The 142131-nt window shown below is 53.7% G+C and overlaps 1 protein-coding gene across 2 annotated transcripts; it reads right to left on the bottom strand.

Annotated features, from left to right (window-relative positions):
- Positions 1–47957: 47957 nt before the first annotated feature.
- On the bottom strand, positions 47958–136078 carry BMP7 (bone morphogenetic protein 7). 2 transcript variants are annotated; one of them, XM_059133183.1, is made up of 7 exons: positions 135081–136070; positions 103280–103472; positions 77808–77956; positions 63581–63778; positions 54830–54906; positions 53310–53420; positions 47958–50021 (listed from the first exon to the last, which is right to left on the bottom strand). In XM_059133183.1, exons 1-7 carry the CDS (start codon positions 135496–135498, stop codon positions 49872–49874), a joined length of 1296 nt encoding a protein of 431 aa, XP_058989166.1. In that variant the 5' UTR covers positions 135499–136070; the 3' UTR covers positions 47958–49871. The 2 variants fall into 2 exon arrangements, with proteins under 2 accessions (XP_058989166.1, XP_058989167.1); XM_059133184.1 differs by lacking the exons at positions 53310–53420; positions 54830–54906 and having other exon boundaries at positions 135081–136078.
- Positions 136079–142131: the final 6053 nt, after the last annotated feature.

The following is a 142131-nucleotide window of genomic DNA, read 5'->3' as shown; positions in this document are numbered from 1 at the left end:
AGTCAAATGACTGAGGGAAAGACACCAGCATTACAGGTACACCAGGTTTACGGACAAGGAGAAGAGTTCAGGAGAGCAGGTGTGCCATGGCTGAGCAATAGCAAGCAGCCGGAGGCTACTATTTGCATCTCCAGCCTCCTGCTCCAGTCTCGGGCTCCCTGATCCACAGTTCCCTTCTGTGGGATGGCCCATCGGGGGCCGGGGTCACTGCACAGCCTCATGCAAATCCAGCCTAACTACTAACTCTGGCTTTTCGGATTCGTGGACATTCACGTAAAGAAAGCTTGGTGGGCAAGAGTGAGGCCAGCTGACTCTCCTCACCACAGAGCAGAGAAAGGAGTCCTAAGCTGGGACCAGTCTTGAATCTGGCACAACCTGCTGTGTGACCTCATGCAAGTATCGTGGCCTCTCTGGGCTTTTGTTTCTCCAGCTGCAAAATGAAGGCAAGGCTTAAACCTAATGGAGTCAAAGAATCCTTGAAGCTCTGCCATTATGGCTCTGTACTAGTGAGGACTTTCTTGGCTGCAAGGGACAGAAAACCCCACTCACACTGGGTTAGGGAAGAACAAGGGAGAGTCTTCCTGGCTCATCTAGGAGTTGTGGTATATAAGGAGTCAGGTATGGCTCCATCCAGGGGCTCTAACAATGTCATCCATTCTCTCTCTCTCTCAATCCATCCCTTCCCTCTCACCCCATGTTTTCCCTCCACCCCTCAGCTCTGCACTCCTGTGTGTAAGCTCCATTCTCATGCAGAATCTCCTTTAGAATGGCAAGATGCGGCCAGCAGCGCCAGGCTTCCATCCTGTCCTCCCCGAGCCCCCACCAAGAAGAGCAATTCCCTTCACCCCAGAGCTAGAGCAGAGGGGTCCACGTTGGCTGTGATTGGACAAACCTGGGTCACGTGGTCATCACTGAACCAATTCCTGCGGCCGAGGATGTGGGACTCACTGATTGGCTGAGCCTGTGTCACGGGTTCACCTGCGGCGCAGGGGTGGGTGATGTGACAGGTGTGTTCGGTGGAGTGGAGCTGGGGGAATCGCCACTCCCCAGACAAAAACCTACAGGTGTTTTCAGCCTGAGCGGAGCACGTGCCGGACCGCGAAACATGTTTACAAAGTCCATTACAGAGTCTATGGGGCGCCTGGCTGGCTCGGCCTGTAGACCACGTGACTTAATCTCAGCGTTGTAAGTTTGAGTCCCACGGTGTAGAGATTACTTAAAAAAAAAAAAAAAAATGCATTGCAGAGTCTGAATTACGGACAATCAGCCACCAAGGAGGTTCGCCTTCTGTAAAAGTGTCCGGAGAAACCCCACAGGTCCCCAGAGCCAGCCAGGGCTTGCCTGCCCTGCCCCTGCCCAGGTGGCATGGCTCCGTTTCCTCTCTCAGCTGCAGTGTCTGGAAAGTCGCCTCCCAAGCCTCAGGCAGCCCGCAGGGAAGAGCTCTGCGTCGACTTCCTCAGAAGTGGGGTGTGCACGAGGCCCTTATCCACGGTCCCTAAGGTGGCACCAGCTGCTGGCGAGGCCTGGGAGACACCCAAGGTACTGTTCACTAAAGCAAGTGGTTAGAGGTGAGGGAGATACCTCCGGCAGCTGTAGCGAATCACCACAAACCTAGTCGCTTGAAACCACACACATCTCTTACTATATTAGAGATTGGAAGTTTGAAATGGAAAGGGGAATCCGGGCTGGGTGTCTTTCCAGAGGCTCTCCCGGAGAGTGTATTTCCTCGCCTTCTCCAACTTCTAGATGCTGCCAGCATCCTTTGGCTCCTGGCCCCTCCCCCGTCCTGAGAACGAGCGGCACAGCATCTTCCAGTCTCTCTCCTGACTCCAGACCCTCCTGCCTGGCCCCCATAAGGGTCCTTGTGGTTCCACGGAGCTCTGGAATAATGGTAATCCTGGGTAATCCGGGATCATCTTGCCATCTCAAAATCCTTATTCACATCTGCGAGTTCCCTTTCTTCAGACAAGGTTGTATATTCCCAGGTTTCAGGGACTGAGATGTGGGCGTTTTGGGAGGCCAGTGTTCCACGTCCCACAAAAGCTATTCTACTCAGTCCCCTACTGAATGGTCCTCCATCCAGGCTCTACTGAGTGGGACAGACCCAGTTCCTATCCCTGTGGAGCATCCACTCTGACATGGAAGACAGTCACTGAAGCGGGTGGTGGCCAGGAAGGTTGGGTAGGAAGAAGGATCAGCCCGGATGGAGGTGCTAACAAAGGGGAAGGGGAGGAGGGTGTGTATCAGTGGCCCACGGCTGCGTAACAACCCGCCCAACACTGAGTGACTCACACCAACAACCACTTATTGTTTCTCACAAGTATATTGGTCATCTGGAAAGTTCTGCTAATCTAGGATGGTCTCCACTGATCGAGGCTGGGATTGAACTTGGGTCTCTGGTCAGCTGTAGACAGAGGTTGAGGGCTAGCTCAAATGACCCCACTGACATTAGCAGTGGGGGCTGGGACCCTACGTCTCTCCTCCCTGCACCGGCCAGCCCGGCCAGTTTCCCAGCAGTGGGGGGTGGAGTGGGGGCCGAGGGGGAGCAGAAGTGTGCACGGCCTCCCGTGGCCCAGGGCTGGAACGGATCAGCATCACTTCTGCCAGAGACTATGGTCAGAAGCAAGCCACACACCAGCTGGCTTCCAGGAGGACCGGACAGATCCCTCCCTTCGGTGGGAGGCACGATGCCGTCCCAGCGCGAAGGGGGACACGTGTCAAAATTGAGCGCAAGGAGGATGAAGGCACAGCCCGCTGGGTACCGGGTCTCTCTCTGCACCTCCAGTCTGCAGGAGAGGTTCCCCTCGCTCTGGCTCGGGCCGGTTCTGCCTCCATCAAGCCTTCCTGTCGCCGCCTTTGTCGCCATCCTTTCTCATTCCAGCCTGGGTCCTCTGCAAGGCGAACCTGCCTCGTGGAGCCTTGCCAGGCTCGTGCGTCCCCAATGCCAGAGTCTCCCGGCCATCGAGGCCAGCATGCTGCCGACTCAAAGAGAGCCAGAGCAGTGCTTGGCTCGGCTCCCCATGTTCTGCCCACCGAGTCATAAAAGCTTCCGTGAAAATGGCCAGGAAAGCCCCCCATAGTCCTTTCACAGAGTTGGTTTCTGGGTTGGCCTGACCAGCAGGATCTTTCTAGATCTGCAGTAAAACCTGACCTCTGGTTCAACCCCATTTCATGAGTGCGTGTGGCTGACAAAGGCCCGGCACGGTCCCCAGAGCGGCTCTGGGGTGAGGCCTCCAGCCCCAGACCGGCCCTTCCCTGTGATCTCAGTGCCCCCCTCCCAATCCCCACAGAGCCAGCAGGGGCAGCTGTGAGGCCACAGTTTGGGAAACAGACTGCAGCTCCTCTGGAAGGCCGTGGAAATTCTGGGGTGGGGTTGGGGGGCAGAGCCTGCTGGGCCGGATGTCCATTAGGGCCCCCGGGCTTCTGGAAGGCCTGCGGTGGGCTTGGGCAGGGTCCGAGGGTCTGTGAAGCCTCCTGGTGGGTACAGGGCACTGTGGCTGTTGGAGGTGGCTCCCGTGTCAGACCCCACCCTCGTGTGTGGATGGGTCACCTGCAAGAGGGGGTGAAGACCACCCAGTGTCCAGGTTGCCATGAGGAGGAAGAGACGCGTGGGAGTGCTTGGCACATACTGGCTCTAGTTGTTCTCGTAGGCTCGGGCGCACCTCGGTGACTCGGAAGGCGAGCGCAGGCCACACCCAGCCCCTCCATGAGAGAGCTTGTGTTCTAGCTCTGGTTCGGGTTCCGAGAGACTCAGGAGACACGCCCTGGAAAAGAGGGCTCATGCCCTCTATGGGGAAGGAGACCCCGCCAAGAGAGGCCATGGGCTATGCCCAAGGCCACCCAATGAGAGGGTGGGGCCTGGGCTCTTGACCTGGACAGCGCCCTCTGGCCGCCTCCCCGCAAGGGCTGGGCACGGGGCCGGACGCTTGGCCTGATGCTGCACCTGCATTAGCTCATCCGGTCGTCTCTGAGGCCTCCTCCCTGTAGATGGGGAGAGCGGGCCCAGCAAGGAAGGGCCACCCCGGCGCCTGGGCCCCCCAAGGTCTCCGTGCTGAGCAGTGGGCCGGGCTGCCCACGGGGAATGGACACTGAGGGTCAGGACTGCTCTGCTCCTGCAAACGGAACCCACCCTCCATCCAGAAGAAAAATCCCCGAGAACGGCTGCTCCCGTTTAGGAGGCCCGTGGCTCGGAGCCGACCCCCAGAACAAGCAAGGGGCCCACTGAAGACAGCTCGCATCTGACCGGCACTTGCTTGAGAGTCTTGGTAGCATCAAGAACGGGCGTCCCGGCCGCCACCTGCCGGGAGCACCTTCTAGCCGGTGCCCGGCCGGAGTAGGCCTGCTGCGCGCTCCCACAGCCCCCGCACGAGGCCACGTTTTTAACGTCCCTTTTACAGAGGCGGACACTGAGGCCATCGACGTAGCCAGCGAGGAGGTAGCAGAGCTGGACTCAGACCCAGGCCCGCCCAGGCCCAAGGCCCTCACGCCCCTCCCCCTGCTGACCAGGAGGCTTTCCGGGCGCCGTTCTGCAATTCACGGGTGCTGGCCTCGGAGCTGGGGTGCAGATTAGCGAATCAGGGCTGGGCTCTCGGACAGGATGGGAGCACAGGTTGGGGAACCAGGCTGCCTGGGGTCCCGTGAGTGCCATGCTTCGGGGTCTCCAATCTTCCATTTCCTGAAGGACGTCACAGAGGTGGCTGAGCCGTCGTGAGGTTTTACCGAGAGGATCCACGCCGAGTGCTTAAAGAACTGTGCTCGGCCCGTGGTGAACGCTCCGCAGATGATGATCATCTCCTCTGGTCTATGCTCCTCGAAGAGGGACATGCGTGGAAATCCTGGAGGCCAGACAGAACCCAGGAGGCACCCGCAGCAGGGAGCAGGTGAGGCGGGTGGGGGGGGGGCAGGGCACCTGCCGGAGTTGGGGTGGGGCCGGGGGCAGGCAGGCCAGCTCTCCTGCATCCTCAGCCCGGCAGTCATTACCTCAGGGGCCAAGATGAGTCCTAAGAAGATTTGCACAGGGTTGTGATGGGGCCCACCTGGCAAGGCGGGGGCCAGGGGGTCTAGAGGGAAGCTGCTGGGCACATCTGGGAGAAAGCATGGTAGCCAGAACCAGGCTGGGGCAACAGACTTTGGAGATGGGGGGGTGCGGAGGAAATCCACGCCACGTCTTCAAAGGGGAGCCAAGAGCCCTCGCTGATGCGTGATCAATGACGGAACAGGGCTCGTGGAGGGTTCAAAGTCTCTGGCCCCAGGAACCAGGAGGAGTCCCCTCCTCTTCCCTCCTCGCTCCCCAAGCCACACCCCTGTGAATGTGACCAGGAGCACAGGAGACGCGGACCTCCTGAGCCAGCTGGGCTCCTACACGGTGGCATGTGAGGGGTCCCCCCAAAGGGGATCTTACCAGTTAAGCTTTCTCTCATGGACGTAAGGACTCTCCCTCGGAGAGATAGCTGGGGCTTGGGTCCCGGTGAGTAAGTGACTTAACTGCTGCGCCTTCAAAACCGGGAGGATGGATGAGTTTGGACGTGGGACGCTCCCAGTCCCCAGGACATGGTAAGGGCTCCATTCACGATAGCTGTGTTGGTGCTGCTCTACTCTTGCTAGGAGCGGCGGGGTGATGGGGGGAGGCTCTTTGCCGCGGGGAGTGGGGGCGGCATTTGTGTCAGATCCCCACAACCCCCAAGCTGTGGCTCAAAGTTGGACCTCTTCCCTGTCCCCAAGTTTACCTTCTCGGGGAGGTGATTGCGATTGGCCCAGCGCGGGCCTGGGGCCACCAGAGCTGGGAGGGGCTCACGTGGTGTGAGCACAGCTCCTGGGGGCCACCAGTGCGGAAATTCCCGCCACACTGGGGCACCCGAACCGCTTCTGCTACAACATCCCTGCTAAAAATAAAGTGTTATTCTCCACTTGTAAGGATCGTCAATTTACACTGGAAAAGCAGTTTAATCAAACACTGAAAGCTAAAAAAGCAATTTTATATGTTTAGATTTCCCACCCATTTGGCGTCTCGTTCTCTCTCTACCTACTTATATATTTTTGTAATACCTGTGGAAATACATACATAGAAGTACATTTGTTGTACAAAACAGAGCTCCTGCTTTCTTTATTGTTTAATAATTTGCACTTTTACTCATATTACCTATAGAAATGAAGGTCTAAGTTCAAACGGCATGACGTCACAGTATCCATCTCTTCTGATCTAGAAAGCGGCAATGCCGTAATGTTTGACCAAACACATCTCTGGTTTTCAGTGACTGGCTAGCATTCCAATTTGTGACTTTGATCCCTTTCTTTTCTTTTCTTTCTTTTTTCTGCGGTGTTTTCAGTCTGGATCTATTCTGAGCCCCACTACGCTGAATGCTGTTATTGTTTTAATAGCATCTTTGTGTGACAGTCCCATTATTTCCAGCACTTTCTTTAACCACGTGGCTCTGCTGGGGCCCCCAGAAAGCGAGGATCAGCCAGGGATACAGACTGATTCCAGAATTTGAGTGAGTTCCTGCTCCTGTCAAGGAGAGGTTGGGGATTCTGATCGATTCTCTCCCAGCGAGGGATCAGTCGCACCCAGCCGGCGAGCCAGCTGGGGCACCCCTGCCTGGCCCAGGTCTGCAGGAAGCTGAGTGTTTAATCTCTGCCCAGGAAGGGGCAGGCCCCCATGTGACAGGGGCAAGCAGGGGCTGGCAGCCCTAAAGTTCCAGTTTCAAGTCCCCCCGAAGGACAGCTCCCTCTCAGGAACCCTCCGTGGCTGCACTAGACAGGGGCTCTCCGTAAGGGTAACCGCGAGGGGCCTCTGTCCACCCCCCACCTCCCTCCCTGCCCTGCTTCCCCAACCCCAGCACCTGTGGTCATTGCACATGTGATCTGCGCCCGGAAGGAGGGGCCTGAAGGCCACACCCCCAAAGGCCAGCTGCCAGGCCGGGGAAGGATACGCTGCCTGCTGCCCAGCTGGGCTCCCTCACAGCCTGGGAAAGGTGCCCACACACCCCCAGGCACACCTTTCACCCTGAGCTGTGGGGGTGCCGAGAAGCCAGTTGCAGCTGAGCACCTGCTCTGAACAAGGCGGGGCTTTGCTGCCTCAGACGCAGCCCATCGTTCTAGTAGCTTCTGAGCAGGGACCCCCGCGAACTGGAGGACTTTGGGTTCTGAGTGCCTTTGGGGCTTTGGGTGAGAGAAGGCAGGACCTGAGCTGGGGGGAGCTCTGGAGAAGCTGGGGAGAAGGTTTTGGAGCTGGGGGTCGGGGACGGTCAAGGTAGGAGGGGTGGAGGCCAGGATAGGCAGGGATGGGCAGGAAATGCAGGCGCTGACCGTTCCCCTGCAGGACCGGACCCCCACTGATCAGAAGCCCAGAGGCAGACCCAGGCTGGGCGGTGCCTGGGGGGAGCGTCCTGGTCCCCCCACATGGGCTCTTAGTAGAGACATGCATCCAAAATGAGCAAAATTTACATTCTCGCAGAAAGCTCCTGTACACCTCCTAATGGCCCTGGACCAGCCCCACCGTGAGTCAGGCACAAATGTCATGCCCCAGAAGGAAATGTGATGCTCTTTTTCCATCACTCCACCCACGACTTCCCGGGGCCTCTCGCTCAGTTGGTGGAGGAACTCTGTATCTGCCCTGGACGCGTGTGTCCCAGGCCATGTGTGCCTTCCCGAGGCCCTCGTGGGCACACCATCAGAGCTGGGGGCACACCGGCCATCTTCACTGCAGACTGGTACCCACTGGGATGGACGACATCTCGCCTGTCCTGGGTCACGGGCTCTCGAAGGCAGCTTCTGCAGCATCCTTCATCCCGTGCATCCAGGCTTCGTGTCTGCAAGACTGCTCTGCCCTCCGCTACTTCTGTGCCTCAGCTGGAGACGCAGGGGAGAAGGCGGCTCTCTGCCCCCAGAGCTGGGCCAATGCTTTGGGCAGAGACGAGTCCGGCGGCCACTTCTCACCTGCTCCGCGCAGCGGGAAATCGCCAGGGGCTGCCTCTGTGCTGGTCCCACCCAGAGAGCAAGGCTTAAGCCTCCTCTGGCCTCCAGTCCCACCCTGAGCCCCTTCCAGGCCTCTGATGCTCTGTTTTTAAATCAGGGAACTTGGAGCTCCTCCAGGAGGCCGAGGCTGGCTCAGGGCCTTCTCAGGGGCTTCCCACCCTCAGATCCTGCCCTTCCGTGTCCTCACGTCCTGTCCCTCCTGAGGGGCACGGAGAACACTGGCTTATGCACCCGTATTCTTCATTCTTTGAATTCTGTTAGGTTGAAAGCTTTAAAGGAATCTTGTTCCAGATAAGTTTTTGCAAATGGTTCCGTTTACTGCTGACATTTTAGGAGGACAGGAAGCCAAAGTGGCTGACCCGCAGGCAGGTGGTAGCACTCTACAAAAAAGAGAAGTCTGGAACCCTGCTTTGCACACAGAGCCCAGGCACAGTCGTGTTTTCCCATCACACTACAAAGTAAAAGGATTTTGATGAAGTTGGCAGAAACTCCCCACAAGTTTTTGAATCCATACTTGAAAAACAGAGTCAACCGGCTGACATTCTGTTAAAGTAGGTGTTCCCGAGTCGCCCGGTGGAACTCTCGATCCCCCGCAAATATCTCAGTCAATGGCTGCTCCGTCTCGCGGTTGCCCAGGCGAAAAACTTAAAGCGATTCCCGACGTTCTCCTTCTCTACACCCATATCCAATTAGCAAATCCCGCCAAGTCTTCCTTCAAACTGTATCCCGCAGAATCAGTTTGCAATTTGGAAATACCATTTGATGGTAGCCGAGATGCATCTGACGGCTCCTCCCAAAGGGCTTCTCACCCACCAAGCACGTTTTTGTTCGTCTCCCTCATGTAGAAGTTGGAATGCCTTTGGCTGTAAGTGACAAAGTCCTTGATCTGGCTTAAGAAAAGAGTACTGCCTCATGTGATTGAAAAATGGAGGGTAAGTCTGGAGGAGAAGGCTAGATCAGGAGCTCACGTAACACCGACAAGATACAGTCTCTCTCCCTCCCTCTCTCTCTGTCTTGTTGCTCGACTTCTGCCATGTTTGTTCTCTTCTCAGGCTCTACCCTCATAGCAACAAAATGGCTGCCAGCCGCTCTAGATCCTGCCGCCTCCTCACGCTCTCACTTCCAGCAGAACAGCCCCTGGATCATGGGCTCTGCTTGGGCAGCAGTCACGTCCCACAGCCAATCCCTGTGGGCAAGGAGCACGCGATGTCTCGGTCATATGCTCAGCCTTGAGAAGAAGGAGGGGCAGACAATGAGCTTTGCCTAGATCCTGTGAACTGAGGTTGGGGGAAACAGGGTCTGCAGACAGAAAGTGAGACACAGCAGCCCACAGAGGGAGCAACCTGGAGCGGGGGGTGACCAAACATCCAAGGGCTGTCCCACTGAGGACACGGCCCACCTGCCTGGGAATAAGAGACAAGAGATGCCGTGGTCCCTAGAGGCCCTCTCAATGCAGGACTGGAAACATTCCTGAGAACAGCTTTTTTTCAGAGATTTGCAGATTATCCCTGCGCCTGTCCCCTGCCCAGGAATCCTGCTTCCCAGCGAAAGTGACTGTAATTTTAGCCTTTAAAGAACGACTCATGATAAGCAGGAGAGAAAAACAGTGACTGTGACAAAGAGCTAAAATGTTTCTCCTCAAGGCATCACGTGTGGACCCAACAGGGTAACGATTCTTTGGCATGCTGCTGCTGCTGCTTCTTCTTCTTCTTCTTCTTCTTTTTTTTTTTTTTTTAAGATTTTATTTATTTATTTGACAAGGAGAGATCACAAGTAGGCAGAGAAGGAAGCAGAGAGAGAGGGGGAAGCAGGCTCCCGGCTGAGCAGAGAGCCCAATGCAGGGCTCGATCCCAGGACCCTGAGATCATGACCTGAGTTGAGCCACCTAGGGGCCCCTGGCATGCTGCTTCTGAAGTGAGAGTCCTTTACTAGAGCTCTCAGCAAATCTACCTGAGAACAGGGACATCGTCTCCTTTCCAAGGAATGCTAGAATATGCGGCTCTTTCAGGAGAGGTGTGTGTGTGTGTGTGTGTGTGTGTGTGTGTGTGAGATGTGTCTGTCTGTTTGGGGTCCCAGGGGACTCTGTGGCTAAACAGAGAGGAGAAAGGTGGGACTCCATAAAGGCAAGAGGGAGTACACATGAATATCCTGAGAATTCAGTGTCACAGGGGTTTGTGTGTCTCTTTGAGGGGCACAGAGTGGGGGATCCTGTGAGTCACCACACCTCTGGGTGTGGTGTGGCTCCGGGTGTTGCTGTGGTCCTCTTATTCTCTGCAAATCAGGGGTTTGATGTGAAGATCAGTGTAGACGACGGACAATCCTTAGGTTAGTGCCTGAAACATAGTATGTGCTTAAGAAACAGTGTATTTTCTAAAAAAAAAAAAAATCATCCTTGTGGTGAGAATTAGATTTATGAATATGAAAATGTTTCTGCCCCGGCTGCACCTTGACTTCCCCCAATTATTTCAAAATGATATGTTTGTCAGATATTTGGGAATGAGAAACAGAACAGTGGGACAGGAAACCAGATCAGAAAGGTGGGACAAAAGTGGCCACAACCTGCTGAGAAAAGCCATCAGTGCACATGAGGAAGAGCCACAGGACGGGGCCGCAGGGAGAGGGATGGGCTTGGCACGTCCGCAGGTGGGTAGGGGGAGGCTCAGCTCGGCTAAGTGGTGCCGGGGAACAGGGCGGGGGGGGGGCAGGCAGGGGAAGAGCGTTGAGAAGCGAGGTCATGAGTGAATTGGATACTTATCCGTGTTGCTTTAGAGATACCCGTAGACATCAGATTGCCTTGTTAGTAACTTCTGGTCCCTGGACTAGGCTTCTCTGTATGAGGGTCCGTGCTGAGACTGGCCTCGTGGCGCCCAGCTGGTGCTAGGGCTACGCTGCTGATTCCCTTTTAGGGTACAAGGAACAGAGGTGGTGGGGTCATCTCTGAGAATGGGGATCTGTTTTCAGGACACTCAGGGAAGTGAGAAATTCAGAAAGGAATCTGGAAAGCCAGGCGTCACAGAGCAAGAAGCTTCCCGGGATTCCAGATAACTCTACGGTCCCAGTTCTATATTTTCCGCCCAGAAATGGGCTTGTCATGACCCTGCTTTAAGGGGTCGCCATTTCAAGCCAGCCACTGACTTTCTCTTTTGAACATTCCGCTTTTGAGCTCCCTGAGACAAGCTGATTGTTGGGCCAACTCCAGCAGCACTGCCTGCCCCCGGTGGACACCGCTGTCCCGGCCAGGCCACCGACAGCTTCTTTAGAAATAATCGCTCCAGCCTGTAGTACATGTCATGTGTCGGGGATCCTCCCTCTCGGGCTGTTGGGGGTATCAGTAGCTGACCTTCTTAGCTGGGTCCCTCTCCAGGAATTGCCTTCAGCCTCTGACAATTACAACCCCATAGTCGGGTCCCCTCTTGGGCGTCCAGTGTCCAGTGACCAGGTGAGAGAAGGTAGAAAGGCCCAGGCCCATGGCCCCGTTCCTGAGCCCGATGCAGGGGTTCCCCACCCAGAGCTCCCCCGGGCATCAAGGCGGCCTTCCTCGGCACCACTCACAACCCAGTCCACCTTCTCCTCCCGCGTGCACACGTGTCCCCAAACACGCCCCGTGAACCTCCTGAGAGGTTCTGAGACACTAATTTTTCTCAGGGTCTGCTTCCTTAGGACGCCAACCTGTAAGGACCCCTACTCCAGTTTAGAGAGAGAAGAGTGGGGTTGCCAGAGTTAAAAAAGAAAGATTCAGGATTCAGTTACACCTGGATTTCAGATCAATAGTGAGTAACATGTTAGTATGAATATGGCCCCTGAAATATCTGGGACACATCCATACTTTGACATTATTTATTGGTGATCTGAAGGTCAAATATTCTGTATTTTATCTGGCAAGCTTAGTGGGGCTGTGGAGTTTAGAATACGGAGTCTAAGTCCATCTGAGAGGGTCAAGGGCATGGCATGCACTCAGAGCCTCACAGACTCATAGTCTGCCTGCAAGTCAGCTTGGGTTTCTTTTGTGAGAAATATATTAACTCAAATATAAAATATATTTTATATTTGAAATATAAAAACTCAATTTTGTTTAATGAGTAATACAAGTAGTAACCACCACATATCGAGGGCTGACTGTCCAAGACCATGTATTAAACATTTTAAAGCTGTTAATCTCTCTCTGAACATGGCTAAACTTCAAGACAGACTTTTGAAGTGGATGTATCACTTGGATCAAGTCCAAAATGAGTGACAGGAAAAACTCAAACTATGAGTCGTTTAGTAAAATTTTAAAATTCTAAAGTAAGCAGTGTAAGAACTGGGATTGGAGAACGGCCACCCCTTCCCTCTTGGTTTGCCTTGTATGTGGCCTCCATTCCCATGGTCACCCTCATAGGCCAATATGGCTGCTGGAGATCCAGGCATTACATAAAATTCCAGCCAGCAAGAAGGAAGACGTAACAAAGAAGAGTACACACCCTCCCTACCGACATTCTCTATACATAAGCATATTGGTTTTTGCCCCTTTTAACAGAACTCAGTCATGGAAATTTGGTGTTAAAAAACCACAAAACTACAAAATACAGCTTCTATTTGAGCTGTCTACAGGTCCAGGTAAGAATCATGGTTTTTCTTGAAAAGAGAGAAGGGAGGAAGCAAAGTGAGGGATAATTAGCAGATTTTCCCACAAATAAATGCTACTATTGTCCTCATATTTGGATGGAAGTGAGGCTCAGGAAGGTATAATAACTTACCCAAGGTCACGCAACTGACAGCCTGCCCCCAGAGTCTGCATCTGTAATATCCACTATCATATAATTCAATTTAATTAGACTTCATACATACCAATGATGCAAGCAGGATCTGATCACTGGCAAACCCTGTCTTTAAAAATATAGCATTCAAGGGGCACCTGGGTGGCTCAGTGGATTAAGGTTATGATCTCAGGGTCCTGGGATTGAGCCCTGGAAGGGAGCCTGCTTCCCTTCCTCTCTCTCTTTGTCTTCCTCTCTGCCTACTTGTGATCTCTGTCAAATAAATAAAATCTTAAAAAAATATATAGCATTCAAACAAATCATGGACATTCAAAGATTGGTACTTTGCGAAACACTCTAGTGATTGTGGCCAATGCACAAAAATGGCACAGATGACACACACACTGAGATATGAATGAGGGAAGACCGTCTTCGCACAGCTCAGCCAACCTGCCATGTCCCAGAGGTCAGTGTGAGAGGGTGACCAAAAGAGAATATTAAAAGCACTGAGGTGCCTGTGGTCTGGGCAGGGGGTGCTTGAAATCAGCACCAACACAAGTTGGAGCCCTTGGGCTGGATTGAACATTGAGTGGGCTCTGTGGGTTTAAGAAATACAACTCAACATCACCCAGCAATGTCTTTGAACTCTTGGGTCTCAGGGAAATGGCCTTAGGAATGAAAAACGTCTCCAAGAGAAATATTGTTTGTATTGTACGGTTGTAAAGTGACTAGCCCTCCCCCGTCCTGAAGCAGAGGAAGGGAAATTTGAACCGTGTAATTTAGAAGCTGGGCTACGCATGGGAGGGCCTGACTCCCAGGGGAGAGCTGCCTGGGGCCTCCTTAGGCAGGTCTCGAGGCAGAGCAGCTCTCCCTGTTAGGAGAAATGTTCTCCGACTCCACAACCGGCTGGAATTTGGTTGCTCACAAAACCACAGTTTCACAGAATGCAAAAAATGAACTAGAGCCTTGAGACCCTCCTGGCCTCCAAATTCAGTGGGGTCTCATCGTGGTCATTTCTGAGCAAGTGCTGACATTCAAGCCGAATTGACTTAGATAGTGGCTCTGCTGTGATCGATTGGTGATGTCTGCTACAGGCACAGAATGGTACGGGGGAGCCCACGTGCCCTAGGTTTTCTGACCCTGAACTTGGCAAAGTCTTTCATTTTACAGAGGAGGTCAGTAAGGCTCTCTGGGGGAAAGCAAACTGCCCTGAGTATTTTGGTAGCTGAGTGGGAATGAGAGTACTTTCTCCTGAATTCTAGTCTTGTCTTCCTTTTACCGTTAGCATCCGAGGCTGGAGACCAGATCGCTCTCTAGAACAATGCCACGTGAGCATCCACACTCCACTCAAAGAGGAATCTGTCCTTCTGAGACAGTCGATTTCACTTTTCCTTGATTTACATTCCAGTCTGAGCCCAGCTCCCTGACAAGATAGCAGTTTCTGATTTTGGTAGTCCCCTGGACATAGGTAAGCGTAATCCTGTTTCCTCCTGGAAGAACAGTCCCCAGATCACAGTGGCTAAAAACAGTATGACAGACTGAAGTAAGGTCCCCTTAAAGATGACCATGTCCCAGTTCCCAGACCCTGTGAATATGACATCTTCCACAGCAAAAGGATTCCGTAGATGTGATTAAATTAGAAGTCTGGAGATGGGGAGATGACTCTAGATGATCTGGGTGGGACCAAGGGTGCTCATCAGAGGGAGGTGTCAGGGTCAGAGTCAAAGGAGCTGTGACAGTGAAAGAAGGGGGCGTGTTGAAGATGCTGTGTTTCTGGTTTTGTGGAAGGAGGGCGGAGCCGAGGCGTGTGGACGCCTCGAGAAGCTGGAAAACACAAGGAAGTAGATTCTCCCCGAGACCCTGTGGAAGGATCACACACCAACCAACACCTTGATTTTAGGATTTTTGACCTCCAGAACTATAAAATAATAAACTTGTGTTATTTGAAGCCATCGGATTTGGGGTTGTTTGTTCCAGCAGCCACTGGGAACGAATGCACACAGTGAAAGTGCACTTCCTGCTCCTATCCGAATGCGTGAAGGGAGGCAGCCTTTCCGGATGGCTCTCCTCCAAGGCATGATCAGGCCTCCAGGACCCTCCCATCATGAGGCCCTGTGGCCCCGAGGGCCGACGTACCGAGAGAGTGAGGACAGATGTCTTGCAGACGTCCCAGGCACCAGGCATGGACTTGCCTCCCACTTGCATTGGACAAACCAGTCACTTCCACACAACGAGCTGCCCGTGTCTCCTGGGATCTGAGAGGATCATCAAGGGTTTGATGAGTATGTGGCCCCATCTCTGTGCTCCCCCTATCACCTTCCTCCTCCTCGCAGTCACCCTTCTCCTCAATTTTAGGTCTCCGAGAGTCATGCAAATCTGGCTCTGTCCCAGCTTGCCACTCAATGACTGTGAGCAACTCGGCGGACCACTCTGACCCTCTGTGTCCTCTTCCATAAAGTGGCGGTGGTCGGGGAGGGGAAGCACAATTATTGCAACAGTGAATATATTATACAGTTATTATAGGCATATTATTATACAGGTCTAAATGTTAAATTCGATGATAGGGTACAAAATAAAGATGTTTTCCAGAGGTTCTCAGTCTGGGGGGCCTCCCCAGAATTACACGTAGAGTTTTAAACCCACAGACATGGATTGGGGCGGTGTGGGGAGTCTGCAGCTGGATCACGACTGCTCAGTTCACAAGAAGTGTCAGGAACCTAATAGCCACTCTCAAGCAAGGACTCGATATCCGTCATGGAAGATGCCGCCTCACCAATCCCAGGAGCCCTGCCTTGTAAATCCGAGCTCGATCCTCAAAAACATCACGCTCCGTGAAAGAAGCCAGCACACGAGGCCATGAGGGGAGGATTCCATTTCTATGAAATGTCCAGAATAGGTAAGAAGACAGAAAGTCTTCACGAGGGTTCAGTCCGCTCTCTCTCTGGAACGGAGGGGAGCCAGCGCTTCTGAGCTGGGCAGAGGGGCGGAAGGAGGGAAGGTGGCCGGAGGGAGGATTTGTGCGGCGGGTTCGAGGCCGAGCACACGGGGTGTGCGTCCAGCGAGCTGTCAGTGCTACTCTCCCCCGGTGAAGGGCTTGTTGTTGCGCTGCCAAAAGCTAGGCTCTGTGTTAACCTGTGACCCCCAAGGCATTTCTATTCCCTCAAACACTCTCTTTTGATCATCCCACCAGAGCTGCCTCTATTCCGAGGCCTGAAAATAAGCTGTTATTTTTATGGGATTCGTTTTACTCCCACCAGAAAAGAAAACAAATGCATGACATTGTGTTTTAGGAAACCCGTGCATTTCTCAGAGCTCCTCCTCTGTAAGGATCTGCGGCCACTTTCCACTCGAGCCAAGGCTTCCTCTCTCCACCCCTTCGAGCGGCCCTGCTCCCCCATGCGCCGTTACTCGTCCGGGTGTCACTCACAGGAACGGAAAGCAGTAAGCCAGAATCTGGGAGCATGCCCCCGGACCCACATGCAGGGAAAGGATACAACATCGCTTTCTGAACCAAAGAGAAACTTCCAGAAATCTAGAAGATACAGCTCTTGAAAGAGAGGTGATTGCACATCTCTTTATACCAGAGAGAAAACGGAGATGGTCAAATGTCGAATGCCACCGTGTCGCAGCTGTTATGAGCCCACAGTGGACGGCCTGACAATGAATGCTGAGGAAGTGTATTCATTAACCCGGAGAGACATTTGTTTTGTGTCCAAAGGGAGGCGGCTGCGGGATTAATGAAGAAGATTCCAGCAAACGCTGCCAGGGCCCCACGCATTTCCTCTGGGCCTTTACACTCGCAGGCATGTCACATCTTCCCTACTCCCCCAACCCCCCCACCCCACCTCCACTCCAGCCCCAGCTTCAAGGCTAGTACTTGCACACATTCCTGGAATGACCTTCAGGCAGTGACCATGGGGGGAGGGGGGACAGGTGGGTAAGTGATCTGGCTTCCTCACAGGTAACGCTATGGCTTGTCAGACACGGTCTCCCAGAGACCCCAGCAAGACCGGCCTCTAGGAGCCCCCGGCAGGAGACTGCTCACTTCCACCAGGACATGGGAAGGAGAAATGCCATTCCTATTAGTTTCCTATTGGTCCCCAAACAAAGTACCCCCAAATTAGTGGCGAAAACAGCAGTCATTTATCCTCGACAAGCTGCTGCCCCTTCCGCAACTCAGAAGCCCTCCCCTCGGGGCTCACAAGGTCAAAATCACAAGGTGTTGGTGGAACCGGGCTCTGGGCTCAGGGCTCCAGGAAAGAATCTGCTTCCAGGCCCCTCTGGGTTGCTGGCTAATTTTGTTCATCGCGACCGTAAGGCTGAGTTCTCCCTCCATTCCCTGTTGACTGAGACCCGGGGACAGGTCTGTGCTCCTCGGCGCTGCTCATGTTCCTTCTTGTGCTTTCCACATGGCCCCTTCTAGCAACAGAGGATTGAGTCCCTCCTGCTTCCGACCTCTGTCTCCTTGTCTGCCACATCTCTGACTCCAGTCTGAGAAAGTTCTCTGCTTTTAGGGGCTCTTGGGATTAAAGTGAGTTTACCTGGAAAATCCAGGCTAATCCCCCTCTCTTAAACCTGTAACCTTGACGGGGTCTGCAAAGTCCAGTTGGCCAGGTAACATATGAGACTCACAGGGTCGAGCGATTAGAACAGGGCCTCATCTCTAGGGGGCCCTCTGCCCTTGACAGGGTTGGGTCCCAATACAATTCCCCCTCTCCTGTCTTGACTCAAATGATTCTCCACTCAGAGCCTCTGTGCTGAGAGCAGGAGGCAGAGGAATCGGGCCTACAAAGACTTGAGAGCCAAGATATTTCCTCTCTGACAAGAGCAAGGGAGGGGAGAAGAGGCTGCCTTATTCTCCTGCTCGGGATGCCACTGGGAGACAACACCGAGTGTGGGGATGGCCGGCCGCGAGGAGCCCACGAGGCCACTGCCGACTTGAAGGCCTCAGAACAGCCCTGGAACCATCTGTCTCCAGACGACTGGTGGGATTACTAAATCTACCATTTAAACCACGTTGAGATGAGCCTACTGTTCTTTGCAGATGAAAGCCCTCCCAACAGATGGCACGGTGGTTGAGATGACCGTTGATGGCTTCTTGTTCGGCCTCACACCCCTCTCCTTCAACCAAGGGCAGACTCTCCCTCCCCACCCTCTTCCCTGTGGACTTGGCTGTGGCTGTTGCTTACTCTGACCCATGGGCCTTAGTGGATGTGATACAAGCAGGGGCACCTTTGGCCTGGCTCCCGTGTCCCGTGATCTGTCCTCAGAATATGCCCGGGACCAAGTGCTGCCCCTTTGTCCTGGGCCTCAGACTGGACACGCCTGGGTCTGGCAGCCCAACCCCGTCCTGTAACCTAGCCCGGCAGCCCCTCAGCCTTGAAGCACAGACCCCAGCAGAGCCCAGCCTACATCAGCCAGACCACTATCCACCCCTCCTGGGGTGCAAGCCACGGGCTTCGGGACAGGGTGTTACATGGCATTACTGTGTCGATCCGTGACTAACACGATAACGAACTTACACAAGGTCCGCACCCTTCCCTTTCCCCAGGACTCCCCAAACAAGGCAGAGGTGGGTGATAGAAATTCCTGTCACTCTGGGGATCCAAGAGTACAGAAAACCCGTGACGACCATTCGTAGAAGGGGGTCCAGGGAACTAGTCAACTCCTAGCATTTTCCCAAGACACACAGAGATCCAGCCATAGAAGAAATGTGTTGGGTGTGCTCAGGGCTCCACGGTTTCCAAAGAGAGCTCCCGGCGGGCCCTCAGGCTGCTCTGCCAGGTGTGGCCCCGGGACCCAGCCCCCTTGGAGAGGCTTTGCTCCTGAGACACACAGGGCGAGGGTGTGGCTGGTGAGCATGGAGAGGAAGGAGGCGGACGCAACAGGTGCCAGGGGCACTTGCGGAGAGCCTGGCCCGCCTACCCCAAGCACTTCTGAGGCTATGTGGTCTCCCTAAACAACACTCCGGAGAGAGGAGGAGCCTAAATCCCTAAAGTTAGGCTTCTGCCGCCTGGCACTGGAGGTTTGAGAGAGACATTAACTTCAGTTGGAGTGACAGCCGCTGTTCGCCAGAGACAGTAGGACCAAAGTCCACAGCCACCAGAGAGAGAGAACTGATTTAGTCCCTGGGTAAAGTGGCCAGCTTGCTCCAGTTCTGCGTCTCCGTTCCCACTGGGCTAAATCAGGGTTGGCAAGCTAGGGCCTGCGGGCCAAATCCAACCTACTGCCCGTTTTTGTAAATAAAGTTTTATTGGAACAGACTTGCCCATTTCTTTACACACTGTCCAGGGCTACAAAGGCAGGATGGATTAGATGCAAAGTTGGAAATATTTGTTTTCTGCCGTTTGGACAAAAAGGTTGTTAACCCCTCCATCAAGACGTCCCTGCCTCCAAATTCGAAATCCCCACCTACGGAACTCCGCTGCCATTCCAGTAACCCAGCAGAGGCTTGGGAACGATGCACAGCATTAACAGGGCTAAAACTGGCTTAATAAAAGGAAACCAGCCCTTCAGTGGGCCAGGGAGCTGTTTCCCACATACCACAAAATTCTTCAGACTTCCCCCTCCAATTAGCCAACGGGATGTGTCGGGGCCTGCCTGGATCACGCGGCGCTTGGACCCACTCCTGTCCAAGAAAAATGACTTTTCCTCTTACTGTTCGCACCCCAGCCCCTCCCCAGCGCTCCTCACAGTCCTTCCTCACCCCAGTGTTCCAAGGGAGAGGCCAAAATGAGAAGTCCCGGGGTTTGAGCTGCTCTGGCCAGACTCCACCCAGCCCCGCAGATGCCAGCAGAAATGCGATGTTTGTCTCTATTCATCACAGACAGAACCTGCAACTTGAGCCCGTGCACCAGAAATGAATGGAAAAAGTGCAACCTGACCACAAAAGTATTATTTTATAAATAAGGCCCTTCAGTAGTGGCTAATTGGATACACATTTTGCAAGATTTGGGGAACATTAAAACTATCATACTCGCATTGGCTGGCTGGGCTCGTGTTACAGCAATGACCATTGTCCATGCAATGTCAGGCCTCAGGTTGCAAATTCTAGCTCAGAGACTTTATTTTTCCCTTAAGGATGTCACTTTTCCACCCCCACCCTTCAAAAAAAGCAGATTGATTTAGTGTATATTTAACAGTTCCATAAATCATTCAACATGTTTGAATCGCATCAAAATTCTGCCAGAAATGATTTTCCCTGAAGCAGATGGCCTGTTTGGGAAACTAATTTGGCATACTTTTATTTCCCCCAAATTTCGATGAGCTCCTACTGTGTGTCAGCCTACACCTAACCTGGAAGGACCCACGGCGGGGGGCGGTATCCAATTCATGGCTCTGTAACCCAGAGGGAGTGAACCTGGCATGTGCTCAAGGTAGAAGCTGTTCAGGGTGACAGGCATTAAGCTACGAAGATCGTGAGATGCAGGTGATACTCCCATTTATTCTGAGGCATCTGAAAACTCACACACTTCTCATGGGGATGGAAGATCGAATCCAAGCCAGGCACTGAGTGCCGTGTGCCCCGTGCTAGTTAGTGCTCTGCGGTAGCGTGGGGACAGTGAAGGGAATCGGGTTCACCTACAGGGCATGGGCAGGAAGGAGGGGTGGCACTCTGGGGAGGCCAGAAACGGCACCCGGGTTGTCTTGTTGATTCCTCAGAATGACTCCACAAGGTAGGCACCGTTATGATACCCAGTTCACAGATAAGAAGACCAAGTCTCTCAGGTTTCTCAATGTTTCCATCAAAATGCTCCTGATAGTGTAGGAAGAAGAACACAGAAGCTGGGGACCTGAGAGGTTTCCCAAAGCTGCCTACTGAAAGACGGCATTTCTTTGAAGTTCCTTTTTTTTTTTTTTAATTTGATTTTATTTTCACACTCTGCTCTGTAATATAGTTTCCTTCCTTCATTTTTTTAAAAGATTTTATTCATCAGAGAGAGAGAGAGCACAAAGCAAGGGGAGCAGCAGGCAGAGGGAGAGGCAGGCAAAGGGAGAGAGAGAAACAGGCTCCCCGCTGAGCAAGGAGCCTAATTCGGGGCTCGATCTCAGGAACCTGGGATTATGACCTGAACTGCAGGCAGACGCTTAACTGACTGAGCCACCCAGGTGCCCCTATACTTTATTTTAATATAAAAATGGTTTTAGTTGTCTGTCAGTGAAATCCCATACACTTTCAAAAGAACTTCTAAAGCAATTAACTTTTCCCAGAGGATGTTCCTCCTTTCTTCTGAGCTTTTCTGACTCCTTTACCCACTGACTGTAACTGGAGGCTAAACATGCTCCAGTTTAAGAAGCTCAGCTGGAGAACCGGACTTATAAACCAGCAGCCTCTGGGCCCTTAGGTTTTGTTTGGTTTATGTGATATTTTTAGGTTTTTGCCAAAATAAAGAAATAATCCAGATTTCCAAGTTCTCTTGAAAAATGGTCCTCAAACAGCCATCCTGTGGCTCTGAGTAGTGGGAGCCCCTTCTGGCTGGGCATGGGTTCTGCATGTGCTGCAGTCCCCACCATTCCCTAATGTCTTATACCCAGACTATGTCCCTGGTTTATATGCTCACTTGGACCTGGAGGCACTGAGGATGTGTTCTTGTCTTAGAGTAACTGGTATTTGGGGGTACAAAGGGCTGATCCTCCCTGAGAAGGCAGAGAGGGCCACAACAGGAAGAAAGTAAAGTCCATTCACGAAGAGCATTGTGGAGGCATGTCAACAAAGGAAAAAGGCCAAATGATGTTCAATGAAGCCTTTTTATTTTCCACTCTACTGCCGATGCTGCTTGAAGTAATGGATTAGAGGAGCTCATTTCCTCTGGTTGGTTGGGGTGGGGGGAAGGAAGGAAGGAAGAAAGAAAACCAGAATGCAAAAGAAAAAGGCAGTGTTTAATAAAACACGGAGGAATGACGCAATGGTGCTCAGAACCCTCGGGGTGGAGCTGTTAATTGCTTCCTTCCCTGGGATGCTGGTTAGCCCTTCTCTGGTGGACTTGGATGTGTTTGTCAAAGAAAGTATCAACCTCCCATAACTCTCCAAAATGATACAATACATCACTTGAAAGTAAGCTAGGATCAACACGTTGTTAACTGTTTGATCTCCCAAGTCAGAATTAATGATAGGTATTTTGCACAAAGAGAAACAAATGAATGTTAAAAGCCTATTTATGTTAACTGAAGACATCCCTGCAGCATCAGGGTTGAGTTGGAGGCGATTTCCTGAGGCACAGCTGTTCCCCGTTTGTTAGTCTGCGGGTGGGTGGCAGCGGCCCTAATGAGAGCCAGATTGAGGGTACAGGAGCTGAAATCAAGGGGGGACTGGAATCTTCAAATAGAAAATCCCAGCGACCGACTGCTAAGAGGGGGTCCTGCATTAGAATTCAGAGCCAACCCCCTTCGGAACTTTGGGGAGAGCAGGAGATCAGTTTCTTTACCTGAAAAATGGACTTGATTCATTCATTCTGAAAATACGTCAAGATCCTGGGCTGTGCATGGGGATCCAGTGCAGGGGCAGACCAGGTGCCTCTTCTCATGGACCTTTCATTAACCAATAAGGAAACAGATTACCAAATAAGAAAACCCCAAATCACAATGAACAGAGGAAAATATGCCCAAAAGGGTGAGTGGATGAGTGGTCAGGTAAGGCTCCTCGGAAGAGGTGACCCTGGGGTTGAGCCCTGAATGAAATGAAGATGGGGCGACCCAGGCAAACACCCTAGGACAGAATGTGCCAGCGGAGGCCGAAGCCTGTGCAAAGGCCAGGAGGCAGGAATAGGCATGGGGGAGAGGGGTCAAGCTACGTGTTGGCTCCCATGTTGGAACTAAGGGAGGGAGGGGGGGACGGAGGAACAGGGACAACAGGGTGAGGCTCCAGAAGCAGAGTCTGGCTGCTGTTCTGAGCGTGAAGGCCCCATTCAAAGACTTAGGATAGAAGAGTAATGAAATCTTGATTTTCATTTAACAAATCTCTGTGGCTCTGGGTAAAGAATGGGTTGCCGGGGCTGGGGGCGGGGAGGACACTGCAACCAAGGGGACTCGGGACAGGTAAGGCATTATCCAGGCAGGGAGGGAGGACTGCGTGAGCTGGGGCAGGCAGCCCAGGGCCAGCACAGGCCAAACCAGGCTGGAACTAGGGGGACACACGCGAAGCACTTGCCTCTAGTGCGATGTTTAAGATGATGGAGAGCGACTGCCAAAAATCTGAGGAGTCAAGCTGAATGCAGACACCATCGGTGTGACTGATTTTTCCTCCACCTTAGGATCTGGGATGGGTTGGCACAGCCCTGCGACTGATCTTGCCTTTATTTAAACGTTTAATGTGTTGTACATTGTGGATTTTTTTTTACATTGCTTTTTTTTTTTTTTTTTTTTTTAAACAGCGCATCAAAACATTGTTTATCTGGATGACCGCAGTTTGGGTGCCCCCCCCCCCAGCTCAGCCCTCCCTGCACCCCTGCACTAAGCCGGTCAACAGAGGTGAGCTATCCCTGTCCTTGCTGTGGTTACTTGGCTTACAAGCGAGTATGCAAAATCTCATCCGGCTACCAGGAGAGGCAGGTACATGGTGGCTTCTGGAAGCTTCCCTCTCTCCCCAGGCCCTCCAAGTTTATGACTGAGGTGGAAACGAGCAAAGCCTTCAGAACCATGCGGGTCGGGAATCCCTGGGCTACAAGCAGCGGAGTGCACTCTCCCCGAGCTCAGGCGGAGGGGCGATTCGTGGGAGCGAAGCTGCCAGGCAGCTGCACCCGTGCCAGCCACACGTGAGTCTTCACCTGGGGAGCTTCTGTTATTCAGGTGCTCGGGCCAAACCCCGGACCGAGCAGTGAGAACCCCAGGATCTGGCCCCAGGCTCCCTGGCAAGTCCAACTTCCAACCGGGTTGAGAAGGTGAGTCTGAGCGGTCAGGTCTGCGGGAGGGGATCTGTGGGCCCCCCTGGCCTACTTGCATTCAGTAAAGATCCAAGGGGTGTCTTGGGGGTACGAGGGCCTTCCCAGGCTTGGTTGGGAAGATACCGCTGGGAGGAGAGGCGGACGCATCACGGTACCACTGGGCAGGCTCTCCGCCCTGGCTTCCCCGCTCTGGGTCTCTCGGTCCAAACTGCAGAGAACGAGCCTCTGATTGGACCCGTGGGGCATCACGTGTTGCCCCTGAGCCAATCAGCTGTGGCTACCCAGGCGGGCTCTGCGGCACAAACATGGCTGCTCCCTGTGGAATGAGAGTTCTCTGAAAAGAGGGATGTGGTTTGAGGAAGGGGTGTGCTCCGAACGGCTGTTTTTACAGCAGCATTGCCTGCTTTCCGGGGAGCCGGAGATTAGGATTCGGGAAAGGCTGGGGGAAGTTCAGAAAAACCGTATCTGAGAGGTGAAGGGGGAAGCTGAAGCAGCCCTGAGCCGCGGCCCCCCGAAAGTCGCCTTCTCGGACGAGCGAGCCCGCTTCTCCCGTGCTCCTTCCTCCCTGCGACGGCGGGGGCTTTGCTTGTAGCCCCCCGGCATTTCCCGGAGTCAGCAGATCTGCAGGGCCCGCCCCGACAGAGAAGGGCCTTTCTGGAGAGCCCCAGGGACGCAGAGGGCTTCCCAGCCGGCCTGCGCACCTGCCAGCCCCCAGGTGCTGAGCTGCTGCGGGCCACCAGGGTCACCCTGCGCGTCCTGGGGGCAGAGGAGCGCGAGGGAGGGCCTGCGCCAAAGCGCGGGGCCGATCAGCCCGTCTCGTCTGTCCCTGGTGTTCCAAACCAAGTCCGGTGTTGAGCATGGGCTCGAATGGGTCTGCCCTGTCTTGTGTTCTTCGTACTGTTTTTATATTGCAAAGGATTGTCACCTGCGGGAGTTTATTTCGGTGTGTCGCAGAGGCATTAAGGAACACACAGATCACTCTTTTGCTTTTGCATTTCCCCTACTCTGAACTATATTAGAAAGAACCCAGCGAGCCCAGAGAACACAGGACTTAGACGGGATTGCTGACCTTGAGACTGAAATGGGTGTTTCAGTGAGTGAAAAGAGGAGGGGGTAGAGTTGTCAAATAGAGCGTTGAATAATAATATGTTTATTTCATGGGGACAGATAAAAATCATGAAGCCGAATATGGGAAGTTGGGGCACACTTATTCACTTGATGGCCGCAAGTTCTGGAGAATCCCTCTGATGTGTGCTATGGTCTTCAGGTGACGAGGGACGAGACAGAGGGAGGGCCATGAGAAAAATGCATCTCAAGTCACACCTATGGTGATGAAGAGCCAGGGCCAAAATGCCGGAATTTTTAATGGTTCCAAAGTCTTGTCACCTCCACCAAACTGAGAAGTCATCTGTCACCCTAAAATGTGATTTTTTACAAACTCACCCCAACACGGTGTTTCTCAACACTCTTCTAGAAGCAGAGGAAAAAATAAAAACCAATAAAGTGGGATGACTGTCGCTTTGTTCCCATTTTTCCTTTTGTAGCAGTATTTCTTAACCAGGGGTGATGCGGCTCCCAGGGAACATTTGGCAACGTCCAAAGACATCTGTGGTTGTCACGAACGAGGGCAGGGTGAGGTGAGCCAGCTGCGGGTAGAGACCAGGGAGGCTGCATGACATCCTAACCATGCAGAAGACAGTCCTCACATCAAAGGACTCAGCCCCAAAGGTCAATCGTGCCAAGGTTAAGAAACCCTGGTCCCGGGCGCCTGGGTGGCTCAGTGGGTTAAGCCGCTGCCTTCGGCTCAGGTCATGATCTCAGAGTCCTGGGATCGAGTCCCGCATCGGGCTCTCTGCTCGGCAAAGAGCCTGCTTCCCTCTCTCTCTCTCTGGCTGCCTCTCCATCTACTTGTGATTTCTCTCTGTCAAATTAATAAATAAAATCTTTAAAAAAAAAAAAAAAAGAAACCCTGGTCCCTAGAAATGATGCCCCATCTTTCTGCACAAAATCAATTCTCAGACAAAAGGATTAGCAATCTGCTTCTCGGTCCCATTCCTGAAGTTTGCCCAGAAATTAACTTTTTTTTTCCCCCTTGGCTAAAAACGAGAGAAAAAGATTATATGAATGGCAATCATATGAAAATGTCCTTAATAAGAGCTAACATTTATAGAGCCTTCATGTTGTGCCAGACGCTGGCCCGACGGCTTTGCCGGTCAGCGTCCCGCCCACGTCCTCAGGTAGGTGCAGAGCCTGAAGGAGGAGGCCCACAGACTCGGTCTCCGAGGCCAGATCTGAACCCGGGCAGTCGGCGCTCTCCACTGCACTGTTACCCAAAACAGCATGTAGCCTAAATGGTAAGGTTATATATTTTCTATGGGACACACTTTAATGATTTTCATTATTAAACGGGGAGAAAATGCTGCACAAAGTGTTTTACGTTTCCCGAGTGGGTCTTCGTGAAGAAAGGGGACACAGTGCTGTTCCAGGTAATTCCCTTTATTGTGGTGACTTCCCCCGCAATTCCCCTGTTTGGCCTCCATTTCCTTTTAGTCCTCAAGTGCCACGTGAACTAGGTCGGAGGGGTTCACGGACAGGGCTTCTGGTCAGCCCAGGACACACGGTCGGCTTCTCTGAGAGAGATTCTCAGTGGGAGGGTGTGAGGAACAGCTCGAAAACCATGCAAGTCATACCGTTCAGGGACTTAAATCCAGCAAGTCCGTAGGACAGGCCCTGCGTGGTACAGACACCTCATGTCAGACCTAGCTCTTTGGGGTGCATATTGTTTGTTTTGGGGTTTATTGAGGTGAAATTCATATAATGAAATTCAACACTTTAACCATTATGAAGTGTATGACTTGGTGACTTTTCACGCATTTATGGTTTTATGAGTCAGCACCATCTTATTCCAGAACATTCTCATCACTCCCCCAAAAGAAGCCTCATGCCCATTAAGCTGTCATTCCCCAGTTCCCCTTCCCCAACCCCTGGCAGCAGTGAATCTACTTATGGTCTCTAGGGATTTGCCAGTTCTAGATATCTCCTCTCGCTGGAATCATACAATCTGTGGCCTTTTGTATCTTGATTCTATCACTTAGTGTCATGTTTTCAAGGTTTATCCATGTGGTAGAAGGTGTCAATCCTTCCCGCATTTTTACGGCTGAGTAACATTCCACTGCCCGGAGAGACCACAGTTTGCTTATCCATTTGTCTATGGATGGGTGTTTCGGTTGTTTTCACTGTTCGGTTATTGTGAATAATGCTTCTATGAACCTTCATGTTCAAGTTTGTGTTTGAAGACTTGCTTTCAGTTCTCTTGGGTGTGTTGTCTAGGAGCATAATTTCTGGGTCATCAGTGACTCTGTTAGGTGTCATGGCCAGCCCGCCCCAGAGAGGACAAATCTGTTGTGGACTACGCTTGCCAGAGGTCTCGGTAGTAAGTGTTAGGGCTGGAATCTGAACACAGGCCACGGGGCCCTAACCTTTGGCCTGCTCTGCCTGTCATAAATAAGGTTTGGGAGAAACTACGGACAGATCACGGGACACAAATCCTTATTTATTTATTTTACCTTTTATATTTTTCAGTGTCATTTTATTTCATCATGAAAGTCATGTGTGCGCACTTGCAGCATCCCAAGTGATTTTTAAAAGCAAGTACATGAAAAAACACACGTTGGATGGTCCGCAGGCTTTAAGCAGCTCTCACGTTTGGGTTTCTATCATTAGTAAACGCTGTATGACACGCAGTGTGCCAACAGAGTGACCCTCAGGAAAATTACTCTTTTCCCCTCCTATTTTTTAGATGAGGAGACAACTTCAGACAGGTGAGCCGCCTTGCTGAGTGGCCAGGTGGGGGCTGATCTGGGAGTCCGGTCCAGCCCTTTCTGACCTGGAAGACTGAGAGGCATATTTCGTACATACTCTCTGCCTTTATCGACATTTGCATATTTGAGTCACAACAATCCCAAGGGTAGATACTTTCATTACCCCCATTTTGTAGATGGGGAAACCGAGGCTCAGAGACAAGGATTGACTTAACTGAGCTCATTTGGCTAAAGATAGAGCCGGGCTTGAACTCTGATGATAGATCTGAGTCTCTTTTTATTATGGGAAAGCGTTTCCTCGCAATTCATTTCTTCACAATTATGAAATGCCTCTTTGGCGTTCCCTCTCAGTGTAAAAGTTTCTAGGTTTCCACCTTGATCAGCTAGATGGGGTTTGGAGTCAGACAGGGCTTGGTTTCAAATGCTGGCTCTGGGCAAGTCGCTTAATGAGAAGTCAAACAAAAGGAATTAAGGCATGTCTATTCCATGGAGAAATGATAAAGAAATAACCAACGTGTCCAAAGGGATTATCATGTGCCCCAAAATGGGCAAAGCCCTTTCTATGGGTTAATTCATTTTATTCTCACAATAACCCTTTGATCTACGTTCATTTTTATTCCTATTTCATGGCTATAGAAGCTGAGCACAGAGAGGTTAAGTGACTGACCTGAGGTCACCCAGCTCCCAACTGCCAAGGTTGGGATTTGCGATCCAAGCAGCTGGTCTCCAGAGCCTGTGCTCTCAGCCTCCATGGCTTAAAATCTTGCTGGGAAACTACGTGCACCAGTATGGAAAACTCCATGAGTTCAGCTTAAAAAGTAGGCCACAAATCAGCACGGATGGGCTTGTTTATTTTAAATTTATATGTAACACTCCTTTTTCTGAGTGCTGCCTCTATGTTGGGTGCTGAGGCCAGGACTAGGAGGGTATTGTTTAGCTTAATCTCCAAGCAGCCCTTCAAGGAGGGCACTCTTCTGGATATATTCTGATGTAAACTTGAAGACTCAGAGGGGTTCAGTCACTCAGCAGTGGTCACGCAGCCCTGGGAGTAGAAGGCAGGATTCAATCACAGATGTGTGGGGCTCCAGAATGCACCCACAGGGATGCACCCCCTGCCGGCTAGTCATACAGCCACTGCCAGGGGCTCTGAGCTCCTTCCCCACCAGTCTGTGGCTGGTGGCTATGACCTGGGGGAGCACCTTGTGGCCCTGCACTGTCCCTTATTCTGCAAGGTGTTTTTCAAAACATTTAACAGCACACAGTTGGAGGACGGTACTCTCCGTCCTCGTGTGCAGATGCTGGTTCTTTAGACAACGAACTGGAGGGGAGGGGGGGCTTGGGGTCATGGGCGGGGCACTCGGGGGTCTCAAAGCAATGCTTTTTGCCAACTTGCAGCTTTTTGCTGTAGCCCTGTTGAACACTGGCTCGTTATTCTCCCCTGAGAGCTGGCTGGGTGCCAGGGCTTCCTGCCTCTTCCCAGGAGCTGCCTCCAAGCCCTGACTCCCCAGCCCCTCCGCAGGCAGAGACCCAAGCCGGAATCCAGAAACTGGAAGGCGTTGGGCCCGTGAAGGGCTCTGGAGAAATGGCAGAGGGGACACAAAGCAGGGATAGGCCCAGATGCCTGCCCCTCCATGTGCAGGCCAGATGCAGGTCGGGAAGCAGAAACCACATCAAAGTGGCAGGCGCCCAGGCTGGAGTAGGAGGGAACCAAGGAAGTGTACAGCATGGTGATAAAAACCCGAGCCCTCACAGCCACCACCATCTGCAGGCACGGAGCCGGGACTGGTGGGGGAGGCCCCGGCCAGCCCTGATGCACGATGTCACTGAGAATCAGGGCTCCTTATGTCTCGGAGCTGAGAACGTGGGGTGGGGCCAGTGAACGGGTGGGGTCCTGCCCTGCAGCATTTCAGACCCCGGGCTGTGGACCCAAAAGGTATGGGTGGGAATCCCAGTTTCACTGATCCCCGGGATTATAGCCTTACAACAGTAAGGCTATATAAGCTAAGGCTAAATAAGGCTAAATAAGCCTCCCTGGGCCTCAGTTTTCCCATCTATAAAATGGGCAGAATATCTTAACTACCTTATGGGGTTGTGGAGAGGACCTGATGCATTTTGCAAAACGCATGGCACGTAGGCAGGGCTCTGGGAGTCAGCGCCCACCCCGGCCGAGCAGCCCTCAGCTATGAAGGATTGAGCTGGTGGATAAATACCTCAGTTTCCTCGTGGCTTTGAAGTGCAACATCCACCCTGTCCCCTGGAGTCCCCAGCAAGATAGAGGCTCAGCGGCCTCCAGCCATAAGCTGCCCCTGTGTTGGCTGCCTCCCCTCCCCTCCTTCCGTGGCTCCACCCGCCTCTGCTCTCCTCACGGGATCACTGCCATCACCGTCTCAGGGTGGATGCTGGGAAGAACTAAGTCTACAACAAGGACCACAGCCAACGTCACTAACTCCCCATGCTGTGACTCAGACCTCAGTTCAAATCCTGGGCTGCCGCCTGCACCCCAAGACCTGGGACAAGCAGTGCAGGGTCTCTGAGCCGCCGCTGCCAATCTTTAAAATGCACAACATGACGGCAGCTGCCCTGTGGGTTAGCTCCAAGACTTGGTATGTTCTACAGGCCGTGTGTCTGGCCTGGACCCTGGCGTATCATCCCTGCTCAGTGAATGTTAGCTGTAAATATTATAGTCAGGTGATGTGGGGCAGCTTTCTGGGTGAGAGAGCTACGAAAGTCACAAGGTCCTCGTCGGGTTTAAGGCTCTGCTCTCGCCATCTTGAAATCCACAATGATTTTTGAACAAAGCATTCTGTTTTGTGCATTGGATCCTACAAATGAGGTAGCCATCCCAGGAAGACCTTGTATGGCCTCGGTTTCCTCATCTGTAAGGTGGCGATGACAGTGTGAGTCCGACTATGCAAGCAGTGATGTGAGGCCCAAGTGTGGGTCTGCAGAAGTGCTTTGCTGATAGCAGACAAATACCCCAATTAGAACAGAGGCAAAGGATCTGAAAAGACATTTCTCCAAAGAAGACGTATAACCAGCCGAAAACCCCTGAAAAGATGCTCCACATCCCTAGTTGTCAGCAAAATGCAAACCAAAACCACAGGCAGACGGCTCTTCACCCCACGGCAAAGGCTAGAATCAGAGACAGACGAAAGCAGGTGTGGACGAGGGTGTGGGGGAACGGGGACCCTTATGTGTGGCCAGTGGGGATGTCTAACGGCGTGGCGGCTCTGGAAACCAGTCCAGCAGCTGCTCAAGCGTTAAAGCAGAGTTATCATGACCCAGGGATCCCATGCAGGGTACACCCAAGAGAAACGAAAACATGCCCACGTAAAAACTTAGACGTGGATATTTATGGCGGCGTTATTCACGGCAGCCCAGAATGGAAACAACCCAGTGACCCATCGACTGATGGGGGGGTGGAGCTGCGGTCCATCCCACGCTGGAACGTTATTCCCCCGTAAGTGAGGCAAGTGGTGGTACCTTTCCGCAGCGTGAATGAGCCCTGAAAACGTGATGTGTTGGGCGAGAAGCCAGACACAGACTGCATCCTGTGATGTGATTGCACTTGTGAGAAACGTCCAGAAGAGGGGACTCCATAGACCCTGAAACAGATCAGTCGTTGCCAGGGGCCGGGCCTGGGGGGCAAGGGGACAGAACTGGGGGATGGCTGCCGATGAATCTGAGGTCTCTCTCTCTCGGGGGGTGAGGGCAGCACTCTAAGAGCCGCTGTGATGGGCGCGCAGCTGCAGATACACTAGAAACACTGCTCTGTGTGTGTCGAGGGGCTGAGCTGCCTGGAACATTGGGATATTTCTGCCAGTTCCAGAGTGCTGGACAAGGGCTGTTACGACGAGCACAGCCTGCACACACGGGCACACCCGCACCCACGCACGCGCACACACGCCCGCCCTCCTGGCTGTGTGTGTGCCAGACCTGCCCACTCCCCTGCTGTGTTCTCCGTGTTTGTTCTGCCTCTTTAGAAAAACACATCCACTGCCAGGTCCTCCGGGGAGAGGCCTCGAATAAATATACCAACCAGGAGAAATCCCTCCTTCCTGCTGCTTACCCCACTCCGCATTTTGAAGCAGAAACAGAGGTCGCAAAGAGTCACTGGTGGGACAACACGTGATGGGAGCCCTCCAGACCCTCCTAAGCCCTTTCTGACTTGGCCAGCAAGGTGAAGAGCCCCCTCCTTGTTTCAGGCTGCAGATGACAGAAGGTTCGGGACAGCGGGGCCCAAATGGAGGGCTCCCCAGAACAGTCAGCATTCAAGTGAAGTTGTGGTGACCCAAGTGGGATGGTCTCCTCTCTTCCTCTCCCTCTCTCTCTCTTTCCCTTCTTTTGCCTTCCCTCTCATTACAGTGCTTGTGTGTGTGTCCCTCTCTGACCCTCTGATGCTCCTCTGTCTTCTCTATTTCTCCCTTCATCTTCGTGTTTATCACCTCATAGCTGCAAGATGGCAGCTGAGCCTCCAGACATCACACCCATGTTCCAGGCAGGAAGAAAAGCAGAAGGAACATTCTTCGATGCCTCAAAATATTTTACCAAATATTTGTGACAGATATTCAGATTGGTGAATGTTGGAATGCTCCTTCTTTTATCTAAGCACCCCAGAATCACTACCACTAAAAAGAATTTTGTGTTGTGCTTGCTCAATGTTCTCATCTGTTCCATGATCTGAACACAGCCCAGGTTGTTCCTGGACTTCTGTGAAATGGAAGTGGAGGACTCACAGAATCAGGGGGACTAGGAGGCAGGGGGCACGGGAGGGAGAAGGAGGGACTTGCTTCGTTTGGGAAGTCTTAGCTGTTATGTGGCTTCTGGTGGCTCAGTCCTGTGGACTCCCAGCACACCCGCTCATACCCCAACCGTACCAAATCTTTTAGTTCATCATTCATTCTTTCTCTCACCCCTTCATTTCCTTGAGAACTGTGGGCCTGACAGACTATATCAGTCTGCCCCTGAGGCTGTAAGTTTGAGTTCCTCTAGGACGGCGGCCAGGGCGGGGTGGGGAAAGGGGCTCTGTGCTGCATGTTTATCAGACAAAATTAAGGGACTTAGGATGGTGCCATGGTGCATCCAGAGAAGGCCCCAGGCTGGGAAGAGCTCAAGTGATCAGAAATCTCTGAGCCAGAGGAGATGGAGAGAATGAACATATGTGATCATGTTTCTCCATGATACCTCAATGCTGGGGTCTTGCTGTGATGCTATGATGGTCGGTCTGGCTTTCCTCCGCGGCGACCCACACAGCTTGAGGAGGCCTCCCTTTATTACCTGTGCCCTGTAGAGCATCACTTTCACGGACAGAGGCAGGTGGAGATGCTTCCAGGAGATTGGCCAGGTTCCACACTCTCCCAGAACCTGCCGGGCAGGTCTTTGCTTGTTCTGCACTGGTCATGGGGTATAGACACGTCAGTGTCGGGGAGAAGCAGGATCTGGTTAAATGGGCAGGCTGCTTCGTTGAATTCCAAATAATCGTGGTCTCACTTAGCTGAGGCTGGCCTCAGTTCTGCTCTTTCCTGTGCCCTCTAACTCAGGCGACGGCAACCCACAGCAGGGTGGGAATCATTTCCACTGGCAGAATCAGGGGGTGTCCCTCGGAGAATGGCAAAGGAAGCCTGATCGTGATAATAACACCCATAGTAACACCAGTCCTTGTGCGCCTATGATGTCCCATAGTACCAGAACATGCCAAGCACATGGTGGTGTTTTTCTTTTTAATCTTCACAACAGCCCTATGAAGTCCATGCTATAATTATACCCATTTTGCAGATAAGGAAACTGAGCCTCACGGAGGCCAAACAACACAGCCAGCAAGGGTGTGGAGCTGGGGCTAAACTGCAGGGGTCCCACCATCAAGGCACACACCTTCCCCAGCAACTCCTCTGCTGCCACCTCCCACTTGCCCTCCAGCAACTGCCTTGTCCTGCGCTTCACTTCCCTCTCTGGCAAATTAATTTCCTCTAAGGTGTGAGTGACTGCTAAGCTCGACTCAGCATAGCCGTATTTGCCTTTTTATTTTAAGTGCTTGTTCTTCCAAATGCATGCTTCGTCGGAATGTAGAGAAACCTCAGCCAAATAAAAGGGCCCCTCCCATATGCCTGTTCCCGTGGAGGGGGGACTGGGGTGCTGAGGGGCACCTGCTTCTCCCCTTCCACCTACAAACCCTATTGCAGCAGCAGCAGTGAAAACATCGCCTCCAGCCCTGCCCTTGGCGGTGAGCAAGTCTTTCCAGGCTCTTCCACGGCAGCCGTTAACCTCCAGCTCTCATGACCAGACTGTTCTCTGTACTTCCAGGTCTTGTTTGGACTGGAACAATTTAAAATGCTTTCTTCTAATTACAGAGGTAGAGCAGGCCGGGGGCTGCACTCCCGGGAGGCCCGTGGACCGGCACGTCTCAGCTGTAGCCGGCAATTTCAGTAGTGATGGTCATGCGTGCTGGTTATCTTTGGGGTTTCCAGAAATACAGGGACTTTTCCAGACGCTCGTGAGTGTCTGCGATATGAGTGATTCGGTCTGCATCATTCTCTGAGGTTGGGAGGCCTCCCTCCCTGGATGAGCAGGAACGCCGTTCACGGCCGTCAGGGGAACGCTGAACTCAGATGGGTGCAGACCGTCGATGGCGTGGAAAACACTCAGAAGCTACAGCTGGAGAGGGATAGTGTCGCGGGATGGAGGCATCTCCTGGGATGTAGGCTTTTGAGTTTCAAAACCAAGAAAGTCCTGGGCAAATCAGGTCAAGCAGGCCACCTCATTCCCAGGGAACTCAGGGAAGTGAACACGTGTGCTTCCCTTTGTTCCACCCAGAGCCCAGACTGAGAAGGTAGCACGTTTTCAAATAAAGGTGAAACCTGAAGAATAACAGAGACAGGAGGGGGAACAACAGCAGATGAAGGATACCCACAAAGGTCTTGGAAATGCAGACCAAATGAGTGAAGATGACCCACTGAGCCCAGCAGCAGAGCTGTCCCTTGAGATGTGTGGGGTGGGTGGCAGGCAATGACAAGAGACCCAGAAAAGGAGCCTCCTGGATCTAGCCCCTCTCTGAAAGGAGATGCGAGGACTACCCTGCAGACATGAAATGTGGCACTCTCCACAACCAGGGGTGCGGGAAGGGAGAAGATGGGGTGACCCTGTGGTGAAAAGAGGGCACGTAAGGGCACAGTGTGGGGAACAGGGAGGCGTCCCCCTTCACCTGCCTCCACATCAGACTGAGAAACCAAAACACATGCAGAAAACAACCACACATGGAGGAAACAGAGACAATGCAGAGAGAAGAAACACTCTTGAGAAGAAAACCAAAAAACACGACTGACCTCCTCACAGAGATAAAAGGTTGAATTTGTATAAGACATGTGATTTTTTTTTATTTTAAAAAAAGAACTTTTGGAGAAGCAAGAATGTCCTCTTGTAAAACTGCAACAAGAGAGTCAATACAATAATTGGAGATAAAAGTAAAATATTTACATGTATATTCCAAAACTTGGCATAAAAACCTAGAGATGGAAAAGTAGAAATCGGAGCCTCCATGGTGGGACCGGGCTCACCACGCGCAAGAGCTCTAGAAAGAGGAGATGGGATGGAGGGAGAAATTATCATCACATTAACAATTCTTGGAAAATTGGAGATAAAAAGGACACTCCAAGTTTTCCCAGACAAAGAGAGGAAAGTTCATACACAAATAAACAGGAATCAGAATAGCCCCAAACTCTTAACAGCAATCCTGGAAATGTTGCAACTCTGAAGGGCTTGAGCCAAGCCTTACTATGCCTTTTAAAGTCTGGAAGAAAACTGTTCTCAAATGAGACATTTTATATTGAGCTAAATTATCCACCTGTGAGATAGAATGGTGTTTTCAGATATTAGAAGTTTCAGAAAGTTGCCTCCTATATCTCTCATCCCAGCAACTCCTGAAGGAGGACTTGTTCCAACTATACAACAGCAGCATCAACCATGAAAGATGAAGGCCTGGGACCCAGGAACCGGGAACCTACCATCGCGGGGACCTACCATCGCGGGGACCTACCATCGCGGGGAGCTGAAAGCTCATCCCCAGGTGGGCTGAGGGCAAGTTCCGGCCACAAAGTAGGCCCAGAAGCCACAGAGAGGGAACCAGGAATGGCGGAAAGACTAAAACAGAAAGAAAGTCACCCAGTAAATTACCTGATGTGTTTGTGTTGAAAAAATTTTAGATTCTCTTGGAGAGTTGGAGAAAGACGTAGTTAAAGGCGCAAAGAAAAATGAGTCTGTTATGTTCTAGAGGCGATCATAAACTTCAGGAAAAACAAAAGGTTGTGCAGGAAAGGAAACAATGCCGTAATTTGCTACATGGCCTCAAGGTAAACAGTGTTTCCATGGCCGTAGTAACACAAACACTAAACATTCAGTTCACCAAAAATTGGGATCCATGGATCGACAGGATGTGGGAGAGGAGAAATCTATATACGGAGATAGGGTAAGGCGGTCCATCCTCACGTTCCGCATGAGAGGTCAGTGAGTAATGCTTAAAATAGGAAATCAAGAAAGAACAGCATGAGTCTGTTTCTTAGAAATACATAGGTGTATGAAAAGAAAGAGTCAAAAGAGTAAAAAAAAAAAAAAAAAAAAAAAAAAAGTGGTTCCTTCTAGAAGACACTAGTGCCCACATAGCAAGTGCTCGTCATGTGCCCAGTGCAATAAAGTTCAGAATGATGGCCACCCTTCCGTACCCCTGCTGAGAGCGGGGGCCGGTGCTGGAGTGAGGCTAGACCACAGCTGCTCTTTAGTATAAACTTGCGTTCAGTGTAACTTTTTATTTACCTCTGCATAAATAGAAATTAAATGTCAAAAGTAACAAAAGCGCAGTTCTCTATGGGAAGAACAAATAATTCAAGGAATTCATTGGCGCACACATCTGTGAGACAGGGGTGGTGGCCTGATTACAAGTACAGCTGGATTCAGCCGCTCACGTGATGTCACCGGGGGCTGGGGTGGCGGACTCAAGTCAGTCAGTTCGCCTGGGACTTTCTCAGTTGTAGCACCCAAATTCCCACCCTCGGAGGAAACTGGTCCGTCCCCAGCAAAACCAGGACCAGTCACTCTAGCGAGCGCCCAGTGTGTCTGTTTCTCTTGTCTGCCTTCCAGGGGACCGGCGTCATGCTCACCTCCCACGGGGCGGCCCCTCCAATATTCGTGTGGCTGTCCCACCCCAGGGGCCCCAGGCCATTGACTTCACCGTGCCTTTTCACCAACCGCTACTCCAATTTCATTTTTAATCTTCCTATTTTTTTGTATGTTTAAGCTTTTTGTTAAGCCTCCCACGAAACCTTTTTTTGGGAAGCAGTCCATCTACAAATCCTAAATAAATAAACACATCACTCTCCTTCCCACAGCTGTCCTGGCGAGAGCGGCGTTCCCAGCGGACGTGCCAGGCTTCCCGTGGGTGGGGGCTACCGCAGCAAAGTGAATTCTTTTGCCTGAATTATCAGGTTTGCTCATCGAGCGTGGTCAGTGAGCAGGAGCCCTGCCAAAACCCCTCTTCATGCTGTGCTTGGTAGATGACCAGTGAGGTCATTGTTTTCATTTTAATTCATCCACGGACAGGTTTGGGCAAGAAGCCGTTTCCCTGGATTGTGGTTCAAGTTCTTGGATGCGGGGTTCCAGCATTGGTGACCTTCAAGGCCGGAACAGGACCAGAGGTCAGAGCAAAATTTGAAGCACGACAGACCTGGGTTCAAACCCCGTTCCTGGCTGTGTGACTATAGCAAGTGACTTGCTCTTTCTGGACCCACAAACTTTTTCCCTGGGGTCTATTCCAAGCCTGTCAAGCACCTCTGTGTGAGTAGGGATGGGGGTGCTCCTTGGTAGATATTGCCCTCCACACATTCTTGGGGGCCAGTCACAGCTTCTCACACGGGGTGGACTGGGACAGTGAGTGGAAAGGCCCAGACCAGCCCCTGGCCACAGCTCACAGGGCAACAATAAGTGGAGAGATGTCCCCCCTCCTGTCTCTGGTCCTACCCCTACCTCTAAAGAGTTTTGTGTCGCACCAGAAAACCGATTCAAAACAGAACGTTCAGAACAGAACGGAATAACTCACAAGACGATGCAGACTGAAAATGACGGACAGGTCAACCACTGGCAAGGATGTTACGCCGGCGGGACTCTCGCCTGCTGCTGGGGATGTCTTAGTGTCCACCACCCCGCACAACAGCCGGGCAGAGTCAACTCCAGCAAACAATTCACAGGTCCTTGACCCAGCTCTGCCGGTCCCTTCCGAGCACCAGAGCTGATCGGCAGGGGCACAGTTCACCAAAAGGCATAAATGCAAGGATGTTCGTGGCGGCAGCTCCTCCTGCAGGAACTGCAAGCCAGCACGTGCCCACTAGCAGGGAAGCGTGGGTGAACGAACTTGCTGCATTCCCGTGTTGGGAATAGGGCACGGCAGTGAGAATATGTAGATGACGACCGCATAATGTTTAGGGAAAGGGGCTGGAACGCAGGAACAGGTATCATTCTGTTCTGTTTGTAGAACTTTCTTGGACATGCAAAACCAATATGGGGACAGGGGTTACAATCAGGGCAATGGTGACCCTGGGAGGCAGGGCTCTCTCAGAAGAGGTCTTTTGGGGCCATGATGCTATTTCTTGCTTTATGCCCAGTGCAGAGACCATTGCTTGCGGCTCACTTGGTGACTATTCACTTTTGCAATTTTGTGCCCTCTTCTGCGCGGATGTCGCCTTTCAGTAGGAAATTGAGAATAAGTGCCATGATAGGATCTTGCCGTGTTTCCCTTGTCCAGGGCATGGCAGGGGCCTAGGCTGATGGGAGATCCGCTTGGCATCTTGTCTCAGCTGGAATGTCATTGTCTCTGAAAGCCTGTTTTAACTCGGCCAGAGTACTGCCAATCCCCCTGTGATGGTCCGTTTGTCCCTAGCCGCTGTTTCTCTTGTGAGCCACTTTCCATGGCTGGTAGGCTGTCCCTTGCCGGTTTGGGGCATCAGCGGAGGGTGTCTTCTGTCCACCTGCCAGCGTGTCTTCCTTTTGCACTGGAAGGTGCATTTTCTGGGACAGTGCCGGGTGCGGAGTCAGAGTGAGGTCCTTGCAGGTGTCTGGTGTGTTGAATGGATCAGACATTTATCAAGAGACCAGAGGAACAGAAATGTGCATAGCATTTTATGTGCAGTGAGAGGAGAAGGTTGGCTTTCTCTGCAACGTTTTACCTCTTCCTGGGAGCTGCTGACTGTTTCCAGGTCTAAGAGGAGGAATAACTCGGTTCGCTCCAGGAGCATTCTGATGATCAGCTAGATGCCGCCAGACAGAGGCTTCAGACTGCCGCTGACGGTGAGCACGTGCAGTGGACGGCCGGGACAGGAGGTCACCACGGGGCAGAGGCCAGAAGAAACACCGTCTGGGGCGAGGTCACTGAAGCCCTCCAGCGCCCAGCGGCCCCGCTCCGGCTGAGGACATGTGGTAGGAGCAGTGTCAGGTCTCTGTGCAAGCATGACTCCACGGGTGTCAGGGGCCACGTGGTCCAGACTCTGCCACCCATGTCACACCTGCACAATCAGGCCTCCAGCCCCCTGGGCTATTAATACCCCTGGAATGTCACCAGGCTGGCTGGGAAGCAAAGACCCTTGCTGGCATTTAGCCCACAACCGCCGACCCATCTCAGGCCAGGACTTCCGAGGAGACCCGCTCTGCGTTATCAGCAGGCCCACTCCAAAGATAAGGAGCCTCCGCTTGGCCCCACTAATGGTATTATTTTAGGGACCACTCAGAAGGACAGGATGGGATGGGGCACAGGCAGCTGTCATCCTGTCCTTCATCAACACACTACGCAAGAGTAGAACAAAGACCAGCGCTTTTTGGGAGAAACCATCCTCCCCAAAGGCAGCCGGGGGAGAGCCGCGCTCAGAGCGGTTATTCCCAACCCCTTCCTAGCACCTCTGGGTAACCCACCCGCCCACAGGCAGGCGGGGTGGAAGGTCGAAGCCTCTGCTCTCCAGCTCCGGGGTAGAGGAATGTGTAAGAGGACTTGTGCTAAAGCCTCCTAAAATAGAAAGATCCCAGATCTGGATTCGGTTAGAGGGTCAGAGCTCAAATATGTAATTTTTCTGTTGGCTTTAACAATTGAAACCATTTTTATTCAGTGCATTTCTATAACTTAATTAAGTTGGATATGTACCATTGAGGGTCAAGCACAAAGGTGCAGGCCTCTGAGCAAACTGTGGTCCCCGCCTCCACCCTCCCCACCCCCACCCACTTCCACCTTGGTCCCCACCGCTCTCCCCACCCCCACCTGACACACGCACAAACCATTCTTGGAATTATGTCATCTTTTACTCAGAGGCATCATTTAATGCCGCAAGTTTGGGAGAACAAGTTCCGAGGCATTATTCCCAATTTCCCCAGCCACTCTCTGTCACAGAGCAGCAAAAGCAGAGAAGACAGCCACGGGTCTCGGATGAAGTCAGCGAGGAGGTTCACCACTCCACTGGGGCGCCTGGACACACCAGAGAAAACTTCTCGCTGGTGATCCCAACATGTGGCCGAAGCTGCCCATCAAGTGAGGCCGACTAAGAGACCCCAGGCCCTCGCCACTGGGGTCCTTTCCCTCTGAAAGGGAGGGACACAGAGGGTCATGGTTAAGGCCTCCCCAAGTTCATGCAGCTACAAGGGGCAGACCCTGTCTAATTCCAAGCCTGTCGAGGAAGCTATGCTATGTGCCAAGGGAACAACACAGCCAACGAAACAGACAAAGGTCCTTGCTAGGAGTAGGACTCCTGCACAGGTGACCTAGGGCGAAGAACAGATGAAGCTTAGGGAACAGGCTGAAGCTGTCCTGAGGAACAGCATTCCTGGGAAGGGGCTGGAGCCAGTGCAAAGGTCCTGAGGCAGGGCACGCCTAGGGTGTTGAGAAGGGCAAGGAGGGTGTGCAGCAGTAGCAGAGTACATGCAGGGAGAGGAGATGGGTGAGGTACAGGGGGCTGATGAATCTCTCCTTAAAGCTGTCCACATCCTAATCCCTGGAATCTCTGAAAATGGTACCTTGCAGAGATGACATATGCTACTTTGTGTCAACTGCTTTCACCTATAGAGCTTCCGACACCAAACATGGTAGTAAAGTTGGGGAGTTCCCCAGACCAACCAAGTCTTCAAATCTTCGGACACTACCTGGGTGTCCCATGTTGCACTGTATTTCTGGTGCTCATCACCTGGAGCTTGGGCCGACCCCCAGGCTCAGGGCTCACCTGTAGACCACCCCCACACCAGACACCAGGTGTAAACCCAGGAAGTCACCTGCACTTCCGACCACCGGCTATAAATCAGGGCGTTCCACTACCCCTCCTCAGTTTTGATCGTTGGGTAAAACAGCTCACGGAACTCACAAGTTAAATTTTCTTATGACGGTGTGTTCTAAAGGGTATGGGGCAGGAACAGCCAAATGGAGGCGATGCCGAGGGCCAAATGGGGGCAAAGGGCGAAGCAGAGCTTCCAGTCCCTCTCCAGCACACCACCCTCCCTGCCCTCGCCTGTGATCCCCAGTCAGGAAGCTCCCCAAACCCGGGTTTTCAGGGGTTTTTATGGACGTCCCATTCAGTAGGCAGGATTGGGTAAACCATGGGCCAAAGGAGAGTAACTCAATCTCCAGCCCCGCTCGCCTCCCGGAGGTCAAGGGATTGGGCTGAAAGTTCCAACCCTGTAACCTCAGGGTCTGGCCCTCTGGCTCAGGCAAGAGTCAGCTCAGCGGCATAAACTCAGATGTGGCTGTGGAATCACAACATCTCGAAAATGCCTTCTTCCCATCCCTCCAGACATTCCAAGGGTTTTAGCAGCAGCTCTGTGCCAGGAATCGGGGACAAAGACCATATATATATACGGAAGGGGCCGCAAACCCAGGGGTGAGGACTCTAGGGGCTGGAAAACTTGGGTGCGCCCCAGGCTCTGGAAGGAACCAGCCCTCTCCTGAGGGCTGAGAAGCCCCCTGCCCACCAGAACTGTCCGGAGCACGTCTGTGCTGCTGGAATGCAGCGCTGCTGGGCACTTGTTACAGCAGTCCCGGGAAACCAAGGGAGGGGCAGCTGCTGTGGGCCTTTCGGGTGCCTTTAGTTGAAGCGGGGCTTGGGGAAGGTTCTGAGCAGAGGTCTCTCTTGCTTAGGAGCTGCGCTGGCTGCAGCTGTAAGCCAAGCCCCAAGGGAAGTGCTCGGCTGACATCCTCTCCTCTAACATCCCCAGTGTCCCTAAGAGGTTATTATTACTGTGCCCATTTTACAGAAGAGGAAGCTGGGGGTTCGGGGAGCTATGTGGTCCCAATGTGGGGCTTTGAAGCGTGCCAGCTCTCCAGAGGCTCACGTCCTTTCTTTAACGGGGCACACAGGGTCCTTTGTATAGTGGCCTCACCTGCTAGAGGAGCTCTCTTTCAACTGTCCCCTGGAACAAATGCCCAGCTGTCTACTGTCCCCCACCCTGCCCCCATCACCTCCCGCAGGTGCTCATGGCTCTTCTGATGAGGCAGGCAATGCCAGAAAGTGGACTCCGACACCAATCCAGCAGGCTGGACATCACAGGGCTTCTCCGGAAGGCAGGAGGGGGCTCCCGTCCCTTAAACTGTCTCCCAAGTTACCAGGCTCCTGTCTCGTTGGGCTTGACTTCAGTTTCTCTCCATCGGGGCCTCTCACCCGGGATCACTGTGTTCCCAGGGGACATCTGGCAATATCTGAGGACATGAGTGGCTCTCACAACTTGGGGTTTGCTACCGGCATCCTGAGGATGGGGGCGAGAGATGCTGCAGAGCATCCTGCAGGTTACAGGATGCCCCGCAACAGAGAATGACCCGCACCAAGTGGCCGTGGTGTCAGGGCTGAGAATCACCCTCCACCCGTCACAGGCCGGCCTCGCATCTCTCGGTTGGGGTCTGCAGGCAGCCCTGTAGGCAGGCGGCGTCACACGTGGGGTTGCCGCACACTCTGCCCACGCACCCATGTTGCACCCCCTTCCTGACGCCCTCCTCAAGCCACCCTGATGTGAGCGCCTTCTGTGCCCCTCTGGGCCCCATGTCCTACCCAACGCTTTCACTGTTGTCAGCCCCTTTCCTTGGCTGTTTGTCTCCTGCTCCCGCTGCCCGTGGATGTGCTGTCTAAGAGCACGGGGCCCCTATCTCCCTGTGGGTCATGGTGTGTCCCCGGTGCCCAGAACCCTGACCACAGCGCCTCCAAGCTCAAAATGCACTCGCTGAACAGCAGAGGTGGCGGCGGACCGAACTGAGCGTCAAAGTCTTTCTACTCACCAGGCACAGGAGGGCCGGCGGGGGACGGGGTGAGGGGGAGGGGCTTGTTTAAAAGGCAGGAAGAGTTGTGGGACAGTAACAACAGCACATCCAAGCCAACAAGGGACCATTCGGAGCACAGAGCCCCATGCAGCTGCCTTGGGCGCACAGCCCGTGAGGCCGGCCCTGGAGGTCGGAGAAGGGGGAGAGTTCGTACCGTGTTGCAGTGACTGTCCCCAGTGTTTTGACAAGATCTGTGGCCACACCTGAGGGCACACAGCACTTCAAGGAGGGCCAGCTCTGGGCTTTGCCCTCCATGGAGTTGGGGTGGGGGGCCGGTGATACTGGAGCCCCGGCCTGCGGGGCAGCTCCTGGGCCTGCTAGCAGCGAGTCTGAGCCTGAGAGAAGGCCTCCCGCCGGAGCAGACGCCGACCCCCCAGGCCAGGTGCACTTTGCCTCCATCCAACCAGCTGTCACAACCCCAAAGGCTTTGGAGAGCTCTGTGTTTTTCCTCTTCTATTTTTATTTTCTCAAATCTAAGACCAAGAGAGGCCAGGGCCAGAGTTCTGAAGCCATCTGAGCCAGGGCGAATTGATCCGCAGGCGAAGGGAAACATGTCTGGAAGAGGTCTCAGCGAGAATGCTTGGAAGCGATGGATGGACTTCAACCTGAGGGTAGGGCCGGGTCCCGGTAAGGAGCGGGTCCCCTGGGAGAGGGTCTGTCCCACTGGCAGAGGCCCCCTGAGTCAGGGCTGGGGCTGAGCTGCCTCTGCTCAGCCCCGCCGTGGTAGCACAGCTTTCACTGATCTCCCCCCTCGATAAAGAGCGCCCCCTGGAGGTGCTCAGAGCCCAGGCCACCAACATCCAGCAAACGTGTCCACCTCCCTAAGGTTTCCACCTCCCTCAGTGGGGGCTGGGGGCCGTCAGTATATGGCTGTCAGGCTTGTCCTGAGAGCTCAGCGAGCTCAAGTGTAACGTGCTCCATATGCCTTGGGCGGGCCCCGGCCCAGAGGGAACGCTCCAGAGCTCACACAGACAGGTCAGTCCTTCGTCCTTCCAGGCACAGATGAGAGTAGGTGAGGTGGTGAGGGGCTTTATAAAGACTTCGGGGATTTCGGCTAACGATTCTGGGTACAACTCAAACTGCACCACTCCTTTGGTGGGGCGGGGGGCTTCTCAGTGGGAGGACCCTACATTTAGCTCTGGTCATCGCTCTCTCGTGTGCTTGCTACTTGGCAGAGAGTGTCTGTGTCCGTGGTGCCTCTAACCTCCTCTGTAACCCAAGGTGTGCAGTGGAACTTAGGTGAGATACAAGGAAAAACACGGACATAACCCCCCAAGAGGTTTGCCCAACATATAATGATTGCTTCCAAAGAAGAAAGGATTTTGCAGGTGCATTTAGGGCCCCTAACCAACTGACTTTAAGTTAATCAAAGGGTGATTATCCTGGGTGGGTATGACCTAATCAGGTGAATCTCGAAAAGACGAGAGATCCTCCCACTGGCTTTGAGGAATGAAGTGGCAACGTTGTGAGAAGCCCACTTGTAAAGGAGGTGAGAGTGGCCTCTAGGAATTGAGAGTGACCCATGGCTGACGGCCAGCAAGAAAATGGGGCCCTTTGTCCTAAAAGTGCAAGGAATTGAATTTGGCCCACAACCTGAATGAACTAGGAAGAAGACTCAGCCTCAGGTAAGAATGTAGCCTCCAACACATTCACTGTAGCCTTGTGAGCTCCTGAGCAGAGAACCTAGCTACGCCTTGCCCACACTTCTGATCCACAGAAGGAGTAAGATAATATGTGGGTGATGACTTAAGCAACAAATTTTGTAATTGGTCTGGAGCAATAGAAAACTAATACAAATAGCTAATTGCTATTTGGGATACTCCTGCATCCCTAAAGTTCTGATAGAGACAGGCCCCTGACTGCCACCTAGAATAAACGACTAGTCTCTAGTCTCCTCTACAGCTAGGTGTGGTCATGTGACTGTATTTTTGTTACTTGGAGGTGAATGGGTATTCTGTGTCTGCTCTTTAGGATAGCTGCTTTGAGGGAGCATTCAGCCTAGAATACAGACATGATGGCTGGTGCTCCAGCAACCATACTAGAACATGAGGTAGATTATGAAGATAGAAACCATGAATTGGGATGACAGAGCAGAAAGGTAGAATGGAAACCAAGGTCACCGAGAGGGTAGAGAGTTGCCCACAGTGAAGGTCCCACAGCTAAGTAACTGATCGCAGGCCCCTCTCCCCCACACCCACAGCGTCTGACTTGGTGGCATGAGAATTCTCCATTCCAGAGAGAGATTTGGAAGAAAGCAGCAGCGGTCTTCCTCTAGAGCAGGTGAGCGAGGGTCTTCTCGGCAGCCTCCAGCAATGAATTTGAGCAGGTATCACTTGTCACCCCACACAGCGGGTAAGGGCCATCAGTGTTCACCCCAGCTCCAGCCTCTGCAGGTGAGGAGGGGAGAGGTTCAGCTGCGTGCTCTCTCCTTTCTTCAGGGTCTCAGCCTCTGGGGTTCTTTCTTGACTGCTCCATCTGAGGACTTTGGTTGCCAACCCCTCACTTCTTTCCCCCGCTCACTGTTTTCTTCCCGATACATCATTCCCTGCCACTAAATCGCTCACCGTCAGTGTAAGCTTGTCCATCCAGCACCACCGACACAGCGCCCGGGGCTTGGGGTACCCCCTGGGGCCCACAAAATGGCTTAACGTCTTTTAGAATCGGGAGATAAAAAATAAACGTGACTCAGCCTGATTTATATTCATCTTTGTTCCAACATAGTCGTAAAACAGAATTTGCATGCTTTTGCATGAAGGGCGGCTCCGGGCAGCCATGCTCTGGTGCCAGGTACCGTCTGTTTCCCGTGCTCCCCGGATGCAAGCTTCCTGCTGCAGATACCTTGCCCTGTCCCCCATCTCCAGAGCGCTGGGATCCACCGGGAATTAGCACATGAGCAGGGGAGTGAAGAAATGCTTCCAGCCAAAGAGACAGGTCAGGCTTCCTCCAGGTGATCGCCGCTCCTATGAAGGGCACCGTGGTTCGGCTGCCCTCCACCGCGGTCATCCCCATGTGTGGTCTGCTGGCTCCCCCAGGGCTGACCCGGCCTGGATTCCTGTGCTGCAATGGCCCCACCGGAGTGAGAACAGCCAGAAGCCGAGGAAGCCAGCAGCCCGAGAGGCCAGGAGAAACGTGGAAGGATTCTCCAGTGCGCCTCTGCATGGGGCACAGCCCTGCAGATACCTTGATGGGTGACTTTTGGCCTGACTTTTGGTGACAATACATTTCTGCTGTTTTAGGCCCCCACTCTGGAGGAACCAGCCACAGCCACTCCAGGAAACGAAGCCCCAGGAAATGGACACACTCCCCTTCTCCAAAAGATCCAAACAAAGAGGACTCAAAATGTACGTATGAGAATTCTCAGAGCAGATAGCCTCCATGACCACCGCTAACCACCCCCCCCGCCCCGACCCCAGCCTCCCAGGACAGCCCACACAAGCCGTTGCTGGCAGGCAAGGGAGGACCCACAGGGACGGCCTCCAGCCCCAGCCCGGGGACGGAACTTTGCCTTCAACAGTGTGCTGGCGAGGGAGAGGCTCGGGCAGCTAGGAATCAGGAGGGAGACCCAAGGCCTGCACTGGTGGTTCGGGAAGTCGACACTGGTTCAAGGACTGACACCTGGGATTGGGGGACATTGAGGGGGTTGGGGCTGGGGGCCAGGGATCCCCACAAGCAGCCCCAGATTTCAGGTCCAGCGAGCTCAGGGGAGACTGGGCTCTGGGGCTTGAATCCCAGATCCAGTACTTAGTCACTGGGGACTTTTGAGTAAACACTTTCACCTCTCTGTGCCCACTCAACATGGCCGGCGGGGACATCAGGCCAAGCAGTGGGAGCAGAGGGACCCCACATAGGAGCTCAGAGAGCAGGGTCGAGAGAGCAGGCGACAAGAAATGGCTCCAAGGTGAAAGCGAGCAAGAGAGCTGGAAAGCAGGAAGGGAAATGTGATGGCAAAAGATGAGGCCACGTGTGGTGCCGCAGCCACAGACACACCTGCCTCCAGGGGCCCGGGTAGGTGCCAGACCCGGGGGACGGTGAGCCAGGGATGCAGAATGTGTCCTTTCTGCTTCTTCCTGAAGGTGTGGCCTTCTCTGCCCCGCTTTTACTCTCCTCCTCCTAACAGACACATGGGAACAAATACACAGCTCTCTGCAAGTGTTGAAACAGCAACTGCCATTCACCGCTCCGTGGGGGAGGCACTTGGGAGTCGCGGTGACTGGGGCAACAACCACACTTCGGCTCCAGCCGAGAGTTTCCGTGCAGAAATGCGTCCCAGGTAGCCAGCTCTGCCATTTCTCCAGGGAAGCCAGAATTGGGGATTTTTTTTTCACCCCCAACCTTCTGGTTCTCAAAAACAGTTGGCCACAGATTCACTTTTTGAAGATGTATAAACACCACGTGGGGTGTGGGGAGAAGACACGTCTGCAGGCCACATCTGGCCCTCTGGGTTGTGGCTCTGGTCCTTGGCCTGGAAACAGAACAAAAGCTAACTCGCGCATCGGGACAGTGACAGGAGGGTTTGGAGATCACAGGGGCTGGAACTTGTTAGGAGCGGCTGCTTCATTGGAGGCAACGGGAGAAGAGCGAAAAGTCTGGCCAAGTAACAGCTGGGGTTCTAACATCCATCAGGTGACCTCAGTGTGCACTTCAAAGGCAGAAGGAACCGGAGCTGTTGTTCCATGCTGCATGGCTGAGTGAGCTCTGTGCATAGTGAGGCGGCAGGCCCGGCCCCCACCAGGCCCCCAGGGGTTCCTCCATGGCTTGAGCTAATAGCAGCCCCCAAACGACTGAAATAATTTGCACTGGACAATGTTGGCTCTGGGGCCTGTGCTGCCTTAGTTTTGGGTGTACACATCCCCCACCCTGCCTTTCTTTTTTTTTTCCTTTCTTTCTTGCGCCTCTATTTTATTGGGATGACTACATCTTTAAACTATGTTAGCAGTAAACACAGCTAATTTACCCCCTGCCTCTTTGAAACAGCTGTTGACAGCTGCACTGTAATTCAATCAAGGATCTTTGTAGTGGAGCCTACCAAATTCCCATTTATTGTTGGGTTCCATCTCTCCTGCCTGGAGCCCCACACAGCTGCAGCAAATGTTGACGAGCGCTCCTTTCTCCCCAGGGCCTGGATGATAAACAGCGTGTTAGTGGCGGGGCCAAGGCAGAGAGTTCTTAGCAAACCAACAGAACTCCAAAGTCCAGGAGTTGAGAGAAAAGACAACACACGGACATACATGGCCCCAAGAATCAGAACCAAATGTCTTCTTTTATTGAAAAGTCAAAACCCTTTTTATTTTGTCTATTTATACAGAAAATTCGCTGAAGGCTGCTCTATACAAAAGCTGAAGGTACATTGGTCTGATCGTTAATAAATAGTCTTAAATAAGAAAACAAACAGGCTGGGGAAAGCGAGCTCATCATCCTGAACAAGGGACTGAAGGAGGGTGTAAAATGAGCTTCCAATGGACATAAATAATTTCTTTGTTTTGTAACAACTATTTACATGTTTCAATGTACAAAGGATGCTAGCCAGAAACCAGGTGGGGCGTGGATGGGGAGAAAACTTGCACCGAGAGGGAACCACACAGAAATCCCCAGATCTGCCAACAGATAAAACAAAGCACGGCAAAAACAGTGACTCTTCCCCACTGACCAGGCAGATTGGAGGCTGCGGCCTAAGCTACTGAGGAAGAAAAATAAAAGAAAATAAAAACGGGACCCCAGTGTTTCTAGGAACCAACTCAATCAAGATGGCGAAATGATTCCCTGCTGGACTGGGTTCCAAGGGCAGAGGCCTCGCTGGGGGAACCCTGCTCTTTGTTTACAGACAGCCCAGAGCGCCACAAGACCTGCATGGCAGCTGGAGGCTGGGTGCCCAGCATTTAGGGGACCCGCTGGCCAAGGCGAGGGAGGCTCACGCCAAGAGCCACATCAGAGATGGCACCTTTGAATTGGAGGACTCAATTAGGACGTCACTCTCAAGGCAGTTTCTAGATCCTTCCATTTGAGATTCACATCCACCGTATCCTGCCCCTAGCAGATCTCCACCGTGCCATCGGCTCCTTACCTCAAGGAGCTGATAGTTTGCAGAGTGCTCAGGAGGGGTCTGCAAATGAGAACAGTGGCTACAGCGGCCCTGGCTGGCACCTGGACTCCAGAATGCTGCTAATCATGACCAACAGGGGAACCCACCCGGGGGAGGGACAGCATGCCTGCCCACCCCACCCCCATCTAGAGTGAGGGCTCATTGACACTTCTTAAAATAGGTCATGTTAGCTAGAGTTCAGGGTCAAGGTGTGGGCTCTCCCGGTGGCTGTCCTCTCATTCCATGTTGATTTTCTACCACTAGGAGAGCTGGAAAACCAATTCCAAACATCCGTCGGCGCTTCTCACGCCTATTTTAATTTCCGCCACCATGCACCCAACCGAAGGACGGGACGTATTTTTCCTTCAAGGTTAACACACCGCCTCCTCCCAGCAGAAATCTGCCCTCTCCCTTCTCAGTCGCATCTTGGGTTTGGGCAAGTCTATGTAAACAGCAGGCCTCTGCAAGCCTCAGAATGAAACCAGAACGGAACGGAGAGGGGGCCTCCCCTGCCTCTGCCGTCCACGGCTTCTGTTTATGAAATCAGAGTAAACCAAGAAATGGGGATAAATTGTTTAGGAAAATATATCTGTAACATCCTAACCATTTTCATTCATTTGTTTTATTGTGACATTTATTACAGGAACTTCCGTGTCAATTTCCCTTGAGCACAGACACAGACGTGCCCACCCCTGGCCATGCCCCCTTCCTCCTGCTGCTGGGTGGCCTGGCTGAAGGGTGCTCCTAATTACCCCTGGGAACGAGTCAGTGCATGGCTGAGACTTCACAGCCCATGATCAGGGCCGGGCAATTTTTCTTTATATATTTTCTTTCCTTTAGGTTTTGCCTGCAGCAGCGTGTAGGATCTTGTCCATGGGAGGTTGATGAAAACCTGATCAAAAGGCATTTGCCTCTCCAATTCCTTAATCCTCCTACGCCCTTAAGGTTGGGGACGGGGGCGGGGCAGGTCTCGCGAAAGGCGGTTGCGGTGCTGGGTGGTGGGTGGCACTGGCTGGTGCCAGGACCCCGGAACAGCGTAGTGCCAGCGGGTCTGACCTCTGTGAGGTGCTAGTGGCAGCCACAGGCTCGGACGACCATGTTTCTGTATTTCTTCAGGATGACATTGGAGCTGTCGTCGAAGTAGAGGACAGAGATGGCGTTGAGCTGAGTGGGGGCACAGCACGGCTTGGGCACCGTTTCGGGGTTGATGAAATGGACCTGGAACACACAAAGAATGGCGGCATCGGTGAGCAGCGCTGGGTCCCTACTCCCGTTCTATAAGGAACGTCAGCTGCTTGGACAAAATGACGCACGTGACACGCCCCCTTGAGAGTGACCACACATCACACTTCCAGTTCTGGCCCGTGACACATAACCTCTGGTGCACAGACCAGGGGACCAGAGCACAGAGGTGTCCACAGCTGGGGAGTTAGCGGCCAGGTGGCTCTCCACCACCCCGCGGTCCTATGCACCACACCGCGTTCACCGCGTCTTTCTGCTCCACCACCAGGAGCCAGAGACCCTCAGCCCCCAACCATGACCGCCCAAAACATCTCCAGACATTGCCAAATGTCTCCTGGGAGGCAGATCTGTCCCTAGTGGAGAACACCTGGGTTAGACAGTAAGGGCCAGCAGGTCAAATCCCATCCCGAGGCCCGGTTTGGGAATAAAGTTTTATTAGCACCCGGCCAAGCCCATTGGTTCCAGAGTAGCCAGGGCTGCGTCTGCCCTTCGAAGGCCTGAGCTTAGGAGCTGCAACAGAGGCCTTCTGACTCACGAGGCTAAAAATATTTACCATCTGGCCTTTTTCAGAGAAAGGTGGCTGACCTCTGGGCTAGACCTGTCCTGTCCAAGAAAAATACAATGAAAGTCACACGTGTAATTTAAAACATTCTAGCGGCCACGTTTGGAAAGATGAAAAAGAAATAGGTAAAATTAAATACGGTACTTCATTTAACCTGGTATCTCAAACATATTATCATTTCAACACGCACTTATCACAAAGAATCTTTTTTTTTTTTCTGTCTTTAAAACCTAGCATGTTAATTTTACACTGACAAAGCACCTTGATTCAGTGGGCCATATTTCCAGGGCTCAAGAGCCACGTGTAAAAGTGGTTACCGGATCGGATGGTGCAGGTCTAAATTGTTCTAGACGCTCCTGCCTCTTGAGCAGTAAAACTTGGAGGACCAAACTGGGCAAACACTTGGTTGGACGTCCGCGAGAAAGAAGGGGGTCTAGAAGGGAGGGATGAGAGATGAAGCCAGATGCCGCCGGGCTTCCTGCTCCTTCCTGCTCTGGGATTCTGTGCATCACAGCAAAGGCAGGGGTGCGGGTGGCAAACAAACTCAAAGGCCCGAAGGGGACACACAGGCACCACCCGACGAGTGAAGGAGGCAAGGAGTAAGACAAGAGGGGATAGTGAGGGTTGGGGCAAACCCAAGGCAGATGCTGCCCTCGGACCTCCGCCAATCAAGGCCAGTGCAGCTGGGTGTGCCCAGTTTTCAGGACAGGCCAGCGATTTAGTTCTGCTTTGTTTGCATGTGAAACTTCCAGGTTTCCAACACACTGCGCGTGCCAAGTGAAAGCATTCTGGAAGCCTCCAGCCTGTGACCTCTGACATAAGACAGCACACTTAGAAGCTTTTTTATTATGGACGATTTCAAACTTTTACAGATCTAAACCTTCCCCCCAGCTCCTCCATCCCTGAATAATTTGAAAGCGAATCCCAGACATCAGCTCATTTCCTGTGTTTTTCACCAGGACCCCCAAAGGCAAAGATCCCCCCCGTTTTTTTTATTTGCTTCAGAGGTAGAATTTCGTGACTCATCAGTTGCAAACAAGACCCAGTGCTCATTCGGCCAATGCCTCCTTCATGTCCATCCCCCAGCGACCCTGTTGTCCCGCCCACCTCCCCTCAGCAGCCCTCAGTTTCCTAGAGCTCAGCGTCTCTTATGGCTCGCCTCCCTCTCGATTTTCATCTTTCTTTATTTTTCCTTCCCTTCCCCCTTCTTAAGCAGGACCACAGAACCTCTTTTTAGAATAATCAGCTCGTTCTGATCCCAGAGCCCCTTCGCGACACGCGGACTGAGTGGGTGATCAGGGGAACGCCGGGCTCCCCCTGTATGGGCCATGAAGCAGGTCGGAGGGTAGAGGTGTGCCCTTGGCAGGCAGGAGACCCCCCCCCCCCGGCACCTCCCAGGGGCATCAGGGCTGGACCCTAGGGCGCACGCGGGTATGGGAGAACAGGCCCAGGCCAAGAGACAGGTTGGGAGCACGATTCGTTTCCAGCTCAAGGCCTTTCAATCCCAAGCAGGACTTCAGAGTTTACCTTTGGGGAAGGAAGGGCCTTGGAAAAGCACAGCTAAAAGAGAAGCCAGAGAAGCCTTCCCTCGAAGGGCAGAGAGAGGTCCAAATGAAAGGAATAGGTTTTGTTTTTTTTTTTCCCAAGACATAACGTGAGGCAGGAACAAGTTTGCCACTGAACAAAAGAAGCCAAAAGCTTCAGAACAAACAGAACTGTAGGACAGAAGGGATGGCCCCGGGTCGTGAGCTCTCCATCGCCAGGAGCATTCAAGCCAGGGAAAGGACCCCATGATGTTCATGGCAAGGAGCTAGATAACCAAGATCCCTGAGCCTCAGATTCTAGGCAAAGAACCAAGTTCCGAATTTTTATCACTATTGCTGTTTTCCGTAGAGTCGTTAATCACTTCTCCCAAGAGTCAGCAGGGCTGGGTACCCTGTTAAGAGCTTATCTTCTTATCATAGTGAATCCTCCAAGGATCCCCTGGAAGTTCAGCCTGAAACGGCCCCTGCCCCGCCCCGTCTCTCTGGCCCGCGGTCCTGTCTACCAGCTTCCTCGTCCTTCCTCCTTTGCTCACCTGACTACTTCTCCCTGGAAACTGAGCCCCAAGGGCAGGGAACAGGTCTGTGCTGCTCCCTGCGGTGTCCTCAGCTCCCAGTGCGGTGTCTACCTGCAGGAGATGCCCTTGGATGGCTGAACCCCAAAGACCAAGGCTAGGAGGCAAAGACCTGAGCTCGGGGGCGAGACTGTTTATGAGCTGTTTATAAACAGCCGGCCTGAACCCAGGGAAGCCCGGGCTTTGGGAACCGGGGGTGGGGACACTCATGGATGACCAGCAGACATGTGGCAACCGAGAACAGTCATCCAGAGAGAGGCAGGGCCAGGGCTAATGTCACCATGAGGCACAGGGACATTATCCAAGATACCTTTAGGAGCTCCTGAAACTGCTCTTCTTTCTTTCCGAATTGGGAGAAATCTGTGAACTTTAGGGTCAGAGACTACACACATCTTTACGCCAATGCTGTTATAAAGTATGATTTTAATCTTTTTTTTTTTTTTTTTAGTGGAGGAAGGGGCCTACGCCAGGAGGAGAGCCCAAGGCCCGTGAAAAGTCAGGGCCCCAGTCGGGAGGAGTGCTAGGCAGGGTCCCACGCGCCCCTGCCCTGGCTGGCCCGCCCAGAGGCCGTGCAGCCCACACTCACCAGTGTCTGCACGATGGCATGGTTGGTGGCGTTCATGTAGGAGTTCAGAGGAAAGGCGCACTCGCCCTCACAGTAGTAAGCAGCATAGCCTTCAGGAGCGATGATCCAGTCCTGCGGGAGGCACAGCATGAGCCCCACAGGACCTCTCACGCCCCAGCCCCCTCCTGCGGGCCAGGCTCCGTGCTTCCAGGGGACAAAGACACAGCCCACACCGTCCTGAGCAGCTGGGGGTCCCACAGGAGCGGGAGAGGCAGAGGCTGGACGATCACAGTCCCCGCAGAAGACAAGATGAGGCAAAGACCACCCAGGGGCTGGGCTGAGCCCAGAACGGACGCCGGCACGGCCTTGCTGGGAGGTGGCCCAGAGACGTGTGACTGGGGCTGGGGGGAAGGGGGGCGGTCAACTCCAGTGCTGTGAGAGGTGGTTACAAGTTGGCAGTTTGCTTTGAGCAACGTGGGAGAGTGACGACTCGCCCACAACACTGAGAATGAAGTGACTGTGTAGACAAACCCGCCCGCGCCTGGTGCACATGCGTGGCTTGGTCGAGGATGCTCACAGCCAGGCCTGCCTTTAGGGCTGGGTCAGCCCGGGGATGCCGTTCAGATAGCATGCACACCCCTCACGGACTCAAGTCCGTGGACTCTGTCTGCAGAGGAGCTGGAGCCTGGGGTCGGGCTCCAGCACCAGGACGCAGGCACGGCCAGGCGCCCTGTGGGGCACAGACCCACAGGAGGGCTCCACACCGGCTGTGGGCTACTGTCCCACTAGTCCCCAGGGAGGGATCTGGACTCCCCCACCAAACCACAAGCCCGCTGAGGAGTGGACAACAAAACCACTGGTCTCGGGGATCTCAAAGCCCTGTTCCAGATATTTGAGCTCCATGAGGGCAGGCAGAGGGTCACACTCCCTGCTGCGTCTCCTGAGCCTGGAAGAGTGCCCAGAATGTCAGAGACGCTCATAAACAGCCATTAGAGTACGTGACCCTCATGCCTGTCCTAGGATTCATCCCCTGCCCTTCGTCCCATTCTGTCTGAATCATTCCAGAAGGAGCCGTCATGGTCCTATGACACAAGCTCATCCCCAAACAGGTGACAGGTGCCGGACCAAGCACCCAACCCGAGCTGGGCCAATCCACCCCTGCCCCGGGGAATCTGAATCATGGAAGGGGAGGGATGGACAGGGCAGCGGGGGATGGGGGGACCCTGCAGGCGACGGGCTCTGCCCCATCAGAGAGGAGCAGCCAGCCGCAGGATGGAGTTCAAGTTCCCACAGCAAATGAGGCTCGGAGTCCAGAGTATGGGGGCTCCTGGTTCTCTCCTGAATCTCCCCCAAGTTTCTGCTCTTGCATGCCACGAGGCGACCCTCAACCTGACGTCTCGACCTGCTTAGGACTCTTGATTCTGGTGAGAAACGTGACTCACTGCACACACAGGACACAGGCCCGCTGCTGTGGGGAACAGCGCAGGGACACCCACGCTGGAGCTCTAGCCATCGGGGCCCGTGCGGCCACCCGTCCTTACCTGCCAGCCCAGGTCGCGGAAGCTGACGTACAGCTCGTGCTTCTTGCATGCCTGCCTCTGGTCGCTGCTGCTGTTTTCTGCATTGGCGGGAGACAGGGTTGCGGGTGGGGGAGAGGAAACACACACACATATTAAGGCTCCCTCAGTCTAAGGCAGTGGTGTGAACACAGACAGACTCAGCTAGAAGGAGACCTTTCCAACACAACAGCTGTTTGAGGACCCGTAGCCTTAGAACTCATTTTCACCCCCAGGAAGCTGCCTGGGTGGGCAGTGCCATCACCCCCATCCCTCTTGTGCCATCTTAGCCCCGAGCCCTCTCTGGATCCGTCCGTGGACCTTGGTCTTTCGGTGCACAGGTGTTGTCCGGATGCTGACCACTGCCGGGAGTCCATATAGGAACCCACGTGCCACCACGCTGGCTGCAGGGGCCTGCTAGAGGGGTCTGCCTCTGGTCAAGCTCACCTGCCGAGGCCAGCCTGCCTTGCGAGACTCACCCTCTTCAAGGGCAGCAGGGAGGGACACAGACCGGGCCTGGGACAAAGTCCCCACCACCAGGAAGAAATGAGAGGGTGGAAAGGCCAATCCCACTGACCTCCCAGAGAGACTTACCACTACTGAGGTTTGTTTGAGGAGCGAAAACTATGCACTGGGGTTTTCCAGAAGTATGTAATGATTGCAGGCATCTGGGCTAGGGTTTGAGCACTTGGAACATGTAGGAAGCTCTGCCCCCGCCCCCTCTCTCTCACACACGCACACAAACACACACACACACACACATTCTGGTGTTCCTGCACAATTTTTCATTTGCAGCTATGAATATTTTTTCCCCCTATCTATGCCTTGTCTTTCCTCCAGCTAGAACTTTCTAGGAGCTTTCTTTCATGCTCAGAGCAATGTCTCAACACCTGCCCTTGGCCTGTATGGCCCAATATGGCCCTGTTTCCTAAGCCACAGTCTTCTTTCTGTGCTGTGGTTGTACTGCCAAGCCTGTTCCTACCTCAGGACCTTTGCACTTGCTGTCTCATCCACCCGAAATGCTTCTTCTTGTAATCTTTCTGAGTCTGGCTCTACTTGATATTCACATCTCTCCTCATATGTTGCCTCTTCGACACTGTGAGGTCACCACTGGGTCCCCAGAGCCCAGTGTCAATCAATATTTGTGTCATTAACACACATATAAAGAAGTCAATGCCTCTGTCTATGGCTGTGATCCTTCCAGGCCTCAGAGTCCCAGAAGGTAATACACACCAGTGGGTGAGGGACACAAGGAGAACGGCTCACAGGGTGGAGAGGAAAGTCCAGGAGACGACCCAGGGTTGTCTGCTTGCCTGACCTGCACTTGGGAACCATCCAAACGCACCTATTTCTACCTGCCCGGTCAGTTCTCTCAGATGGCTAGGTGAATGGCTCTTCTGGTGGCCTCAGGGGCTTGTGGCAACCCCAGCCCTTGTCACTGACTGGTTCAGAAGCCAGGACTGAGCTCACCAGTTCTTATCTCATCCTCAGAGTGAGGATTGGTTCAGATAAGAGCAAAGGATCCCATTCAAGCCAAAAGGATATGCTGGCAGCATGCTGGGGGCTTCTGGAAAAAGTTTCCTAATTCTTAAGGAAGACCATGAGAAAAGATGCTCATCTGTTGCTCCTGTTGCCTGGGAACAGCAAAGGAGGAGCGCTGATGGTTACCTGCAGCCACAGCCTTGAGGAAAAGCCAACACTGAACATGGGGCACAAGGACAGTAAGCCAAGGACAGTAAGCCTGGATCAACCAACCCTCATGCCCACCCAACCTTGCACTGGGAGTCAGTGGCTTTCCTAGTGGTTGAAGCCACCTGATCTGGGTTTCTGAGACTTGCAGCCAAACCACCCAAGGGCTCCTGCCTGGAAAGGTGCATCTGGTGTGGGGGTGGTTGTCAGCTAGAGCCCAGGTAAGACCCTGGTGGTGTAGATAGACCCCAGAGCACACCAGCTCCCGAGTGGAGTCTGACCAGTGGGTCAGGACCAGGCAAGGGGGTGTGGCTCCAGCTCCGGAGTCAGACCCTGGCTCTCCTAGACCTTGGGCTCCTCATCTGCAGAGCGACGAGGAAGTGCCCACTCACTGGGGCAGCCATGTGTGTTCAAATCTGTTTAGCACAGCGCTCAGCTCATAGCCACCAGAGGCTGATTATTATCCTTCCAGCCCACCTGCGACGAAAGGTTAAAACTATATACACACTTCACCCCCCACACACACTCTTTAACCATTTGGAGTTAATGATCGCTTCCTCCAAACCCAACACCAAGCTACATTTGGAAGAAGTGAAATACCCATCAGTTTCCTGCGGTCCCCAGGAAGTCTAACTGTATGGCTTCTAGGTTAATGAGAAACAATAAGATAAAAAGGATATCACTGAATTCCCTTCCCTGGACCTCAACTTCCCCATCTGTGAAATGGGTGTGAGACTTCAAATGGGTGTGAGCCACATGTGGCAACCATACACTGTAAGTCAGGAAGATCTCCTTAGACACCTGCTGGGCGTTATGTTGTCCTAGAAGTAATGAATGTACAGGCACCCGGGCTACGCCGAGGCTAGGAACAAATCTGAAATGAAGTGGTGAGGGAGGGGGTGAGGGTGGGAAGGAGAACGAAAAGGAAGAACAAGGTCAAGGAGAAGAAGACAGGGCGGGAGGCAGCAGAGGGCACAGCGATCAGAAAATGGTCTCCAAGAAGCCTTCTAGAAATGCGTAGGTCTGAGATGAGCACATATGCACGGCTGGGTGGTTCAATCCCGTGCAATTCCCACCGCCACCAGCCTCTGTGAATATTCCTGATTTTGTACACATCTTTATATCTATAGTTCAGCAAAGCAATTTTTTAAAGATTTGCAAACCAGTGAGAGAAATCACATTGAATTCATTATGACAGAATTGCATGTGTCTTTACAGGAGGGATCCTGGCCCTCAGGGACATTCAGAGCTTCTGAGATGACCTCAGTGAGGGTGGGGTGGGCACAGTCTCACCACCTCAGTACCTAGTGCTCCACCCATGCATCCATCCATCCGTGCATCCATCCATCCATCCATGCTTCTGTCCATATATCCATGCATCCCTCCATCCATGCATCCATTCATACAAACCATTACTGAGTGTCTACTGGTTTACAGATGCTGCTTTAGGCATCAGAGCTACAGGTATGAACAAAACAAAGCCCTGCCTGGGGGCACTTGTCTTCCAGTGACAGAGGCAGACAGTAAGCCAGTGAGTAAACGGAAACTGCATCCTGTCGAGGTGGAGAACAAGACAGAAGAGGAGGGTGAGCTGCCAGGGAGGCTGTGGGATGGGGGGTTCCTCACAGAAGGCTCTTCCGAAGAAGTGATGTTTGTGTAAGAACCAGAAGGAAACTAGCCAGCCAGAGAAGCATCCAAAGGAGGAAAATTCTATGACGAGGATGTAGGGGAATGGAGAGGAGGGTGCCCTCCATGACCGAGAAGGTCAGCAAGAACCCTCACCGCAGCAGCTGCTGACCAAGGACAGAGACGCAGGCGCTAGAGCCTTCCAGGGAGGAGGAGGCATGAGCGGAGCTCAGCAGCAGGCAGTGCGGGAGGGGCGGACGGTCTTCTTTGCTGGACTGACTTCCGAGGCTGGACGCCCGGGGAGGACAAAGAAGGAATGGGGGCCTGGGGTTCTAGCTGCAGGGGGGTAGGAGGGCCTCTGGAGGGCTGGGTGGCAATTAAGATATGAAGGTCCAGGTCAAGGGAGCCATCAGAGAAGAGCCTCAAGAGATCTATTGGACCATCTGCAATACTGTCTAGAATGCACTGAGTGGAAGTCCAAAGACGGCCTCCATCGCTGTGGCCACGCGCGCGGCCGCAGGTAGCACCATCAGCGCGCAGCCTCCTTCTCCCTCTTCACTGGAGGGAGGTGGAAGGTACAGGGCAAGGAGGGAGAGCGTCCCTCAGCCAGCGATGTGGGAGGACCGAACATGTTAGCGCGGGACACGGCCGTGGCAAAGAAGTTTCACGTCAAGTGCCAACACTCCTGGCTGCTTGATGTCATGAGTGAACAGGGACTGGAAGCTTTGGGAGGCTCAGTGAAAAGGTGGTGCGACCATTGATTAGTAATGTCTGCCATGAGCAGAGGCAGGGCAGGTGTAGGCCTGAGAGTCACTTTTCCCGACTCTATCTTCAAGCAAAGCAATGATATTTGGCTGAATGTTGAAACCCAAGACATTGAAATCTAACAGGATTTGGATTTTGTGAGCAGCTTGTGAGCCCAGCTGTGGGTGTCAGTGGGGGATGGGCGCTGGCCCTGCCACCAAAGACCCAGCCACCTGCACTACCTCTCTAGGCCTCCTCGGATTGTGGGAGAAAGCGGTCGGAAGTCCTGTTTCCTGACGAACTCATATTAGCAGAAAGACTAGGACAGGGAAGAAGAGATGCCCGCAAAGGAGACTCCCAGCTCCCCTATCCCTCTGGTCTGGCCCCCCTGAACCCACACAGGTTCCTCATCTGCCTCGACCAGCCCCTGCCCGAGCAGCTCACAAGTTACAACCTCCAGATCATTTGGGGAAGATGCTTAATTCCTAGGGGGTTGGGTGCAAACATGGGAGGGGAGAAAAAAGTGGGACCCAGTCTCTCAACCCCAAACCACACCCCCTAAGAGCAGGGGAAGGCTCTGGGGCAGGGTGGGGGGTGATCAGTCTACCGGGACCTCGCAGCGGACCACAGGCAGGGGCATGTGTCCCTCCCACACTTGAAGGGCCAGCACATGAGAGGGTTCAGGATACCAGCCATCACGTGAGGTAAAGCCCTTCAAAAGGATGTGTAAGTATGCGTACACACACATTCAGACATTCTGGTTTACCAAGCCTTGGGGTGGGGGGGAGGGGCAGGCATTGGTATTTTTTTTAAAAATTACATTTCCGGGAAGGATTGAGATGAACTGCCAAAAGGACTAGGAAGTAGAAAGTCCCAGGATGCCACCTTACACCAGTTAGAATAGCCAAAATTAGCAAGACAGGAAACAACATGTGTTGGAGAGGATGTGGAGAAAGGGGAACCCTCTTACACTGCTGGTAGGAGTGCAAGTTGGTGCAGCCTCTTTGGAAAACAGTGTGGAGATTCCTCAAGAAATTAAAAATAGAGCTTCCCTATGACCCTGCCATTGCACTACTGGGTATTTACCCCAAAGATACAGATGTAGTGAAAAGAAGGGCCATCTGTACCTCAATGTTTATAGCAGCAATGGCCACGGTCGCCAAACTGTGGAAAGAACAAAGATGCCCTTCAGCAGACAAATGGATAAGGAAGCTGTGGTCCATATACACTATGGAGTATGATGCCTCCATCAGAAAGGATGAATACCCAACTTTTGTAGCAACATGGACGGGACTGGAAGAGATTATGCGGAGTGAAATAAGTCAAGCAGAGAGAGTCAATTATCATATGGTCTCACTTATTTGTGGAGCATAACAAATAGCATGGAGGACAAGGGGAGATGGAGAGGAGAAGGGAGTTGAGGGAAACTGGAAGGGGAGGTGAACCATGAGAGACTATGGACTCTGAAAAACAATCTGAGGGTTTTGAAGGGGCGGGGGGTGAGAGGTTGGGGAGCCAGGTGGTGGTTATTAGAGACGGCACGGATTGTATGGAGCACTGGGTGTGGTGCAAAAACAATGAATACTGTTATGCTGAAAAGAAATTAAAAAAAGAAAGAAAGAAAGAAAGAAAGAAAGCCAGTCAGTCCCAGGATGGAGGCAGATTCCAGGCAAGCTAGATAGGTTGCCATGTGAGGGAGTGAGAGCGCATCCTGGGGATTATGTAAATGAGTGTTTGGTGTGGATGCAGGAAGAAGTCAGGTGTTGAATTCAGCGTGAGGCCTGGTCCCTCTGCCTTCATTACACCCAGCAGGCCTGCAAGATGCTGGAGTCCGCAGGATGGATTGTGCCGTCACATGCTGCCTGACTGATATGGAAAGAAATCTGGCAAGTTCCCCTCGTCTGACCCTTCCTGAGCACCCCACCCTGCTCCCCGCCATTCTCAGCACAGCCAGGAGGATCATCTGATCATCCCTGCCCCCACACCACAGCTTAAAGCTCTGCAAAGGCTTCCAAATTTGTTTTGGATGAAATTCAAACTCAAGATGTGACTCTTAAAAAAACTCCTGATCTCGCTCACCTTGCCAGCCCCACCCTCCTATTCCACGGCCTCCCTCTCTCCTCAAAGGAGCCCCACTGCTTCCCAGCCTAGGCCTCTCTGCCCGTGGGTCTCACTCCCTGGATTACTCTGGTCCAGCGGACCCATCCAGGCCTCGGGGTACCTGCTGGTCCCCGAGCTCTTGGTGGGGCATCCTTCTCTGCAGCTCCCTCCTCCAGGACGTGTCCATCCCCTAGTCACCATCCCTTGCCTCTCAGGCCTGTTCATAAGGGACAGCCACCTCCAGCCTGGCCCAGACCCCGAGGGTGGTCCATAGCTGGGCTTTCCCCAAGGGACCCCAATGGCTAGAGCCAACACGGAAGAGGTTTCTACTGTAAATTAAGGGATTCGGCAGGATTTTCGACAGGAGGCCTTACAGAGCCTTCCGAGAAGCCTAAAAGCAGAGTGGATGCACCGGCCCGTGAAGAAGCCTTCCAGAGTCCCTGCACACCAGCTTCAGAGACACTGAAGCCATCCGGGGCCCAGGGGGTCAGGAAACCCTGCTCTAAAAACTCGACCAAGCATAAGCGACCAGTCCTTTCTTTGCCTTCAAAAAGGAAAATAAAGAGAAATGTAAAAACTGGCTAAGTGAACCCAAATTAGCTGATGCTAATATAAGGTTAGTCTGGGAGTGTGGGCTTCTTGGCCACCGTGCGCCCCCTAACATGCCCCTCTGGGCCAGCCTCAGGGCCCAGGAGCGGGCAGAGCTGAGAAGCTCGGGTCCGAGTTCCCCACGCAGCTGGCAGCCTGGTTCCCGCTGTGGACCCTGCCTGGCTTTGGAGCCCACCCAGAGCCCTGATACGGCACAGGGACACGCGGCGTAAACCACCCTGTAAAACGTGGTGGCTCCGCTTCCTACCGCTGCGTTAACAAATGACCCCAGACGCGGCGGCTGAAAACAACGCCCGTTCATCTCCTTCCAGCTCTGTGGTTCGGAAGTCCAATGCGGGCTGGAGTCTAGGTGTCAGGGGGCCGTGTTCCTTCTGGAGGCTCAGGGAGACATCCACTTCCCTGTCTCTCCCCCTCCTTCTCGTATGCCACACTCCGTCCCCACCTCCAAAGCAGGTGACGTCACACCTCTCCGATCTCCTCTGGCCTCACAGCTCTCTGACCACGTGAGGCTGGATTCTCCCTCCGGAAGGACCCCCGTGATTACAGTGGGTGCAGGGCCCGCCTGGACCATCCCGGCTTATCTCCCTATTCCACAGTCTGCTGATGGGTAACCTGCATCCTAGGGCAGCCTCGGCCCCCTGTGCCTTGTAAGGTAAGACATTCACCCATCCCAGGGATTAAGACATGGACATCTGGGGAGCGGAGGGAGCACCCCTCAGACAGCCACACAGCTGGCCCCAGTGAGGAGACGGGGCAGGAGTTTTCTTTCAGCCACAAGCTGGGTTCTTGGGATCTGGGTGGTCATTTCTGCAGTCCGTGGGGAAGATGGTTTGGTGGTGAAGTTATCGGCATCAAGGTGCATCTTTTCAGAGGCGGCGCTCAACGTGTTAGAGATTGTGGGGCAGATCAGGACATGGGCCTGCAGGCCATAGGCACCCCCAGTGCTGAAGAGGCCGGTCCAGGCCCACCCGGCTCCCAAACCCATCCCAGCAACCCCAGGCCACAGGATGCCAGCAACATCCTCGGGCCTGGTCAGCCTGGAGGAAAGGGACCACGTGGCAGCCAAGCCCTGAGGCTGGCAAAGGCAGGCCCAAGTGAGGCTCAGCAAATGCCTGGTAAATCATCAGAAGACACTTAACAGGATCACTGGGGGCACCAGAGCGCATCCTGGCGAAGCCAAGCAGGCTCAAATCCCAGGGCTGCCTCTCACTTGCTTTGTGCACGTGGACGAGTTACTTAACCTCTCCGAGCCCCACGTCTGCCCCCGCTATCAGATGGGAGACCATCCTCCTCAGAGCCTCAAGAGCCACAGAACACCACGCACACCCTACAGCAAGTACCTAAATGCCTCCGGCCCCGAAGTCACGCACTAGCCAGTACTTCCTCCTAATCTTTGAATTGCTAGCTATGAAAATGCTACCTTTATTTTTAATTTGTTTTTACTTACCATAATCCATCATGGCAATGAACCGAAAAGTACCCCCTTAAATACACTGTAAGATCTAGTGCTCTTTTTTTTTTTTTACTTATAAAAACAAAATATTTCCAACAAACCTAAAAATATCCCGAATAATACACAAAAAACTCACTACCACCCATTAGCAAAGGAGCCATGAGTTTGAAGTATCTTTCGCTTTAAGAACTAAAATCGAAAATACAGCAAACTCCCCCATTTTTCTTCCTTTTCACTCTCAAGCAGCGCCTCCCTGGGAAGGTGGAGTGGTGTCTTCCCGCTTCATGTTTCTAGAGCTTTCTTTCATTTACTTGTAGCTGTCATTTTGACTACTTGGAAATTTACACGACTGGCTTCGTTCTACTAATGCTTGGCTACGTGCCTTTCGAAATGAACTTACTACTTATACACAGTTAAGGCGGTGAGCTCCGCGCAGGATGGGATTTTGAGTCACAAGCCTACCGGGGTCCTACTGTGGGTCCCTGGGGTCCGTGCATTAACCTTCCCAGGCATACCTGCCACGTTGGCCACCCGTAGGGCTTCCTGGTTCTTGGGCGTCTTGGAGCGGTTCTGGCTGCGCTGCTTGCCCCCTGTGGAGCGGGTGCTTCGAAGGTGGACCTCCGTGGCCTTGAAGAAGGCCACCATGAAGGGCTGCTTGTTCTGCGGCCCGTGCCGCCCAATCAGGCCCGCCAGCTTGGGGTTGATGCTCTGCCCTAGATAGGAAGCAGGCAAATGCACAGAAGATCGATTTCAGAGGAGAAGCAGTGCGCGGGGAGGGGCTGCACGCCTCACGGTCCACTCCTGCACCTGCTATCGGTCCATCCACATCCAGCAAGTGCTTATTCAGCATTTACTCTATGCCAGGTTGCTCAGGGGCTTGGAACACAGCAGGGAAGCACACAGAGGGGTCCTCTGGGTGTGCACACAGTGGGGCAGGGTGTCAGGCAGGCAGCACAGACCACGGCAGCCCCTGCTGATACGTGTGCACACAGTGTAGGAACCTGGCTGAGGTCTGCGGGCTCCGGCTAATGGAAGTGCTCCTTACATTTCATTGGCCAAAGCAGGTCATGTGATCCACCCAATTTCAAGAGGTGGGAGAACCCTGTTTGCCCAAGGAGGGTGGGAGCAGTTGCAAACAGGCCCAGTGACCACCACCTTAGGCATGGAGGGGCTGTTTGCGCAGAGGACTGGGTAACAGCGAGGGAGGGAGTCATGTGGGTCCTGGGGACAGGCCTTCTGGGCAGAGTGTACTGCAAAGGTAAATGCTTGGACGTGGGAGGGAGGTGGGGTGTTCAAGCAACAGGGAAGAGACTGCTGCTGGGTTAAAGCACAGACTGGGGGTGTGGAGGGACGAAGAAGGGATCCGTGGGATAAATCAGGGGGATAAATCAGGGGGAGGGACGGGGTGGGCCCCAGGTGGCGGGGAGCAGAGCTGGCCAGAGACAGTCAGATCCTCGGTGATTCATTTTTCAAATCGGTCTTTGGAATTTATGTTGAAGGTTTTGTTTTGAAATGATTACAGATTCACAGGAAGTTGCAGAAGAAAATGTACAGGGACGTGCCCCGCACCCTGCCCAGTTCCAGCCCACAGTCCCATAACTAGAGCATATCCAAAGCCGAGAACCACAGAGCCCGGGTCTACTTGGAGAGAAACAACCGACAGCATTTGCCAAGGGACTGGACAGAGAGTGTGAGAAGGTGCAGAGTCATCCCTGACTTCCACGCTCTGGGCCCGAGCACCTGGAAGAAGGGAAGGGCGTTTACAGAGATGGGGAAACCGAGGCAGGGCTGGGGTGAGGTGGAGAGAATCGGCCGCGGAAGGGAGGGTGGAAGACAGAATGCAGTGTGGTTCGGCGGCTGCTGTGTGCAATGTCCACCTGTCTCCGGAGGGAAACTGGCAGGTGGGCAGGACCATCCCAGCAGGAGTGCGGCCCCTGATCCAGGGGGGAGAGATGGACCCCGAACCAAACATGCTCTGGCCTGGTGCCAGACTTCCCGGATTCACGTGTTGCCTCTGCCATTCAACACAGACGCTTCTCAAAACAGAGCTTTGCACGTCGGACACGCTCGAGAAATGCTGGCCCGGGGCGTGGGTCGGGGTGACACAGAGGAGCTCCTCCGGGGACAGGGTGTAGCTGGGCAGCGAAGTGACAGCTGAGCCCAGGCATCCAGTCTCCACCACCGAGAGGGCAGGGTTCACACTGCGTGCCCAGACAGGGAGGATCTGGAAGGAACTTGGGGAAGAAGAAGGACACCCAGAGGATACAGGACCCGAGAGACAGAGAGGAGACAGCAGACGGAACAAGGACCGTGTCCTGTGTGCTGCTGCTGGGCGGGCGGGGGCTGGGAGCGGCCAACAGGCCAGCGGCGAAGGCCACCGCCCGATATGTACCGGGTGTCATGCCGCAGGGAGATAAATATTCCAAAGGAAGATAAAGCAAGAGAGAAGGTAAGGAAAGCTGATGTCACTCATGAGAGAACAGCCCAGAGGCCGAACAGCCTGCCCATGGACACCCAGCTTGGAAGGGACCGAGCAGAGTCTGGACCCAGGCTGTGTAAGAGGGACAGAAATACATAAGATCCAGCTAGGTTGGAGGGGTCAGAGGCCAATGAACGCGGATTCTGGGGGGCGCCGGGCCCGTCCACATCTGGAATTAACTTCACCTGGAGTCCCCCGGACGGGCCCAAGTCAGGAAACCCAGCCTCCCGGGGCCCAGATCGGCACCAGAGGTTCGCTTTCGTGTTCTCACAGCTCGTGTTTAAAAGAGCAAGCGTCCCCCATACCCCACGGTTGTACCTTCACCCCCTGGAACGTTCGGCTCTCCTGCATTCTTTAGCAAGGGTTTCCTCGAGTTCATGCATTTATAATACGAATGATTCTATAAAAGAAACCATTAAAGTGGAGCCCCTAGGAATTGTATTTTGCCCTACCCCCACCTGGAAGGCTTTTAGGGCAAAATAAAAATGCCTCGCCTGAAAACCTGATGCTGTTCCAGGCACAGTAAATCCGAGGGCTGCGAGCGGGCTGCGCAGCACCGAGGGAGGGTGTCCGGCCGGCTTTCGTGGCGGTCAAGCACAGCCAGGCCCGGGGACCTGCAGCCTCGGGGAAGCAATCGGTAGACACGGAGGAAAGAAGGGACACTTCCGGGGGGGTCCGAACTCGCATCTGCCGCTGACCGCCCGGTGTGGGCCAAGAGAGGTAAAGTTGGATGCGGGGGCCTCAGTGGCCTCATCTGTAAAGTGGGGACGAGGCCATTTGTCTCACCCATGGCCCCTCTCCAGGGTACCCAACCCAATTTGCGTTTCAGCCTTTGTGTCTTCGCGGCCCTGCCCTGGTCACAGGGGTGAGCCTGTGGTCTAACGGACAACTAATCTTCCAGCCACGGTGATTGACTCAAGGCTGGGCCTAGGACCCAGTGCAGCCCATGAATGAAAGTTTCTGGAGAAGAAACTTCCCACTTAGCATCCAAAAGCAACCCTCTCTCTCCCCAAGAAAAACAGGGAGGAGGAATGGACGGAGCCCCAGAAATGGCCACCAACTGGAGACCACGAGAGGATCACATTTTCAAATGGGGCTGATCTGGTGGAAGGAAGAGCAGAGAGACAGACACAGGATCTCTGGTGACGTTGCTGAACCACTGGATCAAACCAGTCCTGAAGTCCCCTTCTTGCCCCAACCACCAAGATGACTAAAACCCTGTGATTGTTTAGTCTAAGCCGCATACACGTGTGTCTACAAAAACAGGTGTGCGCAGTTCCTCATAATTGGGATGGTAGGGTTACCACTGTTTCCTATAAACCTGGGTTTTATGCAATACACCGTGGACATCTTTCTCCATCAGCGAAACACCCCAACCTCGTCCCCTATGGCCACAGAGGAGCCTCGCATCTGAAAATGCCTTTACCTCATCCTCTCCTACTGACAGACAATGAGGTCAATGTCCCAGGCTTAAAACAACCACCCCACTGTTGGCCCATTGTTCATTCAGCAACTACTAGTGAACACCTACTGTGTGCCCCGCTCTGTGCGAGGTGCAGGCACAGCAGTGAGCCAGAGGAACCCCCAAAGGTCCCCCTGCCCCCCCAGGGAGGAAGATAAGCCCAGGGATGTGGAGGATGGTGGCCACGAAGAAACTAGGACTGGGTCGGGGCAGGGACAAGGGGGCACTGGTCAGGGAGAGAAGGCCTCTTAGCCACGGGGATTCTGGGGGAGGAACGTTCCCCATGGAAAGAACGGCCAATGCCAAGTCCAGGAGGCAGGAACACACGATGTGTGTTTGAAGAACAGGGAGGAGGGCTAGGGTCAGAATGGGGGGGGGGGTGATAAGGTTGGGTCCCTGGGGGCCTTTGTGGGGGCTCTGGATCACAGTCTAGGTATTGTAGCAGCCACAGAGGGTCTGCAGAGGGGATGTGGCCAGACTTTGGTGGTGAGAGGCCCAAAGAGGCTGGCGTGGGGGGAAGAAGATGGCCCGGAAATGAGCCCCTCCCTCCAGGCTCTCCTCTAGACTCTGCGCTTTGGCAGCCTCTCTGGGTCCTGCCCACGTGCCCTGCCAGCCAGGGCAGGGCGGTCCCCTCCACCCACTGCCCCAGCACAGGTCAGGGCTCCAAGACGGGCCACAGCATGTTCACCAAACAGACGGCGGCGACACAGTGGCTGGTCCTGGGCCTCCAGCGCTCAGGCCGTTGGGGGGCACTAGAGGAGATGCACAGATGTCCTAGGAGCATCCCTCCCCCAGAGTCCTGACAAGCAAAATTGTCTGCACACATCCACAAGTGTCCCCTGGGAGGCCACAGGTCCCGAGTGGCGAGCCACAGCTTGGCACACATCCTCCTACAAGCTCCACTCTTGGACAGACACACTAAGTTACATCCTCGCCGTCAAGTTTTTAACTGCAGAACTCCAGAGACAATGTGGTATTTTACCCAGACAGTTAACGGACCAGGAACCTAAATAATTCATTCATCTTTTTTACACATATTCATGGTGCACAGGCAGGGGCCAGGCACTGCCCTGTACCCTGGAGGTTACACTCACAGTCTGGGGAAGGAAGCGCGGAATCAGATAAGCTGTGACAGAAATTTAAAGCATACACCAACATACGTAAGTATGTACATGCATAGGGGTTTTGTTTTAATACCCCCCCCCCAAAAAAGGGCCGAGAAGGGTTTTACTGGAGGAAAGGACATGTGGGTTGTCTGGCAGAAGAATTCTGTTTCACTTTATGATATCACAGGGCATTGGCTTTCCGTAGCATAAGCCAGGGCAAGCATCTGTTTTGATGGTGTGTTTCTAAATGTCCAGGGTGAGTGTCACAACTAGGGAGCCAGGCCACATGCACCGGGCCGATGGCTGCAGGGAGAAGTAACTGATGGAGACAGGGAGGCACGAGAAACCAAATACTTGAACCATAAAGTCTGTGTCTTCAGGGAAGTTGGAAAAGATGTATAGTCCAGCTAAGAATTAATAAGTTAAAAAACAAAACAAAACAACAACAACAAAAAATCCACCTGAAGATTTGCCCAAGAGCAGGTTTGCCAGATTTTGCAAATTAAAGTACAGGAAGCCTGGCTGAATCTAAATTTCAGAGAAATGAATAATGCTGGCAGTATATGGGACATACTTATGCTACGTAATAACGTATTGTTTATCTGAAATTCAAATGTAATGGGATGTCCTGTATTTTAATCTGCCCAGAGGCCCTCCTCAAGTGAGGAGAAGACGGTCTTCCCAAAGTAGCAGTAGATCTGATCCCCTGTGCTGGCTGCACACGTACACCATGGGCGAGACATCTGGTCTACCCCGTAGGCAGGTATGTGGGCTCAGAGCAAAGGCTCACTGCTTTCTTCTTCTTTGGTGGAACACATTGCTTGACTCTTTGTGGGCTGCTTTACTTCTGTTTTTATTTTGGGTTTCCTTTTTTTTTTTTTTTAATGTTAGTGTTTAAACGAACATCTTGTATACAGATGAGTGAGTCTTCCCAAACATACAGCCTGAGGTGGTCACCACTCTGATCAGGATGCAGAATGGCTCCTGTGCTGCCTTTTATCTCGTGCGTCGAAGCTGGAGATACTGCTGCTTCCTGGGGACACTGGTCAAGGTCTGGAGACATTTTGGAGCTTTATGACTTGAGGGAGGTGCTTCTCCATCTTGTGGGTAGAGGTCAGGGATGGTGCTAAACATCGTATGGTGCTCAGGAGGGCGCCCCCCCATGTCAACATGCTGATGGAAAGGAACTCCACTTTCTAGACCTGCTCTTGCTCCAAGACCCTTCCCAGGCTCCCACACAGCTCCTCCTAGGATGGGCACTGCAGGCTGCTCAGAGATGGTCTCCTCCCTAAAAAGGCAAGCAGAAGGAAAGAAGATCCTCTAGCCTGCCTGCTTCCTTCTTCCATGCTTGGGAATGTGGAGGCTGCCGTCTCGCCAAATGTGATGTGGTGAGTCTTAGGACACAGCATGGAGCCAGGAAGGAGAAGATCTTGACTACTATTGATTCTGTAGCCCAGGGCTTGGCCAACTGCAGCCCGCGGGCCAAATCCAGCCTGCCGCCTGTTTTGCAAATAAAGTTTTATTGGAACACCTCTTTGCACATTAGTGCACATATTTACCGCCTGCGTTCATGCTCTAATGCCACGGTTGAGGAGCTGTGACAGAGTCTATCTGGCCCACAAAGCCTAAAAGTTAATTCAATATGTGGTACTTTATGGGAAAAGTTTGCTGACCTCTGCTCTAACCAACCCTAGATCCGCATCCTTCCGGACTTGTAAAGGAAACCATAACTGCCCAAGATAAGGCACTTTTGTTGTCTATCATTTGCCTGATAGAGTTGGCCGGCAGAGTTGGTTCTCTCTGTTGCTGGCTCACAATATAGACGAGGAACAAGCCTTACCGAGTGTTTGCTCTGCACCAGGCACTGTGCTGGGGCCATTCCACGTGCTGCTGCTCAGGCAGGCCCCCGATCCCACATTTACAGAGGGAGAAGCTGTGTGGAAGCTGTGAACTTGACCACCACACCATCGCTGAGTCCAGGTGGATAGACACACAGGAAGGAAAAGATTGCTCGGGCATGAACGTGGACAACCTACAGAGCCTCAGACAGCAGGAAGGATTCCCCAAGACATGAGGAGGAAGGTCTTCCAAGGGGGGAGCCAGGTGGGTGGTGGTTTGGGGGCAGGACTCTGGGCCTGGAGGACAGGGACAAACCAGTGTGCGTCAGGCCACTGCTGGCAGGTCCTGGAGAGGCAGGAGCAGAATCAGCACGCCCAGCCCCGGGGAAGCTGCCCAAGGAAGGGGCATGGAGCCCGAATGGGGTCTCTTGGGAGAAGAGAGAGCACAGCCCCATCACAGAGAAAGCGACATCTTGGTTTTGTAATTTCTTTGTTTTCCAGGCCCAGAGCCCCCGTGGAGGCCCCCTGGTGGAGGCCCGCAGCAGCAGAATGCGCCTTGTGGATGGGGATCCTGCAAAACGTGTTAACTCCAGCCGCTGGTCTCCATGGACCAAGGCCCAGGTGACGGGTGAGAAGGTCTGTATGGCTTGTGACATCCGCCGGGCCCCACTAACCCCGTGTTGTCCCAGCCACGGCCGCACACCCAACCCGGGAAGGACCCATCCCAGCCTCTGGGTCATCAAGGCCTCCTCCTGTCTCTCACTCAGCTTCTGCACAAACAGGATGTGAAGCAATCGCAGGGCGAAGGCACCTCCGAGCCAGCTGCACGGCGGGCGGGAGCGCTCGCCAACCTCGGCTTTACGCGGCTTAGCCTCCGCGGCTGTCGTGGGCACGTGGCTCACCTCCCGCTCCCAGCGCGGCGGCCGTGGCCGAACGCTGGGACAGCAGACACCCTCAATCCTTTAAATGCCTTGCAATCCCATTCAATCCCCTCGGGGAAAATGGAGAAGAGAGGCACGTGCTCTCGCGCCCGAGGAGAGAAGCCCGAGGCACCCTTTGCGCACAGACTTCCAGAACACAAGGAAGGAGACACGGGGCGGGTGGCAGGAGAAGGGGCCCTCCGTGTCCGAGAGCAGCAGCTGGAGGCAAGGTGGGTAGGAGGGACCGCCAGATTGTCTTCTCAGATTGGAGAGTTGGGCTTTTCAGCGCTGCCCTCCTGAGCCTCCGAGTGATTTCTTCTCTGGGCAAGAGAGAGGGAGGACACTATAACCTAGAACAAGAGGCTGAGTCCTTGTCTTGGGTCCAAGTCCAAGTCCAAGTCCAAGTCCTTGTCTTGGGAGCGAATGTCCAGGTGTTTCCACATCTGCAAGGACAGAGGTGCCTCCGGTTCAAAGCCATGTCTTCCTCTCCCTGTGGCTTGGGACAGAAGGTGGCAGTGGAAAAACCCCGGATAAACCCTCCTGAGGATCCCAGAACTTGTCTTCACGCCTCCTCCCTGACCTTTAGCATACTGTCTCGTCACTCTCCACTCCAACGAGATAGCGGGCGACGTGATGGCAAAGTCCCTCAGGCCGTAGCCCAGGGCCTGCAACAATCCCAGGCTCATCAGATGCTTGCTGAGTGAAGAAATGTGTTTCCAGTGCGGGCGGACAGGCTCTGGACTACAGGAAGCAGGTTCTAACACCCAGGTGCCGGGGCAGGGAGAAGCCGGCATCGCTCCCCAGCCTGGGACGCCGGACCCAGGGATGTCCCGTCCGCAGGCACAGTGCCCAGGCCTGGGTACTTTCAGGAGCCCGTGAAAATGTTTTAATGTCTCTTAAAGTCAGAAGACACATGAACTTTTGAGGGTTACAGAAATTGTTTTCATTTTTAATCCAACCAGGATTCTATTCATCTTTATACTGTCGTGGTCATGAAACATCATTTTTACTAGTTTTCTTTTTAACAGAGGGAGGAGCCCACAAAAGTTTCATGCGGCGCTGGCCACTTCTGTTGGTCCCAGGAGCAGGAAGCCCATTGTCCTCTGGGTTCTTTCTCGAGCACTTTCCTCCCCCAGCAGGAAGCAGGACACTGTAGGGTCCCGGGCTGTCTGTCCCCAGGGCTCAGCCATGTACCCGGCGGACGCTCCTGGGGTACGCTCTCCCCAAGCCTGGTTCCCGCGGACCACATCTCCTGGAAGGCGTCCCAGCAAAGAGCGAGTCAGGCTGGGGGGCTGGAGTCAGAACCAGCGCCAAGCCCAGGTCTGCCCGAGGAACTGGGCGACTTCAGGCAAGCGGACCCCCCCCTTCTCGGCCTCGGTCTCCTCGTCCACTAACGTGTCGATGCTCACAGCCACACTCCCTGGGTGGGTCACCGTGATCACGAAGCTAGTCGACAGCAACCATGACGCTGACAGGAGCTCGCAGGAGGGAGTGTGGTCAGGGCGCCCGGCCCAGGGCTCAGCATCTCACAGGGATTCACTCTTCTGCCTGATCATTATTGCGTCCGTGGAACAGAAGAAGGGATGAGGCACGGAGAGGCTGCGCCAGCTGCCCAACAGGACACGAGGCTGTCCGAGGAGCAGGGCTGGGCTGCCGGCTCCAGGGTCCACGTGGGAGCCACTGGCCATTCCCTGGTCTGCACAGGAGCCCCGAGCCGGCAGCCTGGCCCGCAGCGAGGGGTCAACCTTCACCGGCACCACGGGGACAGCCCCCTTGTCAGCTGGCTAGCTCTCTCTAGCTCTGGGGGAGCTGGAAGGCATCAGCACCCCTCCGTCCTCCGTCCTTGCCTCCTCTTCGCTCCCACTCACTCGCCCCTGGAGCAGGGGGACCCCCTGTGTGGCTCGGGGGCGGCTGCCTTTCCTCCTATCTTCTGTGCAAAGGGAAAGACAAGTAGATGCCAGCCCTCCTTCCCCCAGCGTCCTGTCCCCGGATGAGACACTGCTCCCACGTTGGCTCCCAATGAGCCACAGGTGCCTGGAGCGTTTATGGGCTTCTCCCCTGCACAGGCACGCTCTTTGCTGCTCCCCGGGGGCACTAACAGGAAGGCACAGCTGTTGGGAGAGGGAACAGACACACACATCCTGGGTGGTCTCAGGAGGGACTTGGAGACCCGGTGGGCAGGAGGCTCACATCACACCAAACATAAAGCTTCTCAGAGAAGATCTGTGACATCTGTGCCTCACGAGGCTGGAAGCCAGCTCACCAGTATAACTATCATCAACAGGCCCATTGTTTGGGTGGGAAAACTGAGGCCTCTGAGATGGGACAGGCTCCGTATTCCGGCAGCCAGCTAGCGGCTACAAGGTGCTGCTAGGGTCCGGACCAGCATTACACTGTCCCTGTCGGACCTGTCTCGGTGCTCCTTCTCCCTTCCTCCCAAAGGGGGCACTGGGGGCTGGGCCCGGGTGCCACTGCCCTGGAACTCGGCTTGCCCAGGTACCACAGGAGGCAGCCATGTTCACTGAGTTTGGGTTAATGCCAGCAGTTGCCCCCGAGGCGGGGACCCCATGGCTCCCACAGGCGGCACAGCCGTGGTGCACCGGCATACGGAGCCCCGAATCCATGGACTCCCCAGCAGGCTCTGCTGGTCTTTCACGGGGGTAGGGATTTAACCTGACAGGGTGCTCAGCCCGAGCATGGTCTTATTGGCAGGTACCCCAAAACACGGGGCATGGCTGTGTCAGCAGGTCAGCACTGGGCCAGGCCCCAAGTGACTCAGGGAGCTCATGAGAAAAGGCAGCTTCCTGGCCCAGCCCTCAGGGACTCAGCACCCACGGGTCTGGGGTGGGGGCAGGAATCACTAGCCTCAACATGCCCCCCAGGGGATCAGGGACACTGGGGTCAGAGGGAAAGGAGCTGCATAGCCAGGAGCCCGTGGTTTCAGAAACACCGGGCTCACTGGCTATATCTCATTCCCACGAAGATCCCCAAATTCATAGTCCCAGTTAGCCATAGTTCACTCTATCCCTCTCTGATGGTCTGCGTGGGTGGTCCTTTCCCGACCCAGGCCGCCAGGCCAAACCTGTCGGCTGCGTATGCACAGTGCCTGGACAGAGCAGCCCTATTCCTGAGTGGAGGCATCCATGCCCAGCTCCGGGTGCCCCATCTAGGAGGGGGCGGGAGGGGAGGAGACAGGCCCTGAGTCATGAGTACAGTTTCCGATCCTTGCTCAGACCCTGGGTAGCATCTTACAAGCACTAGGCTAGCCTCCCCTTAGATGAAGAGAGATCCCCAGGGATCTGCGAGAATATGGAGTCGCACACCTGCCGGGGGCCTACTGTCCCATGAGGATCATACGGGCAGCACCTGCCTAGTGGCCCCGTGGTGGGAAGGACAAGAGGCTATGGCCTTCCGCACTGACTCTGGGCTCAGCTGCTGTCCCGAGTTGAACAATTAAGCTCTTCACTTGCATGAGCTCATCTGATCCTTCACCACCCACCCTGGAAGGTGGAAACTATTATTAACCCCACTTTCCAGATGAGGGACATTAAGTGACTCACCCCAGATCATGTGGGTAGAAACAGTAGAGGTGGGGTTTGAACCTGGTGAGTCTGGCCTTCTGAGTCCAAGCTTTAACCATCAGGCTGTGCCATCTCACTGCGTGCTAAGCTTCACCTGGATTTTGGGGGGAAGCAGAAGCTGGAGGACATAAGAGCACAAGCCCCAGATTTTGGGGAGAGAAAGATAATGGCAAGCCTGACACTCGGGAAACTGGGTTGGGTGTCAGTTAAGAGAAAAACCAAACTTGGGCCACCCCAAGCCAGCAGGGCAGACAGGGCAGAGAAGCACAGGACCCATCAAGGTCAATATGGAAGATCTAGACAATATCCACGAGTCCAGGGAAATGGCCACTCTGAAGAGAGGAGTCAAATCTACTCTAGCCCCATTTTTACTTCATCTCCAATATGTTCCTCGGGAGTGTTTAAGTAAAAAGAAGAGCTGAATGAGTCTGTTGTCAAATAAGTTTAGAATTCCTCTATGCTCTGTGCCCCATCAGGAAATTCACAATGGATATTTGCAAAATAAAGATTCTGATAAGTCCTGCAGAGAAATCTGCTTAGTTTATCCAACCTCGCCTTTTCACTCTTAACAGATCATGAATCCTTCCCTTTACCCTGGGACACCCACTGACACTTCATGGGACACAGTTTGAGAAGTTCTGGCATACAGCAGGGATTGCATTCTTTGTCTATAAATAATCATCTGAAAATAATACATCTTTTCAACTTTGTGGACTACAGTCTCTGTCATGACTACTTAACTCTGTTGTGATAGCATAAAAGCAGGCCTAGATAATACATAAATGAGTGAGTGTGGCTGTGTACTAATAAAACTTTATGGACACCAAAATGTGAATTTCATATAATTTTACATATCATGAGATAGTCTTCTTCTTTTGATATTCCTCCTCCATTTAAAAATGTGAAAACTAGTTTCAGCTCAAAAGCCACAGAGAAACAGGGTGCAGGCTGAATCTGGACCACCGGGCATATAGTTTGCCAATCCAATATAGAGCCATGGAAAACTCTAGCAGTTCCAGGACCTCCCCTCTTTATGTGTCATGGAGAGGGGAAAGAGGAGGAGAGGGAGGCTGAAGGCTCCACCAGTAGAAAGACCAGCCTGGAAGCGAGACAAGCACAGTCTTAAACTCTGCTGCACCTCCCACAGGGTGCATGGCCTCAGGCCAGTCTCAGACTGAGGGGGTAGCTCCAGACCAAAGCGGTGGCCTCTGATAGGAAAGAAGAGAGGCACGGCCCAGCAGCAATAAAACAAAAGGTGAGACAATTTGGCTACATCACCCCAACCCATTTGGCACCTGGCATTAACCACTGTAAAAGAGAAAAATGAAAAACTGACAAATTATTTGCAGCTCAAATCACAAAGAGCCAGGTGTCCTTAGAATCTAAGGAAGAAAAAGACCAACGCTCTGTCAGAGCAATGGGCAGAGGGGATAAACGCATGGCAGGCAGGGAGTTGACTGCAAGCAGTGCACTGGAGAAGGGGATCAGCCTCACAGAGCAGAGAAGAAAACAAAGCAAAGCTACAAGAGCCCATTTGTCATCTCCCTGATGAACACATTTGGGAACGTGTACTGTCAAAGAAGGGGAAGCAGGTGTCCTCATGTGCTCTGATGGAGGCGTGAATAGACGGAGCCCCAAGGAGGGCAGACTGACAACACCTGTCCAAACTACGCACAGATAACGTCCCCTTTGGGAATTTATCCCAGGGCTACACTCAGTGGACAACAACATGTGCACTGAGGTTTTCCACTGCAGCCCTGTTCGTAAGAGCAAAGGACCAGAAAACGCCTACACGTTCTTCCCAAGGGGGCCCTGGATAAGTCAGCGCGGATAGTAGCAGTGTAACACCAACACCATGAATAACAAGAGAAACAGCCCTGGAGTGGGGCATGTCCGAGGCATCAGGTCTAGACTCAGCTCTGCCTCCCAACGCGTGGCCCAGGACCAGCAGCCTCTGCGGCAGTCTCTCCTCCACTCCAGGCTTGCTGGATCCAAATCTGCATTTTACCAGGATGCCCCCGGGGGGATTCCTATGTGCACTGGGTCACTATCTTAAAACTCTTTAGCATTAACACCCCCTGTGGCCCTGTGTGTTGGAGAGGAGGAGGTTCTGGAAGGTGAGGGAAGTTGTCCAAAGTCACAAGGCGAGTGAGTGGCAGAGCTACACTCAACTGCACACATACACGACGGCACAACAGCCCCCAAACAAACAGGGCAGCTCGTCCAGGGCTGCGAAGGGCCAGCCGTCAAGGTTAGTGATAAAAAGCAAGGCGGAGAACACCGTATGTGCCACGTCACTACTTGCGGGAGGGAAAAAATAAAAGCAAAACAGAATCTATATGTAGTTGTTTAAACACCTAGAGGGCATCTCTGAAAACACAGCCTGGAACAGGGAAAGGGCAGGTGCCCCCATGGTGGAAGTGAGCCACTCAGGCGGGCCCAGGAGAGGCGCATGGTTGCGCGAATCTGTAACTTGCATTTTGAGCCACTGGCAAATATTACCTACTCTAAAATAAATGTGTTTCCAGTTTAGGTTTTTTTTTTTTTCCCCTGAAAGCTGGTATAAGGAAGAAGCTACCCACCCAAAGCCATCCCACACTTAATAAGAAACACGCTTTGGGGGAAGACGTGGGCGCGAGCAGTCCTACCCGACTTCCCACTCGCCTTCTGGTCACCCTTGTCTGAGCAGGTGGGTACCCGCAGAGGGACCGCGAGGCGCAGGGCGACACAGACCAACCGTGGATTCTCCAAGCATCTGGGACTCAGAACCACATTCAGGGTCTCTTGGAAGGGGCTTCATGCCTTCCTTGCACCGGTGCTGTGGTCCTTCACTGGGACAGTTTTGTTCAGCAGGGAACACTTGGTAACACCTGGAGACATTTTTGGGAGATGCTACCAGCCTCTAGTGGGTAGAGGTCAGGGGTATTGTTAGACATCTGCCATGCACGGGGCATGCAGGATGTTCTCTGTCTCTGGGGCGGGAGTGCCCGGGTCAGCACGTCTCAGATGCGTAATGTGTTCCGCGAGCACCTGGGGCCCCAGGCACAGCACTGGTTCTAGCAGGCTTGGGATGGACCAGAGTCTGCGTTCCCAAGACGATGCTGACCCTGCTGGTGCGGGACCTCACTCTGTAAGGGGCCCCACCCGACCCGGCTGTGGTCAACCGTGTAACCATCTCTTACAAAGGGGGTGGGTGTTATTTTTGCTTGGGATCGACAGGCTGAACGGTGAGTACTGGCTGGTCGGGGCTGGGAGGCCCTGTTTTGACGGAAGCAGGCATGAGCTTGCCGGGCTCCTGTGTGATTCCAGGAGCACGGGCTGCGTTAGAAGCAGGGAGGTGGTGGCTGGACACCTACCGTCCAAGGTCTCCACACAGAGCTGCAGGCCCAGATTGTGCCGTGGGTTGACCACCCAGTGGTTGCTGGTGGCGGTGATGTCGAACACCAGCCAGCCTTCCTCCGAGGCCCAGAGCGTGCGGCTGTCTAGCAGGAACAGGTCTGACTCCCTGCAAAAGAGGAGAAACCCAGGCTCCAGGTCAGCAGGCCATGGCTCTGTCACCCTGTCACCGGCCAGCCGCTGTTGGAGAGAAGGACCATGTGGCATACGGGAGGCAGGAGGAGGGCCACCGGGCTCCCAAAAGTGGGTGCATCAGAGGAAGATCCAGGCCTAGAGACACCCTCGTAGCTGTGATGGGGAAAGGGAGTGTGGAAGAGGCATAAAGAGATACACACAGCGGACAAGGAGCTGCTCTGAGGCCAACTCACCCTTCCCACATGTTAGGCGGCACACCGATGGGACAGGGGGCAGGATGGCAGGGATTTATAGCCTCCGTGCTGCTGGGAGTCTCGGGGAGGAAGCCCCACTTGTTAGATTACTCACCATGTGCCAGGTACTGCCCCGAGAATTCAATACACATTATCTCATTCAACTCTCACAACCCTACGGGGTAGTGAGACTGTCATCTCCACGGACTACGGGGAGCCCATGACTTGCCCAAGGTCATTTAGCCAGGACGCTACTGAGTTAGGGTGTGAGCTCAGGTAACTGAGCACCAGTGAACAGGCTCTTCATTTCCACACCATGCAACTTCTTCATAAGCCCTCCAAGCATTAGGAGCTGAGCTCCTAGACTGACATTATGTACAGAGATAGCCCTTTAATCCTCTTTTTTCCTCACATTTTGCAGTAGCAAAAAAACTACAAATGACATTGTAGTGTCTGGAAGATGGATGGATGGTTGGGGGAATGGGTAGCTGGAGGGGTGGATGGTTGGGTACGTGAATGGTGGTTGGGTGGATGGGTGGTTGGGTGGGTGGGTTGGTGAATTTTTACCTTTGTGATAGCAGAATTCTAGTATACAAGGTCTCATAACATCTCGCGCAGTTTTACTTAGAAACATTGAAAGTTTCAATATTTGGAGTCTTTAATCATCAGGTACAGTATTTGAGCCCACCCCCCCCATTGGGCCAGACGCCGGGGTACAACAGTGAACAACATCTAAACCCCCTGTCCCGGGACATCGACCATCTCCATCCCGTCAGACCTGGAGTGATCTAATTTTCCGGGGAATTACGGTGAATTTTCTCTGACTCCTGAGCACTTACCACGCGCCAGACTCCAGGCTGAAATGCCTGACCAGCATCATGTCAGCACTGCGTCCTTAAGACAAGTCTGTGAGGAGGATATTAGGGTGTGCAGACCCCAAAACTGAGGCTCTGAAAGGCCCAGTTGTTTGCCTGGGGTGACTAGGGTTTTCTGTGGACTAAGACGGAGCCAAGGTAGGGCTGACATCCAGGGAGACGGCCGCCTGCCACCACCCAGCGACACAGTTCTTCTGGACACTACCTCTGCTCAGCTGTGACGACCGGCATTTCAGAGCCTCTGGCAAATCGAACTCACTGTGCTATAAGGCACTGAACCGTGGGCTGGACGCCAAGGAGCAGGTGCCCCCCCAGGATAAGGCACACATTTCCTATCGGCCCCGGTCCCCGATTCTCCTATTACCCATCACCCCATCATTCATCTCTACCGCGTGCCCTGGAGGCTCCACATTCGTGAGGTTGCCGGACTGTAATTCTGCTGCCTGCCGTAACACACGGACGTCCACCAGTCACCTTCGTGTGTGCAGGCGTCGTGAGAAGGCACGCAGAAAATAAAGCAGTAATTTGAGCCAGCGTTCAAATTTACTTGAACGCAGAGCCCACTGGAAATGTACGGGGAGAGTCCCGTGTCCTCAGCGAGGCGGACACAGGGATGGAGAACCAGCCTCAGCGAGAGAAGGAGCCCAGGCAGGGGAGAGGACGTCGGGCTGCTTCGTGCAGCACAGCTGTGGACGGCAGGAGCCCGAGCTCTACCGCTCTCTGGGCATCGCTCCAGCCCCAAGTCTGAGAGCAGAGAGCCTAGCTGGCCGAGTCAAGGAGGTGCCCAGCCCTTGGCCGTGGGAGGGCACGGCACTCCACGGGGATGGGGCGGCCTCACCGGGACCGCAAGACAGCAAGAGGGGTTATCGGCATCTGTCTCGGCGAAAATCTCTTTGTAGGTGATACTCAACAATGGCAGAACCTGACTGAGAAAATACCGAGTTATATTATACAACGTGTGGGAATGAACCATGACTGGGGATCTCCTAGCCAACACAGGATGTGTACTGTCCCCTCGCCGGTCCCTCTGAGCCCACTCCCCGCTCCAACACACAGAGAGGCTAGAAGATGCTAGAAGGAGCGATAGCTTTTTGGAGCCACAGAGGGTATCGGAGACGCTAACTTGGCCCCGTCCTGCCCCAGTGGAAGAATAACAAGACAGTCTTGCACGACCACATCACTTCCACTTCTTCCCTGGCCCCTGGACGGGCAGTTCCAGAACCGATTTGGGGGACACCTGTGTGGGTTTCCTGCCTCCAAGCAAGAGCTCCCTGCTGTCTTCACCTCCGGTGTGCCTCGACGACGCCCTCCGGCTACCGGGCCCCGCCGGCACTGTCAACGAACCATCAGCTGCTCTCAACAAATAACAGCGAGCAGAAACTCCAGCCCAAACCAGAACAGCTCCCCCGCTCAGACCGGCTCCCCGGGCCCGGTAGGAAGTGTCCACACCACGGCCCAGAAGTCGCAAGTCTGGGTGGTGACTTTGCTGGAAAATGTTACTTGCCGGAAAATGTGACCAGATATCTGGGTAAGCCCTCATGGGCAGTAAAGCAACAAAGAGTAAGTTGGGGCTCTTGAACAGCGAACGTCTTGCCAAACGATACTAAACCTTCTTATTACAGGCCGTGACACTGAGCGCCAGATGGTACCGGCCCGCACTGACTCATCCTATGAATCAGCGGGAACGCACGGGCTCCTCTCCCCGGGGCCTCAGCCTGCGGTCGTCTATTCCGGGCCTGCTTGGAAGACGCAGAGCCGTATTCAAAGGCACTGGGGCAGGACACCCTTGGCGAGGCTGTGCTTCTGCACCCAAGGTCCAGGCACAAGGCTGGCCCACAGGAAAAGACAATGGAGGAATGACTCTGTGACCGGTCTGCAGGGACAAGTGGAGAGTGGGCTCGTCTAGCTGTCGCCTTGAGCACCTCATTAGAGCACAGTGGTTCTCACACTGGGGAGGACCTCTGTGACGTGTTATTTACCTTGAACACGTTGGCCCCCCGACCCAGGCCAGGTGCAAGCAGAGGAGGGGAAGGCTCGGGGTGACGGTCCCCCAAGGAGCCCGACGGCACTCCCCCACCCTCAACCCTGCTGGAAATCCAGGCGCTTCCTTCATGTCGATGCTCTGGACACCCAACCTTAAGACGGTTGTTCTCATTTTACAGATGAGGACAGTGGGCCCTAGAGAAGTAAAGCACCACCCACGCTCAGTGACCTTAAAAGGACAGAACCAGGCACAGCACTGGAAGTCTGACCCGTGAGCATGTGAGCCCTGCCCCTTCCTTAACTCACCTCTCACCAAAGGAAAAGAGACACAGGGGGTGGCTGGGTTCTGTGTGACACCTCTTACTCTCACAACATTATGTGGAGCGGAGAAAATGCTAGAAAGTATGAGATCTGGACGGTGGTGAAGGGAGGAGAGTAGGTTGAGCCAGCAGATTGCTGGGCCTCAGTTTCCTCCTCTGTAAAGTGGGGTTGATGCCGCCTTCTTGAGCAAGTGGGGAGACCCAAGAGAAGACCAGCTCGGCAGCAAATTCTCATGGCTTGTCGGGGCACCCTGCAGTTACAGCAGGCACGTAGGAACGGGAGCACGTTCCCTGCTGGATATGGAGTCCCCAAATCCACAAGTCAGTAGACTGCATATCCATTCAAAGAATGTGCACTTCGACTCCAGGTTCATCTGACAGGATGGTCAGGGTCGTAGACTTTCTGCAAATGGGGCCACTCATCTCAGTACCCACGGGCAGCTCTCCCATAAATCAGTGGGGGCTGCTCCCGGTCTCTGAAGTCTGGGCTGACCTTGCAACTTGCTGTGACCAGTAGGACCCAGTGGAAGGGAGGCCCTGCTCTGTCTGAGGGTTAGCAGTTCTGCTTTTGCTCTCTGGGAAGCTAGCCGTGGATCCCGAAATCGGACTTCTGTGCTAGGAGAGAGACTGCCTGGAAGGGGGCAGAGGCCACGGGGGAAGGGGTCTAGAAAAGAGAGAGAAAGAAACCCAGCCAGCCCCCAGCTGAGCTGCCAGCTTCATCACTGACCACAGCAGATGCTGTAGAAAGTACAAGAATCTCAATTAGTGTCCTAATTGAGCCCTGCCCAAATTCCTGAGCAACAAAATGACTGTTGAGTTACACGGTGTTGTGGGTAGTCTGTCCCTCACAGAGACAGAACCCAAACTATGGTTACGCCGTTTATCACCGAAAACCTGAGAACCACCTACTAAGAAACACTGGTAAGACATGGTGGTACGTACAAGCTTCCATACAGATCAACGCTTCCTGATGAGGGGGGTTCGTGATGAAAAGGTGTTAAGCGAAAAGGCTTTATGAAACAGAATGTGTGGCATGTACGTTTCTGGAGAAATACAAATGCTAAAAAATGGTGAAAAGAAGAAATAGAAAATTGGAGACACACAACATAACAGAAATGAAAAGTCTTTCTCACCCGCGGTCCCCAAATGGTTTTGCACTGTGTTTTTACCCAAATCGCCAAATTATCAACTGACAATTCCTGCTTGTACAAATCGGTCAAGAAAACGGGAGAGGACGAGGTGGGGAAATCTAGTCCGCCATGGCCTCCAACAACGGACACGGCCAATGGGAACAGACGTCTCTATAAAGATACACGAATGGCCAGGGAGCCCATGAAAGGAAGATCAGCATCGTCAGTCACCAGGGAAACGCAACTCAGAACCACGGTAAGATAACACTTTCTCCCACCGGATGGCTAAAACCAAAATAGACAGTAACAAGTGCTGACGAGGATACCCAGTAACTGGATCGCTCGTACACTTCTCATGGGACTGGGAAATGCTGCCACTGCTTCAGACAACAGTCTGGCAGTTTCCCAAAAGGTGAAACACAGAGCTACAATTTGGGGTAATTTTACCACCCAACAGAAATAAAAAATAGATCCATGCAAAATCTTACACACAGATGTTCATAGCAGCATTATCCATAATAGTCCTGAAAAGCAGAAACAACTCAAATATCCATGCTCCGATAAACGGATAAACAAAGTATCTTAAATCCACACAATGGGAAATTATCGGGCAGTAAGAAGGAATCTTCAAGTGACACCCGGTACTACACGGATAAACTCGGAAATCATTATGCCGAGTTCAAGAAAGCAGACACGAGACCGTGTCTGGTGCGAGTCCATGTCTATGAAATGTCCAGAGAAGCAAATTTACAGAGACGGAAAGCTCAGTAGTTGCCAGTGGCTGGGAGAGATGCACAGGGGGAGGCTGAGTGCTGACGGGCACGGAGTTTCCTTTTGGGCTCATGAAAATGTGGAATAGGAGTGATGGTCCCATAGCTTGGAACAGACTAATAAAACCACTGAGCCTCTTTACAAGGGCAAACTATATCATCTGTGAATTCTATATCAATAAAGCTTTATTTCTGAAAGGGATATAGCCAACTGAAGCCTGAAATACAGAACACAGAGCCATTATGCCATAACACGTTGTCTCCTCGGCCCGTGTTCATCAATAGCGTCTAATTCAGTGGGCACCTGCTGTTTCTGAAAGAAGCAATATTGACACGGGACAACCTATTCCCACGCTCCACCGGAGCAGCATGATGTCCCCGAGGGGAGGGAGGTGGCCTGGCTCGCAGCCCCCTTCCGTGGGTACGGACCACGTGCCTGCCCCTCCAGGCTCTCGGAGGGGCCTGGAGCTGGGACGCATATGCAGCCTGCCTTGCCTCACCTTCTCCAGCTGCTCCCGATGAAAGCAGCAGCCTCGAGACCCCGAAAGTGAACGGCTCCCTCCTGAAACCGAGCTCGCCCCGAAACCCTGCTCTCTGTGAGGCGTGAACCGCCGGTGACCCCAACGTCGCGGCACGGAGGGGTGTTAATATTTAACCACCAGCCTGGGAACAGGGAGTTGCTGGGGCTGGTGGCCTCCTGCTCCCGGGGATAGCCCTGAGAAAGCTGAAAGCTAACCCACAGGGAGAAGCAGGAGAGCGGCCCGCCACCACGAGAGCTGGTTTCCAGCCCACCTCCCCCGGAAAGTTCCACGACACTGGAAAAGTGGGTATTTTTAAGTCTCCAGCGTGGGAAGGTGGAAAGTCCTCCCCCCCCCCCCCCGCCTCTGGCTCCTTAGAAATGATTTGGAGACAGATCTCAAGGGCCTTCACCATGACCCCCTCCCAGACCGGAGCCTCCGGGAGATGAGTGCGCCATTCAAACCAGCCCCAATCGGGACAGCCCCAGAACCTGCAAACCAGGCAGCTTGGAAGTCTAAGGGTTTCTCTAGGCCGGTGCACCCCAGGCAGGAGCCCCAGGGAACAGAAAACCCAGCCGGGCCCCATCCCGTCCCCAGTGCCCATGGCCTCATCACTGGAGCCACGTGGGGACGAAGCCTCCTTCCCCCTCCTGCCTGAGGGTCCCAGCGGTCTGGGGTCTTAAGAGCTGAACAGAGCCTGGGATATCTGCTCCCACTGGTTCAATTTTCAGCTGGGGAGGCCAGACCTGGTGCACAGGGCACCAGTGGCCACACGTGAATAGCCAATTCTGGGCCTCCGTCTCAGGGGGTATGTCCGAAAACAGTCTCTCACCATTCTAGCCTGAGACCCGGCTTGACAGTCATCCCCCCACCCCCACCCCGCGTCCCTCAGACACAGCCCATCACCTTTGGGGAGCACCCATGGCTGAGGCTTGGAAGGGCCACACCTGGAGGTACCCAGGGTTTCTGCAGGAGGCCTGGCTGGCAGCGAGAGGCCCAGCACCCGACACTGAGGCCTGGGAGCGCTCCTGCCGCCCTGCTTGAATGAGTGACATTCTCTTACCTAATGCTCCTTCCTCCAACGGGGCACATAGGGTCAGGACCCCGCTTTATAGGTGAGACAGTGAAGGGGTCGAGAAGTTAAGAAACTGTCCTCAGCCAGGGAGTGGCAGGCCCCAGATAAGAAGCGACACGGAGCCACCCTTCCTTCCCACCGGGACCACACACACACACACACACCCTGCGCCAGGAATCTTCCCAGGAGTTAGAGGGCGCAGAGAGAATCCAAGAGAATGTGGCTGGCCCCAGGCCAAGTGACCCCCATCCAAGAAAGAGAAATGAATTTTTGACTAGGTGCTGGGCAGAATCACACACACACCCCCGGAAGCCCACATCCTACCCCCAGAACCTGTGACTTGTCGAGTCAAGGGGCTCTGCTGATGTGATTTAGGGAGCCCCCTATCGTCAACAGGGTCCCTATAAGGCAAAAAGGGTGACACGCCAACCAGAGACAGAGGTGTGAGAGAAGTAGTGTCTCTAGACACTACTAGACACTTCTGTCTCTAGTGTCTAAGGACAGCAGTAGTGTCACAGGGACGTGACTGCTAGCCAGAGGCCGTGAGCCAAGGGATGAGGGTGGCTTCTGGAAGCTGGAGAAGATGAGGCGACAGATTGTCCCCCCTGGAGCGTCCAGAAGGGGCTCAGCCCCGACACACCTTCAGAGTAATTCAGTGAGATCCATCTAGAACTTCCGACCCCCACAGACATAACATGACGAACAAACAGGTATTGTCTCAAGCCACTCAATTTGTGATTTGTCACAAGAGCCGTAGAACGAATGGAGTTTCATTCCTGAAACCAACCCCCAGGTCTCAGGTGCTCTGTGAGGAGCCAGACGCGGGCTCGGACTCCCGATGAGCTGAGCACATCACCCAGTGAGGGCCGTTAGACCCCGATCAGGGGGCAGGAGGAGAGGAAGGAGTCCTCCAGGGCAGCAGAGGAAGAAAAGCAGTCCAGGGTCTCCTGAGGCAGGTCAGAGGGATGGGCAGAGCTAATGCAGCCAGGAGGGCAGGAAGGGCATTCCAGCTGAGGGAACAGAGGATGCAAAGCAAGGGGAGAGGGGGAGCGGAGCCTGCAGCCAAGGGAAGGTTCTGGTCCAAAGAGAACGGGGAAGCTGGGGGAAGAGTCTCCAGCAGGGGTTACCAGCAGACTCCCCTCCCTCACCCCTGCGCTGACCCTCACCCCCACCCCCCGGCCCTCTGGAACACTGCAGGGCTGGACACTTTAAATCTCCGCACGCTGCACTACTGCGGGGCCTCGAGAACATGCCCCAGAAGACAGAGCAGGAGTGAGCGCGGTGGGGAACCCCCAGCTTTCCCGGGCTGACATGATGTCACAGGGGGGAAGAGGGCATGCTGCTGCTCGGCCCAGGATGAGTCAGGCTGGGAAGCCAGCAGCCCCCGTGCACCTGGAGTCGGACCAGCACGCAAACACCAGGCCCGCAGGGGCGCTGGGAAGGAGATCAAAGGGCCCAGGGGGGAAGTCGGGCGTGGCGCCGCGGGGAGTGCCCCTCCAGGGCCCCCGGCTGGGGCGGACCCAGCCCAGGTCCCCAGCACCCCACCTGCGGCTCCAGGGAATGCCCTGCCCTTCTACCAAGTCACCCAAACAGTCCCTGGCGTCCCTGGGACAGGAAGATGAAGTCGGGGAGGTCCGAGGCTTTTTTTAAACACGCTTTAAGACTACGCATATCCAGGAAGGCTAAAATTAAGTCATTTGGGAGGAAGGTGGAAAAATACACAAAGAAGCATGGTACCCTCCGCCCAGGGCCGGAGCATGAGTCGCCAGCCCACGGTCTCCCCACCCCAGAACCATCTGTCTGTCTTTCTGACTGTCTCTCTCTCCCTCCTCCCTTCCCGCCCCTGCCCCTTCGTCTGGGCATTCACAGGACAGTCAACAACACTCCTGTCTGCAGTCCAGGAGGCCCATGTTGTCAGAAGTCAGGAAGCAGATCAGCAGCCATTAAGGTTGGGGCCTCAGTTTCCCCACCTTCAAGAGGAAGGGTCTGAAATTTACCAAGGTCTTAAAAACTGCCCCCATTAATTGAATACCCAAGAGAGGAAAATGAGATGGTCAAGAATGAAAAGGCTCTATATTCGAATAAGGGTGGAATGCACCACAACACCCCTCCTTGAGAAATTTCAGAATGTGCATTAGCTCTTTAAAGGCTCTGAGAAGTCCTGCTGCAAAGAACGTCTACTCTGGCTTTGGCATGTGATAAAGAGGCTCTCAAACATGTGTGTGCCCATGGGTCATGGAGGCAGGAAGTGGACAAGGAGGAGCAGAGCTAAAAATAGAAGGTTCTCCCCTATTAGGGATGCAGCAACCGACAGAAGAAAACAATCAAGAGGTCTGAGTGAAGTCCAGAATCCTCTTTGTGAAGAAGCCCCCTGGTTGGTCCTTGGGTCACACTTTGGGTGGACAGGGACATAGGTATTGTAACACAAGGCTTTGGGTCTTAGGAAAGTTAAAGTAAAATCCCAGGGGAGTGACCCTGGGCAAGCCTACTCCCCTCCCTCAGCTTCTTTTATTTATAAAATGGGTTAACTATAAGGACTGTTCTCAAATGGATTAAATGGGATGACAGAGTCAGGAGGGCCCAGCCAGTGTCCAAGGCCCGTGGCTCTGGGCTGGAGCAAACCTCAAAGGCAGAGTGAAACGACCCCCGCCCCGGATTTGAGCTGCCTCAGCCCCAAAGCAGGGAGCTCACAGCCCAGCTGGGACCCTCACTCAGGATGCAACGATCTTGGAACAGGCCTGGCTCCCCATCCTGAGAGGGGCTGCTGATTCCCACGACAGCTGTGAGGCAGGGGCTGTGGCCCTTTCCACAGGTGGGAGGCGAAGGTTCAGGGAAGCCAGCAGTGGTTCTGGTGGTGGAGGGAGAGCTGCCACCAGGAGGATCCCCGGGGGCCCTACTCCCTGCCTTCCTGCCCCGACCTCCTCGGCCCCCAGCAACCCTCGAGGCCTTCGGAGCCTCGTTATCTGAGTAGGTGACTGCTCTGCCTTCAACCCTTGATTAGCTCTTAGAACAAAAAGCCCAGAGTCCCGAACGTGTTCCCCCTGCCTCCCGACACCCCTGCCCGGCCCCACGGCTCCAGCCTCCCCTGCCTCCCTTCACGCCCGTCTGGGCAGGGCCTCCGCCTACACAGGCCCCCGCAACACGGTCCCCCGCCCTTTGATCTCCCGCACACCTGCGCCTCCTTCGGCCCCCCGGGGAAGCTTCCGCCGACACCCGAGAGGCACGTTGTCAGGAGACACGCTCCGAGCCTCTCTTTTCCAGCACTCGGGCTGGTGTTTAAATTAGTCTGCAGAGGTCTTCGAAGCGACCTCTTTCCCGACCAGGATTTTGAGCTCCGAGGCCACAAGAACATGGCCTGCTTTGCCGGCCGCTGGCGTAGCCCGGGCACCTAACACCGCGTGGCACGCAGTAGGTCTCAATTTGCTGTTGAGCGAACGTGCTGTGCCATCGGTGCGCTCCTACCAGCCCAGGGGGCGGTCTCTGGGCTCATGTCCTGTCGTCTGTGTTAATAAAAGAGGAAAAGCAAAGGTTTCCTTTTCAAGTGACTTTAGTGTTTTCAGCAACGGATTCACCCCCAGTTCCTAGGGCCTCAGGCCACGGCTCCCCCCTACCCCACTGCCCATGGGGGGTGCCTGGTCCTGGCCACCGGTCAGCCCCAGGCCCTGCACAGCCCACCCTCCAGGCCTGCCTGTGCCCTCGGGGGGCTGCCGGATGACCCAAGCAGAGCCCCAGCGGGAAGCTGCCGGGGGTGTAGGCTCCATCCCTCCATGCCTGTGCCCTCGTGACCGCCGGCACCCGCTCCTTCATCGGGATGTGTCCGGGGAAGCCAGGAGGACACGGATGGACAGGAAGCCACAGCTAGGAAGAAAGCCAAAGGCCAAGTGACTTTTGGCCCCAACTCTTGTTCCCCTTTGCTTCCGGTCCAGGGTTTGGGCCCCCGAGTTGCCAGACACTGGAGGCCCTGTCACTCCGTCCAACCGAGGAACAAGCCACACAGACACCAAAGGACAAGAGGTGAGCCGTGCGAGTGACGTCAGTAACCAAGAGGCCTCAGGGCGGGGGGGAGGGGTGCCCTGCAGAGACCCAGGGCCTGCTGGGGAGCCCGAGAGGCTTCAGAGGCGGCTCTGGAAACCCGCGGCTGGGCGGCTGCGTCCACCTGGCACCGCGGAGGCGGGCGGAGGAGACTCCCCGGCCAGCAGACTCATCTCCCCAGCCCTTCCCCGGTCGCCCCATTTCCTCCAGCTCCAGCGCCAGACCAAAATAGACCGAGGTCAAGGCTGCCTCTTCCACACACACTCAGGGAATAAACAAACCGACACAAACACAGCTTTCACGCTGGTCGCCCTCCCTACCTTTCTTTCTTTTTCTTTTTTTTTTTTTAAGAACCACAGGCTGTTTTAAGATTCCAAACCCAGAGGCAGGTTAGTCAAGTGAAGCGGGCAGATGACGGGCAAGGGAAGTGAGCCTTGCAGCAGGGTCTGCGGGCAGACACAGGGATCACGATCGCCAAGTTTGAGGCTTCCAGAAACAAAGGCCAGATGGGAGCGCCTCCATGCAGAGTGGGACGGGGTGTCTCAGACTTAACTCTGGCCACAGATCCTGAAATGGAAGATCGGTGGCCAGAGGGGAGGCTGAGGAGACAGCTCACCGAGGGCCCCACCGGCCGGACACCCCATCGTATCTTCTGTCATATTTCGGGGGCCCTCCGCAAAGACAGATCCCGAGTCAAGGACTCAAATGCAAGTAGCCCGAGAGGCGCCCCCCAGGAACCACCTGGACACGAGCGAGAGCGTGAGGAAGGAATGAAAGAAAGCCCCAACAGGACGCCGTGTGCAGCTGGGGCTCACACCTCTGGGCCCCCAGGACGAGGGCAAACACCACTCCGCGTGGTGCTCCTCAAGGTGACAGGAGAGTGCGGGACTGATCCCTGACCGCTGGCAACGGAGGGCTGCCCCAGGGGGCCTCCGCCCCTCCGTGGGCTGCAGACGGTCCCAGGGTCTGAGAAGACTCTCGGGCAGGAGAGGCCAGTGCTGAGTGGAAGCACCCGGGTCTGTGGCCACCGCACTGAGGAGGGACGGGGGCTCTGTCCGAGGCCCCAGCTGGCAAGGCCGACATGACAGGAGTCACACACACCCCCCCGAGATGGCCGGTAGGGGCTGGAGGAGGAAGACAGCGGGCAGGACATCCACCCAAGACACCCGTGGCCGTGGTGCCAGCGAGCGGAGAAGGTGATGGAGAGGAAGGCGGCAACACCCAGGAAGCAAGACTGGGGGGTCACAGGTTCACCTGGAAATTCAGGGTCTGGACATGCACCCCGGGCCCTCTGACGGGAAAGGGATCCGAAGCAGGACTCTGCTAGCAAAAGCTTTCCAAGAAGAACCCCCATTTCCTTTCCTTTGACAATAGGTTTCTCTGGAGGCTTTTGGTTCTGGCTCTTCGTCCTACCTGACTCCCGAACCACCCTGCCCCCCCTCCTCCACGGCCTCCACCTGCCGGCCCAGTCCCTGAGCCAAAGGTCGAGTGCAAATCCCCAACCCCACAACATCCAGGGGAAAAACGACGTCTGCTTTTGGACCTAGGTATCATCTTCAAAGAGTCCTTAATTTAGCCCTAAAGAAGAGTCAGTGGCCAAAGAAGTCCTATTCCTTAAAAGGCTCTTACAATCCAGTCTTCATTCGAAAAGCAAAACCGTCCGCTCTAAGCCGGGCCCTGGAGGGTCGGCGGTTGAAAGCCCCAAAGGTTCCGGGTGTTCCGGGCTGAGGACCTAGTGATCTGGACTCCCAGCTGCCCGGGTTCAAGACAGCGAGACCGCGCCGCGACGGGGGAGCAGAGCTTCGTTTTAAAGCAGGCAGTGCCGTGGGGGCAGCCGGCTGGCCCACTCAGGAGGAGCGCAAGGCTCTCGACCTCGGCGTCATGAGGGTGAGCCCCGCTCCCGGTGTAGCGATGACTGAAATAAGGAAATGCACTTAAAAAATAAAATACAAAGAAAACAGAAAAACTACAAAAACAGTCAGATTAAAAAGACGATAGGTAGGGTTGAGACAGACCAGCCGGAGTGGGAAAGGGTTACGCACACTCGGCGAAAAGCCGGTCTCAGAAAAGGGCAAAGTCCAAGGAACTCGTAGGAGGAGATGCCTGAGGAGACCGGACGAGGACAAGTCAGCTGGTATCCCGGGTGGGATCCTGCAAGAGAAGACAGGCCGTGAGGATGAAACCAAAAGGAATCTGGATAAATGACTGGCCTCAGTTAATGGTAACAATGCATCCACATCGGTTCTTTTTTTTTTTTTTTTTTTTTTTGACAGAGAGAAACACAGCAAGAGAGGGAACACAAGATTGGAGTGGGAGAGGGAGAAGCAGGCTTCCCGCTGAGCAGGGAGCCCCATGCGGGGCTCGATCCCAGGACCCTGGGATCATGACCCAAGCCGAAGGCAGACACTTAACCGACTGAGCCACCCGGCACCCCAACATGGGTTTATTTTTCACAGCAAGTGCACCATACTGATGTCATCGGCTGATGGGGGAAGCCAGGCACAGTGCATACTGGAATTCTCCGTACGTACCCAATTTCTCTATGTCTAAAAGTTCTAAAAAGAAAAATAGTCTAATAAGAAAAAGTAAATTATATTTTTTTCAAAAAGCTGGTTTGGCAGTATAGGTGCAGGAATTAAACTAGAATAGACCAGACGGACAGGGAGATGGGGTGAGCAAAGCAGGGGCCGGAAAACAAGAAGTGTCCAGAGCAAAGGGGGTAGGCAAATGCCAGCCTGGCCATACCGGAGGGCGTGTGTGCGTGCGCGTATGTGTGTGCAGCCGCCACGGTGTACCTGTGTATATGTCTGTGTGTTTTGTGTGTCCCTGTGCCTTTGTGGATGGGCGTGCCTGTGTGTGTGTGTGTGTGTGTGTGTGTGTGTGCACGTGTCTGTGTGTGTGTGTCAATGTGTCTGTGTACGGGAGGCAGCTGGAAATGAGGCGGGAGCTGGGCTGTGGAAGGCACGCCCCGGACTGAAGCATTTCAAGGTAAAGCTGCAGGGTGTGCAGGTGAATACGGCTATCCGCACACATCTGCAGACATCCATGCCCAGAGAGTAGCAGGGCCCATTCCGCGGGCAGGGGACCTGTGCCATTACTCAGGGGCCCACCCACAGAAAGACTCCCTGCATGGTTTAATGCTCTGCCACCACCAGCTTGAAATCCAAGGTACATTCTTAGCAAGTGGACCCACATTTTCACTTTGTTCTGGGTCTCACAAATGATGCGGCCAGTCCTAGGTGCTTGTTTTGAACCATCAAATAATAACAGCCACTTCCAGTACAATTTCAACTATGGACACTCTGGAAAAGGCAAAATTATAAAGACAATTCAAAGAAAAACAGGAGCCATCAGGGTTTGGGGGAGGGGAGGGATGAAGAGGCAGAGCTCAGAGGACTGTTGGGGCTGTGAAAATACTCAGGATGACATCATAATGGTGGACACAAGTCCAGAGAATGGACAAAGCCCAGAGAATGGAGACCACCAAGAGGGAACCCTACTGTGGACTACAAGCTTGGGGAGATGATGACGTGTCCATGTGGGTTCACCCATGGTAACAGTGGTCCCACTCTGGCTGCGGATGTTGACATGTGTAGGGCGAGGGGGTTTAAGAGGAATCCTCTGTACCTAAAATGTCTCTAAAATAAGATTAAAAAGGGTGCCTGGGTGGCTCAGTGGGTTAAAGCCTCTGCCTTCAGCTCAGGTCATGATCCCAGGATCCTGGGATCGAGCCCCGCATCGGGCTCTCTGCTTGGCAGGGAGCCAGGTTCCTCCTCCCTCTCTCTCTGCCTGCCTCTCTGCCTATTGTGATATCATTCTCTCTCTCTCTCTGTCAAATAAATAAATAAATAAAATAAGATTAAAAAAATAAAAAGAATACACATGAAGACTTCTAGTCTCAACACCCGTCCTGTTGGGGTTAGAAATGAGAATTTCTGGGGTTTTTTTCCTCTCTGTTTTTTAAAGATTTATTTATTTATTTGAGAGCTAGAGAGCAAGACTGAGTGACCGGAGGGGCAGAGGGAGAGAAAGAGAGAGAGAATCCTGGAGCAGGGAGCAGGGAGCCCGATGTGGGCTCCATCCCAGGACGGTGAGATCATGACCCGAGCTGAAGGCAGAAACTTGACCAACTGAGCCTCTGCCAGGCGCCCCTCTACGTTTCTCTTTAAACCTGCTCCCATGTGGTTCCAAGGACAACTCAATTTGGGCCTTACAATCCCAGACCCTGGGACCCATAGAAGCCTGTGAGCAGGTGCATGACAGGTGCGAAGCAGTGTTTCGGGAGTGGAGAGCGGTCAAGGTGAACAGGAAGGTCAGAGGAAGACAGGGATGGGGTAGAACTTCCTATGCCGAGCATGCGTCAGAGCCAGCAGCACCCCTGCGGCCTGTCCAGAACCCCAGCGTCTCAGACCCTCCTAAGTGGCTCCACGGCCCCCAGGAGCTTCCCTCCCAGATGCCAGCACACACTCTGCGCCCATCAGCATCCAGACTGGAAGTGCCTGGGGACTGCCTATCCACCTCCACACCAGTGCTTCTTAATCAGGGGGCGTCCTGCTCTTGGGGGACATGTGACAATACCTGGAGATCATTTATGTTGCTGCCGCTTGGGGGTGACATCTCACGGGTACAAGCCAGGGACGCTGCTGACCTCCCCGCAATGCCCAGGATGGCCCAGCTCATGCAGGGGTCTGCAGGGACACCACAGCATGTCAGCGCAGCCACGCCTGAGAGACCCAGCCTCCCGCCCTACTGACAGAGGTGGCGGCATGGACTCTGCAGCCCCTTGAGCCCTGACGGTGGGGGGGAGGGGTGGTAAGGGGTGTGACTCTGACTCCCAAAGCCTCTGCAGGAGGAGGGAGCCAAAGTCACCCTCCTGAGACTCTAGGTGGCCTGGCTGCGTGCCTTTGCCCACCACTTCCCGGTGCTCCTTCCTTTGCTGGAAACATTTTCTAATTACTCACTTGCACACACAATTCTCGTCTTGGGGCAAGCTTCCAGGAAAGCTGACCTGAGACCAGTGGTCAGTGGGCTTCACTCCACGGCAACTCACTCAGCCAGCAGCGGCTGCCTCTCCTCTCTGCCTGGGGGTCCCGCTGAGGATCAGGCAGGAGGGAGCTCCGTGATCCATTAGCAATGCCTGCCTTGGATCCCGGAGTGGGCGTGTAGGCCGGGTTCAGTTCGGGTTGGCTTTCCTTCCTCCGTTCCGGGAGTGGGAAAACGGAATGCCTTGGGCATTGTGAGGGGCTGGGGGGTTGGGAGAAGAAAATGGTGCTGACAGGCTGGCAGGAAGACAAAGGAAGGAAGAACCAGTGTTTGCAAGAACCTTGGGCATTTGCCCAGACGCCTATTTCCACCATGAACTTGAAACAACCAAGGACTTCCATGAGCATGGCTGATTCCTTCAAAACATCATCTTTTGGGTAAGCCTGCCTTTCCCATTCTCACTGAGTTCATATTTGAGCAGGCCCTTTTCTTCCCAGCTACAGATGACCGCTCATGACCAAATTGAAAAATATTAATTCTCTTTGTCTCCTGCCAAAAAGGCTAAAGCAATTACAGGCCCTGATATGAAACACAGATGTTAATACATTTGGAAAAACAGGCTCCTATAGGCAAGCAGAGGTCCAAGTATGAAGTGCTTTTGGAATTAAAGTGCCGGATCAAGTTATACAGACAGCCCCCGATGCAAAAGCCATTCTCCCGAAATTCATTCCAGTGTGGGAAACCCAGGGCCACGGCACACATGCTGACATTTCCCCTATGTGCAGACGAGAACCAATCCACCCTTGGGTACCCCCTGGCACACAGCTCTAAATAATATAATTATAATCATCACAGGGAAACCTCCCTAAGATCGAAAAGTATTATAATTACAGGCAATTTTCACTTTTTTGGAAATTGGGCTCAAATGCTGAAGAAAGACTGCAAACAAGGCCTTCTCGAGTTTCAGCCCTGGAAGAGAGAACTCGCTGGAAGGTTTACCGGGACGGACCAGTCCCAGGCTGGAGGAGCTGGGAGGAGCTGGGAGAGCGCGAGGCCGCCCCGGGGCTCCTCGGCCAGCACTCAGACAACTGGGCTGTCCCCGGCATCTTCATGCCAGGCCCTGGCTTGGAGCTAGGGACACCTGCAGGCAGGAGGCGGCCATGGTCCCCCAGTTCAGGAAGTCCACAGCCTGGGAGAAGGCTACACACGTTTTCCTCCAGTCACACACACTCACACTCACAGGGTTTACAGAGCACCTGCTGTGTCCCAGGCTCCTGGTACAAAGAACAGAACAATGGGGAAAATACAGCCAACTCCCACCGTCACAAGACACCTGTCCTTGCTTAGCCCCTGGGCAACTGTCAGGCTCAGATCTTCGGGGAGGCTCCCCCAGGGTCTCTGACCCACCCAGCTTCCAAGGGGTGGAATGGGGGTGGATCCAGATATCTCCAAAGCCCCCAGTCTTTCCCTCTTCATCATGCAGGATCGTGGAACACACGGGTCAGGTCTTTTGTCTTCCCTGCCTCAGTTTCCTTCCCCCCGTCATTTCCTGATTCCTAGGACTGCCGTAAGGGCAAAGGAAGAAAAACAGATCGGACAGGAGAGAGATGCAAGCTTCCTTTCCTTAATCCCTAACCTGGCACTGTGCCTCAGTTTCCCTGTCCGTGAAGTGAGATGGGTAGTGGTACCTCCCTGGGGAGGGGGTTGTGACGGGAAGGACTACAGAGGGCCGCACGGCATTTACTCCAGGCAATTAGCTCTGGCATCACTGCTGTTCCAGAAGGCCGGCCTCTCCTCTCCGTTCAGAGAGGTGTCCCCAAGGAGGGCGGGGCCAGGGTCGCGCAAGCGTAATGGAAGGCATCAGCCAAATGGATGCCGACGGACAAGCAGCAGCCCTTACCCGCAGGCAGGTCTGCAAGGGGACCACTTCATGGGGGGACATTTGTTCACCCTGACCTTAGCCGTCAGGCGTGAAACCCGTCTGGAGTGACCAGAGTGGGGCAGCGGCGGAGGCATGCCCCGTGGTGGAATCGTTTGTGTCCTCTTGGAGAAAGACGGCTGGGCCCGGCCACTCACCTCGAGAACCCTACCTGCCACTCAGCTGCGCGGCGCACCATCCTCGAGGCCCGAGAGGGAAGCAAGACAGAAATCCGCGCCCCCACGGGACGGATGAGGTTCTCATCCAAGGTCCCGCAGATCCTCAAAGGAACAGCCAGGGCAGGGAGCAAGTCCACTCCGGGCAGCCTCAAAAACTATCAGTGTCAAGGTGACACCAGGACCAGCTACATCAGAATTGTCCAGGTGGGACCCCAGCACCCCAGCTGGCACGTATTACCTGGTTTTGAATTCCACCTTCGTGTGTGACCTCAGGAGGGTCACCTAACACTCTGTGCCCCAACGGTCTCATCCACAAAATGGGAGAACATGGACTTCTCGAGGTCATCAGGAGGGGGTTGGGAGGACGCGGGCCCTGGCTTGCGAAGCGCTGACCGGGTCAGTCACAGGCACAGAACCTGTCGTCACTGATTCCCCACCAACCTGACTCTCCCCACAAAGACAGGCTTGGGATGAATGATGGAAGGAAACAAAAGCACAAAGATCAGGAAAACCACCAAGGCCCACCAGTCAGCCACAGCCTGCAGGACCGGAAGCCAGAGGCGCTAACTAGACACAGTCTCTGCCCAGCAGGTTGTCCCTACATGCAGGCTTCTTCCAGAGTGATCCCTCCGGACACGGGAGGGGACCCCAAGGGGACCCCAAGAGGCATCAGGGGCCTCTGTTCCTGTCCAAGTAGCTCCGAACTGGGGTTTGACAAATGTACTAAGAAACGTACCAAAGGGTCCTTGACCAGACTGCCCCAGGCCCTGCTCTCCCCTGACCTTCCAGCATGTCTGGCGGGTGCCTACTTTCCTGCCTTTTGAAAAGACTATAGAGAGCTGAGTCGGCTGCTCTTGAGAAAGCAGCACAAAACCAGAGCTCCCGCCCTGGGGCTGAGGTGTAGTGGCGAGACGTGCAAGCCAGGAGACGGGGAACCAGGCACGTAGGCCTTCGGGAGCAGCAGAAAACTGCTTCTGGAAGCTTCCGGAAGCCTCTGGAGCCAGAGCCCGAGGGTATCCCCACCCTCAGCCAGCCCCTTCCCTGTGCCACTGAGACTGTCAGTCAGGGTCAGGACCGCACGTCAGGCTCGGTCCTACAGAGGAAAACAGTTATCTTTGAGAAACCAGGCTAAAGGGAACACAGGAGTCTGTCTGTCCCCTTCTGTCTGTCAGGCAAAGAAGAAGGCTCACAGAGAGGAGCGAAGAGAGCTCTTGGTCGCCTCCTGTCCACAGCCCGCAAGCTAGACAAAAATGCCCAGCCCCACCCCCACGACTCTGACTTATCTGGAGTTAAAAAAAAAAAAAAAAAAAAACCTGCTTTCCCCCTCCCCCCAGTGATTCTAGCCCACAGCCAAGGGTGAGAACCAAAGTTGGGGAATCACAATCACCATTTGAGGCCCAGGTGAGGAAATCAGGACACGTGAGAAGCACCACGGTGCTGTCGTAGCCAAAGACGCGAGCCCCGGAACCCCAGAGACCCAAGTTCAAGTCCCAACTCTGTCACCTTCTAGCTGTGTGAGCCCAGGTAAGTTACTCCCTCTCCCTGAGCCAGTCTCTGGCTGGGGACTTTCTCTGGAAAGTGGGGATACCAAGTTTTCCAAGGATCCTTTCCAAGGTACGTAAGGAAGCAGAAGTGGCCGGCACAGTCACTTCCAGAAAGCACCAAATGATGGCAAGCCTAGAGCAGGGGGTGGGGAGGTGCTCTGGTGCGTGACCGTGTCCCTCTGCCCAGACATGCTCATGGTGATGAAAGTCAGGAAAAGAGTCAGTCCTGCTACCAAGTCCTTAACCTTTACGTAGCACGAGGGAGACTGGTGAAGGGTCCAGAGAGCTGTGCCCTGGAGCCCTCAGTGCTCTCCCACTAAGACCAGCTCTGCACCCAGCACCCATGCACCTTCTGCCCCCACCCCCGTTTCCCTGAATGGAAATCACAAGGGCATCCCCTGCGCACTTGCCAGAATACAGAAACTCATCCCCACACACACCCCAGCCCCGCCCCATAGAAGTGAACTTGACTGCATTTTCACCAGATCTCCAGGAGCCCTGTCACCAAACTGATTAAGGACAAGGAAACTGCTGGGCTTCCTTCTCGAGAGGGAGGGGTCAGAGCTGTGGCAGGTGTGAGGGTTCTGGGGGTGCTGAGGACACTGCCAAGGAGCCCCAGGACGCTCCCTCCATGAGAGGAGCCGGGAGCGCTGGGGGAACCCGGGGAGGGCCACTGGGTGTGACAGAGCCCTCCCCCGGCCCCAGCAACAAAGGGACACATGCTTGCCTCCTCCCTCTCCTCGCCTGCCGGCTGCCCTGGCAAACGGCCCCTCGGCCCCCACTCCAGCCCGTCACGGGGACAGCTCCTTCTTCCTCAGTGACTCAGGCTGTGGCTGAGCCAACCTTGGCCCCGGAAACCACTCTGAGGTCACCCTCCTGGCAACCAAAGTCCCTGAGACTGACCGAGGGACACTTTTCATCCAGCTGCCAATATCATCTCGACCTTGGCAGTGACTGACACCCTTTGATGAGGTTCTGCTGTCCTAGCAGGCCTGTGTGCCCCCTCCGGGGGTTTCTCATTAAGCACCTGCATCCCCCACAGATGGGGCAGCCCTGGGGGGAGCAAGCTTGGACCCAAGGTGTGGGGGGGGTGGTGGTAAGGATGGAAATGCCGAGTCCAGCCCAGAATGAAACCGATTAACTAATGCGATCCCCTGTAAGCCAGGCCCAAGCCGGTCCAGCCTAAGTCCTGGGGTTCAGAAGAGGAGGAAAGGCTCTGACCCCTTGCTCCCCCAAGCACTACTCCCCCAGCAAGGCCACTGGAGCCAAGGCCCCCGTCCCTAGACCTGCCTCACAGCCCCACTCGTCCCACAGCCCGTCGAGGGCGGCTCCAGTGGCCTCCCCAGCTGTCCGGGGCAACGCTGCGAGCAGGGCCCGAGGGCTGTGCAAGGCCTCCAGCTCGGCTCATTATCGGAATTTAATCTGGATTCCGAGAGATCAAGAGGACTTGGTGGGAAGTGGCTGCCACGAGGGGAGAGGTGCTGAGGCTAAACCAAAGCCGGCTAATCCCCAGCACCGCAGAGCTTTCCTGGAGCTCAGGCAGAGAATCGCCAGTGAGCCAGATGTCCCGGCCCCACACAGCTGGGCGGCTGACGGCAGCAAGACCCCAGACCCTTCGGCAGAGGGAGCAGGCTGGCCACGAAGTGGGGTGGCAGCCACAGGATCTGGGCTTCTCGGGGGATCAGATCAGCCACAGGCCTTCAGCCTGAAGAGGATGCGTGTCCCTTCCCCGGGCCCTAGAGCTGGGGAACGCAAACGAGCCCCCGCCGCCACACACGCTTCGGCCTGCGGCCCACCGGAGACTGCAAAATGAGGCATTCGGCAGAGATAGCTGCGGGGGGCGGGGGGAGCACCGTGGCAGCCAAATCTTGGATGCCCCCACCCCCATTTTCCTTTGAAGACCCCTGATTCCCCGAGATGATGGGGATCATGGTGAAGCAGACGGCGGGGATATAGGCGATGGTGGTGGTCGTGGTGGTGGTGGTGGTCGTGGTGGTGGTGGTGGTGGTCGTGGTGGTGAGGATGACGGAGATGGTGGTGATACTGATAACACTGAACCTTTACTGAGCACCCGCTGAGTTCTAAGGAAGCCCTGGGAGGTAGGATGACGTTATCATCCCCATCGTACAGAGGAGGAGCCTGAGGCTCCAAGGTCATTGCTTCCAGAGGCCATGCTGGTAGGTGGTGTCAGGATCTGAATCCACACCCTCAAGAGCTGGGTGATGCACCCGGGGAATTACACAATACAATCATATGGCTTCTGGATTAAAAAAACAAAACAAAACAAAACAACCCACCCAGAAAACACATATAAATAATTCAAAAAAATTTTTTAACCTTTTAACTTCTGGAGAATAAAGGCCTTACAGCCTTCTTTCAGGGACAGAAAGGAAACTTAGACACCTGAAGACGGCAGCCCCGTCCCCGCCTCCGCTCCCTGCCTCTTTTCTACTTTGCACTTGCCAGGTCATCTCCTCGGCCCGAGGAGCTCCTGGAGGGCAGGGGTGTGGGTCTGCTGCCGCTGCCCTGCACACAGCAGGTGATCAGACATTTGCTAAGGAGGAACCTGGTCTCCCAGCAAACCAAATGCCCCCAGAGTCAGGAACGCAAAGCGAGGCTCACAGCCCCCAAAGGGGGCCTGTGGCTAAGCTGCTCACAAGGGGCAGCCCGTTGCCCCTCGCCACCTGCCGGAGAGCCGCAGACAGCTGCCCTGCCCGTCCCTCTTCCAACCACGGTGACTCAGGCCTTCTCCCCTCCCCGAGGGCCTCTGGATCCACCCCACGGAACTAAGACAGGGCCGAGGAGGCAGCAGCCTCAAACCGTGACGGGACACGTGCCCACGATGCCAACAGGCTGACACAGGCAGAAAGACAAGCAGCTGCTGGCAGCCTGGTGGGGAAGAAGCCAAGGCTCGTGTTTCATTAAGCAAGGACCAAGTGGCTCGCCCCATTATCACGTATTATCACGTCCCTCTGTCCTCCCCAGAGCCCGTGCTTGTCCCCACCTTAGGACCACGGCCTTTGCCGTTCCAGCCCACGCCCCATGGCCAGAGCCTTCTTGTCATTCCGACACCCCAGCTCAGCACGGCCTCGGCCACCCATGACCGCTTGATGGCTTCAGGAGGCCAGCTTGTCTGCATCCTTGCCTCCCGGTTTGCTGCCCATCTCCTCCAGCCCGCGCTGTGGCGTGGAATGCACCCCCCAAAAAGATACGCTCGAGTCCCACCCCAGGTACCTGTGAATGTGACCGTATTTGGGAAAAGGGTCTCTGCAGATTAATTCGCTTGGTTAAGTAAGGTGAGGTCGCATGGGAGCAGGGAGGGCCCCGAGGTCGAGATGGCCGGTTTCCTTCCAAGAAGAGAGAGGCACACAGAAGAAGGTCCCTTGAGGGTGCAAAGCCACGTGGAAAGAGAGCAGAGAGAGGACAGACAGCGGTAGCTAGAAGCCAAGAGCACTGACAATGGACAGACACCCCTGGAAGCTGGAAGAGGCAGGAAGGAAGCCCACCCCTGCCCTTCAAAGGTTTCAGAGGCAGCCAACACCTCACCTTCCAACTCTGAGCCCCCAGAACCCTGCGAGAGCCCATTTCCATGGTTTTAAGCCACACACCTCGTGGGACTTTGTGAGCACAGCCCCGGAAAACCAGTCCTCTCCTCAGCCACCAATGTCCCCAGAGACCAGCTCCAAAGCCAGCGCCTGCCGTGGGTGCTCAGCAGGGGGGTGGGCGAAACACATCTCTGGGCTCACACGTCTCTCTCCAAGTGCAGCGGCCTCGGACCCCCACAAAGGAGGTCCTGTGCCTGTCACACCAGGCTTGCCCGTTTCAGGGACCGATGGGTGGCGACGCCCCTCATGGGAAGCGGCCGCATCCCAGGCAACCCTGGGGACACTGCAGTGGCCAGGGAGGGCAAAGGCCTTCCTGTCCGGCATCTCAGGAAACTCGGAGAAGAGCGGCCCAGGTGACACCAGCCAACCCTTGCATTCTCTTCAGCCAAACCCACTCGGAGCAGCCATTCCTGAGGTGAAGCCTCTTGCGGGACGCTCCTGAGGCAGGTGTGGGGAGCCTGCCGGGAGGGGCGGGGAGGGAGTGCGGCTCGGCGTTGGCACAAGCAGCCGATCGGGCGCTGGTGACAAATGGCCGGTGGTACCTGCGTCCTCGCCAGCCTTCAGGAGAAAAGTCAAACATGTTTTTGTTCAGGAGTCCTGGGGGGTCTGTCAGAGTCCAGAGCAAACCAACGGGTGTCACGCCCCAAAACGAACTCCATCCTTCTTCCTATATTCGGTCTGAGGGGCAGGGCACCGATGTCGGGGCTCACTGGGGGGCCGGAGTGCCTATCGTAGGATTCGGAGGTGCCTCCCAAGACCGCTTGCCGCCTCCCCCGCAGCACACCCTCCTTCTGGTACCCTCCTTCCAGGAGCGTCTGCTGGCCTCCCTGTAGGGCGAGTGGGGCCGTGCACACAAGCCGGGGCCCTCAGTGCAGACTTGGTCCCGCCCATCAGACTGACAAAGACCAAAACAGCTCGATCAGAGATGATGTTGTGAGCACACAGGAGATCGGCCTCCCCCTGGCTTGTTGCTATAAACGGACACAACCTCCGAGGACAGCCGTCCAGTAAAATCGAACTGTTACCGACGTGTGCACCCTCGGACCCCACGGTTCTATCTCCGGGGCTGTAGCTGGCGGACACGCGCCGGTGTGAAATAATGTTGTCCACAAAAATAACACGCCTCCCACCTGTCACACGGGTGGAGAACCTCAAGGAACAGGGAGCAGAGGCGTCCTGGGGGGTGGGCCCCGGGGCCCAGAGCCGGGATGGAGTCTTCCTGGCCACTGTAGCTGCTGTTCTCTTGTCCATGTGACAACGTGACGGTCTTACCTACGCAAAAGTGTCTTTTCAAAAGAACTACTTTTTGTACACCCAGGTACAAGTCTTAATTTGGCCACTGTCTCCCTGGGTGGCAGCAGGCAGATGATTCACCCTCGGCTTTCAGCTCCTAACGCTCCCCGCATCCAGGAGCGGCGCCCCACAGGGCTGCGGGAATACAAACCAGGTAACAAATGCAAAACAATGGAAACCCTTAGAAAGAGAGGCTTGGTTGTCTTAGTCTTGTCTTAGTCTTTAAGATGACCCGTGAAGGAGGTGGTGACGTCTCCTCTGTCCCCAGAGTGGTAACAGGTCCCCGTTCCCACTGCAAATGCTGGGACTGTCCATCAGGAGGCGCCCACAGCAACTTCCCGCCATGCCTTACTGGGGAATGGCATCCAGCCATGACAGGAGTCCACTAGCCTGAGCCCCACTGAGGCAGGGAGGGGGGCGGGGGGGGGGGGTCACAGTCACCTCCGGAAGGACCGATATGCTCACTCCATACTCTGGCCCATCTCTGAGCCTCCTGACCTCTTAGGAGACCTCGAAACCAAAGGGTCTCCAGACAGTCAAGTCTTCCAACCCAAGATCTGGGTTCCTAACCTCGCGATTCTTAGAAGGCCGAGTTCTCTCTCTGCCTGTTTATTTCTGGGTTAGAGTTTTGATCCCATTTTCTTACGGATCGCCGCCTTCACTGGTTGTCTGAGGTCATGTGCTGGGCTTCACGGTGCAGTGTAGGGCCTGGCACATGGTTGGCAGCCCGGGACATACATGGCCCGACCGCCCCGGCCCCAGCCCAGCCACCACTCCCTCCCTCCTCTGCCGCTGAGGGCAGCTCAGCACCCCTCCCCGGCACCAGTCCCAGCACCCACCTGCCCAAGTGCTCCTGCAGCACCTGGTAAACGCTGATCCGGAACGTCTCGTTGTCAAAGCGCTCCCGAATGTAGTCCTTGTAGATCCGGAATTCGGCTGCGGTCACAGCCTCCCCTTCCGGGATCTTGGAAAGATCAAACCGGAACTCCCGATGGTGGTAGCGTGGATAGAAGAACTCCTTGTCATGCTCCACTGGAGGGAGGAAGCACACGCCACACCAAGGGCTCATTAGTTCCCGGCTCTCACTCTCCCACCGCAGAGTCCAAGCCCACCCACGGCTGGACCCTCCTGGTGTTCACCGCCCCTTCTACGCTGCCCCGCGGAAGCCTGGAGACACACAGCCTTGGCCCTGTGGTCCCCTTGAACGAGAGCAGTGACTCAGCATCAACCCTCTGGGAAGAGTGGGGCACCGACCAAGCCATCCCAGAGGCCCTGGACACACTCTGGTTCATGGGCCTGGGTTCAAATCCAGGGTCAGCCACTAACTGGCAGGCCTGCACAAGACCTGCTAATCTCTCTAGACCTCCATTTCCTTATCCAAAAATGAGGATCATTATCCTGCATGGGTTGTTGGGAGAGCTAAGAAACCTAACACCGGCAGCTTAGCCTCTGGGAGGGCTTGACAACGGTGAGCTATGACGCGTGTAGACAGACCTCACTCTGCTTGTCATGGGGTCCCTGAGGCCCAATGGTGTTCAGCCCCAGCAGCAGGTGGGAATCACCATGGGGGCTGTGGGAAAACGCTGATGCCCTGTCTCAGTGGTGTGCTGGTCAATGTTGAGGAATTGGGTCTCTGGGACCTTATCGGTCGTGTCTGTTAGTTTCCATTTTGGCCGATTTCAAGCTCCCGAAGCGAAATCACTGAAGATGGGGGGTGGGAGGCTGACATGGGGGGCTGGGCTGTGCTCATCCCACTCTGAGCCAACTGACTCAGTATCTTTGGGGAGGGGGCCCAAAAACCCGTACTTCTTAAAGCACCCCAGATGTTTCTAACAACCGCCAGAGTTTCCAACCACGGCCTTAGACTAAAAGCAGAAAAAGCAGTGAACAGCAAGGTCGGGCGTGTGGCTTTTTAAAATGACTTCAGGAGGGACGCCTGGGTGGCGCAGTGGGTTAAGCCGCTGCCTTCGGCTCAGGTCATGATCTCAGAGTCCTGGGATCGAGCCCCGCATCGGGCTCTCTGCTCAGCAGGGAGCCTGCTTCCTCCTCTCTCTCTGCCTGCCTCTCTGCCTGCTTATGATCTCTCTGTCAAATAAATGAATAAAATCTTTAAAAAATAAAAATAAATAAAATAAAATGACTTCAGGATAAAACAAGGCAAAGGCCTCAACTCTTCTCCTTCATACTGACAGTGAGACTAGACTGAGAGATTATGCCCATTTCATCGATAATAAATGTTAAATGGATGTAAGCCCCAAAAGAGTGTTTTTGGAAGGGGCCTGTGATTCCCAAGGCTCATGTATCCTTTGGTCCAAAACGGAGCAAGGATGAAGCTGGGAATCAAGGGCTGGAAAGATGCAGAAGGGCCAAGTTCAAGCAAGTGTGTCACATCTGCAGATGCCTTTCCTCTCCCGGGAGACACAGCCCCATCTCTGCTTCCTGCCTACGGTGGGGGGACGACCAGGGATACAAGAAATAGAGGAGAAATGTGCCCAGCTCCACCTCTGGCTTCAGCTTCCTAATCCCTAGAGGCTCTCAGGCAGGGTCAGGGCTGCCCAGCTGCAGGCAGGACATGAACACCTTGGAGGAAAACTGTTCCCAACACCGGCAGCCCAACGGCCCTTCCTACAGACCTGCATTTAAAAACAACAACAGAACTGTTTTAAACCTTAATAATAGTTCTAAAAGATACTGGGATGAGGGCTGGGGTTGAGACGGATTATCCTCATCAGGCTGTTTCCTGTTGGGCAGACGGGGCAGGTGAAGTCTTCAAGGCCAGGGAACTCTGGCTAGGCACAGCAGTGACTCTGCCTCTGGGGAGATCTTGGGAAGTGACCTCCCGTCTTCAGCTGCTGGAATCTTGGGCCATACGTGGAGAGCTGGCCACAGGAATGACCTCTCCAGAAAACATCCTGTGGTCACTGAAGACTGCACGTGTCCTCCTCACTTGCTCTGTCCTTGACCCCCCACCCGGAGCACGTGCCTCCTGACCCAGCCTCAGGGAAAGGCTAAGTTGGGGGACAAAGAATGCTGATGGGGGCGTCCCCAGCTTTGATTTATGCAGAAAGCGGGTAGGGTAAGGGTCTTTGTGGCAGCCTCTAGGAAGTGCAGCCCATGGTGGGGGTCAGCTGAGCCCAGGAGGGGACCTCTGAATGAGGGAGCAGAGCAAAGCGCCCTGCGTTGGTCACTGTGTTAATGCCCGGGGCCAGGCCTCTGTCCTCCTTCTCACGCCATCTTCAGGTCACCCTAAGAGGCAAGCGCAATGCCACGTTGGTAGGGGACGTACCTAAGAGCCAAGAGGGACTGACTGCCCTGCCCGGGGCCAGAGCGGGACCTCAAACCCAGACCCCGCCAAATCTTAGCCACGCCTCTCAGTGGCCACACCTCCGGCTCTGCTAGGGCAGCTCTTAAGCCTGTGGTCAGAACTTTCTCGTTGCTACTCAGCGTACATACGAAGTGCACGCAAAATGCGTGTGTGTGCTTCTGTGTGTGTTGCCGCGAGTGTCCCGACGGGGCCTCCTCCCAGACCAAGAAACAGAATGTCGTCAGCTCCCCTTTCCTCTCCCCCAACTTCTCAAATCTCAGGTTGGTTTTGCTCGTTTCAGAATATCACAAACGGGAAATAACACTGTACATATTCTTTTGTCCGTGGCCTCTTTGATTCAACAGTGTTTGTGTGGTCCATCTGTGTGCCTGGGGACAGCCACCCAGCCCTGATGCCATGCAATAGTCCCCGCGTGGATTTCACCACGATACACATGTCCATTCTGCAGTCTGTGAGCATTCGGGTCGTTTCCAATTCGGGGCTCTCAGAGCAGGGCATTCTGGTACCCATGCGCCCCGTATCTGGTGAATGTGGGGAGGCATGGGCGAAAGTGGAATTGTGTGTGCTCCCCATCAGTCGTATTGCCGAGCCGTTCACCCCAACTATCGCCCTGGGAGCTCTTTCAGAGGATGTCAGGAGGAATGGTGGAGAAACACAAGTTCATCCTGTTAGGGAGATGGGCCCAGTCTGGGGGCTGTCAAGGGCTTTTTTGCAAGGGCCTGGCTGAAGGCAGTAAGGCAGTCACCCCTGGAGAGCAGCTCCCCGCCAGCGAGCAGTCCGTGCACGAGCCTATGCAGTCCCCCAGCCGGGCCCCCTCACTGAGTGAGCAGCCATGACCACGCCTGAGCTGCCCCCCAGCCCCACAGCACCCGACCTGAGGTCACCGAGGACCATCTCCTAACAAAATGGAAAGGCTGTCTTATGGCCATGATCTTGCCAGTCTTCCAGGTACCAGCATGCAGCACCTGGTTCTTCCTGCCTTCGAAAACCTCATCCTCCTGTGGTTCCTTCCCCTGTGAACAGCTAGCTTTTCCCCCTGACTCTCTGGCCACTCCTCGAACATCCTCTTAGTCCCATTAAAGTCCCCAGGAGCTGTGGAAGAACAGGGGAGCATCCCATGGGCCACCTCCCTCCCTGCAAGCTGACAGGCCACGTAAAGTCTCCATCTGCCTCAGTCCTGGATCCCCAGAGATGGGGGTGCAGAACCCCCCTCTTACAATGAAGAAGGTGAACAACGCAGAAGGACAAAAAGGCATATTCAGGGAGCACTTGCTCTGAATCGGCTCCTGCTCTGAACACTCCCAGCCCGGCGGGGTGGGATTCATCCCCATTTCACGGATGAGGACTCTGAGGTACGGAGAAGCAGGTGACTTGCTCAAGGTCACAAGTTTGGTCCGTCGCTGGGCTCCAAAGCTCACACTCTTGACCTTGACCTTTCTAAAGCCAAGTGCGCTCAGCTCGAATCTGTGTCCCTACCAGCTGTGTGGTCTCAGCCGAGTGATTTAACCTCTGCATGCCTCCCCTCGTCCCAGGATAATGATAGTGGCCCTTTCTCTGCACAGAGTCGGCACTTACGGCAATATAAGTTCATGTCTGCCATTGTCATGGGGCCTCTCAAACAGGGAGGCGAGAGAATGCCATCCACGCAGAAGAAGCCTTATTCGAAGGTGGGTATTCGCATAGTTCGGCTATGACAACTGTATTTGAAAAGTATCACAGTCAGAGGTAACACTAAAGAAATGTTTGAAGGAGCAGGGCATTAACACAGGTGCAACCATTCAAGTCACACCCAGGGAAGAAAGAAAACACTGACACATAATCACAAAAATAAATCTGTAGCAGCAGGTGTATATGTAACTTCTTAAATGTAGAAGATAAAACGTATCTTAACTGTTAAGACAGTTAAGATACCAAGGTTGTAAGGTTTCTTTTGTTAACAAGATATATGCATAGCGTCAGGGTAAATTTCTTGCAAACATCTGCAGGCTCTCCCGGACAGCTTCCTGCAGGCATGGCCTTCATTAATTATTTTAAGACAATGAGCAGTAGGAACCATGTTCACCTTCTGCTCTTCCTGAAACCACATCACCGTGGGTTCTAAAAATAATTTTGTAATCTATCAAAGACAGTCATTTTTTTTTTTAAAGAGCAGTTCATAATTCAAAGTCCAAACCAAATTCCAAATCTCATCCCTCCAAGGCTTCCATTTTTACAGAAGCCACTCCACAGCAGGGAATCCACACCGTTTCGAGCTCAGGGGTCAAGGCAGTTCAACTGTCACCCTTGAAGTAGGTAGAAGAATGTACTTTTAGGGAGAAAATACAGCTTTCCACGTCTTTCTTACATTACCATACCTGATTACCCAGGACTTGGGTTTTTCAATAATTGTCTAGAGTTGGTATCTCCCTTTGTCCATAAAGAGAAGCTTTCCGAAAACAACCCAGACCCTGGGAAACCAGCTTTCTCTGCACCGCCCTGAACATTCCAGCACCCCACCGGCTAAGAGAGCTCACAGGCATTAACGAAGACTTTCATCTTCAAAAGATTAAAAGGGCCCAAATCCCCGAGACCAAAAGATAAGTCCAAAGAAAATGGATTCCGGAAAACACCATCCTGACAGCAACCAGCCCCAAGACTGTCCCCAGAGCCAATTCTAGTGTCATTTTACAAAAGCCTGGGATAATGACCCCAAAGCTGGTTCTGGGAGGGGTCTTTCTGGGCTGGAGGGTGTCCATAAAGGGCAGAGGCAGGTGGGAACCGGAAGCCACCCACTCGGGCGTCCCCTCCCATGACCCCTGGACATGCGAGAGGAGACCTCTGCCTCACGTACAGCCCCAGAGTTCTGCCTCCTCTCAGCATCTGAGCGCCTCCTCCCACTGACATGACACAGAAGGGACAGGCATAGCTCTCACTAAGTTAGCGTCCTCTGAACGAAGGGGTATGATAACCAAATGGATCTTGCCCTGTAGACCTGCCGGGGCAGCACAGATTTAACCAGCACCGAAGCATAGGTATTGAGAATCGTGCTTTGTAGAACTATATTTAACCCTGTAAAATGAGGGCGTATGGGTGCCCCAATATATTTATACTATGTCCATACTAGTCATGCACCCCAGAATACAATAAATTCTTACAAGTGCGAGAAAACAGGCATAGAAGGTATCGTATTTCTTTTGCTCCTGCTGGGCAGGCAAAGAAGCTGCAGGACTAACCACTCGCTGTCATGCCACAAGTAGGTGATGTGACTGTACCACCTCTTTCTCTTAGAAAGCCTCACTGGGGCTCTCTCTGTCACACCACGTGGTCCCAAGGGAGCTACCATCTTGTCCCGTGACCCTTTTATACAGAGCTGAGGCATGGGAGGGAACAAGCCCCAAGCTGGGCCAAACGCGGGATGTTTTTTATTTTCCTCACACCTGCTGCTAAACAGCCCCTGTTTGTCGTCTCTGCCTTGAACTCTAAGGGTGTAAGTTAGGACTGTGGGCCGCCACGTGCCCCTGCTGTGCAGAGGAAGCTGGCCCGTGAGAAGGAAGATGCCAGGCAGTGGGGCACGGACACCAGCCTTGAGGAGGGAAGCCTCTCAGGCTTGATCCTTTGGTGGGGGGATCCCCATCCTTCCTGAAATTTGGGGTTTCAGTTCTTTCAGTCTGTGGGTTACGTGGAACCCCTCAAACAAGTCCCCTTTAAGCTCACTTGGAGTGAGGGTTTGCAACTTGACAGACCGCAACCTACCATTTGCAACCAAAGCTGTTCTGCACAAAATAATCACGAGCCCAGTAATATTCCACACCTGGAAATGGATGGGCGGGGAAACACATCCAGGCGACTGTGGTTACCTCCAAGTGACCATTTGCCAGGAAAGCTGCATTCTTTAGACTTGGATAATTTCCAAACAAAAGATGACTCCACTTTTCATATATATATATATATATATATATATATATATATATATATATATATATATATATAATTTATTTTACAGAGAGAGACACAGCAAGAGAGAGAACACAAGCAGGGGGAGTGGGAAAGGGAGAAGCAGGCTCCCCGCTGAGCAGGGAGCCCGATGCGGGGTTTGATCCCAGGAAGCTGGGACCATGACCTGAGCCGAAGGCAAACACTTAACACCTGAGCCACCCAGGTCATCCCCAAGATGACCCCTTGACCGAGCAGAAAGCAATGACTGACCCCATCATGAACCCCCAGTGCCCGGCACAGCCTGACACACGTAGGGCTCCATAAGGCGACTGGATTGAATATATTACTCTCCATGAAAATTCCTTCTAGCCTTTAAATAACATGCATACAGTAAAGCTACAAACCAAAGCTCGATTAACTATCTCAACACAAACGTACCCAGCACGGGAAACGGTACATTCATTCCTCTGACCGTAGATACCTCTGGGGCCCCTTCTGGACACAAGCCGCTCCTTCCCAAAGGTGACCGCCAGCCCAACACCTGATGCCACAGACTCAGTTCGCCCGCCGAGCGCTTACCCTTCTGTGTCTGTGTCCGGCTGGTTGTCTGTAGTGGTGATCATTCATTTCCGCTGCTGTGTAGAACCCCGTGGCGTGAGTGGGCCAGTCTATTCTCTGATGGGCCTTTGGATAGTTTCGCATTTGGGACTGTTATAAACTGGGCTATGAGGAACATCCTTGCGTGTGCCTCTCGGTGACCACATTTCTATTGGGTAAATACTTTGAAGCAGGAGGTCAGAGGGCAGGAGAGCATGGTCATCTTTAGTATATGCATCTGACCATTTCCACGTCAAGAGTTTAGGGGTAACAGGCAATGGGGCCAAAGGAGACACAGTCTCTAAAGGAACAGTTCATTTTAGTTTATTCTAGCAAACCCCAGTGTATTTGTTTAGGTACGAGGGAGTTCACGGGGAAAGTGTTGAGTGCAGTCATGAAGAAGGTTGGAGGTTGACCAGCCCCAGAGAAAAGGCAGAGGAAATAGACTGGTCCCCAAAAGCTCCAGTTATGAACCCCTTTCATGACGATGAGGCTCTGGGAACCAAGAGAACCAACCAAAGACCATAATATAAACAGAAACTAGAACTGAGCTTTCAAGGACCCTTGACTGCTTAAGATTCCATGTCCCAGATCCTCCCGCCAATCCTGATTTAACTCCAAAATTTCTAATTCAGGCTTCCTTCTTTCTTACATGGATGCAATTCATCCAGAAGGTTCTGGCACATGCCAGAATTCACTGGAGCTGACTGTGACCAAGGCAGCTGTCGGAAGGCAATTTATGGTCCCACAGCTTCAAGAATGTGAACCTTGATGATGACTTTTCATTCATTCAAAGATTTACATGGCAAGATGAAGGAGCTTGAAAAAGTTGGCAGGGGCATGACATAAACTGGGAGCTCTGGAAAATGGACCAGACATACCCAAGTATTCTAACAGGAAAATGTTCTTTCGGGAACACGAGTGCTGACACAGGTCTGCTACAGAAGAGAGGACACCTTCCTAAAGGCAAAGGAAAGGACTATCACGTAAGAGTCTAAAATAACAGATGCTCCCAAGAAAATATCTCCGTGTCTCTTCACACCCTCAAGCCCTTCTTGACCACCCCAGAGAGGTGTGAGAGCCCTCTGTCATCGTGCAGTGGGACAAAGACAGATAAAAGCCCAGTCAGATTGCAGCTTTGGGGACATCTGGATGGCTCAGTCTGGTAAGCATCTGCCTTCAGCTCAGGTCATGATCCTAGGGTCCTGGGATCGAGTCCCATATAGGGCTCTTTGCTCAGCGGGGAGCCTGCTTCTCCTTCTGCCTGCTGCTCCCCCTACTTGTGTGTACTCTTTCTCTCTGGCAAATAAATAAAATCTTTAAAAAAAAGAAAAAAAAGAAAGGATTGCAACTCTGTCAGCTGCCTGACCCCTGAGCTGGCTAATGGCTACTGTTTTTTCTATTTGATTCTTAACTGAGGTACCATATACATAAGACTTACCATCTTCACCATTTTTGTAGTTCAGTCATGTTAAATACATTTACAGCACCGTGCAACCAATATCCAGAACTCTCTTAATCTTGCAAGACTGAAAGATGCATTAAACGAGCCCCCATTCTCCACCCCCAGCCCCTGGCACCCACAGTTCCATTTTCTGTCTCTGAATTCAACTCCTCTAAGGACCTCCCACCAGAGGAATCCTATAGCACTGATCTTTTTGTGTCTGGCTTATTTCCCTGAGCATCCTGTCCTCCAGATTCATCTACACAGGAGCATCTGACATCTGTCAGGATTCCCTCGCTTTTCAAGGCTGAACGGTATTCTGTTGTGTGTACAGACCATGTTTGGTTTATCTGTTAATCTGTCGATGGACACTCAGGTTGCTTCGACCTTTTGGTTACTATAAATAATGCCCCTATGAACACGGGGAGGCAAACATTTCCTTGAAGCCCTGCCTTCAATTCTTTTGGGTCTGTATCTAGAAGTAATTGTCGGTCCATAGGGTAATTCTGTTTTTAATTTGTTGAGGAACTGTCATACTGTTTTCCACAGAGCTGCACTATTTCACAGTCCTCCCCAACGCTACACAAGGGCTCCAATTTCTCCACATCCTCACCAACACGTGCTGACTTGTTATTTTCTGAGATTGGGTTTTGTTTGGAGAGTAGCCACCCGAAAGGGGGTGAGTCACAACTATAAAGGCCCTCTCACTGTCCTGAACATCACATCACATGTGTCACACACGACATCTCACTGATCCTTGTAAAAATCCTACTGAGAGGTAGGCACATGAATCGTGCCCCTTTTGCAGATGGAAACACTGAGGCTCAGAGCCGTAAAATGACTTTCCCACAGCCACACGGCTGGTCTGAATACCCACATGGTCTTCACCACTCCGCCATGCCGACTTGCTCCCTGACACTGGACGCCACTGCAGACGTCATAGCCACGGAGACAATCAGGTAAGGACAACTCTAGAGTATCGGAAGCTCTTGGCACACATGTGAACTCAAGAGTAACCTTAAAAGTTGCACTCGGAGAGTAAAGACTGCATTCGACTCAGGTGCCTCTTCGCTTTGCAAGTTTTGCTCCTGCCCAAGGTCAAAGTCGCCCTGGAGACAGGGTGACAGCTTGAAGACGGCATAGCATGCATCCGTCTCCCCATCCTCTGCCCTCCCTAGCCCCCCACATCGGGGTTGGGGGCAGGGCCCTGCCTGGCGGAGGGCACACAAGCAGCATTGTCTCCCTGCCCCTGGACTGCTGCTTCAACTCTCGAACTTTCCACCAAATACTTGGGCTGCCAACAAGACCACCTGGAGTCCCAGTGCCGGGCGCTCCGAGAGGGTCTTCGCAGACACTGCCTCCTTGTTAGATGGCCAGAGACGCAGGCGCGGAGGCGCGGCCGCTGGCAGGCCCCGCATTTGTCATCGGTGCCGCGGCACAGATGTGGGGTGGGGGTGGGGCAGGGGAATTACTGTACCACAAGATTAAACACTTCATGTCAACATGTGCACAGTATTGCTCGAACAATGTTATCATTGTGAATTGAATGGACCAAAGGGTTTAGGGCATGGGGTGGAGAGAGGGGAAAAAAGATGGGTTTAATTATCTCTAGGGCTGAAGCCAGTTGTTTGCCTAAAAAGACCCAGACGCTGGTAGAGCTCAAAAGAAAAATGAGCTGTAAGCAAATGTCGATCTCTCTGCCATCGACCAAGGACAGCCATTCCTCATTCACAGGCAGCCCATCTCCGCGGACGGAGGAAACCAGCCCCCAGGGATCCCTGGGTCCCAACCCCATCCCCAACTACAAAGGAGGGAAAAGAATGGAAGCTAGGTCCTATTTTCAGCTCAACTAGTAATTCTCAACTAGGGGTGATTTTCTCCTCCCCACCCCCCAAAACCCCACTGAGGGCTATTGGGCAATGCTTGGATTCATTTTTGTTTGCCGGGACTCAGGGGGTGTGTGCTACTGGCGTCTAGTGGGTGGAGGCCGGGGACATTGCTAAACATCCTACAAAGCCCAGGACAGCCCCCCTCCCGCAGAGAATGGTCCAGCCCCACTGTCAGTCATGCCCAGCTGAGAATCCCCGAGCAAACGGACAAACCTCAACAGAGTCTGGGAACCTGGGTTTGGGCCGCATCTGGGCTCTCAGCGAGGTGGGTGGGGTCCCAGTTCTTCCCTCTGTAACAAAGGGATGGATTTCCCTGGTCTTGCCTGAGCTTCCATTACATCATACCATAGAAAGTCGCCCACATTCTACTGATTTTGACCTATCAATGGTTCAGCCTAATACCTCCAAACCGGGATTATACATCCATGCCTCTGGTGTGACAGCCCCGAGCCACATATGTTTACTGGGCACTTGAGAGGCGGCTGGTGTGGCTGGGAGGTGGTTTAAGTGTGCTCTGGTGTTCGATCTAAATCTAAACGGCCACATGGGGCTCGTGGCTCCCACCTTGCACAGCACAGATGCAGAACCTGTCTGTCATGGTAGAAAGTTCTTGGGGAACTTAAAGCAATGCTCTGTGGCATCCCTGTGCTGACTTCTTAAAGCAACAAGATATAGGGAGAGCTTGTCGCAAGCCAGGGTCCAAATACACGTTCTCAGAGGCACAAGGGGAGGGTCCCCTCCCCCCACGCCGCCCACCAAAGTCATCTCCATTGTGAGAAATGCCACAGAAGCAATGAGAATTTAATCCTGGAGCTGTGTGTGAGGCCTGGGCTGGACGCTGGTGGTTCCAAGGCTCTCAGTTCTGTCTGTAAACGGGCATGATGACTGCCCCTGCTCTGGGGGTAGGACCACTGGGAACCTGTCCGTTGGTGAGTGACATCACACGGAATAATCAGCAGACACATCAAGTTCGAGAACACGGGGCAGGGGCTCTGCGGCAGGTCCAGTCCGGCACCCCAGCCCCTTCCCTCTCACTGAGCTGGGCTCAAGTGGATGGCCACAGTCCCACAGGGCCACCGTCCCTTCACAGCCCCTCCCCACCAGCCCATTCCATGTCCCTCCCGAACTTAACTGCTCTGATTATTGTACTGGTTGGCCCGCTAACCTGTCTACGACCTGTCTTCTCGTCTACGTCCTCACCAAGAGTACACAAACTGAGCGAGGGCACAGAACAAAGGCTTCGACCGTGGAGCGGGGCTAGAGTGGGAGGCTGGCTCCAACGCCCGCGGGGGGCTTAGCAACTTACTTCTTTCTCACCTGTAAGACTGGAGGATGGGAATACTTCCTCCGCGGGGTTGCTGGTGGGTCAAAACAGACCAGGGATTTGCAGACCAGTGTGCGCCAGAACCGTCTGGGAGCTCGTTCACACAGAGACCACAGGGCTGATGCCCCGCATTTTTCATTCAGGGGTAGAGCCTAAGAACCGGCATTTCTAACACACTCTCAGGAGATGCTGACAGTCTGGGGACCCCACTTCGAGAAGCCCTGGCACGGGGGCTGTCTGGCTCGCTGGCACACAGGGAGGTCCTGAAAGACAGTAGCTGTCACTGTTTTGTTGCGTTCGCCACTGTTTCATCTGCTGTACCCACTTGCGTGGCCCGTGGCAGAGTCCCAAGTATCTTAGCAAAGAATGTCCAGAAACTTCCCCCATGGGAGCCCTTGCCTCACTCAGCTCAAGAGGCCGTAGAAAGCTGGGGCTCAGGTGGGCCAGGGGGCTTGACGGCTTGGGTTGGAACATGGGCTCTGCCGATCGCCAGCAGGACTCAGGACAAGTTAATCCATCTCTGGGACGCTCAGCATTCCCCTTCTATTAAATGGAGACATGAAGGAGCCTTCGGTTATGAGGCTCCCTGAGAATTCGAGGACACAGAAGGCAGCAATCACGGGGCATGGCGGGGGCAAGGGGGGACCCTGCCCAGAGAAGACCCCAGGAGTGGCTGGCGGCGGCGAGAAGAGCTGCTGCGGGACAGGAGGGTGCTTCTCCAGACCTTCCCCCAGAGCAGTCACAGACGCCTGGGTCAGCTGGGCAGGCACAGCTGGTTTAAGGTATTTTAGAAGCAAATCAAATCAAATGAGAATTTATAATCCTTCCTGAGGTCTGGGCTCCATCAACCCAAACTCATTAGGCCCTGGCTGTGCAGGTGCAGCTAAGGAAGACATTGTTCTGCGTTTCCTTCACGCTGGGCTCCCGTCTCCCTTTCAAAATAAGAGTTTCTCCAAAGCCCTGTACCCGAACCGAAACACCACAGAGCCATGTGCACTCGTTCTGCACACAGGGTGATGTGGGGGGTGTGCAAAGCCTGTCCCGGGGACTGGCAGGGGAGGTTTGCTGGAAAACTCACAATCCTCAAGAGCTGACCCACTTGATATCACATTTTCAAGTTTTAGGGGGTTTTTTTGGTTTTTCCTTTTTTTTTTTTTAAAGATTTTATTTATTTATTTGACAGAGAGCGATCACAAGTAGGCAGAGAGGCAGGCAGAGAGAGAGAGGAGGAAGCAGGCTCCCTGCTGAGAGAGAGTCTGATGCGGGACTCGATCCCAGGACCCTGAGATCATGACCTGAACTGAAGGCAGCAGCTTAACCCACTGAGCCACCCAGGAGCCCCCCCACTTTTTTTTTTGTTTTGTTTTATTTTTAAGTAATCGCTATACTCAACGAGGGCCTCAAACTCATGACTCCAAGATCAAGAGTCACAGGCTCCACGGACCAAGCCAGTCAGATGCCCCGATCTTCGAATTTTCAACAAGCTGAGCTGGGATTCCCAAGCTGAACTACCAAAACATCCTCAAAACCACACTGTTGTCCCCTGAACCCATTTCTGGTAAGGGAAGGAGAATCCATCATCAAAAACCGAAGAATGGCTTGGAAATCTCTGACACGTGGTCAGTAGAGATGCTGACGACTTACAGAGTGAGTCTCTAGCTCACACAAACAGTTCGAAGTGGGATCATCTTACAAATCACTGGAAACGACCAGTAGTGACTTAAGAGAATTCCTGCACAATTCAATGTATATGAAGTTTAAAAACAGACAAGACTAAATCTAGGCCATTAGAAGTTAGGACAGCGGTCACCCTCCGGGAAGACGCCAGGGGTCCTAGGAGCCGATTGTGCTCTGCTTTTGGCTTCGAGCGCCGTTCTATGCCCGTCCTGTTTCCATGTCAATAAACCATGTTCACAGTAAACGTGGGCTGGCTCTGTTCCCCTTCCGTTCAACACAAGAAGTATTTGTCACCATATGCCCTCTATTGTAAGAGCCGTGATTAATGTCATGGCAGCTCTTGGGGGCAAAGCATCTCTATCAATTTTAAGACGTTTGGGTTTCAGAAACACTGATCATCAAAGAAATGGGGGATGATGGGGTGCCTGGGTGGCTCAGTGGGTTAAGCCTCCGCCTTCGGCTCAGATCATGATCTCAGGGTCCCGGGATCGAGTCCCGCATCGGGCTCTCTGCTCAGCAGGGAGTCTGCTCTCCCTCTCTGACTATTTGTGTGCTCTCTCTCAGTCAAAATAATTAATTAATTAATTTTGTTTTTAAAAAAAGGAAAGAAATGGGGGATGATCCCTAGAGCAGAGTTCTGTGGCCTCCTCCTGCCCTCACAAATGACCTGCTGTTTACTAACCTGCTCCACACCCATCTTTTGAGCCCGAGGAGCACTTCAGGATCAAGTTTAAGAGGCAGGGCTCAGAAAGCGGACCTCCAAATTTAAATTCACTTCCTGGTTGTGTATCCTGGACCAGCTACTTCTCTGTGCTCAGTTTCTCTGGTCTATAAAACAGGAAGGATAAGAACGGTCCCCACCTGAAATGGTTTTCATGAAAATTCACTACGTTAATTTAGGTAAAGAGAATGAGGATGTTTGGCCCACAGTAAGCCCCTGACACATGTCACCGACTTAGATTATTATCACGACGGTTAACAAAGCTCTAATTGAATAGTTGATACCATCTCCAACCCCTCTCCGACCCAGCCACAAGGGAGCAGAAGCTGACTCCCAGCTATCTTAGTTATGTAGTGTGACCCACCTTCTAGACCCAACTGATACATGCATGAACATGTGATTCAAGGTGTCGAAGAGTCTCTCCCAGAAATTTTAATTGGGTGAAGTAGGTCAGTCGTGTCATCAAAAACCCAAGTTTCTTCTGTCTCTGGCTCTGCCATTATCTACATGTTGATATTTACATGTTGCCTCATGATCACAAGACAGCTGCCATGACTCCAAACATCACATCTTCACAGAACCACATTCAAGGCAGAAAAAAAAAAGAAGACGAAGAGCACAGAGAGTTCTGTTTGCTCAGCTGTCACTCATCTGGAAGCAAAATATTTTTCAGATGAACCACCTCCTACCCCATTCCTCCCCTAGCAAATTTCCTCTTATGTCTCACTGGTTAGGACAGCATCCTTGTGGCCATTCCAACCTGCTAGGAAAGCTGGGAAAGCAACTGTGTGGCTAGCCAGATAGCTGTAATTACAAGGTGCCGTGGGTGGCCTTCTTTCTGCCAATCAGCAGGGGAGCAGAGGAACCCAGTGGGGCAGAGAGGCAGGAGGTGGCTGTGCAGGGACAGATGAGGGACACAGAGAGAATAACACTTGGACTCTCTACAGACTAGCAAGTTGCCGGCGCATCCTGCCCACAGGTTTGGGGATGCATTGATTTCCTTTTTTTTTTTTTTTTTTTTTTTTTTTTTTTTTCATTGAAGCTAGTTTGAATAGACTTATTTTGCCCCCAACCAAAGAATTCTGTTACCCTCGCTGCCCAAAAGTAATCCCTAAAAATATCTTCTGTCTCCTTTTCCGCCGATCCTCAATTCTGTACCTAAGGATGTATTCAGATCCTCACACCTTAGTCTCTTGCAAACTAGCAGAAACAACCCAGGCACCCAGAGCCCACCTCCTGGAAATAAGTTGTTTCGGGCTCTCAGCGTACACACAGGGTTCCACTAGGACAGGCAGGCCTCCCCATCTCCAGCAGCTCCCCACCCTCGCCTAGCAAACAATGTGACACAGATTCTTCCGATGCCTTGAGTATCTTGATCTATTCGTTCTCTACCCAGAGGGAAACAGGAGCCACCTGTCCCCCAAGCCAAGCTCAGACCAAGCCCAGCCCAGCCTCTGCTTCCTCCCAGGGCACAGTGACTCCTGACCTTCTTAGGTCTTTTCAAATACTTTGGCCCCTTGTCTAAGGAGATCAGGAGGGATGAGCTGATAAAGTTTGTTTTCTGCAAACAATTGGCTGCGGGGTAGAGTCCTCTGAGGACTGAAGCTGTACTGACTTACAGGTTTGAGTTTAAAGAGAAGCTCAAGTGTCTTGGTGAGCTGCAGAGGGTCTGAACTCACGTCAGCACGCCGCACTATTATTTGGAGACCAGAAACCAGCTTAGGGCCCCTCCCTTTCTGTCACATAGAGGAGCAAAATCACACGTGCAAATAACTTCTGTAAATCAAACTATGTAGCACATGGGCAAGAACAACAAAGAGAAACAATTCAAATAATCTGAAAGTGGCTACCCCACAACCACTTCCAACCCACTTTTCCCTCTCCCGCCTCCCATTGTATTGGCCAGAGGCCAGTTTCATACGTTCCCACCCTCCTTTGCAGCAAAAGCTGGCCTTAGGAACCAGCTGGGTTCATGGGACTTAAAGAGAAGTTTTTTAGAGGCTTGTAGGAAATGAAGAGCTAGGCAATCCAGGAGAGCTCTTTGAACCTATCCCCTTTTTCCTGCCTTGAACATGAAATTGTGTGAGGATGTGATGTCTGGGGCTATAGCAGCCATTTTGTAACCATGAAGTAATGGGCATGAGGACTTTGAGGATGGTTGAAGGTAAGGCATACATTTCACATATACCTGAGTGATTATCACTGAGCTACTACCCCACACTTGGCATCACCTCCCTCATTTCTTACTGTTATGGGAGATAATGACATGTTTTTAACACTGAACCCACTGATAGACAGGTGTTCTGTGACTTAGAACAAGTTCTAAATGAGACATCATTCCTTTCCACTGAAGCAGGGAGCCGGCTTTGGGAAGCATAGACCTCGCAGCATCCACTGTCCTTGAGGGCGGTGCCAGTAGTTAAAGATAAGTATTTGAGTCCACGATGGGCCCTGAACCTGAACCAAGCACTTCCCCTCATGTGCAATGGAAGCAGGAAAACTGGCCCCGGGTCTTCGCCCAAAGACACAGTGTGTGTATTTCTGGTGTGGCTTCTTAAGGGATTTCAAGGATAATTTTCACTCTGCTCAACTTCTGTGCACTGCCTTCAGCCTAGCTCCCTTGGAAGAGGTGACAGCAACATCACACTTTTTTTCAAACGCCCATGCCTCTTGTCAAAACCTGTGAAGTGGAAGGAGGGGGGCGGGTGGGCACCTGGGGGGCTCCGTGGTTGAGCGTCTGGCTCTTGGTTTTGGCTGAGGTCATGATCTCAGGGTCGTGGGATCGGGCTCAATGTCCTGCTCCCTGCTCAGCGGGGAGTCTGCTTCTCCCTCTCTCTGCCCCTCCCCCAACTTGCAGATTCGCTTGCTCTCACTCACTCTCCCTCTCGAATAAATAACATCTTAATAAATAAATAAATGCACCTTTTAAAAAATCTGTAACGGGAGTTGAGTAAAAAAAGTATAATTTTTAAAATGTGAAGTCACCTACAAATATGCAGTCTCACACAGGAGGGCCCCGAGCAGGGTTGGGAGAGGGATTCACAGGCATCCCGGACAGCTGCTGCCTGCAGACCCGTCAGCATATCAGGGGCTCACCCATCACCTTGCTCAGGCTCACGGAAGGGCCTAGAAGAGTGCTCCAAAGGCAGCCCCCGGGAGGGGCCCCCATTTGCTGAGAGCTCCCTGTTACTATCTGGGCTGGTCCCACAGGCCCCAAGGTCTGAGCCACCCCCCCTTACAGGGACACTACTAGGGACTGAACTGGGCCCCCAAATTCACCTGCTGGAGCCCTAAGCCCAAAATGATGGGACTAAGAGATGAGTCTTCAGGAGATACGAGGTTTAGATGAGGTCATGAGGGTTGAGGTCCCCTGCGGGAGCCAGTGTCCCCACGGGAAGAGGAAGAGGTGGGAGCTCCAGCTCCCCGCCTTGCGAGGATGCTCGCAGCGGGTCCACAAGCCAGGGAAAGAGACAAACCCAACTCAGACCTCCAGCCTCCTGCACTGTGGGGAAATACATGTCTGGGCTTTAAGCCCCCCAGGGTAAGGTACTCTATTCTGGTCCAAGCTGACTGAGGCAGAAACTGAGGCCCTGAGCGCTGCGGTGCTTCCAGTGACCCGCCTGAGGTCATACACTGTCCCCAAAGCTGGGCGAGTGGCTGGTCTTCCCTGACCTCCCCTCTCCTCATGCGTAGTAACAAATGTGGGAATCGTGCTAGCGGCTGCTGTGGAGAGGCCCTCACTTAAAAAGGAGAAATGTCAGGTATTCAGATCAAAAAATGAGGGGACACAGGAAATGCCACCCCATGGAATTCTATATCAATAGAGTTCCAAAAATAAAAATCAAAAAACAAATACAGGTGCAATTTTACGGTGAATTTTTCATTAATTCATGAAGAGTGGGCCTGCCCACAGTAAGTGCGTACATCTGAGGGGTTGCTGGTGGCCTGAGCTGGTGCCAGGTCTGATGATGGTTTGGTGTTTCCTTCAAACCTGCATCGATAAATACAGATTGGAACCAGCCAGAGGCAACTTGCTTGGATAGCAGGACTTGTCCTAAGGGAACCAGCTTCCCGGTTTGATCGTTTCCTGTGAGCACCGTCAAGTTTCCCGCCTCTCTGTGGGCTACACAGCTAGCGGCAGACCCCAGCTCTGCAGAGCTCAGCGTGGGGGACACACGCACACCCCGCTGTCACCCCCAGAATGAGCCGGTGGCGTCCCCTGCCCAGAATGCCCAGAGGAGCTGCCCCCACTAGGAGTGACCACATCACTGTCGGCAGTAAGGGTCCTGGGCACCTCACGTCCCTCAGGCACCGTGCTTGGCTCTCCTCCTGCCTCCGCACAGGGGACCCCCCACAGCTGCCCAGGAGCCAGGCCCCGCTACTGACCCAGAAGAGGAAACGGTCAGTATTATCACCCGCCCAAGCTCACGAAGCTACAAGGGGCAGAAGTGGGATTTAGACTCAAAAGGTTCTGACCCAGAGCTGGTCCTAACTACCACCTGAGATGTCTGAGGAGAACTGGGGAGGTGGGGTGTGGAGAGCAGGCTACAAGGACCAAGCAAATTTAGGAGGAGCCTAAAAGTGCCTTCATAGGGATTCACGGTGCACACCTCCCAGTCCAGAGGCCGAGAAGCCATCAGAGGAGCAATCTGCGTAAATCAGGGTTTCCTCAAGCGAGGAGGAGCCCCTCTGCATGGCCAGCAGGACAGACGGTGCATTGTGTCGCTGATCATCTGCAGAGCGACAAAGAGGGGGTGGGTAACACTCGGGATTTTTTCATTTTTATCCCTTCCCAGGTAGAGGGTACGGACAGTCGAAAGGTCAGCAAACTTTTTTTTTTTTAAGATTTTATTTTATCTTTGTGAGAGAGAGAGAGATCGAGCAGAGGGAGAGTCAAACGGAGAGGGAGGAGTAGACTCCCTGCCTAGCAGGGGCCTGACATGGAGCTGGATCCCAGGACCCCCAGATCATGACCTGAGCCGAAGGTAGACACTGAACCGACTGAGCTCCCCAGGCGCCGCGGGCAGACCTCCATAACCCACCAGATAGGAAGTATTCCAAGGCTCTGGAGAGCACAGACTCTGTGGCAGTGACCCCACTCCCGCCACAGGGGGAAAGCAGACGCCAACAATACATCAATGCTCATGTCCCCAGTCAAGCCTTACAGACGCTGGAATTTGAATTTCATCTAACTTTCAAATGTCATGAACTAGTATTCTTCTTTTGATCATTTATCATCCTTTAAAAAATTACATAAAAACCAGTCTTGCTCCCAGGCTGTGCAAACACAGACGGAGGTTCAAATTTGGCTTGTGGACCGTGATCTAAAGCCAGCAGCTTTCACTGCTGGAAGCAGGTCTGGAGAGAGCTACGGTGGCCATGGCCATGGCAACACGTGGCTTCTGTGCTCCCCACCACCCCCGGTAAATTACCTGCAGACAGAGGAGGCCAGGTAAGAGAGGTTTTTGCCCTAATTCCTCCCAAGGGACAAAAAAAGAGAAACCACTTTGGTGAGTGTGTTTCATAACCTTTTAGTATCATGGGGCAAAAGGCACTGGAAGACTGTTCTGGTTCCCAGGAGGTGATGCTGCTCTGTAGAGATGTGACCTCCATCTCTGTCCCTAGAATGTTGCAAACCCAGGCCGCGCTGTGTCCCAGCAGAAGGCTCACATTCTGATTGCAATCTGTGTTCCTTTCAACCGGAAAATAATCCATCCGTCTAGAAAAGCCGGCTTCCCCCAGTTATTGCCATGTACCAATGGTTTGAACCAAAGGCTCTCAAATCAATTTCCAACTTGGAGGAAAGCTACATTAAACCAGCGGTTCACCACTGGGGGCAATTTTGCTCCCTGCCCCCTCCTTCACCCTAGGGCAGGGGGACATTGACAATGTTGGGAAACGTTCTTGGCTCTCACGGCGTTGGCTTGGGGTGCCCCTGGCATCTGGCGCGTAGGAGCCTGGGATACTGCCCAACATCTTGTAACACACAGGACAGCGCTCACAACGGAGAACTGGTCTGGCTAAAAACGGAGGCGTGTCAAGGCTGGGAAACTCTGCCCTAAACTACCTAGAAAAGGCATTTCCCAGTTCTTGGGCTGAGCCACAAGAGAACCAGAGACTTCTGGACCCCCTTTCCCATCCCCCCACCACCACCACCACCAAGCATATTAAGACGACAAGGAGCTCAGGGTTCAAGTTGGTATAAGGCAAGTCGCTTCATTTATTGTTTCCTCCTAAAGGAAATGACCAACTGGTGCCTCTACCCTATAAACGTTTACTAGCCCTGGAAGGTTTGGGGGCCCCACTGCCATTTTTAAGGGCTTCTCTTTCAGCAAATGTTAGGTCAAGTCAGTCAGACAGTGGAACCTGAGAGAGGGGAAGATGGTGGGGGGCATTTTACAAAGTTCAGGACTGGGAGGAAAACCGAAAGACCTGACACGACCTCCCCGCCCTGTCTCTCGTGCTCATAAATGAATGTCTGCCTCATACGGGGCATCTTATGAACGGGGCAGAAAGAGTTTTAAAGGTCTCGAGGCACGGCTGCTTGGGGTTTTCACTCGCCAGCTGAGTCCCCGTCGCTCTTGTGGGGCTGGAGATTGATGAGTTATTGGTCCTTGGGGCATGAGACCCTGAACACACTCCCAGACTGGGTCTCTGGGAGGCTTTCCGGGTACCTTGGACTTGGGAAAAAATGTAATCACAAAGAAGAACACGGAAGAAAATGCAACAAATATTCAGGTACCGCAGCTGAGAATTAACAAGAGTTAATAACCTGGTTGCTTCCTTTGTGATAAACTTTTTCTTTTAGAATCGTTTCAGATTTACGGAAACGTTGCAAAGACAGTGCAGAGTCCCAGAGCACCCTCAGCAGGTTGCCCCAGCGCCAACACCCCCCCTAAGGCCATGGGACACTTGTCAAAGCGGAGAAATGAACATCAGTGTTCGTTTCTCCTTACTAGTAACTAAACTCCACATTGTTTTTCAGATTGCACCAGTTTTTCCACAGCTGTCCATGTTCTGTTCCAAGAACTGATCCAGGATACCACAGTGTACTTCCTAATGGTTTCTTATTAAGGGAAGGAAAACCTGAAGGGAACAGTCAGTTTACTTAAAATTTCTCCCCAATCGTATTCTCGCCCTCCTCTGTCCCTCTCCCCAGAGGCAGCTGGTGTGAGTCCAGCAGCCCCTGTTATGTTTCCCGCATGAAACTAACTGTGTACTGAACCACTAAGGACATAGAATATTATCAGGTGCCATCCTGAGTGTGTGTTTTGACACAGTGAAAAATGGTTACACCTTAAACATCCTTCTGCAACTTGCTTCCTCCCTCTTGACATTGTTTTGAATCGGTATTGATACATAAGAAAGAAGACTTTTGATTCCCTTCTGGTTTATTATAAACTCATAAATAAGTTTAATACAAATCTATTTCTCCAAACCCCTGCTCATGGACATTTAGACTGTGGGTGATTTCATACTATTACAAACTATGCAATATTTATTCTGGTACCTTCATGGTCTCTTCTCCAGTGCCTTGAGGTATTACTATTAAACGACCAATCTCTAGTCTCTGGTTCCTCTTGAGATCACATAAACTACCCATCTCTAGCTACCTCTGGGATTTCCCACATCGGAGGAGCATGTGAGGCATAGAGGAGCCCCAGTACGTGGTACTCAGGACCCTGGGCCCTGACAATTGTTTGAAGTCATAGAGATGGAGAAGGAGGGGTTATCGTAAGCAGGATGGATAGCGGAAGAAAGGTCCACACTGCTCATCTCTATATCCACCTTCAGTGCTCCAAGTCACAATGTCAAGGGCTCGGTGTGGGCTTAGGTGGCCTCAACACCTCTCTCCTGTGTGTCCCCCGCCCCATGCACATACCTCCATGGGGCCAGGAGGAAAGACTGTATGGCTTTACATTCAGCAAGAGCTGAATTCAAATGTCAACCCACCCCTTCCTAGCTAAGCAAGTTTTGGAGCCCCTTCTGTCTCCTCCCTAAAATGGGAATGAAACCACTTGCGTTGCAGACAGCTGAGAGAATTCAATGAGAAGCCCAATAAGAAGGGTATCGTAAATCCCCTGCTGCTACAAGAAGATCTCAACCCTCCACTTTATCACTCTGATTTATTCCAGCAATGCCTTTAGGTGATGAAGGACTCTGTGAATTCAGTCTCTAGAGTCAACCATGCGACATTCCACCCCACTACAAATTGCCTCTGAGGCTCAGGAAGAAAAGGGAGCAGTCCCATTCAGGGCAAGACTTCACGCCACAGCAGTCACCTGCAGGACCCACAGAAACCCGGCCAGGACAAGCACCTCCCCAGCCAGGACCCCAGAGGCATCCTCTTTAATTCTCAGGGTCGGGAACCAGACTCTCAGGCTGAAGCACGCTTTTGCTGAAAGACAAGTCCCAAAGAAGCGAGTCATTTACAAGTGGGGATAGAGAGGCGTGGTTATCCTTGTTGAACCGTGTGAACACCTCAGTGATGCAGAAACTTCTAGAAACATTGGTCTCCAAAATGGGGTGCGAGCATTTGAGGGAGGCTAGAGGGGTCCGCTGGGAGATGGGGAAAATATTACAAGCACAATTAAGGAAATGTCAAGGACCGATGGCCAACGGGGAAGGTGGAAATGAGCAGCCGAGCTGCGTAACTGTGAATGAAACTGAAAAGAGAGGATCTTGTTGAGGCCAACAAGTTCCATGTTCTTCCTGGAGACGGCGGGCCCTGGGGCCATCTCCCGGGCTCCTTCTGGTGCTTAGCATTGTAGTTTCCCGCCAACCTTCCTTCCGGTGTGACCCCGTGACTACCTCTGACCAATGAAATGGGAGCACAAGTGGGGCATTCCCCTCCAGGTGGAAATTTTAAAAGCCCAGGCACAATTCAGAGACTTTCCCTCTGACACAGTAACTGGTGACACTGGAGACAGGGTCATCCCCATCAGCCAGGGGACCTGAGCACCTCCCACCTGACCAAAGTGCAGAGCCCCTACCAACCAGGGATGGAGCCATAACTTCATACGAGAGAACCAACCTCTGTGGGTTTACCCTCTCCCCCGCCAAGATTGTGGGGGTTTCTGTTAACCACGTGAGGACTTCACTTAGTCCAAATAGACACATGAAGGATGAAAATAATCAAAATGTCAAAATGCAGGACCAGACCTTTAGCTCGCTGATCCCCCATGGCTGAACCATGATTCTGAAAGACATTAAAGTCTATCACATAACATTAATGAATTTGTGACAACAAAATGAAACATGTCTTGTTCATTAAAAGCGTCATGTCATACTAATTAGTAATGATCAATTAGTTGAAATGTGTATTAACGATTGTCAGAATCATATTGTTTTTATCTCCTCACATGTATATTTTAGTCTGTTTTTTAAGGTAAAAAAAAATATATATATATATGTACTAAAACAGTAGGATTTATTTCTATTTAGGGTGTGGACCAAGAGATTTACTGGTGGGGACATGAAATCAAAAAGTATTTAGAAGACGCTGCATTAGAACACCTTCAACTCACTCATGCACACGAGCAGCCCACATCCGAGCACTGTGCCATGAGTATTTGGCAACAATGAGATAACAAGAGTGTCTGAAAAAGTAGTCAAGAAAGGAGTCCTTTATCAAAGGCCAAACACAAGTCAGTGAGACCACACAGTCCCTCACTGGCCTCGGTGGGCAAGGTTAAATCCCCGGGCAGATGGGCACTGGGACCACGATAGAACCAGTCAAAGCCGACCGTCATGCTAAGTGTTTACCATTTTTTTCTTTTTTCCAACTACATGAAAGCAAGAGAGAGGCCGGCCTTACAAGACAGTACAGGCCGAACTCGGAGGCTTAAAAACATGCAAGTCCTCAATTTTGGAAACACTGCAAGTTTTTATTCACGGCCAAATTTAATTAAGCCAGACAACAAAGGATTGGAACTTGAAAGCTACTCTGGGGAGATAAAGATGTGAAAGAACAACACGTGACCTCAAAGATGCAGGGAAACCTAATACTCACCGAGTCAGGTTTTTCAAACAGTACAGAAAGAGCTGAAGGGAATTTACGGGAAGCCTTGAGTGATTAAGCCCACCCCTCGTCTTGGGGCCCTGGAGACATTCTCTTTCGTGCCTGGGTCTCCAGAGGTTTCTCAACGTAGGGCATGGACACAGGGCTTTGTCGTGGCCCCATCCCAGCTGGGGGAGTGGGGGGCAGTCTTGCACCTGCTCCAATAAAGAGCGGCAAAGGCTGTGCTGTCCTGTTAATGAATGCTTTGGGCTTGTCACTCCCTTGAAGTCAAAGACAATTTGTACTTTGACCATCTTCCAGAAGGGGTGGGAAGAAATACTTCAATCATGTGCTTTTTTTAAAAATTAAAACTTTTTATTTTGGAATAATTTTTGACTTAGAGAAAAGTTGCAAGGATAGTACAGAGAGTTCCTGGATACCCCTCAACGAGTCTCAGCTCGCCTCGGAATAAAATTTTTAGATAGCCATAGATGCTAAAAGCAAGAGAAAGAGTCCGCTTTATACTCTATTACTCTATCCTCAAATAAGTTGAGTCTTCTCAGTCAAACTTCAAGGACCTCTGAAAGAAGGAAATGTGTGTGTGCAAACACACACACACACACACACACATGCCTTTGGGGGGCCGTTTTCTAGACATCTTTAAAATAACATGGGTGACTTCATCTCAATACTTTATGGTTAGGTATTTAAAAACTGATATTTGGGGCGCCTGGGTGGCTCAGTGGGTTAAGCCGCTGCCTTCGGCTCAGGTCATGGTCTCAGGGTCCTGGGATCGAGGCCCGCATCGGGCTCTCTGCTCAGCAGGGAGCCTGCTTCCCTCTCTCTCTCTCTGCCTGCCTCTCCATCTACTTGTGATCTCTCTCTCTGTCAAATAAATAAATAAAATATTTAAAAAAAAAAAAATAAAAAATAAAAAAATTAAAAAAAAAAAATAAATAAAAACTGATATTTGGGGCACCCAGGTGACTCAGTAGGTTGAGTCAGACTCCGGGTTTTGAATCAGGCTGTGATCTCAAGGTCCTGGGATCGAGCCCCACATCGGGCTCTCTGCTCGGCGGGGAGCCTGCTTCCTCCTCTGTCTCCTCCTGCCTCTCCTCCTACTTGTGATCTCTCTCTCTCTGTCAAATTAGTAAATAAAATCTTTTTTTAAAAAGCCCTAATATCTGGACTGATACAGCAAAGCAATTAGTGATGCGGTCACCACCATAAAACAGGAGCCACTGTCTATTGTGCTCCTACTGTGTGCGAGCAAACATGATACAATTTTTTTGTCTTTATGAGGCTCCACGAAGGAGGGAATTATTATCCACCTTTATAAAAAGAGGAGACCCACTCAGAGATGTTAAGAAACTGGTTCAAGGTGACACAGCTAATAGGCACCCACAGTGGAAACAGACACATGGGTTTAAGCTGTGTCAAAAGAGAACCGCTGTGGATGCTGGTCCATTTTCCCTCGCCAAGTCACACCCTCAGCTGTCACCGAGAACTTCCGTTACACGGCGGTGAAGCTCCCAACCCCCCACTCCATATATCACCCAGAATTAGCTGCAAAGTGTCAGGAAACTTGGCCAGGCAGCCCCAAGCATCAGCGAGGGCTGGAAGCCTTCACTGTGAAGCCCTTTATAGAAAGCCGCAGTTGGCAGCCCCCTCTCCTGCATGGGAACAAATTAACATTGGCATTCCAAACACAGGAAAGGAAGGAAATTGGAAACACAGTTTATACTTGGCCAGCCCTTTGAAATACTGTACCATGCTACCGACATCAATTAATGGAAAGCAGGGTTGTGCTGAGAGGCTCTGGTTTGGAAATGCATTAACACACGTTAAACATGTTTGTACAGGAACCGGATTATAAGCACCCTGGCTCCAAAACAATAAAGCAATTACCCTAAAACTGGGGCTCTCCGAGTTGTCATTAATTCAATCCACTCCACACGGATCAGCAAAGGCTTCGCGCAGCTCCCAACAATGCCTTCTGCCACAAATGTTGAAAGGACACATCGCACATGCTTCTCGGAGCTGCTCACAAGTGTCAAACTTCATGCGCCCCTCATATCCCCCCAAATCATAAACACTCCCCTGGGGGTTGGGGGGCAGAATGCACAGCGGCAGCACCGTTGCTGGTCCCAACTGGGACGCTGGGTTCGCACAGTCTCTCGTCGGGGAAGGTTAACTGCAAAATATCTGTTCCATATTAAGAAATACCAAGTCACATTTTGGTCAAATGCCGGTCCCTGCAAAACGCGGATCTCAACTGCAGCTGAACACATAGCTAATACCAAACGGTTCACAACGGTTCACATAATGGCCCTCGTCAGACACGGGATGGTTTGCAGCGCAAAGAAGCCCCCCCCCCCCTTCCTCTATAAACTGTTTCAGGAATTGGAAAGAAAACATCTGAAGCTCTGGAATAAAGCACTATGCCTTGAGCTGCCCGGTACAAAAGACCCAGCATGCTGGGCGCGAGGACTGGAAACGACCAAAAAGGCAAGTGCCCGCCTAACGATTTTGTAAGAATGCTTCGGAGGGAAGCTTGGAGAAGATGTGGATGAATCCCAACGTTTCTGGCTCGCAATGCAAGAATCGGCTCGTTGCTTAGAAGCCCAGCCCCGCTAAGGCACCTCGCCCACGGATGTGCCCACCTGCGCGCACGCGCGCGGCCCCCGGGGCCCCAGGGACCCGCATTCCTGGAGCTCCCGCCCCTGCTCCCGCGCCCCAGGGACGTCACCCCACAACGCCACGCTGCTCTGGGATCCATCCAGTCCGAGCAGTTCCGGCGTGTGGAGCTAAATGTGTTATCATTTTCACCACAAATTAACAGTTTCTATGTAAATATTGGTATTTCCTCACCCCATGAAGGCGAGAGGAGGCAAAATGGCACCGGCGCATTTGATTCAAACTAATTAAAAGCAGAGGGTCGTGCAACTCAATATATTGATTTTACCAGTGGGACTTAAGTCTTTTATAATAAGTGTACACAGCTGCGGCGCTCTCCCACCACCCCATTTTAGAGGCTAATCCTCGCATTCCTTCTGACAATGACATGACAGGTCCCACACATCCCCGCCTGCACCCTAACCCCGGAGACACTGCCAGCGCGCATGACGGCGAAGCGTCGCAGCAGCCTGCCAGAAACACTGTGTCGACAGCCCCCAGCTAGGTCTGAAGAGTGATGGCCAAAAAATTAACACGGCCAGCCCTTCGGGCTCTCCAGGCTACATGTTCATCCCGCAAAACGGACGGGCAGGCCGCGGAGGGTGGGGACTGGGGAAGGGTTAGGACACGCCGATTCTTGCAAGGGGCCAAAGATGACCTTACCCAACAGGGAAAAAAAGATATTAAAGCGATAGGGGTGATCAATCAAGTTAGATGGGACTCTCCCCGGAATGAAGTCATCACTCGCCTCTGAGTGCAGCAGGCATGTGACATTCGCTCATATCGCAGGCATCCCGGAGGTCAGGAGATGGGACACCAGCTGTGTTTATCTCGCCGAGGTTTGATAGCCCTACTAGGCGATGAAAGGGCCCGGACCGCGGCTCGTTTCTCTCTGGGCATTCACAGAATTGTCCCTTTACTGCCCAGAAATCGAGCTTTACCTGGGCCACCTCCCTTACACCTCGGGTAGACCGCTCCACCGCTCCACAACCGAATGAGAGCCCTTGGAATAAAAACCAAAAATAGCCCCATAGGCTGGCATCCAGGGCTCGGCCTCAACCTGCTTCGATTCCAGAAGGGAAGTACAAAGAAGATCAACAAAGTTCAAATCTGGGTCAGATATATCCTTGGGAAAAGGCGGGGTCCAGGGGGAGGGGGTGTGTGGAGAAGATCTTTGATTTAAGAACCAGGAAAATGAGGTTTGAAAGAAGTGATTTTGAAAGGGTTGCTAAAAACACAGCTGTTGGGGCTCTCTTCGCTGGAGCGTAGGCACTCTGCAGCAAGCAAGCAAGCAGGGGAAGCCTGTGTGACATCTGTATTAACCTCTGGCTGCTTACCAGTGAGGGCCGTTGCTCCAAGTGCTGGAATGTGGAACAGCCCCTTCCAAATTTTAACACAAGCCAGGTTACAGCTGCAAATGCCTGTGGCCCCGTGCTCCTTTCACGAAGCACTCCCTGAAGGAAATTTTTAAACTGTAACAGAATCTTTTTCTAATACTCTACAGTGGTAGGGCCTGTTCTTAAGGGGCAAGAGGAGAGATCTTCATGCCAAACACTTGTCAACAAAACGGACAGCCAGACGGTCTAAAGCAAAAACTACACAGCCTTCTCCCTGCTCCCCAGCTACGTTAACAAAAGCCACTTTTATACACGGAGTCTGATAATGACTGGTTTCCAACTTTTTTTTTTTTTTTTAATTGAACTTCGAAGATTAAAACAAATTTGGTTCTTTCATAACCTGGGCCAGAGAGGAACACGCGTCAACACACCCCTAATGCCAGCCGGCTGCTTTTTGAAGATTCCAAAAAAGAGCTGCTGGATTTCTCCAGAGGGGGGAAAAGTGGTAGGGGGCTCTGGCGGATTCGGTCTGCAGAACTCACATTGCCTGGGGACAATTTCAGAGGGGGTAGCCTGTTTCGAATTCCAAAATTAAGTCCACACAGAAGAGTCGGGGGCTTGTTAATCCAAAGCAGTTTGCAAATCTCGCCATTGAACCGAAGGGGCCCCGGCTCAGATGATGTGGGTCCCCCTCCGTAACTCAGCTAGCGTCAACACAGGGCTTCATCGGACAGGCTGGTCTTTGTCAGAAGCTGGGGCATCTGGTTTTGTCCTCCTCTAGCTCCCTCTCTAGTTTAGATCCCACTCAGCCTGGCAGAAAGCTTGAATTCCAAGGAGAACGACTTAGAGGAACAAAAACCAGTTTGGCTGCAGACAGAAGAAAGAATCAACGCACCAGGTCTGCAAAAGCCTTCAGGATCTGGTCAGAGGTCCCCCAAGCATGGCAGGACAGCATCGGTGTGCAATGGAGGGAGGAGGGGGGGCAGTGGAGAGAGCCAGCAGCCCCCCACTAAGTCGCCCCAGGGCCCCTGCGAGGGTTACCAAGTGATGATCTGATAGGGACGAATGACATTTTCTTATAATTGGATAAAGTGTGAGACTAAATGCACTTTTAGAAAACTTTGTATGTTATAGATCAATTATGATTTGCAACCCAAGGAAAAACAGTGTGCTTCCTCAGCAAACTTCGCTTCCTTGGTCTTCCTTGGTCTCCTACACACTCCCCTCCACCCCCACTGCCACCCCCACCCCAGGCCCCTCCTATGAAGAAACTCCCCAGCCCTGGACAGAATGGAGGGGACAGGCAGTTTACTCCTCCCGCACTTGTGCTGAGCAGAAATGAAAGGCCCCCCCTTAAAGGATCTGCAGGCAGAGTCTTGCCAAACGGCAGGCCAGGTCTTCCCCCAACTAATTACCTCGAGTTTTAGGGACGGCGAGGGAAAGAAAACAAGGTCAGTGCGCTCTGTTAAAAGCCACTGCGCCATCTAATTTGGAGTGATGTTCCAGAAAGCAAGACCTGAGAAAGTCAGGACTGTCCCACAAAGCCCAAAGCCAGCCGAACTGATTAAGAGGCTCAGACAAGCTGGTCTTTGTCCTTTCAAGATGAAAGAAACGGGGGTAACGGGTTGAAAGGTGTGTGCACAGCCGAAGGAGGAGAACCACCCAGCTGTGGCCTTCCCAAACAAGTCCCGGCTTGCTCCCACCATCAAGGGGGAGCCAACAGCGCTGCCCCAAGGTTCCCAGAGGTACCCAGTCAGCAACCTTCCTTCTCCTGCTCTGGGCTGGGGGTGGGGCGCTGGCAGGGGGAGGAAGTCCTGACCACATTGCTGGTCCATAGAAGCAGGGTGCTTTTCTGCCCTGGGTTAGCAGAAGCCAGGCCTTACCAATGCCTTTTTAATGACCCCAGCCTGTCTCTGAAGGCCACCACTGGGACCTACTGCATTCACTAGGAGTCACGGGTACCCAAAAGAACAGAAGATACCATAAATCCCTCAGCAGAGAAAGGGCCTGGGGTGGGCGGCTGGTGGGGGGGGGGGGGGACACCATGGGCTTCAGGACAGCTACAGAGCCCTGCTTTAATTTACACACACACATACACATAGATACACAGATACAGATTTGGAATTTTTCTTCAGTTTCTGGTATAGGTCATAAATACACATTGTGAAAAAAAAAAATCACAGACAAAAGTGCAAACCATGAAAAATCAGAAATCAGACCCCAGCTCCCACTCCCAAGCCCCAGCCCCAGTCCTGCCCCGCCCCAGTCAAATCTATTTCCAGTTCACGGTGCCTTCTTCCAGTGGGAACAGATCATCTGCAAGCACATACATAACCTCCCGGATCTGCACCTTGCTTTTTTCCACCTCATACATCTTAGAGATTGTTCTAAATCGGGACACACGGCGCTGCCTCCTTCTAGCTGGCTGCTTAGTGTAATTTAAACTTTCTTGAAGTTATTTTGGCATCTAACCCTCCCACCCCCTGCTCTCTGAAACCCGTTGCACTATTTGATTCTTGGCTATTATTAAGGGCAGACAATGGCGACCCGGGCACCAGCGGGCCTTATCTGGGGCTGGAAGCCTTGGGATTGATCCCTGGCTTACCAGCGCCCCCACCCACGCCCTAAGCCCCCCAGCTGGGGGCTTCAATATCCTGGCGCTGTTAACGCGGCGCCCATGGGCGTGAGTTTGCTGTCTCGACTCCGTTCGGATTTTCGCAGCAAGTTACACACGTAGAATGAAATGGGCTCAGGAAACAGCGCTATCGGGGCGTGTTATCTCGGAAACCAAATATTTGACCATCAGTCCTACAGCGCGCTGCCGGGGGTTAGTTAGAGTAAGTGTGGTGAATGTGCGTGCGCGGAGGGAGGAGGAGCCACCGCGCCCCCGCTGTAGCGCCAGCCCCAGATCCCCGGGACCCTTGTGGCTCGGGGAGTGAGCCAGGTTCCCCCCATCCGCCCCCGGCAGTCTGCTCCGGGATCCCGCGCCACTCCATTGCCGAAAACCGTGGTTTGCGCGCCACACGTGATAAACGCTGAAAATGGATTCTGCCCGCCTGGGACCTATCATTAAATATTTAAAATAGAAAGCTCCCAATGGCACCGTTTCTTCCCCAGCCCCAGCCAGGAGAGCTGAGAGCCGGAGGTTGGGGGGTGGGGGCAGGAGGGCGCCCGGTCGCAAGGAGAGGGGCCCGGAGACACTGACGGCGCGCGGCACGCTAAGGCGGGCGCACCGCGAGGGGACAGGTAGGGCTGGCCCGGGCGGGGAAGGGGGCGCGACGCCTGCGAAGCCAGGTCCAGACAGGGCTGAGAGGGGCCCCGAAAGGGCGGGAAGGCAGCTTCGCCCAGCAGGGCCCTTTCAATCCAGGTAGCAGGGGCCGCGCGGGCCCGGCACAGCTCACATGACCCAGCCCCGCGCTTTGAACTGAGCCGCGGCCGGCCCGGCGCCTCCAGCCCCAGAGGTGCGGCCGCCGACTTAACCCGGAGGGGGCTTCGGATCAGCCCTTTCCTCCGTGGAACTCCCACAGGCCAAACGAGCCCGGCTCGCCCTACCTGGGGCGCGCTCAGCTTGGGGTCCCCTGGGGCTTGGGAGTAGGACACCCTTGGCCAGGCACTGCGGTTTTGCAAACGGCCCCGGAGTGTAAAGATGGGCGGGCTGGATGTAAGAAGCGGCCCCCTCCCGGTCCCGAAGCGCCTCCTGACCGAGGCGCTCCCCGCCCTCCTGCCCTCACTCACCGAGGTTGACGAAGCTCATGACCATGTCGGCGTCGGTGAGGAAGTGGCTATCTTGCAGGCTGGCCAGAGGGGGGCCCTGGGTACTGAAGACGGCCTTGTACGGGTAGGAGAAGCCCTGGCCGTCGGGCCCGCCGCCCTCCTCCACCGCCATGGCATTGTACAGGTCCAGCATGAACATGGGCGCCGAGTTGTGCTTGCCCTGGAGGTGGGGGCGCGGGCGATGGGGCAAGCCCAAGATAGAGAGGATCTCGCGCTGCATCTCCCGCCGCTCCTGGCTGCGGAGGCGCCGGTGGATGAAGCTCGAGTGCACCTCGTTGTCCAGGCTGAAGTCGGCCAAGGCGGAGCGCAGCAGGAACAGGGGCGCCCAGAGCGCCACGAAGCCGTGGGGCGCCGCGGCGCGCAGCGAGCGCACGTGCATCGCGCCGGCTCTACGCGCGACCCGGGCTCCGGGCACCCGGCAGCGGGGCCCGCGCCGCCCCAGGTGGCGGAGGCGGGCAGGCGGCCGTCCACGCCGCTCGGTCACTTGCTGCAGACGGGCCCCGCTGCGCCCGCGCCAGACATGGCCCCTCCCCGGCCGGCTGCGCTCTGCCGGGACCCCCGCCCCCTGCTCGGCGATAGCCCCGGGGCCCCTCGCCCGGCAGTGGCCCGGGCGCACCGCGGGGCTTAGAAACCGGCTGGAGCGAGCGAGCGAGTGAGCGAGCAAGGAGGCGGGCGCGGGTGGGAGGAGCAGCCAGCAAACCTAGGAGCCGGGAGAGCGAGCGCCGGGGAGGCAGCGAGGCGGTAGGCTAGCGAGCGCTCCTTCCTCCCGCTCCGCTCGCGCTCTCGCCCTCGGGCGGCGACGACCCACTCTCTTCCGAACTCCCGCGCGGAAAGCAGGGGCCCCGAGTCGCTCTCCCAGCCGCGCGCGCCCCTGATCGCACGACAGGCCGCCTCCGAAGCACCAGGCTGGTACGCGCTGGGGCCTGGGAGGAGCAGGAGGAGGACGGGCTTCCAGGGGCCGCTCCCGAGCCCGCGGCCTCCCACCTGCCCTCGGCCCCGCCCTCCCCCCGGCTGCGCCCAATGGGTTCATTCATTCCTCCTAGTGCGCTCCACAAATATTTACCGAGTGCCCACAGGGTGCTCAGCGCCGGGCTGAACGCCGCGGGGATGCGGAGGGAGGAATCCGAGCCCGCCCGACCCTCTCGGGACTCATCGTCGGGACGGGGAGGAGGCCTGAGTGGTACCCGTGGGATTCGTTTCTGGCCGAGGCAAAGAAGCTGAAGGAGTGCGGAGGCAGGGCAGCAATCGGAGAAGGCTTCCCGGAGGAGGTGACCCCAAGTCCCTCTCCTCCCTTTGCACCACTACCGCTCCATTTACTGCAAACACGCGGACCCCTCCGCGCCTCCCAGAACTTACCGCTAGCTTGTCTTTGCACTTGCCTTTCGTTCTGCCCGGAATTCTATCCCTTCCACTTAACCCCTCCCGCCTCCACCTGCGCCGGCCAGCCCTCCACCTCCAGTGACACTCGGGTGCCCCCTCCTCCCAGACCAGGAGAGAGAAGGTCGCCTCCCCTCCTCACCCCTACACACATTTGTTTTATTTGCTTTAACTTCCCTCACCGGCTGGAATTACTCTTTGAGTTATTCGTGCCTTCCTTACCGTCCTGTGTCCCACTGGAAACGGAGGAACCCCCCAGGGGCAGGCGCAGAGGCGCAGGGGCGCAGGCCGAGTTTTTGTCAGTCTCCTATGCAACCGCAGCGCCTTGAACCCAAGTCCCCGTAGCATCTGGGACTGCAAAATTAGTAGAAATGACTGAAATTGTGTGGACTGCTGGATTCCCCCCCCCCCACACACACACACACACCTTGTGGGCCCTGCTTATTTCCAAGCACTCCTCAGCGGGAGCCTACATACCCTGTCCCCAGCCCACCCTTGGGTATGCCCGTCCCCATCAGCCCCTGGCAGGCAGTGTCGCAGGAGCCCCCAGCCCCCCCTTGCATCCCTCCAGGCCACCTCTGAGGGGCTGGGCCTGGCACCTCCCCAGCCGGCCTCTCTATCTCCCTCCCAGCACTCATTCATCCTGCGGCCCTGCCCAGCCCCTTGGAGCCCAGCGCACACTGGGCGTGGGCACTGGCAGTGGGAACGTAGGGGAATGTCTCTGAGACCTCAGGTGAATCACTGTTCTTCAGGAGCCCCATTCCTTCTTCTGTAAAAATGGGAGCAAAATAGCTCTTCCCCCAGAACACACGTGAGGCCTTGGGTACAGGTTCAGCCTTGCCGCCTTCCCCTCCTGGCGTTGACCTGAAAAGGCAAACCCACAAGCTCAGGGTTCCCAGATGACGGGCTAGATGCAGGGGCCCCACGGGCAGTTTGGGATGAAAGAGAAAGAGCTGAGCTGGGGAGACAAGTGTTGGTGGGGGCAGTGTGGCTAAGGGGATGGGGGAAAGCTCCAGGATTGGTAAAGATAAACCTGGTCTTCTAGGGTTTTCTGGAGCAGCGGTGGTTCTGCCATGCGGCCCCCTGGGGCCTTTGGGACAAGGTGGCAGCTTGAGGGCCCACGTGGCTGGAGAGGCGAGCCCAGAAGCCAGGCGAGAAGAGCCATGTGAGCTTGCGGGTCAGAGCCATTCCTATCACGTCTTCCCGCCCTGTTACTGAGACCCCAGTAACTTCCAGATAAAACAGGTCCCGAGCCCCCTGGCCACCTGCCAGCTGAGGCTGTCTGAAAGCCCCCACCACCCGCCCTTTCTCAGTGAGCTCCTCGGCAGAACTTGGCACGGTCCTTTCTGGGTGGCAGGCAGAGTGGGCTTCACGGGCTAACACCCACCTAGACGCCCCGGTCTCCACGCTCCGAAGGGTGTCACACTCGGCTTTCTATGCTCATGCTTCAGTATCGCCGCTCTTCCTCCTCTGTGAACAGAGGGCCCCCGCTTTCCTTTCGCACGGGGCCCTGCAAATTCTGGGGCCCATTCCGGTGCCCAGCACCGTGCGTGGTGAGGGAGCCCTCGCTGCTGCCTCCGGCCGGACGAAGTTCCATTCACTCCAGGGGAGACAAAGCAGGAAGCTTCATCGGGAGGGGTGGCAGTGCTGTCCCTCGATTCCCTTGATTCTCTCGGGGAAGGAGGCGGTCCGCTCAGCCGTCTGCTCAGCCGCTAGAGCCCGGCAGCATGGGGGTCACGGGAGGGGCAGGGAAGAAAGACTCAGGCCGGCGTCATGGGGCCTGGGAAGCTAACACAGGAACCTGCGGGGGCAGCCCGAGGGGTGCCGGCCGGCCTCCCATGTCTGCTGCTGAGGGTGCAACCCAGACCCTCTAGGCCTGTGATGAAGACGGGAAATCAGCAGGGTGAGGGAGGGGAGGTGGGAAGTGGGAAGGAGTTCTCCTGGAGGGGACGCCACGGACCTGAGTCCTGGAAGGCTGAGGGGAGACAGCTTTCCCAGGGACAGGTATCCTAGGCAGAGCGAGCAGCGGGCCCTGCAGGTCAGGGATGGGACCCCAGACTGGCCCCAGGGCTGGCCTTCCAGGGGCAAAGTCCCTGGGACTGCTCTGCGCACTTCCAGCACCAGCTGGGATGAAGCGGGGTTGCTCTCTCTTCCAGAAAGCAGCAACCTTCTCTGCTTTGCAATCCACTCTCAAGTCTGGGCAAAGGGGGGAGGTGCGGGGGGGGGGGGGGGGGGGGTGGTTGACAGGCATTGGAGGGAGGGGGAAGGGGCAGCAGGTACTGGTGCTGCTAATTTACATATGAAAACAACTGGTTGGCCAGCATCTACCCTGTCTCCCCTCAACCACAGGTACGCCCTGAAGCAAGGATTATCCCCCCCATTACCTTGCTTCCTGAGCCCAAGGGAGCCTGGCACACAGCAGGTGCTCAGTAAGTACCCATTGAGTGAACCACAGAAGCAGAGCCAATACCTACAGAGCACTGTTGGCTGAGCACCTCCTAGGTAGGCACCGGCTGAGGTGTCTCCCAGACCCCTCACCCCTAGACCTTCTCTCTGGGATGCCATCTTTTCTCATGCAAGATGGAGAGAAAACATTTCTCCATATCCAAGGCCTGAGCAAGATAAGGTTCCCTCTGAATTCTCACAACCTCATTTAGGCTTATCTTTGCTGCAATCCATGCTGGGGGGGGGGGTGGGGTGGTGTCCTATTTTCTCTTCTCATCCCTGCCCCCCACCCCTACCAAGAGTGCCCAGCACTGCCGCAGGCCCTCAGGGAAGGCTTGCTTGACCACTGAACGGATGGATGGATGCAGACAAACAGGCAAGAACTGTCTGGCTGGGAAGACATCCGATGCTGCTTCAAGACACGTGTGATGACACCGGCAAACTCTTTGAGTTTGTTTAGAGAAAGTCGGGTGGGAGTTAGCAGCCTGGTGCTGGAAGCCTGTCCGTCTGGTTTCACACCCAGGCCTGCCACCTGGACTCGTATCTCAGACAGTGAAACTCTCTGAGCTCAGTTCCCCCATCTGTATAATGGGAGCCTATTAGCACCCATCTCCTAGGGTCCCTTTTCTCCCAGGGCTGCCAGGAGGATTTGGAAGTTAAATCAATTCACATCAAGGGCTTTACAAAGTGCCTGGGGCACAGAGAAAGCATTTGATCAATGTGTGTTACCATCTGGATGAAAAGGAAAATATGTTAACAGGAAAGCCTTCTAAGTTAAAAATAACACAATTCTTCATGATGGTCTGCTTTTGGGCCAAGCAGAGAAGGGTACATTTATCCCGACTATGAGACCCAGAGCAGGGGTGAGGGGTGAGAGCAGGAGAGCAGAGCGGGAGCCCATACTGGAGATGAAAGCGCAGGGCTTGCATTCTGACCCCCTCATTGTCCCCCAACAGCCCTCCCCTGCCATCCAGGGCCCAGGAGCCTCCCTCCCTGGGGCCTCTCTCATTTCCCAGCAGCCAGCGCCCCAGCCCCCACCCCAGTTGTGGTTCCCAGAGCTGGGCACCCAGCGCTGGACTCCCCGGCCCGCCGTAACCCGATCTGCCCTAGTCTGCTCCACACCTGGGGCCGGCTTCGCCTGGCTGAAAGACAGCCTGGAAATGTGAGGGGTCTCATTGTATCTGGCCAGCCCAGCCGAGTGTCCCCACCCCACGCTCACTGGCCTCCCAGCACCGGGCAAGGAGTTTTCATTTCATACATCACCAGTCACATCTTGCCTAAGCGATTTTGCCCGAGTCAGCATACATCTGGAAGGCAATAAAAAAGAAGGGAATCCTGCCGCCCTCACATTCACGTTCAGCGAGAGGTAGGGAGCTCATCTTCACCGTGGCACATGGTACCTTCTGGCCTGGAAGAAGTTCAGCAGGCCAAGGGGCTCCCTGGGGGCCCCCTCCCTAGCCAAGGCAGTCTGGGAGCTGGTCCCACTTTTCACCCCTCTGGCCAAGATCTGATGACCTGGGCCTCGGACACCAGCATGGAGTAAGAGCCCAAGAGCTTCCTCATGCACAGGCTTTAAAATCCTCCCGTGTGGGGCACCTGGGTGGCTCAGTGGGTTAAGCCTCTGCCTTCGGCTCAGGTCATGATCCTGCATCGGGCTCTCTGCTCAGCAGGCTGCCTGCTTCCTCCTCTCTCTCTGCCTGCCTCTCTGCCTACTTGTGATCTCTCTCTGTCAAATAAATAAATAAAATCTTTTTAAAAATAATAAAATAAAATCTTCCCATGCAAATCCTCGTGTGTGTCCACTTACCCTGGAGAGGAAATTATTTTGGCACACCTGTAACGAAATTTTGCTTCCCATGCCAATCTTCCATTGCCCTGGGGATTCAGACTCAAACTCATTTACTCCGGGGCTTTCTTTGCACAATTTTTTAAACAGAGGGGTAAAATGCTGGACGGCTCCCGTCGGACTTAAGTACATGCGTCAGTAGCCACAGCTGCAAATGGAAAACACAGACACACACACACACACGCACACGCACACGCACACCCGCGTGCGCCAGAGAAAGCTGATCTCCAGATCTCCCAAACAGCTAAGAGGAAACTTCGGTTTTGTTTATTACTCGCACGGCTGTTATTTCTTCTTCAATTGGAGGAGCCGCTTTGGAACCTTTACTGTTCCTGGTTCAGCTTTGGAAGGAGCCCCTTCCTCCTTCCCAGATGCAAATAAGAGCAGCTGACCAGTTGGAAGCCAGGCACCCGGTGCGCCCGACACTGCCCAAGCCCATGTCACCCTCCAACTTGCAGGGGGCTGCTTGACTTCTCAGACCACAGCGTAGACCAAGGTTCTGACAGTGACGTGCCCAGTGCATTATCTGAAGCTACATCTGTCTACACAGTCCAGGCTCTTAAATACCTAGTTTAAGGTGATTTGGGAGCAGATGGTTTCTCCCCCTTGCCTAAGCCGAAAGCGACACTTCTCTTTCCTGGCTGCGCACATGAATTCCTGGGGAGCTGTCAAACGCAGATGCCCACACAGCTGGTCCAGGTGCGTCTTGAGATTCTGGGCTTCCACACAGTTCCTGGGGTGGGCGGGCAGGGAGGGGGAATGTGCTGATATTTGAGCTCTACATTTCTGAAGTTACAACTAAATTTTCTCCTCTTCCCACTAAAGGAGACCCCGCAGGAGACAGACGTGACAGCAGAAGGCAGAGACACCAGCCCAGATATAACAGGGAGGGCTGGGGAGAAAGTGACCTGAAAACCACATTCCCATGGGAATGGAGGGATGCCATCCAGGAATTGGATTCTAGGGGCGCCTGAGTGGCTCAGTTGGTCAGTTAAGCGTCCAGCCCTCATATGGACTCTTGATTTCAGCTCAGGTCATGATGTCAGGCACATGAGCCCTATGTGGGGTTCTGTGCTGGGCATGGAGCCTGCTTGATCCTCTCTCCCTCTGCCTCTGCCCCCAACCCCCACTCCCTCACTCTCTGTCTAAAGAAAACACACAAATAAACACATCTTACCAAAAAAAAAAAAAAAGGAATTGTAGTCTAAGGTGACAACCTAGCTCTAATTTTCAAGAAAAGTGGAAAACCTGTTTGTGTGCGACAGCTCTCCGTGTGTATTGACAACTAAGTGGGATTTGTTTCACAGCTACCAGCCAGAGTCTGGACTCCAGTGTGCCTCTGGC

Source organism: Mustela lutreola, chromosome 9 (genome assembly GCF_030435805.1).
Source record: "Mustela lutreola isolate mMusLut2 chromosome 9, mMusLut2.pri, whole genome shotgun sequence".
Lineage (NCBI taxonomy): Eukaryota > Metazoa > Chordata > Mammalia > Carnivora > Mustelidae > Mustela > Mustela lutreola.
Note: the sequence above shows the minus strand (reverse complement) of the source record. Positions and strands in the feature narration are given on the sequence as shown.

What these genes read in the sequence shown, in the direction of transcription:
- BMP7 (XM_059133183.1), bottom strand. Translation starts at nt 135,498, where the DNA reads ATGCACGTGCGCTCGCTGCGCGCCGCGGCGCCCCACGGCTTCGTGGCG. An exon ending in CTGTGTGGAGACCTTGGACG is followed by an intron (nt 63,779 to 77,807) that starts GTAGGTGTCCAG and finishes CTTCCTATCTAG; the next exon opens with GGCAGAGCATCAACCCCAAG. An exon ending in ACGGGTGGCCAACGTGGCAG is followed by an intron (nt 54,907 to 63,580) that starts GTATGCCTGGGA and finishes CCGCCAATGCAG; the next exon opens with AAAACAGCAGCAGCGACCAG.